Source organism: Acomys russatus, chromosome 3 (genome assembly GCF_903995435.1).
Source record: "Acomys russatus chromosome 3, mAcoRus1.1, whole genome shotgun sequence".
Taxonomy (NCBI): Eukaryota; Metazoa; Chordata; class Mammalia; order Rodentia; family Muridae; genus Acomys; species Acomys russatus.
Window position 1 is genome coordinate 83,812,337 of NC_067139.1, and position 136,397 is coordinate 83,948,733.

Here is a 136,397-nt window from a genome sequence, read left to right on the forward strand (position 1 = left end):
AGACACAAATTGAACCAGTAGCAAAAAAGGAAAAAACCAAAACAAACAAAACCCCTAACAATCTGTTATTAATCTGGACAGAAAGTAGAGTCAAGTTTGTAAACCCAAACCTGTCAACATCCCACCGTCCTGTGTCACACTGTTATGTTTCAGGACAGGCTCTCACATACGTCAGGTTGTTCTTTACTGTCATATATAGTCACGACTGCCCTTGAACTCCTTGATCTTCCTGCCTCTACCTGCCAAGTAGTCACAGGCACACCATGCCTGTCTCATCAATATGCTTTAAAGGGCAAATCCCAATTCCCATTTCCAATAAATACACAGACTAAAATTCACAATCTGATTATTAAAATTTTTCACAAACTCTGCGTATAAAGATTAACCCTGAGACAACAGTGAACAAAGAGGGGGGTTTCACAGAAACAAAACAGTAGGAGGCAGGTTGGTCCCAGCACCTGAAGGAGAACATTCTGCTGCAGTGAATACGTGAGGACGAGCAAAATGCCGTCAGATGGGCAAGAGGGGCATCCATAACAGAAGTGGTGAGACACTGCAAATGCTAGCTAGCTGCAGTATGCACGGACGTGTGATCAGAAAGGTGGGGGCAGGCACAAAGCAGCCTTATCCTCTGACAAATGGTGGGACCTGGGGGTGCAGTGGGGTCAACTGGGTCACAGGTTATCTTTCCTTCCTGGTTCCCTGTCATGTGGGCTAAGATGTGGCTTAAGTGTATTAAAAATGCCAGAACTCTTTCTAGCCATTACTTGCCCAAATCCCAGCCCTCTCTACATGGAGGCTGTGTTGATGCAGTCTTAAGTGTGTATCCTGGTCACCCTCCCCAGGCTACCTTCTAGTTACCCCCTTTGCCCACTCTGAAGAGCAGAGAGCTTTTTAGTTCTTTGTAACAAGAGTAATTCCAAAAAGGTTTCAACAGTCACTAAAACGGTTAATCTTTCAGTAATAATAATCCCCTTTGCCTCAGCCTCGCTCAGTCCTGTCTGATTACTACATCATCATCCTCTTCCTCCTCTTCCTCCTCTTCCTCCTCTTCCTCCTCACCATCTTCTGGCAGTTCTTCATCATCACCTTCCTCATCTTCCTCTAGACAAACTACCACCTCTGCTGGCTTAGGCAATCGAGAGTCAAACCAGTCCAGCACCTGCTGAGTGCTGAGTCTTGACGCCTGACTCAGTTTAAGGATATCAGCTTCCTGCAGCTGCTGGTGGGCTTCCCAGTACCTCTCCAAAGGTCGTCTATCTGGTGGGGGCGGTGGGGCGGGCAGAGGTGCTGTCTTGGCCCATTCTTTCAACGAACGAGTTGATGGTGTAGGGATGGCTGGATCTTGAAAACTAGGGGTGCCAAGTACTGCGTTGTCCCGAAACCATTTCAGCTGTCCATGCTTCAAGGCGTATCGCGTGTCACCAAACCACTGAATGATCTCAGGTCGAGGTAAACCAGTGATTTGTTCCAGCTTATGGTAATCTTCTCGTCGTGCCCACTGGCACTGTAAGAAAAAGGATTTGAGGATGGCCAGCTGTTCTTTGGTTTTACGCTTAGTCTTTCGCTGGTGTTGCGTATCTGGGGAAAGGTATTCTGTGGGGCCAGCTCTACTTGCTACTGAGTTATTCCGTAGCCTTTGGGGCCAAGGCAGCTCTACTTGTGGAGACGGTGCCTGCTCACTAGGTAAGAATGACTGTGGGATATAGCCCGAAGGCTGGAGGGGTTGAGGGGTGGCAGCGGTTCCATTAGCCAATACCTGGAAAGTAGGAGAAGAGGTAGAGGAAGATGGAGGTGTCCCACAAGGTATGGATTCCTCCTCACAACTACTGTCAAGTAATGAGGTCAGTGGGGGCTTATCCGGCTGATGGACAGCTGTGCAGTGAGCAGTCCCTCCACTACATGACTGGTCAGGACCCCCGCCTGCATGCTCCTTGGAGAAGCCACCGATCTGAAGATCCTGACAAAAATCTGATTGGTGGGGGAATGCTTTGCTGCCTGTCACCAGAGGTTCCTTCACTTTCTGGTGGCTCAGCGGCAGCTGTGGTACCTGAGAGGGCTCCTCAGGCTCAACCTTCAGTTTTTTCATCTGACTGGGCTCACTTAGTGCCAGAGGACCCAGTCCAAGAGCAACTTGCTCTGGAGCGGGCACTGGAGGCATCTCCTCTGGGGGCTGCACTGTGTGACGTGTGAAAGAGAGGAGAGACTTGAAATGGAGCTGATCTCGGTGGTACACCACTCGGGCTCGAGTCTCTTCTATCTCTTCAGTTGACCAGCTAATGCCACAGCGGAGGCGTTGGGCCATGAACCAGGTCTTGACCTTCTCCATCTGCAGCCCATGCCGGAGGCAGAGGAGAGCGATGTCTGCCAGGCTCGGGTAGGGGAAGTAGCTGAAGGTCTGCAGCAGGTGCTCGTTTCCATCCAGCTCACTGGTCTGCGCCGCTGGAGTCCACACAAGCCGCAGCTCCTCAGAAACCGGTGGGAGGCAGATGAGCCCTGCTGCTGAGCTGCTGAGACTGCTAGCATCTTTGCAAGGAGGCATGATGGGCTCTGACTTGTGCCCTTCACAGGCAACTGTAAGAACAGAGACAGCTCTTTAATTTCCCATTTAATTTTTAATCAAACTGCTGGACACCACTTTTCTTTTTAACTCAAGTTATACTTCTCCTAAAAATACTTCAATAATTTCTCAATTTTCACAATCTTGGCAAGCTATCAGAACCTGTTGTAATTCATGGCTGTTTGTATGAAACACAAAGTCCATAAAAGTTGGGATAAAAATGATCCGAAGTCACATGGCAAAAATCTGTCTTTAGAGGCTAAGGAAAAATGTTAGCCTCCCACAGCCTTTACCTTTCAACTTTAATTTGCTCTAAAAGCAATCACTCAGCTCTCACTCTCCTGCCCAGACAGGGTTTCTCTATGTAGCATTGGCTATCCTAGACTAGCTTTATAGACCAGGCTGGCCTTAAACTCACCGAGACCCACCTGCCTCTGCCTCCTGAGTGCTGGGATTACAGGCGGGCACCACTGTCCCGGCTTCAGCCCTCACCGTTAAATTCAAGGAACAGTACTCACAAAGACAGGACCTCCTGCAGTTATCTCAGAGAGATTACTCTTTATTGCTTAACAATCTCGGAGTACTTCCAGAACAAGGAGACAGGAAACAACGTACCAAGCCAGGCCTGAGTGTGTATACCCACAATCCCCGCGCTTGGGAGGTAGGAGGACCAGGAATTCAAGGACAACCTAAACCACACAAAACCCTGTCTCAAGACATGCAAAAGGCCAACAACAAAAAAACAGGGTGGGGCACTCTGTCCCCTGATGCCACTTCCTTTCTTGGTGACAGAGTACTGGGAACAGGAGACTATATTCATAGTCCCTTAAGGCCCTAAAGTCTAGATAGTTTTTTTCCCCAGTAGGATGTCTTAGAGCCCAAGACCATAGGATAAAAAAAACCTTACCCACCCCCTCCCCCGCCGAGTCTGCTCAGCCTAAGGAACCCAGAGATGACCCCCTCCCCATCAACAGGCCACTCCACGATGGGCAGAAGGGCTCCTGCCCTTATCTCTTCAGCCCAGCTTGCTCTCAGAACCAGCTGGGCAGATTCATTAAACACTACGTCTAGTTCCCAGGATTAAGGACAAGAGGACCTATATATTTCTCAGTGCCTGGCGAATTTTAACTCAGCTCCCTCATTAGAGATGCTGTATCACTTTATTCTTGGAGAAATCCCGTCAGTGTTTAGATTACTTCCGGTCTGTTCAGGATAGGGTAAGATTCCCATGTGAATGCTACTGATTGATTGAGAAAACATACTTCAAGTCGCTAAGAGCAGTGTTATCAAGGGTTAATGTTTTCACGTCTTTGGAAACCTTCTCCAGCCTAGGCAAGTGCTCCAGCACCAAGCAGTATTTCAATCTCTATTTTTTTTTTTTTTTTAATTAGCAGGGCAGTGGTGGCACACAGCTTTAATCCTAGCATTTGGGAGGCAGAGACAGGTGGATCTCTGTCCGTTCCAGGACAGCCAGGGCTACACAGAGAAACTCTATTTGGGGGAGGGGAGAACATTTTAAATTATATTTTATTTTATAGCTTCTATCTGCATAATATGCACCGTGTGGATGCTTGGTGCCCTCAAAAATCTGAAGAGGGCACCAGATCTCCAGGAACTAGAGTTACAGTTGGTTGTGTGTTGCAGGATTATTTGATTATACTGTGAACCTGGAGATTGTGTACTGAAAAAAAACCTGTTTCTAGTTTGGTGTGGCTCAACTCTGAGACAGGGTCTCTCTGTGTAACAGTCTTGGCTGTCCTGGACTCACTTTGTAGACAGTGCTGTCCTGGAACTCACAGAGATCAGACTGCCTCTGCCTCCCAAGTGCTGGAAGGGAAGTCCTAGGATTAAAGGCGTGCACCATCACCCACCGGCTCCTAGCACACACTTTTAACCCAAGGGCTTTCTGTTTGAATATTATAAACAGGATTAAATAAAGTCAACCATAGGTCAAGAGGCAGAACCACCAACCTGTTAACAGGAAGTGAATATAGGGGAAAAGCCAGAGAGAGTAAAAAGTCTGGAGGACCGAAAGAGAGACAAACAGAAGTAGAAAGGAGAGAGATTCAGTTTGAAGGATTTTCAAAACGTAAAAAAAAAAGGGGAGCTTTTTCCTGTTGGGACTTTACCTAAGGAGGAACATCAGCTGGGTGCTTTCTCTGCCTCTCTGAGCTAGTAAGCTTTCACCGCAGCATCTGGCTCCTGACCTAGCTCTGGATAAGTCACTGAAACCCTAATGACCGTCTGTTCCATTTCCCTCCTCTGTAAAGAATGCTGCGCTTAGCACAGTGGATGCATGCCTTTGATCCGAGCACTCAGGGAAGCTTTAATCCCAGCACTTGGAAAGCAGAGGCAGGCGGATTGCTGGGAGTTCAAGGCCAGCCTAGTCTACAAAGTGAGTCCAGGCAGCCAAGGCTACACAGAGAAACTCTGCCTGGGAGGTGGGGGAAGCAATGCTTACAGAGAATTTGGATGTTGCCCTCAAGCATCTGTTGTGTGTAAGGCATTACAAAATCAGAACCAGCAGCTTTTGGAGATGGGGGCTTGGGGTACGGCAGACGAGGCTTACTGCAGCTTCGCTGTTTTCTAGAGCACTGTTTGTCCTTAGCCACTTTATTTCACCCAAGGCTTAGTTTCTTAGCAGAGAAAAGGTACCTGCCTGGGATGTCTATACTCGGTAGAAGCTGGCATCTTCTAGTCAGCAGACACTCTACCAACGAGCTATACAGATTCAGTCCCCATGATTTCATAGTCTATATTTTGAGGTTTGGAAACAGTTTCAGAACGATTTTGCTGCTCTGGAAAAAAAAAAATGAGGGCCAGAGAGAGTACCTGGCTGCTCTTCCAGAGGACCCAGCTTCAGTTCCAGCACCCACATGGCATAGCAGCTCACAACCATTTATAACGCCAGTTCCAGGAGATCTAATGCCCTCTTCTGGCCCCTGTGGGTATTGCATACATGTGGTGCACAGATACATGTGAAACACCCATACATGTAAAATAAAATTTAAAAGACAAATAGGGCCATAGACACATCTTAGAGGAATAAAGGCACTTTCAGCTAAGCCTGCAACCTGAGTTTGATTCCCAGGACCCACTCGGTGGGAAGAGAGAACCAATTCCCACAACTTGTGGCCAAGAAATAATCTAGTCAGCGTGAAGATGAGAGCTGACTGAGGCTATGAGGTGTGCACAGTTCCAAGTCTACAAACAGCATCTTATTCATGAGGTCTGCCATCCTCAAGCTGCTCACAGCAGATGGTATTATCACAGCACAGCGCACACTACACAATGTCATAGTGCACAGTCTGCATCTGGTTTTCATAATACTCAAGAGATATGTCAGAATTCCTCCCTATTCCCAAGTTTGACCTTTTTTTTTTTTTTTTCTGTTTTTCTTTTTCTTTTTTGGTTTTTGGAGACAGGGTTTCTCTGTGTAGCCTTGACTGTCCTGGACTTGCTTTGTAGACCAGGCTGGCCTCGAACTCCACAGCAATCCGCCTGCCTCTGCTTTCCAAGTGCTGGGATTAAAAGTGTGCGCCACTACGGTCCAGCTAATTTTGGCTTTTTGAGACAGGGCTTCTCTGAGCATGCCTGCTTGTCCTGAACTTCCTCTGTAGACCAGGCTAGCCTCAAACTCAGAGATTCTCCTGCCTCTGCCTCCCAAGTACTAGGATTAAAGACATGAGCCAACATGCCCAGCTAAAATGTTGTTCTAGATCAAGACATAGCTGTGTAGCTGGTAATTCTCTGAAGAATCTTTTCTAATTAGGAGCGCAGTACAACCAAAGAATGACAGCCGGGTGGTGGTGGCACTTGGGATTTTTGAGGGCACCAAGCATCCACATGGTGGGTGTGTGTGTGTGTGTGTGTGTGTGTGTGTGTGTGTGTGTGTGTATGTGTGTGTGTGTGTGTGTGTGTGTGTATATATCAATCATCCATCCAAAAAAGACAAGTAGGGGGCCAGGCACAATGTCTCAAAAGCAAGTGTGACAAGCAGGGCAGACCAGTCATCTTAACAGTCAGTACTCTTGTGCTTCCATTTTGGACCGGAGGGTTTCTGTAAGTGGCAGAGATGGTGGTGGTGTGTCCATTATGAAAACCACACTTTCAGCCGTATTACAGATGCCAGGTATAGCACTCTGCTTAGTCATTAATTGAAAACCACACTGGGGACCCATTTCCTTCCTTTTGACTTCTACCACCCGCAGCCAGATGGAAAGGATGGGCAGCCTGAACGTGCAGTTTAGATGTCCGCTCACTGGTAAGGGAAAGTAGGACTTTGGAATGTTCTGGTTGAACATAGGCTTGTCCTAAAATAGAAAACTAGATCTGACCCTGCTCAGCTCCTTAAGTCTTTATTCATTAAGTAAGATCTGAAATACTGCCTAGGGTGTGTCTGGGTAATACAGGGCCTTAAGGACTTTTGTGATGTTTAATTTAGGTGCTTCAGAACTTTTTACATCATGAGTTTGAGAAGTCGGACAAAAATTGCAGACCCTTGGGCTGGAGAGATGACTCAGCAGAGGTTCAGTTCCCAGCACTCATGTTAGCTGACTCAAAACCAGCAGTAACTCGTTTCAAGGCCTCCTTGTTTCCATGGGTTCTCCCTCTCTCCCCACCTCTTAAAAGAGGCAGAAAATTATGACTTTATATCTAATAGGGTCACACTTGCACTCACAGAGGTCACTACCAAGAGTCTATCTTGAGAATCTCTGCTTCCTAAGTCTTCCTAACTCAATGAAGGCAGGGCGGTATCTTACTTAGGTGTGAACAAGCACCATAATGAATGGAAAGAGAATTGGAGACTGTCCCTGGGGGAGGTAGGGGGTGCACGCCTGTAATCCTGTCCCTGGGGGAGGTAGGGGGTGCACACTTGTAATCCTGTCCCTGGGGGAGGTAGGGGGTGCACGCCTGTAATCCTAGGCACAGGCAGGTGATCTAAATTCTAGGCCAGCCTGGGCTACAAGTCGAGTACAGTACAGCCAAGGTTACACAGAGAAACCCTGTCTCAAAGAACCAAAAAAAAAAAAAAAAAAAGATTAAACTGTCTAAAAGGGACACGGTATGTGTGGTACCAGATGGAGTGGGAAACATACTAAACAGTTCAGAAACCCAGCTGAGTGACCAACTAGATTACATGACCAATACCCAGCGTCCTGGCCACTCAAGGTCAGCTGCTGTCTAGCGTAACATACTGGCTGTGTCCGTAGTTGTGCTTGAACAGTGTGTTTCTAGACCTGCTTATGCTGCTACACAACTGCCCGATACTGGGTCATGTCTGGGTATCTGTTTAATAACGTAATTAAAACATCATGCAAACCTATTAAATACAAATACTAAGTGGTTGCAGAATATTTGGTCACAGTGTGTGCCGCCGCCCCCAGATTGTGTTATTTACTGTTTCTAATTGTGGTATGGCTCAACCCTAGCAAACACCTTTCATCCAAGAGCCTTCTGCTTGAATGTTATAAACAGGATGACGTCAAAGATAGGTCAAGAGGGGGCTGGAGAGATGGCTCAGCGGTTAAGAGCACCAACTGCTCTTCCAGAGGTCCTGAGTTCAATTCCCAGCAACCACATGGTGGCTCACAACCATCTATAATGTGACCTGATGTACATTATATACATAATAAATAAACAAATATTTAAAAAAAAAAAAGATAGGTCAAGAGGCAGAGCATGCAACCAGCTGACAGGAATGTAGATTAAGGAAAAAAACAAACAAACTATAGTGCTGGGAGCAGTGGCCCACAACAGTCATCCCAGCACTCAGGAGGCAGAGGCAGACAGATGTCTGTGTTCGAGGCCAGCCTGGTCTACAAAGCTAGTCCAGGACAGCCAAGGCGACACAGACAAACTCTTGTCTCGAAAAAACAAAAACAAAAGCTGGGTGTGGGGGCACACACTTTAATCCCAGCATTTGGGTAGTAGAGGCAGGCGGATCACTGTGAGTTCGAGGCCAGTCTGGTATACAGAGTACAGGACAGCCAAGGCTACACAGAGAAACCCTGTCACAAAAAAACAAACAAAAGAATAAGAAGTCAGATGGAAGGATGACAGACACCCAGGAAGCAGAAGGGAGGGACACTCAGTTTGAAGGAGGATGTTTGAGAAGGGGTTGGGCATTCCTTCTTAGACACAGGCTGGGCAGGAAGGTCAGCTGGGTGCTTTTCTCTGCCTCCGAGCTAGGAGGCTTTCACCCCAGCATCTGGATCCCCAGTCTTTATTGGTAAAAATCAAAAGATACTTTGTTAAAAAACATTAAGTCGTCTCTGGAGGATCATAAATTTGAGGCCAGACTGAGCTATGTATAAACAAAAACAAAACAAAACAAAGAAGAAATGCTCTGGAGACACTAATTCAATATACTAATATTAAAACCCTGCCGAGTTACGAGTGGGCAAGGCAGCTGAAGACTGGCGTGAGTGCGCTACACTCAGACAGCGACCCCAGGGTTCAGTCTCACTTTACTTTGAAGAAAGCCAAACTGGAAATAACGTTAAGATCAACGTGAGTAGGTCTCACTTAGCGGGACACACTAACTGGAATTACCTGGCCGCCCTCCTCCCGACTCCCACCTTTCTAGTGGACTGTGCAGCCTTGGCTGCCCTGGATCGCTTTGTAGACCAGGCTTGCCTCAAGAGATTAGTAGGTATTCAGTTTTTAAAAGTTCTCGGGGTGCAGTGAATACTAGAAAAGACTAGTAAAGTTAAGCAACACACCAAAGACTGGTAAGGTCTACTTTGAATCGTAAGGCTTAGGATATGCACCTCTTTTTAATTTTTTGATTTCTGGCTTTTGCAATTACTGCTGCCTACCTATCATTTTATAAATGGACTTCAAGCGTATGACTAAGATGCTCATAAGATATCGATCTAGGCACGCACTGATTTTCAGACAAGTTTCAAGCTCGAGTTTTCTTCCAGCTTACAAGTCTCGAATAAGGGACGCAACACCACCGGGAACCTGTGAGGACTTTTCGTTTCCTGGTTGGTTTTCACAGTATGGCGGGGCACAAGAGTCAAGGGCCGGTTTCTTTTAAACCTTTCATTCCCAAATGGCATTGCTGCCCAGAAGTAAAGTCCTGTTGTATATGCGTGTTGAGGTCGCCAGGAGGTAGTCATGGGGATGGGAGAGGCCCGGGAGGCAGTCTGAAGGGCCCCGAACTGGGTCAGAGAACAAAACGTTGCAGTACCCGGGCGGTGAGCCCCAGGAGGCAGGCAAACCTGCATCTTTGCAGAAGGCGCCCCAGCCCAGCCTTCCCCATCCCCCCTACACACACTCCTTAGCCTCCCCCGGTTACAACACAGATTCGAAAGTCCAGGGGAGAGAGGGGAAAGGGAACAGAACCCGGCGACTTCCAACGGAGGATTCTCCTCCTACCGCGAGGATGGGGCTCTGAGGGCCGGAGGCAGGCCCAGGGGCTGGGGGTCGGTCACTCACCGCGGCGCGGCCCGGGCGGCGGCTCCCAGCCTCGCACCGTGGGCCGGGGCGGGAAGGGGGGGAAGAGGGCAGGGGATCCAAGAGGGAGAGGGGCTGCGGGACGACCGGCTCCTGGCACCCCAGCCACGCGACGCCCCGGACCGCCGCTGCCCCCACCCCTGCAACAAGGCGCTCCGCCCCTGCCCGCCGGGCTCAGAGCGGAGGCGGGGCGGAGGTCGGCATCGGTGGGCGGGCACCCGCGCAAGGCACCGGGCCGCCCATTGGCTGCGCGGACCCACTGGCCACTGTGTCTCGCCCGGCCCGGCGCCTGCGAGGGACCTCTGCACCCTGGGGTCCTTCCAAAGTTCTTTACTGAACTCGGCTGGCCTCCTAGGAAGCCCTTTTAAAATATGTCCCCAGCCCCCATCACCCCTATCTCGGCAGCCCAGATAAAAATGTTAAAACTGCCGAGAATGAACACAAAATGGATCAGATGTTTTGGCCCCAAGAACGACAAGGATCTTAAGAACCCAGAGACTTCCGCCACTTCTGAGGTCAATGCGGCTACGGACAGGTGTTCCCACCGACGACATAGTCTGGGTTTCACTGTTACAGTGTGACAAAACGTGCTGTTCGCTAAACCATTTTCCCACATGGTACCAAGTTCTCGACCAAATTTAGAATATTTAGGATTTTCCCATCTTACGTGGGAACAGCTTGAAAAGGCCCAATCTTGACTATTTAGGTCTTTGCTTAAAGGCAGTCTTTGCTTGTACTCTCTTTTTTTTTTGGGGGGGGGGAGGTTCTAGACAGCTTTCTTGTATTCTCAGACCTCCCCCACTGACTCTTCCTTAGCTACTGTCGCATGAACTTTTCTTTCTTTCTTTTTTTTTAATTAAAAAAATTTGGGGGGGGGGGGTTTCGAGACAGGGTTTTCTCTGTGTAACCCTGGATGTCCTAGACTCGCTTGGTAGACCAGGCTGGCCTCGAACTCACAGGGACCCACCTGCCTCTGTCTCCCGAGTGCTGGGATTAAAGGCGTGCAGCACTACCCAGCTGGTGAACCAGACATTAATTGGGGTTACTTACATAAGCACGAGGAGTTTGTCAGTGGATGTGCTACTGAATAAAGTGTCTCTCTCATCCAGTAACCACTGCCTGGGCCTGGAGAGATGGCTCAGCGGTTAAGAGCATTGGCTGTTCTCCCAAAGGTCCTGAGTTCAATTCCCAGCAGCCACACGGTGGCTCACAACCCTCTATATAGGGAGACAGACCTGGTGCCCTCTTCTGGCGTGCAGGCACACATGCGGGCAGAATACTATACACATAATAAAATCTTTTTAAAATGTTTTTTTTTTTTTTTAATACACTGTTTATACATCCTCAGGGAATGGAGAGAGCCTTGTGAGCGTCTTCCTCAGGGATACCTTCCCTGCATTCTGTAAGGTGTGGGTGGGGCCTCCTGAGCAGAGTGTTAATGGGCCCAGTCTGTGTGGATGTCCTGCAGGCGGTCGCCAATGTTCTGAATTCAGGAAGGGGACAGTTTCACCACTCCCTCAGGACAACATGCCATTCCATTCGTCCTAAGATTTGTTTCATTCTCCAAGTGCTCCGCTCCAAGGCCTAGAGCTCTTTGCTGGCTGACAGATACCTTAAGCTTCGTGCTGAGCTGTGTTTTCTGTCACCAGTCCATTATTTGCTGCCAATCCCCCTTCCTCATTGCACTTAGTAACTCAGTCTCAGCATTAAAATCCATCTATGTCCTCAAACACCTGGCAGAAAACACCGTGGGCGATAAACAAGTTAGATTCCTTTCGTCTGTCAGGCTTTGAGTGATGCGAAGCTGGGGGCTGGTGGGTGACGGAGAGTGGGAAGTAGAGCATTAGGAGTGGGCACCCCTCAGTTACTAGCAGGGATATTACCCTCTTGTAACTCTTCATTGGGAAGAATCTGTGTATTTGGCTGAAAACCCAGGAAGACGCTGTCTGTGGGAACCGAACGCCTGACTCTAGACAGTTTGGCAAATTACTTTGGCCAACAAGGATTACCATTTTAGAAACAGAAAAGGTGACAATTCAGGAAGGCGCAGTTTCTGGACTGAACCGGGCTCCCTATTTATGGTAACGGGAAAGCAGCAACAGTAACTCCAGTACCTCACAATGCAGCTATTCAGAGATCTTTGAAGCAGTAACTAGTGTCTTAAGCGCTAATACAGTATGACTTGTCGACAGGGAAATTCTGACATGGCTGCGAATGCACACAGAGCACCTCGTGAAGGCGCATTGAGACTAGGCATGGTGGCACACAGCCATAATCACAGCACTCTAAGAGGCAGAGGCAGAATGATCACATTCAAGGACAAGTTGAGGGTCTACACTGTGAGACGCTGCTTGAGGATGGAGTAGACTGTAAGGAAAGACCCAAGAATGAAACCAGCATCTTCATCTTGGCCTTCTGAGCTTGGCTCAGTAGCAGAGGGCTGGGAGCCCTAGCACCAAAAACAGAACACACACAAACACACACACACACACACACACACACACACACACACCAACAATAAAAACAAAAAACAAAAACAAACAAACAAAAAAGTTAGAGCCACTTTATTTCCACCATTTTCTTATGGCAGCCCTAGCAATATTGACCTTGCAGCATATGAAAGAAAGGGGCCATTTTTCCCAGTTTGGCAAAAAAGAGTTTGTCTTTTGAGGCAGATTCTCCGTACTAGCCAAGCCTCCCATGCCAGGCTAGTCTTGAACTCCAATCCTCCCTCCTCCTGAGGGCTATAATTACAGACGTGAGTCATCATACCTGGTCTAAAATTGTTTATAACGTAATCGCTGTAACGGGGCCCCAGACCTTAGCACCACTTAGTCTATGGTAGATATAATCGTCTGTAAAACTCAGCACATGGACAGCACCTCCTGGCAACACTAACACAAAGGCCTAACCCATCAATGTCCACAAAGTTCTGGAAAAGTCAAGATATCCTAACCTTGCCTTTTAGCTTCTGTAGTTCCACTTATGGCTAACTGCTCTTATTCACTGAAGTGTGTCAACCCAGGACAGGGGTTTGTGCTTAAAAGCTCACCCTGAGAAAGGTCAGCACTGCACTGGGATCCTGAACACCCAGTCAGTGGTTAATGAAGACTTTCTATTGGCTTAGACCCACATCCAAGTGGTCTTCTTGTGGGGGCTGAATACCCAACAACAATCAGAAGGTGTAAAGATAATTTAACTACCATAGCCTGAAAATTAAGATTATGCAGCCAGGTGCCATGGCACACGCCTGTAATCCCAGCACTGGGGAGGCAGAGGCAGGCAGAGCTCTGTGAATTTGAGGCCAGCCTGGTCTACAAAGTGATTCCAAGACAGCAAAGGCTACACAGAGAAACTCTGTCTTGAAAAAAAAAAAAGATTATTCTAGAGAAATTCTTTTTGTTTTGTTTTGTATATAGGGTTTTTGTGTAGCGCTGGCTGTCCTAGAACTCTGTAGAGCAGGCTGGCCTTGAACTCACAGAGATCCACTTGCTTCTGCCTCCCAAGTGCTGGGATTACAGGCGAGCACCACCACTCCTAGCTTCAGCTCCTTGTTCTTTTTTTTTTTTTTTTTTTTTAACTTTATTTTATGTGCATTGGTATGGGGTGTGAGGTCCCTTGGAATTGGAATTACAGACAGTTGTGAGCTGCCATGTGGGTGCTGGGAATTGAACCCAGGACCTTCAGAAGAGCAGATAGTGCTCTTAACCACTGAGCCATCTCTCCAGCCCCTCGGCTCCTTGTTCTTTACAGTAAATATTATTTACTTGTTATATGAAAAGGCAATGCTGCAGGATGGGTAAGCTCAGTTGGTACAAGCACCTGCTGCTGAAGGGAGGGACCCCAGGGACCCAACCCCCCCCCCCAAAAAAAAAAAAAAAAAAAAACCCAGTCACTTGACTAGACCAATTCCATAACAGGCTTCAGGTTTTCACTCTACCTAACTAGGCCAAGTTTCTAACAATTCCTGAAAAAACCACAAGTTATGGACAGTTCATGGGCAGCTCATCAGCTTATAGAACAAAATGACTGACTAGATACCATGTTTTTATTACTTTATGGCCTTGGTAAAGAACACAGCTGGCCCTATCCAATCAAATTAAAGACCAACTCCTGAGTAAGCGTCAAAACTTCAGTGACTCAAAAGTCCCCAATAACCAAACAAACAGCCAATCCTAAATCCCCTCATACAGTTTTTTTTGGGGGGGAAGGGGGAAGTTTTTTGGTTTTTCAAGACAGGGTCTCTCTGTGTAGCCTTGGCTGTCCTGGACTTGCTTTGTGGACCAGGCTGGCCTCGAACTCACAGCGATCTGCCTGCCTCTCCCTCCCAAGTGCTGGGATTAAAGGTGTGCGCCACCACGCCAAGCTAGCCTCCCTCATACACTTTGAATCAATTCTGTCTATACATTGCGCCTGTGTGCTCACCTGGGGGTTGCCCTCCGAGGAGAGAGACGACTCAGCATGCTAGAGTAAGAACACTGCTTTGCATAGGGCCAGGCCTGAGGACTGAGGTCTGATCCCATGGATCCTATGCTGGAAGGGCAGAAGCCCTCCCGGCAGCTGTCCTCTGCCGCTATTTGGGAGTCATGAACACAAACAATAAGCCAGGTGTGGTGGTGCACACCTTTAAGCCCAGTACTCAGGAGGCAGAGGTAGGTAGATCTGTGAGTTTGAGGCCAGCCAGGTCTACAGAGTAAGTTCCAGGATAGTCGGGACTACATAGTAAGACCTTGTATCAAACGAACAATAAAAAACAAAAACAAAACAAAAAAAACAAAATTCAAAGAGAATGTGTACAAGCACAGAGAAAAATTGTTTGCCAGGCAGGTAATGTTCATCAGCTTTTTAAAAAGCTGTCACTTGTTTGCATTTCTCCTATTGTATATATGTTCTCTTTGTCCCCAATTTTGTATTTATTTTCTTCTTAAAAGGTGTACATGGGGGCTGGAGAGATGGCTCAGAGGTTAAGGGCACTGTCTGCTCTTCCTGAGGTCCTGAGATCAATTCTCAGCAACCACATGGTGGCTCAGAACCATCTATAATGTGATCTGATGCCCTCTGAAGGTGCAGGTATATGCGCAGGCAGAGTACACATATACATAAAATAAATAAATAAAATCTTTTTTTAAAATCTTAAAAAAAGTTGTATACTGGGCTGGAGAGATGGCTCAGCAGTTAAGAGCACTGACTGTTCTTCCAAAGGACCTGCACTCAATTCCCAGCACCGACATTAGAGCTCACAACTGTCTGTAACTCCCAAGACCTGACACCTTCACACAGACATACATGCAGTCAAAACACCAATGAACATAAAATAAAAACAATTTTTAAAAAAGTTGTATACTTCATGGATACAGAAATCTGACTCTACTCTGTGACCAAATGACCATGCTCAGTTCCTATCCAGTTTTCTGTGTCACCTTTCCTAAGAAATGCCAGAGTTCAAGGGAGCTAGCTGGAAGGCTGACTAGTCAGACCTGCAAGTGTTGGGAATCTGGGATGGATCTGAAATAGAAAAGCAGCACTAAAGCTCTCTGTAAAATAAAAAGAGTTCAGACAAACCCACCACCAACTAAGACGTTCCAGTCTGCAAAGCGGCTAGGACCACAGAACTTCTGCACAGCCCCACCTACCTCTCGCTGGGTCTCTGGTCCTCATGCTCAGGCTTCTGTATGGTATCACTTTCAGTAGACACTAAGAGTGGGTGTGCTGCAATGACATCACAGCTGGACTATTATGATGTAATGAGGAGGCATGTGACTATGATCCAACTAGTGTTGGTGTTCTCAGTCTCCTGGGATGATCAAAGAAAGACGGTCACCCAAGGATGTGTTAAGGCCTTGCTGGCAACAGGGAGCTCCAGCCTTTGTGGACTAAATCTCAAAAGGACATACAAAGGCTTATTATGGATTGTTATGATGCTTTTTAAAACATTTTATTTATTATTGTATATACAGTGCTCTGTCTGTGTATACATCTGATGGCGTCAGATCACATTATAGATGGTTGTGAGCTACCTTGTGGATGCTGGGAATTGAACTCAGGACCTCTGGAAGAGCAGTCACTGCTCTTAACCCGAGTCATCTCTCCAGCCTCTGCTATGGTGTTTTAAAATCATTCAATTTCACCAATAAAGATTCAGGAGCCAGATGCTGGGGTGAAAGCCTGCTAGCTCAGAGAGGCAGAGAGAGCACCCACCTGACCCTCCTCCTCAGCCAGTGCCCAAGAAGGAATGCCCCCAATGTCCCATGCCACCTCAAACAACCTCCCTCAATCTGAATGTCCCACCCTTCTACTTCCTGTGCATCTCTGTCCTTTCTCCTCACTTCCTTTTTGGTTTTTATTTATTTTTTCTTAATAATCCTGTTTACTTCCTATCAGCTGGTTCCTTGCTCTGCCTCTTGACCTATGGTAGACTTTATTTCATCCTGTTTACACTAGTCAAGCAGGAAGCTCTTAAAGGTGTGTGCCAGTCAGGTGTGGTTGTGCAGGCCTTTAGTATCAGCACTTGGGAGGCAGAGGCAGGCAGATCGTTGTGAGTTCGAGGCCAGCCTGGTCTACAAAGCGAGTCCAGGACAGCCAAGGCCACACAGAGAAACCCTGTCTCAAAAAAACGAAAAAAAAAAAAAAATAATAATAATAATAAAGGTGTGTGCTAAGGGTGAGCTACACCACAACTAGCAACAGATTTTTTTTTCTCAGTAAACAACATAAGCTCCAGGTCCACAGCGTAATCAAATATCCCCCAACACTGTTACACATAAGTTGTTGAGTAATACAAGTTCCTCACACCAAAGCCCCTGATCCAATCTACACATTTAGTGAAGGAAAACGTCCCACCTCTGTGGCCTTAGTCCGTATTGTGTACTGTTTGCAGTACCCAATACTGCCAGACACTCCAGGTGTGCTCGGATTGTCTGTCCTGACCAAAGTCATGCAAGGCTGTTAAAACTTCAGGAAAACAATCACTGCTTCCCAGAGATTTCTTCAAAGTCTAAGTACTTCTAGAAAACAACTGTTCATCCTATTATTTACCCTAGATACAGTGAAAGACCATCATTTCACTCTTATGTTTACCCTAGATACAATGACTCAGAATCACACTAGGAACTGGGGCCCGATTAGGTCTGTTAATATCTTTACAGTGTGCTTACCTAATGCCGTTATCATTCAGATGTTGGGAACCAATTCTGTTAATGATCCTTTTCAAGGGCTTCTTCCCCCTATGATTTATTTCTGTCCCTCTAGTCTGGATTAGAAGCCCTTGCTTTTCTTCATTATGTTGTTTTTACTTTGCTTCAGAGTTGCCTTTCCTAAGCACAGAAACCTTCACTTTCCCACTGCCTAAGGAGCAGGTTGTAACTTTTTGTTGGTTTTTGGTTTTTTTGAGACAAGGTTTCTCTATTAACACAGAGCCCTGGCTGTCCAGGACTCTCTTTGTAGACCAGGCTGGCCTCAAACTCACAGAGGTCCACCTGCCTCTGCCTCCCAAGTGCTGGGACTAAAGGCCTACACCACCGTGCCTGGCCCAAGCCAGTGCTGGGTGCCAGGCAGCTAGAACTTGGCCCTGTGAACTTCCTCACCATCCAAAATGATAAAAGGATCTCACTGGAATGTTAGGTTAGGGTTGCCAACCCCTCTGTACCTCTTTCTCGCCCAACTGTTACATGGTCCAAGGACTCCAGTAGGGCTGGTATATAGCTCAGTGGGTAAAGGTACCACACTGGATAGTTTTATGTCAACTTGACACAAGCTAAAGTCATTTCATAGGAGGAAACCTCAACTAAGAAAGTATGTCTATGCCAAGCAGTGGTGGCGCAGGCCTTTAATCCTAGCACTCTGGGAGGCAGAGGCAGGTGGATCTCTGTGAGTTCAAGGACAGCCTGGTCTACAAAGCAAGCTCAGAGGACAACCAAGGCTACACAGAGAAACCCTGTCCTGGAACAACTGCCCCCCCCACCAAAAAAAAAAAAAAAAAAAAAGGAAGGTTGAGCAAGTCAGTAAGCAGCACCTTCCCATGGCCTCGGCATCAGCTCCTGCCTCCAGGTTCCTGTCCTGACCTCCTTGGATGATGAACAGTGATGCAGAAATATAGGCTGAATAAACCTTTTTCTCCCCAACTTGCCTTTTGGTCACGGTGTTTCTTTGAAGCAATAGAATCCATAACTAAGACAGGTACTTGGAGTAAAACCTAAAGATCTGAGTTCTATCCCCAGGGCCCACACAGTGAAAAACACTGACTCCCCAAATTATTCTGACTTGCACATGAGTGCCCTCCCAATAAATACGTAAAAATTAATATAAAATAAAAAATAAAAACTAGGTATGGTGGTTGAAGCATTCCATCTAAGATGAGGTAGGGTTATGAGTTCAAGGTCAGCCTGGGTTACATAGGACCTGGCCAGCCTGAGCTACATAGCATGACTATCTCAAAAAACTAAAACCAAGACAAGAAATGAAGTGGGGAAGGGAATCTTGCTCTCAGATCTTTTAGTTCTTCACCAAAAGAATACTTCTAAATGGCTTTTTCCTTGATTTTTTTCGTTTGGCTTGGTTTTTGAAAAAGTTTCTTTGTGTTGTTGTAGGCTCAATGGTCTCAATTATATTTTATTATGAACTTATTAAACGAGACTACCTCCCTTACAACCCAAGTAATCCAAACAATAGGAACACGGTTAATTAAAGAACACAATAATGAAACCATAAGGATATCAGGAACGATTCTCCCGGTGCAGTCAGCAGGACCTCAGCAACCCCACAGTTCAACCAAGGTGGCTGAACCTCGAACAGCTTAGCCGGAGCCTAAAACCTTGAAGCCTTCCCTGGAGCAGCTCTCTCTAGGAGGTCTCTCAAAGTGCTGATGAGCCGCCAAAAATGCCAATTCCTCTCTCCCCACCTCCTGTTTTGGGCTCATATCTATAGATCTCCTCTCAGAGACTCTACTAGGATGTTTTCACTGGCAACATCCAAGCTCCCCCACTAAGTAGAAGCGGCTCGACTTCTAAGCGGAAAAACATCCTGCTCTCTCACACGTCTGTTCCCCATCCCACACTTGGGATCAACACAAAAACGTGTTTCTATCTCCTCTTCATTGTGTGGCTCTGGCTGTTCTGGAATTTGCTCAGTAAGCCAGGCTGGCCTCGAACTCACAAGCCTCTGCCTCCCAAATGCAGGGACTATGGGATTAAGGACATGCACCACTGAGCCAGGCATGGTGGCGCACGCCTTTAATCCCAGCACTGGGAAGGCAGAGGCAAGCAGATTGCTGTGAGTTCGAGACCAGCCTGGTCTACAAAGTGAGTCCAGGACAGCCAGGGCTACACAGAGAAACCCTGTCTCAAAAAGCAAAACAAAAATAAACAAAAAGACATGCACCACCACCCCCAGCTTTCCCTTATATTTAATTTTATTTCAAATCCAGTTTTTCACCCGCATGAGGAAGCTGGTGTGCGGCACAAAGCCATGGGCTTCTGGCCAGCACTGATGGCTGGAGAGCACAGTTTGGGGAGATTCACCTCTCTCTCTTTCCTGAATGGTAGGATTAAAGGTGTGTGCCACCATACCCAGTTTAGATGGAATTGGTTTTTCCAGACAGGGTCTCTCTATGTAGCCTTGGCTGTGTTGGACTCACTTTGTAGACCAGGCTGGCCTCGAACTCACAGCGATCCACCTGCCTCTGCCTCCCAAGCGCTGGGATTAAAGGCGTGTGCCACCACGCCCAGCCCTAGAAAGAATCTTTTTATTTTTATTTATTTTATTTTATTTTATTGCACATGTATAAGACAAACTACATACAGCAGGGAGAACCATGTGACAATCATGAGAATAATGAGTTCTGTACATGTTACATTCATGGTGACTTGGCCATCTGCATTTGTCTTGTTTGAAGCAAGTATTCTTCCTGTCTTGTTGGGTCTAAATTTCCGAATGAGATTCAATATCTATCCTATCTCAACTCTAATAGCTTAACTTCTTTATCTTGATCTAAAACAATATTGTCCCCTAACCAACTAAGGTTGGTTGTAAAACTTTACTATCTTGTCTTCAGTGCCCCTCAGAGATTTGAGAAGGAATAAAACTTAAATTCCTGGGTGAATCAGCAGTGTGGGTTAGCAGCTTCTAAAAATGTATAAATTGACTTAAGACAGTTTACTGCCTGACCAGTCACCCAATACACTTTATAACGTTGGAGCCTCATCTTCAGCTTTCTGGCCTAATATCTCTGCCAGACTTGTTCACAGGGCAGGAACTATTGAGAACTTGCTTACCCTGACTTGGCAGAGTGCGGCCGTCGACTGCCTGCATCTAAGTTGCCCATTTTTAGGCAGATTCTGTTAGTGGCAGGAATGAGGACATTTCCCCCAGTGGCTGGTTTGTCACATTTGAAGCCATGTCCATAAGGAGGCTCTCTGATGCTCATCATCTTCTTTGAGGTTGGCTGGGTGTTTTCAGGAGTTAACTTGTCTTGTTGTCGAAGAAATTTAGGATTGTAAGAACAACTTTAAATGCCATAGTCTGTGTGTCTCTGAGGCTTTTGAAGACCTTATTCAAATATTTTACCTCATGTATCGATAGAGTCATATCTGTCTGTTAGACTTAGGATATATATTCTTGTGTTAAAATCTGCCAAGTATTTGACATGCCTATGTTCTGTATCAATATACTAAATTCTATAGCAATGACTTAGACATAACCTTCATTATGAGTAACAATTGAGTTAAGGAGTAGGTTCAATCATCTAGCTTTTGTTCTGTCCTCCCTCTATGTTCCTAAATCTCTTTCTTTCTTTTCAGCTCCTATCTCCTTGCCTACGTGTGTAAGATAAAGGCAGAGAGAGACGTTCCTGCATTTCCCCTATTTTTTTCTCTGTATAAGACCAATAATGACTTATGACCACCTCCTGATGAGAATAAGCATTTGTAGATCAAGTGAGCATACATCAACCTATACAATGCCCCTTTTGAGGGAATGGGGCGTCGTTCTCTTAAGGTTTCTTCAGGTTCAATTGGGGCACGTAATACCTTGGAGTGGGCCCCCAAACATTGGAGGGAATGGTTAAGCCCTCTAGTGACTGCATTTATGGTTCAGTTTCTAAATGTTGAGAGATTCCAGGCTTAGTAGGAGATTGAAATGGTGCTCCAAATTGGATCAGAAATTTTCTCAATGTTGTCCAGGAAGCTGTCCAACTCTGATGAGTAAAAGCAACAGAGTCATCCGGGGCTGGAACTAGGGGGATGCAGGATGTCAGTGTCCATCGTGCTGGGAGGAATGATTCCTGTCAGGTCTGATCCAGCTGGTTATTTTGTTCTGCAAACATAATTTCTCACTAGTATTACACAGTTCTAACATTATAATTGTATGAGGTGTGCAGGACGCACACAACCATTAAAGCTAGTTTTCTGGTCACTGTATGGGTCGACACAAAACATTTGCAAATCTTCCTCCTTGCCTTACTAGTAGTGGCCTCTAATAGGAAGTCACAGAGAATCTGTGGTCCACATGAGGCCTCTCTAAGCCTTTACATTTATATCTCTGCCAGTCTCAGAACTATTCCCATGTAGTGGGATTAGGAATATAAATTACCTGCTTGTTCTGTAGTTTGAGTTCTTTATATCCCAATTGTGGCCCTCTCTCTCTCTCATCCCCTCCTGATCCCACCCTCCTCCCTCATCTACCCTCAATCCCATCCCCTCTCTCATCCCCTTCCCCTCCCTCCCCTAGTCCTTAGATAGGGGAGCTCTCCTCCCCTGTACTATATATGACCTCTAGAAGGCATCTTTTCATCTTTGCCCTTACCATAACGGTTAATGAGATACGGTGTTGAGGAGGCCCAAGTGTTAAGTCCAATCTTTGAAGTACACAGACACATTACGACACTACTGAAGTCACTTCCTATATCAGGACTAGTGTTCTCTGGAAAAGAACCTGAAGCCAGGGATCTCTAGAGACAAGGCTCTTGTGTTTCTGATTGTGTACCCAGGGCAAGCATCCACAGGCGCTCCCAGCAAACTCACGCCAGAAGCAAGAGTGTGGGGGTTAAGTTGGAGGTTGAAGCAAGCAGTAAGGGCTTATTATTAAGGAACTGGGCAACATCCTTCACCCTAGCCCCGGGGAAGGGGGGCGGGGAAGGGAATGAGGGAGGCGTGTTTCAAGTTTGATAGCAGCCTGGGCTAAGCAAGAAGGACCGTGTCCCTCAAGTCAAAATATCACGAAGAGGAAGAAAGAAAGAGGGACAAGGTAGAGGGCTGCGAGGCAGGCAGCCGCAGGGCACTTCCTGAGGTCTGGAGGGGGAGGGTGCTTCTGATGGGGGGTCTTCAAGGCTGGCAGTGCTCTCTATGGCACCAAACGCGCCTCCACTACAGCACGTTTGTATGATGAGTCCAGAAAAAAAGAGTCTAAACAAGCAGAAAGCATTTCCCATGAGGGGCTAGGCTAAGGCAGCATGGGGTTGTGGGGCTGTGGGGGTGGGGGGGGGGGGAGGCGGGAGGGGAGGAGTTGACTACTGCAGTTCTCTTCTTTGCTTCTGGGCCCTGCAAATAGGGAGGGATCTTGGAAAGAACTGTATGGGAAGGAAAGGGAGTGCTGCTTGATGTGCAGGGGGGAGGGTTTATGATTCTGCTACTCCGGCCCAGCCCAAGGGAAGGGAGACTCTTAAACTTGACTGCTGGAGCAGTGACATCAGGGCAAGAAATGGTTTCCGGGAATCTCAAACAGACTAGGCCTGCAAACCACTTAAGACGGTATAAAAATAGTTCCCCTCCCCCACCCCTCGAGGCTTGCTGTGCACTGAAAGCTTTTGTCAGCCCAGGGTTCCAAGAAGGAGGCACCTATTATTTGTGTGTACCAAGGAGGTAGCTTAGACCAGGCCCAGTGTTGGGAACTGGAGAAAAGTATCAGCTTATTTTCATGAACTGCAGCACAAAAACAAGACTCCGGATGCGGGTAGCGCATGCCTTTAATCCTCAGGCGGCAGAGGCAGGAAGATCTCTTGAGTTTGAGGTCAGCCTGGTCTATAGAGTTGAGTTCCTGGACAACCAGGGCTATACAAAGAAGCCCAGTTTTTAATCCCAGCACTTGGGAGGCAGAGGCACGAGGATCGCTGTGAGTTCGAGGCCAGCCTGGTCTACAAAGTGAGTCCGAGACAGTCAAGGCTACACAGAGAGACCCTGTCTCGAAGTTAAATGGGAGCCGTCACTATTGTTAGTATGACTTAACAGTTGACATACACATTAGGGATGACGTCACAACAACTGAACCAGTCTCCCTGGACTCCTTGTTGTTGAAGGCTAGGGGGTGCACTGTCTGGTCATTTGTAGGACAGCTCCTCCCCTTACTCTGCTGAACCTTAAGGCGATCCACAGGACACATCAGTCTTCTTCACGAGGTAAGATGATACCTAAATGGGCGTCTGTCTGAGGAATGACAGGAGGGGTGAAGGAACAGGCCCGCACCCTCCAAAAAAAAAAAAAAAAAAAAAGCCCAAACAAACAAACAAACAAAACCAAACACACAAACAAAACGGAAGAGCCCCGTTCTTCTAGATAGCTGAGAATGGGGGTGTGATTGAGGCACGGTACCTCTTACAGGAAACAGGATGACCTATGGTTCCCTGTCCCAAGCTCACACTCACCCACCCGGGACTACCAGGGGTCCCAGAGAGGGAGTGCAGCAAAGACCACCTAGCAGCTGCCCTAAGTCTGGAACCTTCCTCAAGAAATCATCCAAGGATGTACCTGAGTAGAGGTAATGGAGGGAGGGAGGGAAGGAGGCACAGCGGATGGTTCGGAGGGCTGGCCTCAGCCAAGGAGGCAACCCCACTGTACGGAAGGCTGGCATTTAAGTACGTCCCCAAGCTCTCCAGCAGGCTGGCTAGTGCCTCGCTGGCTTCCTCGCAGTGATGCAGTGCTGGCACCGCAGACAGCAGGGGGAAAGCCTTCAGCCCTTGGAGGACAGGAAGGCACAGCATTATCAGGAACGATGCTCTTTCCTTACGGTAGATGATAGGTATTATAGCAAAGGTTTTAATTTTGTTCTTAAAAGAAGAAAGAGAGAGAGAGAGATACATACCACCATGGTTACACAGAGACCGTGCCTGGGCTCAAACTGCTGAGCTTAGACTTATTTCTTAAACAAAGACAGTAACGGGTCAAGCCACAGTGCCATTTAAACATGCACGTAGAACGGTCAGCACGCAAAAGTTAAATGGGAGCCGTCACTACTGTTAGTATGACGTAACAGTTGACATACACATTAGGGATGACGTCATAACAACTGAACCTCAACCCAGTCTCCCTGGACTCCTTGTTGTTGAAGACTAGGGGGTGCACTGTCTGGTCATTTGCAGGACAGCTCCTCCCCTTACTCTGCTGAACCTGAAGGAGATCCACAGGACGCATCAGTCTTCTTCACGAGGTAAGATGATACCTAAATGGGCGTCTGTCTGAGGAATGACGGGAAGGGCGAAGGAACAGGCCCCCAAATGAATTCTGAACGTTATGTGTGGTTATCTGGCAGAAAAGGTGGGGGGGAGGGGGGGGGTGAGAAATTGTTCTTCCAGAAGCTGGTAACAGAAAGGGAAGTGGGAAGCCAGGTCCCTGGAAGGTCCCTGTTCAACAAGAGCAGTTGGAATTTTTTTCCCCTCGAGAGAACTATCAAGGAGGTAGGTGTCTGAGGATGGTGGCTCAACTGCGGCCTTGGAGAAAAGAAACTACAGTCCTCACCCCTTCTCAAGGGGGAGGGGATGCCCAGCAGACAGCAAGGGTCAAAGGAGTAAGAAAAGGCAGAGTCCTCGGTGGTCAGAGAACAAGGGACAGGAAGGGAGAAAGACAGCACAGCCGCCTCCACCTGAAGGCTCCTGGGACATGGAGTGCCAGTGTGAACGGCTATGGCAGAAGGCTCCCGGTTTCCCATTCCACTGGCTCAGGACGTGGATGAAACTGCCACCTTCTGGTACCATTTAGTTCTCAAACTGCTCTCATTATTGTTTGCTTTCTTCCTTCCTTCCTTTCTTTCTTTCCTTTTTTCTGAGACAGGGTCTCTCTGTGTATCTCTGGCTGTCCTGTACTCACTTTGTAGACCAGGCTGGCCTCGAACTCACAGCAATATGCCTGCCTCTGCCTCCCGAGTGCTGGGATGAACAAGCACCACTTTCCCAAACATCGACACTCTTCTCTATTTTCTCAGGGGACCCAGGCTAGAAATCTGTGGAGGAAAGCAAACACCAAAGGGTACAGGGTGAGGTGGCTTGCTTGCTATGGGCTGCACTGAGGCCATCTGCTGGTTGCTTGCTTCCTGGGTCCTGGATCATGTGTGCCCCCCAAACAAGAGGATCTGTCTATCCTCTCCAGCAGTCACAGGCTCACTGGGCTGGGTAAGTCTTGTCCCATGTAGCCCTGGCTGGCCTCAGACTCAAACAGTCCCCTAACATACACCACCACACCTGGCTTGCTGTGTAGTTTGTGACTGTAGCACTAGGTTGGAGGATGTCCTTTCTAACCTATACTGTGCCATGAATAGACCATAAAACGCCATAAAGTAGCCACAAGAGCATAGTGGCTCACACCAGCACGGCAGAAGCTAAGACAGGAAGGAGGCTTGCACATGGGAGGCCAGCCTGGGCTAGAGATCCTGCCATCATTGTTGTCTCCCCCCCAAAAAAGGGTGGCCTTAGGAGGCCACTTCACTTCTCACGGAGGAAACCAGGGCCCAAAACCATAAAGAAACCTGCTTAATCATAGAGACACTCAACGGGGTTTCCTCTTTTAAGAGGCACAAAGTAAGGAGTGACTTTCATGGTTCACTGTCCCTTGACAAAGAGTCCATAAAGTGCTGAGGTTTTAATAAGGCACCCAGAAAAGTAAGGCTGGCATTCATTTTTTCTGGAAGCCTATGTAAACCCCTTAGATGCCTCACAATTTGGCTAAAAGGGCAGACCGGGAGTTACTACTGCCACCATCTTTACTCCTACTGAGGCTTGCTGGGGTGGCTGAAGGAACTCAAAACGTACAACCTGTCACACCCCCTCAACTCTTTAAGACTGAAGCCACGAACTGCTGAGAGACAAGGGAATCCTGTTATGCTGCCAGGGGACAAAGGTCAGATTCCGAGGGGGTTAAGCAAGGCAATTTCGGCTCAGATGAAGCTAGGACGGGCAGGAGATGGGGGCCTGAGGAGGGAAGGCCAGTAAGAGGGAAGCAGCCCGAATGACTTAGCTGGGCTGGACTTCAGCTCAAGGCTGCTCAATCCATGAGGCTTCCTAGCCCGAGGAGGCTTCTTGACCTTCTGGGCTTCCTTTCTCTCCCTCCTTGAGTTCCTTCCATTTACACCCACCTGATGTTTTCCACCCCAATCTCTGAGTTTCGCAGGCGGTTTCCAGCCACCTCTGCTTGATTCTCTGGGACTGCTCTCCACCCGCCAGCTGTGGGTCTCCGGTTCCAGGCGCCACAGCCTCCCCCAACCTCCACCCCCGCTTGGAGACCTCCGGGTTTTGGTGTGTGTGTGTGTGTGTTTTCCCCAACTGTGGCCGGCAGTAGTCTAATCTCAAATAAAATGGATCCAGCCTTGGGCCTCCGCGGCTCCGGCACCACCAGGGTGCTGCGGCCCAAGAAGCGCGTAATCACGACCACCGTTGTTGTCCCAGAACTCGCGGCCCGTAACACGGTAGCGAAGGGCGAAGAGCAGCGTGCCGCCTACCGGAGGCGCCGGCAGGCGGAAGGCGAAGCGGTCAGCCCGGGGAGGGGCCGGGGCAGGGCCGGCGTAGGAGGCGGGCGATTCCCGCAGGCTGCGCCAGCCGTCCGCGCTCCAGCGCACGCTCACGCGCTTCTCGTAGGCCAGGTCCAGCACGCGCGCGCTCCCGGCTACGCCCAAAGGGCCCGCGTCGGCGCGCTCCAGGCAGATGCGCTGCGCCTGCAGCCGGGCGGCGAAACCGGGTTCCAGGGCGGGCTCCAGGGCAGCGCGCGCCTCCTGGGGAGAGAGGGCGGGGAGTCAGGTCAAGGAGAGACTGGGAGCGAGTAGGCTGAGGTCTGGAGGCGGAGCAGGGCAGGGCGGGGCGCATACCTGGAGGCCGCGGGTGCGCGGCAGGCAGGGCGCGAAGTGGCGCAGAGCGTCCCTCTGCAATTGCACCTGCACGTGGCGGGGCACCCGGGGCGGCTCCCCCGGGCGGAAGCGGCGGACCACGGCCAGCTCCAGTCCCAGCGCGTCGGCGAAACGCACTCTTTTGCGAGTGTCGGGGCTGCGGCTGCGAGCTGCCCGCGCCCCGCCGCCACCTGCGGGCGCCGAGCGAGCCCGGCGCCCCCGGCCCGGAATGTGAGCCCGCGAGCGGGCGCCAGACCGGGTCCCGCCCTCCCCCGGCTCCTCCTCCGACTCCTCCTCGAGGCTCGGCCGCTGGCTGCGGTAGTAGGCGCGCTCCGTCAGTGCTGCTATAAAGCTCAGGTTGCGAGGGATGTCGTTACGTGGAGGCCGCTCGTGGGACATGTCACCCCTGCTTCCCCAGCGGGGCCAGCGCGCAGTGCCCGGCGCGTCCTCGCCCTTCCGCCAGCTCTGCGTCCGTGCATAAGGTGTAGCGCTGCTCGGCAGCTGCTGGCCGAGGGACTCTCCTTGATGTCACCTCGCGTACTCCGACTGCTCCGTTTCCTTGACCACCTTTTCCTTCCTCCCTTTGGCGGTCAGCCTCGGTTTCAGACTATCAGTCCTGCCTGCTTTCAGCTGTCTGCTCTGAGCGTGCGCTCAACGGCGCTCACCCTTCGGTTCTGCGGGCATCCCTGACCCGGCCCCCGCCCACAGCCCTCTGACAGGTGGCTCCGCATCTATCTTCACTGCTGCACCAGGGGGCGGGACTGACTCCATCCTTGGGGTCCCAGATAGGTTATTCCAATATGACGAGGGTTAAAGCAGGAAGAAAAGAGTAATCATTCGTTGTCTTGCACGGGAAAGTTCAAAATGCTGAGAGCTTAACCCTCTTTAGAGTTCAGAGTTTTCTTAAACCCAGGCTACAGGTTTGCGACGGGGTGATGACGAGTGTAATGAAAGAAAGGCCACGAATCTCAGGTAAAAGACTCAAAAGCATGAGCGGTGACACTGGCTGAGAAGAGTAGTGGGGACACCTTAGCTTCTAGTTATGTCCCCTGCTGTGTGACCTTGAGAAAGTGACAACTTTTCTGGACCTTGGTCTTCTCACTCAAAAAACAACAACAACAGCAACAACAAAAAACAGTTCTAATCTCCAACTGTGAATATTTTCAAGAACGGAATCTATTTCTGATTCGTGGCAGTTAGCAGTTTTAAGAGTCATCTTGTAGATAGCGTTCTGCTTGCCTGCATGCTTGCTCCCCAGAAGAGGGCACCAGATCTCACTGTAGATGTTTATGAGTCACTGGTGGTTGCTGGAATTGAACTCAGGAGCTCTGGAATAGCAGCCAGTGCTCTTAACCTTTGAGCCATCTCTCCAGCCTCCTCATGGCAGGGTTTTTTTTTAATTTGTTTGTTTTTTTCAAGACAGGGTTTCTCTGTGTAGCCTTGGCTGTCCAGGCCTCGCTTTGTAGACCAGGCTGGCCTCGAACTCACAGCAATCTGCATGCCTCTGCTCCTCTCCCCACCCCCAGTGCTGGAATTAAAGGCGTGCACCACCACGCCCGGCTGGCAGGTTTTTTGTTTTGTTTTTTTGCTTTAAGACTTATTTATTATTTATACGGTATTCTGCCTGCATGTGAGCCAGCAGGCCAGAAGAGGGCACCAGATCACATTATAGATGGTTGTGAGCCACCATGTGGTTTCTGGGAATTGAATTCAGGACTTTTGGAAGAACAAACGCTGCTCTTAACCTCTGAGCCATCTCTCCAGCCTAAATGTATAGCCCAGGCTGGCCTCGAACTCGTGATCCTCCTGCCTCCACCTCCTCCAGCAAGTCCTACTGGCACGTGCCACCTCAACTGGCTCATGGCAGTTTTTATACATGGTTGGCCTTGCAGTTATTGAGTTGAACTTCCAAAAAGAACACGGGACTGGCTATTGTCCATTTCAGTTTTTGAGAAATGTACTAGTGACAATGTATGTAAAATATTTTCTAACTTATCTACTGTTTTTTTTCAAAGATTTGTTTAATAATAATTATGTGTATAGTGTAAAATTATCTTTTATTCTCCTGACTCAATTGTTGTCTGGGAGGCTTACTGCCTCCTTCTGCTAACGTAGGCCTAGGCCTGGAAGCTTCTAGCCTCCATACCATCTAACCTAGGCCTAGAATGTTCTCGTTCTAGACTTACTGCTTAGGAAGCTCACCCTTCCTTGTTCTTTCTAACCTCTGGACCAGCTGGTTCAACTCAGCTGTTCTGGCTCAAACTCTTCTCCCAGCTGACTCTTTTAATCCGGCTTCTCTCTTGGCCCGGAATTGCTTCTTCTTGGCCTCAAGACTAACTCAGCAATTTGCTCTAATCTGGTTTCTCATTTTCTGGCTTATTCCATCTTCACCTGAGTTCTGTTTCTTCATCCCCTCTCTCTATTACTGTCCTGCTAAAACTGCCCCCTCCCTCTCTGCATTGCTCCATTAAGTAGCTTCTCTTTCTTCTGGCCTCCAAGGGCACCTGCAGTCATGTGAGCATAGCCCCTCCAGAGACACACACAAGCACAGAATTAAATTTTTTTTAAGAAAATGGGCTGGGCATGGTGACCTTTAATCCCAACACTCGGGAGGCAGTGGCAGGTGTATCTCTGAGTTTGAGGCCAGCCTGGTCTGTAGAGTGAATTCTAGGACAGTTGGGGCTACACTGAGAAACCCTATTTTGAAAACTCAAACAAACAATTAACTAAATACTAAGATGGGGCCAGGCATGATGGCGCATGCCTTTAATCCCAGCACTCAAGAGACAGAGGCAGGTGGATCTCTGTGAGCTCATGGCCAGCCTGGTCTACATAGTGAGTTTCAGGACAGCCATGGCTATGTAGAGAGAGACCCTGTTTTGGAAGAAAAGAACAAGAGAAAAGTTTTAGAGTAGATATGAAATCTCCAAATGTATTTATTTGTGATGCTGGGTTGTAACCCAGGGGCTCATGCATGCTGGGCAAGCACTCTGCCACTGAGCTCAGGAAGTCTGTACATATATACAGTATGGCTTACACAACAAAACAACTACACAAACAGCTCAACTGGAAATAACAGACCTTTTTTTTTTTTTTTTTTTTTTTTGAGACGGTCTCTCTGAGTGGCCCTGGCTGTCCTGGACTCGCTTTGTAGACCAGGCTGGCCTTGAACTCACAGAGATCCTCCTGCCTCTGCCTCCCGAGTGCTGGGATTAAAGGCATGAACCTCTGCAGTATGGCAGTTTGGAGAAGACAGAGAGAGAAATGCTGCCAGGCATAGCAGCTTGAAGGAGACTGCTGGCTGCATCTGCTGTTGATGGAGGTTGGTATAGCCCCAAACAGCTGGGAGAAGCAAAGGGCCCCATCTCCTCTAACCTTCTCTCTCCTATGTAGGGTGGGGAGGTTGGAAGAAAGTTGAGGCCTAAACACCCCAAATAAAGTAGAGTTGGGATTTGTTTATCTTTTGTTTTTGGAGACAGGGTTTCTGTGTAGCCTTGGCTGTCCTGGACTCACTTTGTAGACCAGGCTGGCCTCGAACTCACAGGATTCTGCCTGCCTCTGCCTCCCGAGTGCTGGGATTTTAGGCATGTGCCACTATCCCTGGTTATACAACTGAGTTTATAAAGAAACCAAAACTTGAAGAAGAAGGAGGAGGAAGAGGAGGAAGAAGACAAGGAGGAGGAAGAGAAGAAGTAGTTGGCGCATGCCTTAAACTCAGCACATGGAAAGCGGAGGCAGGTGGTCTCTGTTGTTAATTTACCACATAACCTAACAGTGTTTATCACTAGGCCTATAATTATCATGGCAGTGTAGCCCGCTAGCACTCAATCAAGACACAGACACCTGTTATATTTTAAAATCGCCTTAGTTAACTTGGAGCAGGGCAGATATTAATTCACTAAACTACTTCCCATAGTGGGGCAAGTATGGGATACCTATCCCAACCCCATGTCATCTGTTTATACGGATCTCTGTGAGTTCGAGGACAGCCTGGTCTACAAAGCGAGTCCAGGACAGCCAGGGCTACACAGAGAAACTCTTCGGGGTTGTTGTTTTTTCCCTGAGACAGAGTTTCTCTGTGTAGCCTTGACTATCCTGGACTCACTTTGTAGACCAGGCTGGCCTTGAACTCACAGTGATCCGCCTGCCTCTGCCTCCCGAGTGCTGGGATATTAAAGGCGTGCGCCACCACCGCCCGGCGAAACCCTGTCTAGAAAACCAAAAAGAACCCAAAACTTCCATTACACCCTCCTGTGGATCTGTTGTAATCAGAAGACCTCTTGCCTTAGGAACTTGCTTTGTGTAAATATATTATCATGCGCTGGGCAGTGGTGGCTCATGTTTTTTAATCCCAGCATATCTGAGGCAGAGGCAGGCAGATCTCTGTGAATTCGAGGCCAGCTTGGTCTATACAGTACCAGGACAGCCAGGACTCCACAAAGAAGAAAACCTGTCTTAACATACACATGGAGTTGTATTTTTTTTAAAAAGATATGTTTATTATGTATGCGGTGCACATCAGATCACATTATAGATGGTTGTGAGCCACCATGTGGTTGCTGGGAATTGAACTCAGGACCTCTGGAAGAGCAGTTGGTGCTCTTAACTGCTGAGCCATCTCTCCAGTCCACAGAGTTTTGTATATACATGTGATATATATCTATATATACACACACACATACACATATATAATATATTAGTGTGTATACAATATACACCTGTATATATGACTTATAGAAATACATGTGTATATATTACCTATGTGTATATATTTTATAAGTATATATTATAGAAATATATATATATAATATACATGTATATATAAATATCCATATTTATGTATTATACACATCTATGTGTGTATACACATATTCATGTGTAAGTTTGGATACATGTAATCTGTAATAAAACAGGCATTAATCTTAACATAGGTAACCTGTATTTAGGGAGGGTGTGTAAACTTCTGTTAGTAAGCTTGTACCATTTTGTGCCTTTTATTGTTTGTGTCTTTTAAATGAGGATTAATTCATGTCGTGGGTGAAAAATTAAAAGAAAATCAATCTGATTACAAAAGATAAAGAGTGCCTGTGGACACTGCAGTCCAAGGCCTGCTACCCTGGCGCCTCGCTGAAACTCCAGCCCAGGAAGAGTCTGTTGGATTAAAGCTCCTGAGGGGAAGTGTTTTGTGCTTAGCGACCCTGAACACACAAACAAGGACAAGGCGTTGTTCCCAGTTTAATGGGAAGTGCTCTTCTTTCCCAGGCACACAATCCAAAGCTTCAAAGTTCAACAAGTGCACGAGCAGGAGAGACCTTGCGGAAATGCTGAATTTGCACCGAGCTGCTGAGGCCGGGTGTGTTTGTCTGGGTAAGCTGCGGGCTCAGCAGGCGCCCACACCGGTCACCGTGGCCCAGTCTTCCCGGAGTAGTGGCCCTTCCCAGCCCTGCCTCCCAGCCCCGCCCCTCGCTCTGGGTCCCATCATCACTCGGCGCCGGGCCCTCCCTCCCTGCCCTCCCCTTCTCCCTCCTTCCTTCCTTCCTTCCCTTCCTCCCTCTCATCCTCCCTCCCAGCTCCTCTACCAGGAAACAACCGGATCCCGGATCCCGGCTACGGTCTGACCCGTGAGATTCCCTAACCTGGCTGGCGGACCAGCTGAGGGTGGGGGAGTGGGACGGGCCTTGGGGCTGTTCTTGGGGGAACCGGAGTGGAGGTGGTGTCGTGTCGTGGTCCGGGTTTCCCGAGAGAGAGGGCAGTCATTAGACATGGCTCGGCCTCACAGCTGCCAAAGCGTTGCAGGCATGGGCCCAGTCCTAGGAGCTGCAGTTCCAGACCTTTCCGGGCTAGACCCATGGGATCCCTGGCTTTTTCCACCTAGTTCTCTCTCTCCGGCTTTCAGGGTTCCACGCTAGCTGGGAAAATGGGAGGATGAAAGGCCTCAGCTGGGGGCTCCCTGCCACCAGCACTGGGTCCTAAGAGCTGCCGTCCAGGCTGGGTAAGTATTCTGGTCCTTTCTGCCCCATTACAGCCCTTGGCTTTCGCATCTTGCTCTTCAGACCCTGTCTCCTCCCTATCGTGTGCCTCTGCCAACATCTTTACATCACGCTCCTAGGGAGGTCCTAAGCCTCTTCCTGTAGCCAAAAAGGTGTGTGTGTGTGTGTGTGTGTGTGTGTGTGTGTGTGTGTGTGTGTGTGTACGCGCGCGCGCAGAGGTGTCATACAGCTGGTGTTGTCGCATAAAAGGAATCCGAAGTAGTCTAAAAATAAGATTTCCTGTTGCATACTTAATTTGACATGTTATAGGTGGCCAGCTGCTTATGCTCTGAACCTACCCCATGACTTAAATCCTTTGCTCTTGCTTGGCCCTGCCTAGTGGCCTCTGAGCTTTTTACCTTATTTCAGGAGCTTGCCCAAATAGGAAATGTCCCTTCTGAGTGTCTGTCAATATTTTCTATATATTTATGTCAGTCTGTCATCCTTGCCCCTTTCAGCCGCCCGGATGGCGACCCCAGCCTCAGCCCCAGACACACGGGCTCTAGTGGCTGACTTTGTAGGCTATAAGCTGAGGCAGAAGGGTTATGTCTGCGGAGCTGGCCCTGGAGAAGGCCCAGCAGCCGACCCGCTGCACCAAGCCATGCGGGCTGCTGGAGACGAATTTGAGACCCGGTTCCGGCGTACCTTCTCTGACCTGGCCGCCCAGCTACACGTGACCCCAGGCTCGGCCCAGCAACGCTTCACCCAGGTTTCCGACGAACTTTTCCAAGGGGGCCCCAACTGGGGCCGTCTGGTGGCATTCTTTGTCTTTGGGGCTGCCCTGTGCGCTGAGAGTGTCAACAAAGAAATGGAGCCACTGGTGGGACAAGTGCAGGATTGGATGGTGGCCTACCTGGAGACCCGCCTGGCTGACTGGATCCACAGCAGTGGGGGCTGGGTAAGAAGCTTCTCAATTGCTGCTTTACGCACCCCTCGCATCCCTCCGCACAGTCGGTCTTCATGGGAAGGGGGGGTCTGTAACGGGAGGCTGGGGCATTTGTGCTGGGAAGGAGGAGCCTTGGGCCTAGCTACCCCTATTTAAGTGGAATCAGACTGAGAGCGTTATGCTAACTCTGTACTCCAGGGCCGCCATGGCAGTATTCACTGGGTGGGTTTCATGGTCCCGAGCAGAAGACTGGATGTAGAGTTTTTATAAACAGGACCCAAAGAGAAAAAGTGTGACCCCTGAGTCACTTAGCATGGCTGGTGGGGAGGGTCGGGGATGGGTTATGGCTAGGCAAACCTTAGCAAAGGATGCTAGTTCTGGGCAGAACTTGCCAAAGAGTGGATGGGGTTTACTTGGTGCAGACAGTGCAGAGGAGACAGCGCAGGGCTTCCGAGGGACTTATAAGCAGTGGAGCTTTTGGTTGGAGCTGCTGGGTGAGGGCAGTACCCACAGTGGACGAAATTGGAGCTCTCCTTCCCTCGTCTCTCCACTGTTCTTTCCTGATACCCCTTTCTCCTTCTTTCTCTACTTCCCTTCTCTCCCACAGGCGGAGTTCACAGCTCTATACGGGGACGGGGCCCTGGAGGAGGCACGGCGTCTGCGGGAGGGCAACTGGGCATCAGTGAGGACAGTGCTGACGGGGGCTGTGGCACTGGGGGCCCTGGTAACTGTAGGGGCCTTTTTCGCTAGCAAGTGAGAAAGTCTAGGGCCAGGTGGGGTATAGGTGTGGCTAGGGGCCAGGAGGAGAGCTGGAACAGATAAGAGAACGCCCTTAGAAGAGATTGAATGGTCACGGAACAGAGGAGGGCACGGGAAGGTAGCGTGGGAGGGAGCTAAGCATGCCAGGCAGGTGGCAGGAAGAATTTGAGTTGGAGACATTAAGGAATGTTTCAAGGCCAGGAGCCCAGGAGATGGAGTTGCCCCAGGGCTTGGGGGGAGGTGGGAGGAATCGGGCTACCCAGAATATGGCTTGGAGCTCCAAGGAAGGTGAACTTTATTTAAAGAGTTGTGTCTCCATTAGATGAATGGGGCTTAGGGAACCTAGAACACCCGCGGCCCCCCCCCATTCTCCCCCCTTGGAATGGAAGCTTGGTGATCAGGTGACTGGATGAAGTGGCTGTGGCTGCAGGGTTGCATGGGCACACGTGCGCATGTGCACATGCACGCATGCTCGTGTGCATGCCGGGCTGTCTGTCGGATCTGGTGGTGGGGTACTCAGAGAAAAACATTCCTCCTTCTTGCAGTGGCAAGAGCAAGGGCAGGTTCGCTGCCCTTCTCCCCTCTGACCCTTCCCTTGACCTTATGCCTTGCAGGCTGAGGGAGGGACACTGTATCTAGGAGAGAGCGTTGGCGCTGCTCAAAGTTGTTGGCTTTGGAGAGAAGGGTGCTGCGGCCGGCCTTGTTCTTTCCTGTCCCCCTTCTGTGTGCCTCTTTGCACCTGAGGCTGCGGAGCCTGGGTGGGTAGAAGCTTTGGTAGGAGGACCTGCCTGCCACCGTCCCCTCCAGTGGGGGCACAATGGTGCCTAGAGTGTTGCCTGTTTCTAGCACCTCTCTAATCCAGCTGAAACTCTAAATTGGGGCTCTAATTTTCCTTTAGAAGATACAAACATAAATGCTGATGGAGAATTCAGTTTGTGTCCTGACCTGTCTAGTGAGACTGCCAATACCCTGAGAGGACCATTCCAGCTCTGAGCCCCTGGGTGTGCTGGTGACAGGTACTCCTTGACTGGCCTGTTCTCTGTGGTGGGTTTTGGTGCTGCTTTGTCAGGGGCCAGGTGCGTGGGTTCTAGAGTAATTGCCGTGACCTAAACACATCTATGTGTCTTTGGAAGCCATGCTCCGCGCATAGGTCCCTGGAGATGCAAACATCAGAATTCACAGACCAGTCTTCTAGAACAAATCCAGACTCTAGCTTTTTCTTTTGAGGGAGAAATTCTTCACTCCAAAATGCATGCCCTGAGCCAGACCTCACTGCTGCACTTCCCAAGGTGCTAACATTGCTGCTCTTCTATGCTGACTTCCTCCACAGTGCTCTAGAGCCCCGCCCATGACCCCGAGCACTGGGCAACTTACCGAGACCACAGCTGACTCGACTTCTCACTTGGTCCTAGAATGCGGCGTCACACTGTGCTTGCTAGAATGTGGAACCAAACTGGCCTCAGGTGTTTAGTCCGGACTTTTGCTTCTGAGTGAGGGTTGCACTTTTTGACGCTGTGTGTGGGGGATGTAGGGGACTGCATGTGCCAGTTGGTCTGTCTGTTTTGAATGTGCTGACCGAAGAAACTCAGAGCTGTCTGTGGCAAGCAGTTGGGGTGGGAGGCTCTGCCTTGCTCAGGACAAAGTAGGCCAGTGGTTTTCAGGCTGCTTGGCAGAGCCCCGAAGTGTCCTAGGGGTTGCCTCAGGAGTCCTTAGGGAGATGAGGGAGTGGAGGGCTGGGCAATTTGCCCTCAGACAGAATAGCTCCCCCTTTGTAGCTGTCTTATGTATCGGGGTTCAGGGTAAGATTTTATTTGTGGTAAGGGCTTTGCTGCTGAAAAAGTTCGGAAACCGCTGACTAGACCATCAGCTCCAACTGGGGCCCATGCTCCTCCGCGTTCAGGGAAGATGCCGCTCTACCCTTCCCACGGGACACCTACCCAAGTTAGCGTTCTTGGGAGCCATGGTCAGGTTACCAACGTGTTCTGCTCTCAAGCCTTCACGGGGCAGAAGGAGAGGGTAATGTGTTACAATAGGGTAAAGGGCTTGGTCGGGATTCCCAAAAGCTTAGCGTAGATGGGACCACAGTGGGGGAGTTGTGACCTGCTCTGCCCTTCATCGTAAGGGCCAGGGGGAAACCCAGAGACTCTTCTGTCAGGGAGAACCAGGGACTGTCTTTTAGAGCCATATAGTTCCTTGGGATTAGCTCTTGGCCAAGAAGGCTGAGTATGGCTCCCAATTCTTAAATCCATTTCAATTTTTTTAAAATGAGGGAAATGGATATATAATTTTTCAGATATTAAGTAGGTGGAGAGGGTTTTCTTGCTCTCCAAAGCCCAAAGGGACAAGTAGGGACTTTGCTTAGGCCAAGGAAAGAGCGGAAGTGGGGCAGCTCGGTCCTGCAGTTATCAATCGCACTCCCCACCTACACTAGGGCATACATATACTATTTACTTTTTTAAATCATAAATGGCAGGAGAGCAGATTTGGTTAGTTTAGAAGAAGAGAAAAAGCTCTATAAATATAAATATATATTCCTGTATTTTTATTTAATAATTTATAAATGCCAAGTTCATTTGACTTTTATTTTTGTGTAATATGTAATGGTCGTATTAAAAATAAATAAATAAAGCCCAGAAATTTAATGAGAAGTACTGAACAGGGTTTTGTGACTTCTATACTGTACAGCCTGGGTTTTAGAACTCTCTTTAAACCAGTCATTTCTTATGACCTTGCTAAGGGAAATAACTTGAGTTATAGGGATTTGGGAAAGTATTGAGGTTAAAAAAAATTTTTTTTCCCACACCTACCCCACCCTGGCCAAACACCCAAACCTAAGAACTCTATACCGACTGGAACCTCTAGAAGGTATAGGCATATGGCACATCGGGAGACCTCCTCCACACACCAACCAACCCCCTCTTCCAACATCCTGGCAAACATGCAATCCCAGTGCTCAGGTGAAGACAGGAAGGTGGGCTCCCCAGGTACATAGTGAGTTCAAGGCCAGCCAAGGCTTTGTGAGACCTTGTCCCAAAACAAATTATCAGAAAGCAAAAGGGTAATTAATGCGTGGAGGTCATTCTTAAGTGGTATTCTCAAATACAAAAGCTAGGCTGTGAACTCAGCCATGAGTTTCTTGGCAGCCAAAGCAATTTGGAAAACAGGGAGATTCAAAGTTTTCTGAAAAGATACTTAGTGACATTACTGATGGCAAATAGACTATTTTATATCTCTGTTCTTTTAGAAATACCAAGTGGGGATCCAGAAGGTTTTAGGTTTGCTCTGTCAGCCTCATCACAATTTAGGCCAAATATATTACTTTATAATGGTCTCCTTCTAAGCTTTAGACTGTCCAAAGGGACGGATGACTGTTTTCCTTGTATAGCTCTCGGTGAATGCAACTCATCCAGATGGCACTTTTAATAAAGTTGGGCAACGTGTAGTTACAATTTCTGACCACTGTGGGGGTGGGGAGGTTGGGTTGGAGCAGTTCTTCCCCCGCTCGACCCCCCAGATAGGGTCTTTCTATGTAGCCTTGGCTGTCCTGGACTGCCTTTGTAGACCAGGCTGGCCTTGAGCTCACAGTGATCCACCTGCCTCTGCCTCCCAAATGCTGGGATTAAAGGAGTGTGCCACCATGCCTGGTATGGGGTAGTTCTTGATCATGCTGTAAATATAGTGCACTTCAGGGGCAAGGACCTCAAGTGTAGATCTGTCTGGGACTCCGTATCTGGTCAGCTCCAAGCCAGCCTGGGTTGCAGGCTAAGACTCACTGTCAGAGGAAAAACAAAACCAAAAACCTACAGTTTCTGACAAATGGGTAGACTAGAGACATTCTTTATACATTCTGTTTGTTTGTTTGCTTTTTCTTTTTAAGATTTTATTTATTTATTTTATTGTTCATACAGTATTCTGCCTGCACTTGTGCCTGCACGCCAAAAGAGGGCACCAGATCTCATTGTAGATGGTTGTGAGCCACCATGCGGTTGCTGGGAATTGAACTCAGGACCTTTGGAAGAACATCCAGTGCTCTTAACCTCTGAGCCATCTCTCCAGCCCCCTTCTTTCTTTTTTTTGAAACAGGATCTTGCTTGTAGTCCAGGCTGGTCTCGAACTCATAGGGTTGAGATACTAGGTGTGGGCCACCATGTCTGGATGAATTCTGCCAGTTCCTAACACCAGCCGTTGGGAGACGGGGGCAGAATGGGTAATTCAGGGCCAGTGTCGCTTATATGAGACCCTGCTCAACACAAACACACACACAGTGAACAGAAATGTTTTTCATTCATCGTTCACCGCTAGAGGAAATGTTCATATATTTTCTGTTCTAGGCACAGACAAAGCGAATGGAAAGACACACCTCAACCCACATGTTGCTTTTTACTTTCTAGTAAGGGAATCAAACAAACACTAACTGAACCTTATACTGTGTTGGAAGGTAGTAAATACCATGCAGAAAGATGTGTGAGATGTGGTGACCTACACCTTTCGTCCCAGCACTAGGGAGGCAGTGCCAGACAGCTCTTTGGAAGTTCAAGACCAACCTGGCCTACATGTGAGACAATGTCTAAAAATATTGTTTTAAATAAAGGGGCTCAAGTCAGGTGCTGGTGGTGGAGGCAGGTGCCTCCTGATCTAGAGAAACCCTGTCTCAAAACAACAACAACAACAAAACCTGAATAACGCGGGGATCAAGTGTGGAAATGTGCACACACTCTAATTTTAAATCACCTCCTAAGTGCGAGGGACTCAGGAGTGTGTCACCACACCTAGCTCTGCAGGGTGCTTGGTTTTAAAGACGTAAAGAATTTCTGTGTGTGTGTGTGTGTGTGTGTGTGTGTGTGTGTGTGTGTTTGTGTACGCGCACGCGCGCGCGCGCGCTAGGAACCAAATTTAGGTCCTCTGTAAGAATACCGAGCACACTTGTGGGGTTTGTGGGTTTTTGTTTTGAGACAGGTTTCTCTGTGGCCTGGCTGTCCTGGGATTTGTTCTGTAGACCAGGCAGGCCTCAAACTCAAGGGAGATCTGCCTCCAGAGTGCTGGGATTAAAGGCATGCGCCACCACCGCTGGCCACTCTTGGTTTTTTGTTTTTGTTGTTGTTGTTGTTTTGTTTTGGAGACAAGTTATTGCTGTCGAGCTCTAGCTCCTCACTCTGATGATGCTCTCTAGGTAGTTCGGACTGGCCTGGAACTCTCGGCAAGTCTCCTGCTTCAGCTTCTTCAGTGCTAAGATTACACATGTGTACCATAATGCTGAGAAAATCATAACCCAGGGGTCCTGAGGGAGGAGGGTCTCAAGTCTCAGGCCAGACTACATAGTACAGCCCAGTCTCAAAAAAAGAATATGGGGGCATAGGCTTTTAATCCTGACACTTGGGCGGCAGAGGCAGGTGGGTCATTGAGGTGGAGGCCAACCTGGTCTACAGAGGGAGTGGCAGCACAGCCAGGGCTACACAGAAAAACAAAACAAAAAAACTAAATCCATTTAAATCCAAGCTGGGTGTGGTGGTGCACACCTTTAATCCCAGCACCTGGGAGGCAGAGGCAGGCGGATCGCTGTGAGTTTGAGACCAGCCTGGCCTACAAAGTGAGTCCAGGACAGCCAAGGCTACACAGAGAAACTCTGTCTCAAAAAACAAAATTTAAATCCAAAGGATTTAGGGGGAATGTGGTTTTGGAAATACTTTCCTACATAGGTGAAACTTCAGTGATAAGGAACAGCGCTAGTTACATACTCATGGGCTTGCCAAAAGTAGAATTAAAGAGTATTTAATAGATGGGTGTGGCGACACACACCTTTAATCCTGGTGCTTGGGAGGTAGAGGGAGGCGGGTCTCTTTGAGAATCTCTGTGAGATTAAGGGCAACCAGGAGTATATTTTGAGCTTCAGACCAGCTGGGGTAGATTGCTGAGACTGTCTCTCTGAGCCACACCATCACAACACAGAGGCATTTGACGGAGTCACTTGCTTAAATTTTGATTGGTTAGATTCAGCATAAAAACCCTTCGCTTGGAACTCCATCAGTCCCTGTCTTCAGAGATCAACTTCAGTCCTGTGCTGCAGGCACATGAGGCAGCAAGAGTTTGGCTCTACTCCCAGCTCCCAATCCCCTGAGGTAAGGATTAAAAGAAGTGGGGACAATAGTGGGGTCCAATGAGTGACGCTTCTGACTTGGGTTTGCTTATAAGGATTATTTTTTTTGCCTGATGTAGTTTGTATGAATCTACCCTAAACTTGGACCCTGCCCTGTCTACAAAAAGCCCTCTTGCAGAATTAGCAGTACAGTTGGGCACTCTATAAAAATGTGTGGAATTTCTACTGGAGCATGGGGGCTCCTTATGCCTCTTTGGGGTATCTGAAGGTATAGCGCTGTCTTGAGAACTTACATGGAGAAATGTCTCTGGGGTCTTCAAGAAGGGGTTGCCAGCTAGGAGATGAAAGGCGGCACTTAGAAGTTGCAGTCAGCCAACAGTCACGCAACGTGTACTCTGCTAAATGTATCATGACTTTACGGATACACAAATGTAAACGGGACATTCTTCACTTAGCTAGCACAGCGGCACAAAAGCCCTAGGTACGCGGTAGGCGGGCTTGTCCCAAGATAGAATGGGGAAGCTGATAGAAGGCGTTTTCTTTGAAGTCTGGTTTAGGGAAAATTGTACATATGGAGGCAAAATCTGGACCCCATCAGGAACGCTGGTGGACCACTAACTGTGGAGATGATGCTTGCCAACTTGGCCTACACAGTAAGGAATTTTGACACTTCAACCGGCCAGGGAAGGGAGGGTGGGGTAACAGTTGAGGCAAGAAAACAGCCCTGAAACTAAGCAGGGATGAGGGTCTAAAATGGCCTATGTGGGACACAATTCCCAGCTGGCAGGTCGTCTGGGTGAGTTGATGCCAGTAACAGAGCTGGGAAAAGGTATGGTACACTCCCTTCCTTTTCAGAGTCTGGCTTCTAATTCTTAGTTTGTCAGTAGTAAGGCCAAGCCAAGTCAGATGGCCTGACTCCCCTTGCGTGTCTAGATTTTTGTTTTGTTTTGTTTCCTTTTTGAGAGGCTGCGTCTTTCTTTGTAGTGCTGATTTTCCTGGAACTCACTGTGTAGACCAGGCTTGCCTCGAACTCACAATTCTGTCTGCCTCTGCTTTTTGGGCACAGGCCTTAAAGGCGTGCGCCACCACGCCCTGTCTGGGCATTTTCCTAGCGTTAAGCCAGGCAACCTTTTCGGGAGCAAGGTTCACCTGTCGCACAACGGGAGTCGGCCCGGTGAAAACCACAAGCCAATCGGCATCTAGGAATGGGCCACTTCGGTGGGGCGTTCGGGAGATTGGTCCTTTCCGCTCTCCTAGCCAGGGGCCAATCGCGGAGCAGCCTCCATATTGTGGGCCCGCCCATGGGCGGAGGGTGAGCGGAAAGTCGTCACAGTGCGGGCGTATTGTTACCTAAGGACTCCACAGGAGGTGGGGTATGTTGATTGACAGGCGTAGCTCACCTACCGGGATCAGAGGATTTGGCGCAGTGGCCCGCCTTAGGGGTGGGGCCTTGTTTGATTGCCAAGTACGGTTACCCAGTGGTATTGGAGCTCGGGGTGACGGGCAGGCTGACTGACTAATGAGCCCTCGGCGTGGCCGGCTCAGTTCTCCAATCGCCGAGCGGCGGGCCCCAGTCTGAGCGGCGATGGCGGCGGCGGCGGCGGCGGCAGCAGCAGCGGGGGCTGCGGGCGGTCGGGGCTCCGGGCCGGGGCGGCGGCGCCATCTTGTGCCCGGGGCCGGTGGGGAGGCCGGGGAGGGGGACCCGGGGGGCGCAGGGGACTACGGGAACGGCCTGGAGTCTGAGGAGCTGGAGCCTGGGGAGCTGCTGCCGGAGCCCGAGCCCGAAGAGGAGCCGCCCCGGCCCCGCGCCCCTCCGGGAGCTCCGGGTCCTGGGCCCGGTTCGGGAGCCCCCGGCAGTCAGGAGGAGGAGGAAGAGCCGGGACTGGTCGAGGCCGACCCCGGGGACGGCGCCATTGAGGACCCGGTGAGGGAAGGAGGCCGAGCGAGCGAGCGAGCGGGCCAGGTCATGGGAGGCCCGGAGCTCGGGCGGGCGGGAGGCAGGCGGGGGGTGGGGTTGGGCGGGGAATAACGTGGCTAGTGGCGGGCCGGGGCCGTTCGTGAACGGGCCGATGGGGCATCCTCGGTGCCTGGGGTGGCTCTAGAGAAGGTAATTTGGCTCTGTTTTTTTTTTTTTTTTTTTAATCTTTGTGGCTGGTGTTTTTTTTTTTTTTTTTTCATTTCTATTTATTTTTATTTCAATCTCGACCCTCGCACGAGGCGACGGAAATGGCTGAGCATGGCTATGGCCGGGCCCAGACAAAATGTACGACCCGGCCCCTGCGTCCATGGCTAACGTTCTGCATGCCCTGCCTCACTCATTGTAGGAGCTAGAAGCGATCAAAGCTCGAGTCAGGGAAATGGAGGAAGAGGCTGAAAAGCTCAAGGAGCTACAAAACGAGGTAGAGAAGCAGATGAATATGAGTCCACCCCCAGGCAATGGTGAGTAAACCGGCTGTTCACGGTCGGGGTTGATGGGGGAGGGGGGAGACTGCAGTGTGGCATTGGATGCTCGAGCCCTTGGAGCTGAGCAATTTTTCTGGCAGGTGCTGTGGTCATAGTCCATTATGTGTTTCCCCCCTGACCTTTGTTAGGTACAAGCTGTGACCGTCTTGTGCCTTCCTTTGTTTCGTTTATAAATGTGTTTCTCTTTGTTCTAACTCTGCCTATACCCTTCTTGTGGGGATTGCAAGCCGGCGTTTGACCTTCAAGTCTAACACTTTTCAGTTAGAGACCCTCTAGTTATGACTTAGAAGATACTGGCTGCTGTGAGGGACTTCTTTAATCTATGCCAGATACTACTTTTGTTCAGCTTGAGGCATTTCATCCAAAGCTGAATAGAGACTTGGTTTGTGAAATGTAAAATCTTTTTTTTTTTTTTTCCTCGAGACAAGGGCCTCTTCTGTGTAGCCTTGGCTGCCCTGGACTGCCTTTGTAGACCAGGCTGGCCTCGAACTCATAGAGATCCGCCTGCCTCTGCCTCCCAAGTGCTGGGATTAAAGGCTTGTGCCACTACGCCTAGCGGGAAATCTTAACACTTTTTGTTTGTTTGTTTTTAAAGGGTAGTTTCTTAAATGTATGGTAACCTACTCTGTGTTGGGCACTGTTCTAAGTAATGGGTATAGCAGAACAGACAAAAATTTTAGCCTAATCCTGGAAGTGTATGGGTATTGATACACCACAGAAAATGTTTGCTTTTTTTTTTTTTTTTTTAATTTTTTTTTCCCCTCTCTTGAAGCTGGCCCAGTGATCATGTCTCTGGAGGAGAAGATGGAGGCTGATGCCCGATCTATCTATGTCGGCAATGTATGTATTGAGGAGTCCTGCTTGGGTTTAAAGTATTTATTTTAGGTAGGACTTGTGGTTCAGGCTGTGTTAATTCAGAGTAATCCTTTAGACTCAGCCTCCTGGGTACTGCCATTATAGGAGTACACTCTTCAAGGCAGGCTTTCCCTGTCCTGGAACTGATTTGTAGACCGCCTGCCTCTGCCTCCTGAGTGCTGGGATTAAAGGTGTACGACACTGTGCCCAGCGCATACTCTTATTTGAGGGAGTTATTTAATAATATCGAAAGCAATCTTCAGAATTAGTTTTGGGTTTGGGGGATCTGAGAGTAGAGATAATGAGGTAACAGGTTCTAGATTTGAGTAGAGGGGATTATATCCTTAGAACTGTATTTGATTTGCTTTGGATCCAGACTACAGGCTAGGCAGGGTACCTGTTCAAGTAGGAGTTTTCCCAGCGCTTGTAAAATGCTTCCGTAGGTGGACTATGGTGCAACAGCAGAAGAGCTGGAAGCTCACTTTCATGGCTGTGGTTCAGTCAACCGAGTTACTATTCTCTGCGACAAATTTAGTGGCCATCCCAAAGGGTGAGTAAGTGATGAGCCAAGAGCTCGTTGGCCTACGTTAAGAACACAGCGCTCCTTCCTGTTGGTCTGCTCAAGCACTGGTGGCTCCTGTTGTCAGGGTTTTATTTGTTTGCTTTTAGTTTTTTGGGACAGGGTGTCTCTGGTGTCCTGGAATTAGCTTTGTAGACCAGGATGGCTTCAAACTCAGATCCAGCTGCCTCTGCCTCCCCAGTGCTAGGAGTACAGGTGTGTGCGCGTGTACCAGCACTGCTTGGCTAACTTACATTTTCCATTTTCTATAAAATGGTAATAAGTGGGTTTTCCCTGTTAAGTGTCTATATGTTATGAGTTGTGTATTAAATAAATACCCTCAGAGACCAGATAATAAAGACTAGGCAGGGTGGAGCCGTAAACTAGAAAGGGAGGCCAGCATCTGGTTCCCATCAGCTGGCTATATGGGAATCTGGGCCTTGGCCTTATTTACTTGTTTGTTTTTTGAGATAGCCTTGGCTGTCCTGGACTTTGTAGGCCAGACAGGCTTTGGAACTCACAGCAACCTGCCCACCTCTGCCTGGGAGTGCTAGAATTAAAGGCATGCTCCACTATGCTCAGCTTGGGCCTTGCTTTTTAATTTTAGTGGTACTGAGACTAAACCTTGGGTCTCAGGGTGTATTCTAGACAAGTCCTCTTACTGAGGCATGTCACAGACTCACGCCTTTTCAAGCTTTATTGTAAAGCCGCGTCTGTAAGTTCCCCGGGCTGGTCTTGAATTCTCTTCTTGGACAGGCCTTGAATTTAGGTTCTCTTGCCTCAGCCTACTGAGTAGCTGGGGTTGTAAGCTGTGTTTACTATGGAAACTTTGTAAATACTGTTATTTAAATAGTTGTTTAAAATGTTATTAATATATTATATTCCAGTTAACTGTATTTACAAGTTAGGTTTAACCAGTAAACTATTTGGTTTTTTGGGGGATTTGGTTTTGTTTGTTTGTTTTTTTGCGACAAGGTTTCTCTGTGATAGTTTTGGCTGTCCTAGACTCACTCTGTAGACCAGGCTGGCCTCGAACTCACAGTGATCCGCCTGCCTCTGCCTCCCGAGTGCTGGGATTAAAGGTGTGGGCCACCATGCCCGGCTTTTTGTTTGTTTGTTTGTTTGTTTTTTTCTTTGTTTTTTCGAGACAGGGTTTCTCTATGTAGCCTTGGCTATCCTGGGCTTGCTTTGTAGACCAGGCTGGCCTTGAACTCACAGTGATCCGTCTGCCTCTGCCTCTGCCTCCCGAGTGCTGGGATTAAAGGTGTGCGCCACCACACCGAGCTGGGGATTTGATTTTTGTTTTTGTTTTTCCCTATAAGTTGTTTATAAAGTCTAATAAAATGCCAATTTGTTCTTTTCCAGGTTTGCATATATAGAGTTCTCAGACAAAGAATCTGTGAGGACTTCCCTGGCCTTGGATGAGTCCCTGTTCAGAGGAAGACAAATCAAGGTGAGCATAGTGCCCTGGCTGTGTCTTCTGTGCAGATCTTTGGCTGTACTCCAAGGCTCCCTGTCTTCTGCCCTTTTCAGGTGATTCCCAAACGAACCAACAGACCAGGCATCAGCACTACAGACCGGGGTTTCCCGAGAGCCCGATACCGAGCCCGGAGTACCAATTACAACAGCTCCCGATCTCGATTCTACAGTGGTTTTAACAGCAGGCCCCGGGGTCGAATCTACAGGTCAGGATAGATGGGCTGCTCCTCTTTCCCGCCTCCCATGAGCTTTTAGGCTTCACTCTCTCCTGATCTGAGGACCCCTGCTCCCTTGTCCTCCCTCTGGCTCCCAGGGACTTGGTCCTCCTGCTTGTGCAGAGTGAGGAAGTAGTTGCAGGCCAGTTCAGGAGGCCAGTTCTGTGCTTTCCTGAGCAGAAGCTGAGGGGGGCAGATTTGTTGGGAGCTGGTTCCCCCCTCAGCCTTCTTCCTTTTGGGAACTGGTGGCTGCTGAAGTGTTTGCCCTGGTTAGAAGGCCTCAGGGTAGAGAGAGCACAGCTTGGACACTGTTGTTACTTTTCCTGCTCCTGACGTCCTCCCAGCTGCGTGGGAGGACTGCTCCAAGGTTAGCTGTCTGGGGCCTACTGCTCCGCATTGTGCTTTACTTCTGTCCCTGCATTTAAATTAAAATTAAGATAAACTGCCTTTTTTACCAGATAGGGTTTAAGAGCTGTGGAGCACTGGACAAACCATGGATCGATCCTTTTTCTTGTCCTTCAGTATCTTAGATGTACTTCCTTGCCCCCCTTTCCCACTCAGAGCCCCTGAGTTTGCCAGTTGTTATTCCTGGGATTGAGGCCTCACTTTGGAGGTGCTCCTGTCAGTCACTGGGGCAGGTGGGTCCATGGGGAGGGTCTTGCACTGAACTCTCTAGTAACCCTGTTAACACCCAACTCTCCTTCTTTCTTCCAGGGGCCGGGCTAGAGCGACATCATGGTATTCCCCTTACTAAAAAAAGTGTGTATTAGGAGGAGAGAGAGGAAAAAAGAGGAAAGAAGGAAAAAAAAAGAATTAAAAAAAAAAAAAAAGAAAAACAGAAGATGACCTTGATGGAAAAAAAAATATTAAAAAAAAAAAAAAAGATATACTGTGGAAGGGGGGAGAATCCCATAACTAACTGTGAGGAGGGACCTGCTCTGGGGAGTAGGGGAGGCCCAGGGAGTGGGGCAGGGGCTACATAGTCCCTGTGGGGATTCGCCATGGACACATCTCTACTGTGCGAGCTGCTCCCTGTTTCCCTGCTCCCCTCCATCCTCTCTGGGCCTGCTCAAGGGTAGGTGGGCACGGGTGGTAGGAGGGTTTTTTTTACCCAGGGCTCTGGAAGGACACCAAACTGTTCAGCTTGTTTCCTTCCCTCGTCTTCTCCCTGCCTTCTGCAGTCCCTGCCTGCCTGCTCCTGTCCTACCAGGTCTCCGCCCACCCTACCCTTCTTTTCCGGCTCCCTGCCCCTCCAGTGTGCCTGGTGATCTATTTTGTTTCCTTTTGTGTTTCTTTTTCTGTTTTGAGTGTCTTTCTTTGCAGGTTTCTGTAGCCGGAAGATCTCGCTCCCAGCCGCTCCAGTGTAAATTCCCCTTACCCTCGGGGAAATGCACTACTTTGTTTTGGGGAGTTTGGGGGTGTTTTTGTTTTTCAGGTGTTTTTGTTTTGTTTTATTATTTTTTGTTTCTTTACTGCTTTGTTTTTGTTTTTTGTTTTTTGTTTCCCTTTTATTTGGAGGGAATGGGAGGAAGTGGGAACAGGGAGGTGGGAGGTGGCTTTTGTTTTTTTTTTTTTTTTAACTCATTTCCAGGGGATGGGAATTTTTTTTAAATAATGTGTCATGAATAAAGTTGTTTATGAAAAAATTGTTTGGCCTTTTGGGTGTGAATATTGGTTTATAACAGTTCTCTTAAGTCATGGGTGGTGGTTAGTTTAGGGAGAAGTACTAATAATTGTAGAGAGGGTTCAGTTACAACAAGCTACAGTGTTGAGGTGAAGATGGTGGGTCTTCAGGTCAGTGAAAGAACCACCTCTATAGTCACAGGCCAAAGAGGGCCGTAGTTGTACTTTGTAATATCAGACTTGAATCTTGGGTACTGCATTGTCTAGTGTAAGACTTGGGTTACTAAGAAAAGGTTTTCTGGTTTTGTTAATGAGTTCTGCCTGTACATGTGCCGTATTTGCACTACCTGTGGAGGCCAGAAGAGGACTGAGCTGAGTGGTGGCGCACGCCTTTCATCCCAGCACTCGGGAGGCAGAAGCACGGGGATCGCTGTGAGTTGGAGGCCAGCCTGGTCTACAAACTGAGTCTGGAAACCCTGTCTCAGAAAGAAAGAAAGAAAAAGAAAAAAATCCCTGCACTGATGGTTTTGAGTGCTAGAAATCAAACCTGGCTGTTCTGGAAAGCAGTCAGTGAGCCTTAACCACTGAGGCATCACTCCCAAGATGTGTTGTGGTTTCTGTATATCCACTCTACTGTTCGCTAGGTGATAGATACCTCTGACCTACGTGCTCTGCAGAACTCAGCTGCATTGTGTCCATGAGGCCCTAACACCTCTCAATGCAAGAGAGCTGTTAGGGCGAGACAGTGTTAACCACCAGGTATTTTAACAGTTAGTCATTGTACCAGTGTAAATTCCTGGCTGGAGGTGAAGCTGGAGTAATCTCTGTACACAGGTTAACTGGAAGCAGTCTAGGATTCAGTATACATAATAGCTGGGGTGTGGTGGTTGACAAGGGCCAACTCCAGTATTTGGGGTGCTTAAGCAACAGGATTGTTCAGAATGTGGGCTAGAATGTGGCTTTTTTCTATGGTCATGTCTCCCACACACAAGGTTTCTCTGTCCCTGGCTGTCCTGGACACACTTTAGGCCAGGCTGGATTCACAGAGATCCATCCGCTGCGTCCCCAGTGCTGGGGTTACAGGTGCACCGCCTTTCCCAGCTCTTTTAAGTTATTAATGGACAAGAAGCAAGTGTCGCAGAGCACACATCGAAGTCAAGAGGATGGCTACTTTGCCAAGTTCTGGGGATCAAACCCTTATCAGGTTCCATAGTAAGGGTTTTTATACTCCTGGCTATTTGGTTTAGTCACCAGAAATATGAAAGTGAAAACCGGCATAGTGGCGTACACCTTTAGACCCAGCACTTGGTAGGTAAAGGTAGGCAGAGCTCCGTAAATTCGAGTCCAGTCTGGTGCACATAGTTTCAGGACAGCCAGAGCTGCTAAGAGACCTAGTTTCAAAAACGATGTACACAGTACAAATAAATACTGGCCTGGTCTCACTTATCCACTAGGGGGCACTAAGAACTATTTAGTTCTTAAAATTGTTTTGAAATAAGGTCTCATTACATAGCCTTGAAGGGCCAGGACCTGATCTATATGGAGACTGGACTGGCCTGGTACTCAGAAATCTGCCTGCTTCTACCTCCTATTGCTGTGTTTTAAAGTATGCACTACCACTCCAGAATAAATCTGTTTATTTTTGGTGTTTTGAGACAGGGTTTCTCTGTAGCCTTGGCTGTCCTGGACTTACTTCATACACCAGGCTGGCCTTGAACTCACAGAGATCCTCCTGCTTCTGCCTCCCAAGTGCTGGCATTAAAGGCGTGTGCCACCACACCTGGCCTACAAATTAGTTGTCGGGGTTTTAGAGATCTTCTCTAGCCCGGACCTCACAGATTCTCCTGCCTCTGCCTTCCTAGTGCTGGGCGTTAGGACATGCACCAGCACACCTGGCAGATGTGAGGTCTTTGACCCCTCTCTGGTCTTCATTTTTAAGTCCACTCCACTCTCCTCTTGTGTCTATCCTTTTCTCCATTCTGTGTTTACTCCTCAAGCAACTCCTTTGTTCTTGTTGCTAGAAAGACGCGTGATGCCACCGATAAGCACAAACTCAGCACTAAGGCCGTTTCCAAGTTTGGTCCTAATCAAGTTATACTGCCACATATGTGTCGTGTGTCTGATGTATTCTACATTCCAGTTGAATTTACAGTGTTCTCATGTGTGACTCGTGCTGTCCCTCTAGCCTGCCGTGGCTGGCCAAACACCTCTATCAAAATCACACACATGGGGGGGGGCTCTGGTTGAGGAGGAGTTAAAATACTACAGATGGAAAAGGCAAAATCATATATCGTTTAAATGAAGTTATCCCACTTAGGCTGACAAAGCTCTCCCAAAGAGCCATAGACTAACAATCTCCCCCCCCCCAACAGCAGGCATGAGAAACCCCCTTTTCTTTTTTTAAAGATTTATTATTATGTATACAGTGCTCTGCCTGCATGTACACCTGCAAGTCAGAAGAAGGCATCAGATCACATCATAGATGGTTCTGAGCCATCATGTGGGTGCTGGGAATTGAACTCAGGACCTCTGGAAGAGCAGTCAGTGCTCCTAACCTCTGAGCCATCTCTCCTGTCCCCGGAGAAACCCCCATTTCAAGTTGTTGGTCAGGGGACCCCAGTAGGCCTCCGTATTAATGCAGGGCATTATTGTTACTTAGGTGTCTCCCAGAGGCTGAAGGTAAGCGCCTGTTGCTGAGGACACCGCACACTTGGCGCACGGAAGCCAGAAGATCCAAGCTGGGGATGACCTAAGAGCATTTCCCCTGAGGACTAACTTTTGTGGTATCTGAAGGTGCCGTGTAAGCTTCCAAGGGATTTAGCAAAGAACAGTCCTACCACGCAGTGACAACCATGAACTGCAATGACCAGCAAGGCACATATAAGGGTGCGATAATGGCACTCGTGTCTTGGTGGTAACCAACAGCTCTGTAATTGGACTTCAGGCCTGCTCAGCAGAAGGGAACTAATGCTTGGCACTGGGAACCTTGCCAACTATCTACGGCTAGTGAGGTCATGAATCTAAGAGGAGACCTTGCTAAGAGCAGCTTAAAACTAATTCCTGACTCTATTCTAAATACTTTACACTCATAGATAAGTGTAGCTCTCGCCTCTCACCAAAGAAACTTCTTGACAGAGACCATTACAGAAAATCACAACCAATCAGAATGCAGGGGGGAAAAGGCGATTCTGGGGTGCCCAGACCAAGTGGGTACATGTACAACCCAACTCCTATACTGAAGGCCCAGGGACCATCATACTGAGGAGTGCTGAGAATGGGAGAAATAGTTTCCCCTGGGGATCATCACCCTAACTGGTTATCCAATACAAAGTGATCAGCCCCCAAGTTCACATATATACAAGCAACACTAAGCAGACTGAGAAGGTTGTGCTTACATATTAAGACGTGTGTATCTAACAATAAGAATTTGAGAAGTGGGGGCTACATGAAAGGTAGAGGAAAGGGGAATGTTGAGGTCTTCTTTTTATGCACTGTGTAAATGTTGTCTTTGTATTATTCAAATGCTGATTTCTGTACCAGCAGAGAGTTGATACAGGCCTAGACTATGTATTGTTATTCCTGTGGCTGCATCATATTTTGCAAACGTCTTCTGATTGATTTAACAAAGAGGTGAACGGCCTATAGGAAAGTCAGGAGAGGAAGGCGGGACATCTGACAGAGATAGAAGCTGTGGAAAAGAGACAGGTGTAAGAGATTCCCCAGCAGACACAGAGGAAGCAACAAGTACCAGGATTAAGGTACTGAGGAGAGGTGGCAGGCCGTGCGGAGGGACGTGAGCCAGGCTAGCATTGTCGGGGTAGAGAATGTGCCCCGCTAGAGTCCCCAAGCTATAATAAATATGTCTCTGCATCACTATTCTATCTGCTGGCAGTCTCAAGGAAAGTCCCATTTTAGAGGAAATTATATAAGCATATTTTAATTAAAACAAAAGCCAGGTGGTGGTGGCACACACCCATTTATTTATTTTCCCTTTGAGACACGGTTTCTCCGTGTTAGCCTTTGCTTTTCTGGACTCGTTTTGTAGACCAGGCAGTCCTCAAACTCATAGTGACTTGCCTGCCTCTGCCTCCCAAGTGCTTGGATTAAAGGCGTGCCTTTTTAATTTTTGTAAGATTTATTTATTTTTATGTATACAGTGCTCTGCCTGCATGTACACCTGCACACCAGAAGAGGGCGTCAGATCACATTACAGATGGTTGCTGGGAAATGAACTCAGGACCTCTGGAAGAGCAGTCAGTGCCCTTAACCTCTGAGCCATCTCTCCAGCTTGGCACACGCCTTTGATCCCAGCACTTGGGAGACAGAGGCCCGCAGATCTCTTTGAGTTTGAGGCCAGACTGGTCTACAAAGCAAGTCCAGGACAGCCCAGGCTACACAGAGAAACCCTGCCTAAATTAATTAATTAATTGATTAATTAAAAGAAAAGAAAGAAAGAAAAAGAAAAAAGAAAACCTCATGGGCATTTTTCTAGGTGTAACCAGGTGCTTTTGATTCTTTGGTCAGAATCAGTGAAGATCCTCTTTAACATAACTGAACTCTTTTGTTTCCCCACTAAGTTGCAAGTTCCCAGAACCCATAATTTGTGCCTGCCATTTAGTATGTGCCTAAAATGCCAGTTCACCTTGGGGTGGCTCTTGTTGTTCTGGACAAAGCAGTTAAAACAGCATTCTTCCCCCGAGCCTCCTGGCTCCCAGTTCCTGTTCTGTGCTTTAGAGGCAGAAGCCTGAAGAGAGAGCTGTCATTCTTGGACAAACCAAGGTTTTGGTAGGATCATTTCTGGTGGTCAATCCTGGTTAACTGAAGGGCAGGAGGAGGTATATTATTGGAGCTCTGTTGTGGAGGAAGGGTATTTAAAGAAAAAAAAGATTTTGAAGATTTGTTGGTTTGGTTTGGTTTTTGGTTTTTCGAGACACGCTTTCTCTGTGTAGCCTTGGTTGTCCTGGAACTCACACTGTAGACCAGACTGGCCTCGAAGTCAAGTAGATTTGCCTGCCTTTGCCTTCCACGTGCTATGACTAAAGGTGTGCACTAGCACACCTGGCTAGATTTGGAGGTTTTTTGTTTGGTTGTTTGGTTTGGTTTGGTTTTGAGACAGGGTCTCAGGTTGGCCTCAAACTCAAAGAGATCCACTTGCCTTTGTATCCTAAATGCTGAAACTAAAGGCATGTGCTTGGTTTTTTGTTTGTTTTGTTTTTGTTTTTTCTTTTTTTTTTTTCTAATATCAGTCAGTTTAGAGCAGTTCCATCTTAAAATGTACTGGGTCATCTTGGCTTACCTTCTATCACACACAGACCTTCACTATAAATAAAGTCAACAAAACTGCTGGGCATAGTGTCAGCTTTAATCTCAGCACGCTGAAGGCAGAGGCAGGTGGAGCTCTGTGATTGCAAGGCCAGCCTGGTCTACACAGTGAGTTCCAGGACAGCCAAAGCTACACCAAAACAAAAACTAGGGCTGGAGAGGCAGCTCAGAGGTTAAGAGCACTGGCTGCTCTTCCAGAGGTCCTGAGTTCAATTCCCAGCAACCACAGGGTGGCTCACAACCATTTATAGTGAGATCTGGTGCCCTCTTCTGGTGTGCAGGTGTACATGCAGGCAGAGCACTGTGTACATAATAAATTAATTAAAAAACAAAACTAAACGAAACTAAAAGATACATAAACCCATGAAATTCCCATGCCTTTTTCCTCTCTAGGCTTATTGATAAGCACTTATTCAAACAAATATTTATTGCTCATTTCTCAAATATGGGTTCTGTCAAGGAGGTTACAATTATGACTGAAAAAGGGACATTCTGTAAAGAGACCTTATTGACCAATGGTGTCAGTGTGTTGTACCTCCCTTTTGTATGCCACCAAAAAACTTCCAGAAAATCCCTAAGTTTCCATTAGAATTTGTTCTTATATTTATATATGGGGTGGTGGGGGCAGGGTGCGGGGCAGGGGGAGGATATGGGGTGGGGGCGGGGGTGGGGCAGAGCCGGGGGAGGGTATGGGGTGGTGGCAGGGGGAGGGGGAGGGGATGGGGCAGAGGGGATGGGGACTGGGGGGTGGGGGGAGTGTCACTTATGTGGTAGTCAGGACAACTTGCGGGAGTGACATCTCCTTGTACCTTGTAGGTCCTGGCGATGGAGCAAACCCTTTCAGCCACTGAGCCAACACTGGGAAGTCAATTTTTGTTGCCTATGGTAACATACTGTGGTTCTAGCCGCTACAGTTAAAAGTGTGAACCACCATATTTGATTTTAGAAGTATAACTATTTTGGGGGAGAGGAGGTTAAGACAGGGTTTCTCTGGGTAGCCTTGGCTGTCCTGGAACCACTCTGTAGACCAGACTGTCTTCAAACTCAGATCTGCCTGCCTCTGCTGGGATTAAAGGTGTTGCCACCGCCACCGTCTGGCTCTAATTTTTAAAAATTGTCATTAAGGGATACACAATTGTCATGGCTCAGGTGGGTAGCTCTGTGTAGACAGTTCTGCCCTACCTCTATGTGGGGTGCAAGAGTGGAATTCAAGTCACCAGGTCTAGGCAGCGAGGACTTTTACCCTCTCGTCCACCCCGCTGGCCCTAGAATACTGCTTTTGTATTCTGTAAGTTCAGTACCCTTGGAAACTCTTCAAAGTGAGGTCTCTCTGTGTAGCCCTGGCTAGCCAGGAACTTGCTGTGTAGAACAAGCTGGCTTCAACCCATAGAGATCCACCTGTCTCAGCCTCCTGAGTACCAGATTTAAAAAGCGTTTTTGTCAAGGATCTTTTCCTGTCTGTCTCTAATAAAGTTAAATCCTGCTATGGTCTGAATGTTTGTAAATCCAAATTTATATATTGAAACCTATTCCCTGGTGTGAAGGTGTCTGGAAGCTAGGTAAGGCACAGGGTCCTGATTTTTTGTTTGTTTGTTTTTCGAGACAGGGTTTCTCTGTGTAGTCTTGGCTGTCCTGGACTCACTTTGTAGACCAGGCTGGCCTCGAACTCACTGTGATCCGCCTGCCTCTGCCTCCCCAGTGCTGGGATTAAAGGTGTGCACTATCACACTCGGCAGGGTCCTGCTTGTATTAAAAAAAAAAAAAAAAAGATTGGTGTCCTTCTCCAAAGATACCCCTGAGTCTTCTCTTGCGTTTTCCACCATGTGAGATGCAGCAAGATGTCATCTCTGACCGACACACCAAACTGGCCAGCACCCTGGCCTTAGACTCCCTAAATCTCCTTCAGAATGAAGAGGTAAGTCACTTTGTGGGCTTTGCTGTATGATACTTTGTTTTTCTTCAGGTCATCCCCACTTCGGTGGTGCACACCTGTAGTCCCAGCACTTGGCAGGTCAGAGGCAGGCAGATTTCTGTGAATTCAAGGCCAGTCTGGTCTACAGAGTGAATCCAGACCAACCAAGGCTACACAGAAAAACCCTGTCTCAAAACAAAAACAAAACACCCCCCCCAACAACAACAACAAAAAGAGCTCTAGCTCAGTTTAAGTGAACAAGATGAGGAACTTGTGCGCCTTCCAAATCTGAGACCAAACCAGGCATTGGAAGCTAGCTGACGGCTGACTGTAACAAGCTGGAGGCATGGTAACCAGAGGAAACTGGTTTGAGACAGCGAGAAGTGTGTTAAGGAATGGAATATTATCGTGTGCTGAGAGGCAGGGTGTACCTTGGTGCACATGGAGATTAGTGGACAGCTTGTTAGAGTTGGCTCTTCTGTCACACTTTGTGGGTCATGGTGATAGAAGTTAGGTTGTCAGCGCTAGTGGCAAGCACTTTTATGCCCTGAACTGTTTTGTTGGCCCACTTCATACAACGTTTTATTTATTTTTATTTCATGTGCATTGGTGCTTTGCCTGCAGATATGTCTGTTCGATGGTGTCAGATCTCCTGGAACTGGAGTTACAGACAGTTGTAAGCTGCCATATGAGTGCTGGGAATTGAACCTGGGTCCTCTGGAAGGGCAGCTAGTGCTTTTAACTGCTGAGCCATCTCTCCAGCCTCTTATCACTTTTTAAAGTTAGAAATGTACCCTTTATATACTTTGGATTTTCCTCTCAATAACCCATTATATCTCTTAGTTGTAAATCTAACTAAAACATTTATATAGTTCATATTTCTTTTTCTTAAGATTCATTTATTTATTATTATGTATACAGTGCCCTGCCTGCATGTACACCTACATGCCAGAAGAGGGTACCAGATCTCATTATAGACAGTTGTGAGCCACAACAGCTGGGAATTGAACTCAGGACCTCTGGGAGAAGCAGACTGTGCCCTTAACCTCTGCGCCATCTCTCATTTCCAACCAGTACAGTCTTCAAGAAGAATAGTTCATTTCTCTTATTTGCCTGAAAACTATTTCCTTGAAATTCCTGGAGGTTCCTAATGAGTTTAGGATTAGAGATCACTGTTCTTAGCATCCTCTCACAGCACTTTTATTTCCCGTCTTGAACTGGACTTGGTGGCTCATACCTGTAGTCCCAGCATGTGGGAGGCTGGCAAGACGGTCACCCTGAGTCCAAAGCCAGCCTGAGCTACGTAATTCCAGGCCAGCTGGGCTGTGTCGTCCCCTACCTCAAACCCCACACCACAGAAAGAGGATTGCAGGGCCTTATCTCTTACCATCTGCCTACTCCACTGGCCAGTTCACACAACCTTCAAAAGTTGCCTCTTCCGCTTATAATCCTGCAGCTGCCTCAAAGGAAGTCACTTTCTCCATAGGGTGAGAAGCCAATAACAGCCTATGGTTGGGGACGATGATGTCAGCTGTCTGGGCCCCGGCCTCCCCACGTGACTCCCACCTTTCTCTCATTCGCTTTACCTGTCTCCTGTACAGAAGTTCCGGCAGCTCTCTGGTTAGTTTTGTTTTTCATCCTCAGCTTTTCTTTGCTGGTTCTGTAGAATGAGTCTTTTCACTGAACTGTCTTGGCCAGGCCTGGTGGTGAAGGACTGTGACTCCCAGCACTCGGGAGGCAAAGGCAGGCAGATCTCTGTGAGTCTGAGGCCAGCCTGATCTACAAAGTGAGTTCCAGGACAGCCAGGGCCATTATACAGAGAAACCTTGTCTTGAAAACAAATAAAATAAAATAAAGGAAAAGTCAACAAATAAGAACCAAACCAAGTGTTTTTTCACCTAGCTTCATGTCACCTCTGGAGTGAAAGCCCTGGGTCCATCTCATTTCGCCCAGAACTCAGAGAATGCCAAAGTCACCTGACTCCATGGTGTGCTGCCCTATAGAATATGCGCCTGTATTCCATATTACAGGCCCAGTAGGGTAGGAATGTAGCCAGGGGAGTGGAAACAGGAACCAGAGGCCTGCGTGGAGCCCTGGTTCTGCCACTGAATTGGTAGGCCTCTCAATTTCCCTCACTTCACATTGTGACAGAGCAGGAATACAAAATGGCTCCTTATGGAGGGACTGTGAAGACTAAATGCCGATGCTCCTATGAGGTCTCCAGAAACTCTATCTGGAGCCCGGTAGCATGGCACTGTTGATAGCGTTAGACAGGACCTGGCAAAGGGGAGGACAAAGGAGCCCAGTGCAGCAGGGAGCTGGAGGACCGACCTCTTCTTTCCTGGAAGAGTCTGGCCTCACCATGACTTCCATTTCCCTAAAAAACCCTCTCAAAACCACCCTTTCCAACCTCCAGGAATCCGCTTTCCCTGTGCAAGCGGCTTCAGTTAGGCACACTGAGTAAGGAATCTACCTCGGGGTTTCTTGCCTGTGAAGGTGCCTCACTTCCCCCCAAGAAGCAGAGTCGTCTAGCCTGGGCTACATAGCAAGTTCAAGGCTAGCCTGGACTACATAGAAAGAGCCATTTCCAAAGCAAAGCAGGCTCTCGGTATTCCTAAACCACGGCCTCTTCCTTCTTATTAATACTCCCAGTGTGGAGTTTTCCTTTTCCTGAGTTTTGCTTTTGAGACAGTGCTTCCTTCACGTGCTCCAGACCAGCCTTGAACTCTGGATGGAACTGGGTAATTTCCTTGTCCTTTTCACCCCCTTGCCTTCCCCTCCCGAGTGCAGAGATTAGGGGCGTACACTGCACGCACAGAGGTTCACACTTCAGGTTAGGGTATGCTAAGAAAGCACCCCACCAACCAGGCTGCAGCTTCCTCCAGCTACTTCCTGAGAGTGCCAGGAGACTCCTGCCTCACTGCCAAGGGGAGTGTCCAAAGTGTAGGGGGCAGGTGGCTGGAGTGCCGCGACGAGCTCTGGTCACTTCACCTTCTCCCTTTTCCTAGTCCCTTTTGGCTTTGGTGGGTTTTGTTTTGTTTTGTTTTGTACAGGGTCCTGCTCCGTAGGCTCTAGCTGGTCTGGAACTCACTATGTAGACCAGACTAGCCTCCAACTCAGAGATTCTCCTGCCGCTGCCTCCCAACAGCCGCCATGAAAGGTACATACCACTGTGCCCACCAGAGCACTCACTGGACCTCCCCTAGCGTGTAACTGTGGGCAAGTTATCAAGCCCGTGAGCACAGTCTACTACGGGAGGCAACCATTGCTCATCTTTAAACATCAAGTCCTGTCCTGTCTGCTCAGTTTTCTTTCCTTCATCATGACCTTCGGTCTTAGGGCATCGCGCTGCTTACGCTAGAAAACCACATGTTTGCTGGAGAGGAACTTGCATGGGGCTTCCCGGAAGCAGTCCTTCTGGATCCACACAGAGGCCTGCCTGTGCTTCTCCATCCTGTGAGCTCTCACTTCAACCTGCTCCACATCCGATAAATCCCCTAAGTGCACCAAGGTCAATTAGCTATTATCATCTCAGTGCACACGCACTGCAGTGTACAGATGTGCGTGCGGGTGCTTTGGGAGGGTGTTAAGTTTCCTGGAGCTGGAGTTACAGGTTGTTGTGAGCGGACAAGACATATGAGCCTGCTGGGAACCAAGCTCAGGTCCTCTGGAAGATCAGCAACACTGAACCATCTTGCCAGCTCCTCAAGTTAATTCTTCCCCCCAAGACAGGGTTTCCCTGTGTCACCCTGGCTGTCCTGGACTCACTCTGTAGACCAGGCTGGTCTCGAACTCACAGAGATCTGCCTGCCTCTGCCTCCTGAGTGCTCGGATTAAAGGTGTGCGCTGCCACACCCAGTCTCAAGCTAATTTTCTTTTCTTTTCCTGTTTTTTTTCAAGACAGGGTTTCTCTGTGTAGCCTTGGCTGTCCTGGACTCACTTTGTGGACCAGGCTGGTCTCGAACTCACAGCAATCCACCTGCCTCTGCCTCCTGAGTTCTGGGATTAAAGGCGTGCGCCACGACTGGCCGGCTCAAGCTAATTTTATAGCTCCCGACAACAAAACCTTAATTGCTCCAAACACCTACCTTGCAGTTGTTGTGTGTGAGACAAAGTGTGTGAAGTGCCTAGCAAGGTCCTGGTGTGGAGCAGGCAGAGGGTGTTGGTTCTTGCTTATAAACAGATGCTTCAAGGGCAGGGCCCGGTGAGAAAGATGATGATGTCACTGGTTTGTGTTACAATGAGGAAAGGCTTTCCCCAAGAGGTAAAAGGACCACATAAGGGAGCTGGAGAGATGGCTCAGAGCGTAAGAGCACTGGCTGCTCTTCCGAAGGTCCTGAGGTCAATTCCCAGCAACCACAGGGTGGCTCTTAACCATCTGTAATGAGATCTGGCGCCCTCTGTACATGAGACAGAACATTGTATACATAATAAATAAATAAATCTTAAAAAAAAAAAAAAAAAAAAGGACAACATAAGGGAGGGAAGTCCAGGCTATGATGTGCTCATTTATTCAAAATGTCTTTTATTGAAACAGACCGGAAGAGCGAGAAGGAGTGAGGTCTGGGAAGACGCCCCGGGGCACAGGAGTGAGCCCAGACCTAACGGTTACAGTGTGGCGGCCTCTCCCCCTGCCCAGACTTGCTGATGACTTGAACGTAAAGCTGCGGGAAAGGAACAGGCTTGGGAGTGGCCCTCTGAGCTCTCCTAGGTGGCTGGCATGAGGTGCCTCTGAGCCTTTTGTGTGGGGGCGGCCTTGCCTTCCTGTCTGTCTTGCTAGGGCCCTTTGTCATCCTTTCTGTGTGGCCAGCCTCCCACCAAGCTCAGAGGCTGCTCAGAGGGCAGGGTTAGGAGTAGCTAGCAGCGGGACGTGGTCACAGCGGTTAGGAGGTGGCTGCCTCAGCAGGGAAGGCCGGCGGCACAGTTCCCCATCCCGGAGTACCTCAGGCAGAAGCTTGCGCTTGGTCTCTGGCAGCAGCATAATGCTGAGGATGCACAGGAGGGCACAGGCCGCCAGGACCACATGCTGCAGGAAGGCTCCATGGCCCATGTGGAGGCGCTGAGCTGGGCTACTCAGGCCCCCGAGAGCCCCAAGTGCCATGATCAGGCCCAGGCCACGGCCCCTGAGGAACACGGAGGTGAGGCACTGAGCAGGCAGCTGCGAGGCCTCACCTCAGAGCTTCTTTTGCACCCTTCAGCCCTTCACCTCAGCCTATGGCTGTAAGGTCTGGCTGGCCCCGCCCCTTCCCCTGGCCTCACCACCCCTGCTCTCACCGGACAGTGGTTGGGATGACTTCGGCAGCAAGGAGGGTACTAAGGAGGGCAGAAGCCTGGGAGGAGAAGAGTCCAAGGACAGAGAAGGTGGTGATGGCGGCATCGTTCAGATCTGGAGGACCAAAAGGGATGATATGAATGGAGAAGTGGGGGGACCACACACCTGGCCTAGCCTCGGATGGCATCCTCTCGGCTGTCACACCTGGCCTAGCCTCGATGCCATCCTCTCGGCTGTCACACCTGGCCTAGCCTCGGATGCCATCCTCTCGGCTGTCACACCTGGCCTAGCCTAGGATGCCATCCTCTCGGCTCTCACACCTGGCCTAGCCTAGGATGCCATCCTCTCGGCTGTCACACCTGGCCTAGCCTCGATGCCATCCTCTCGGCTGTCACACCTGGCCTAGCCTCGGATGCCATCCTCTCGGCTGTCACACCTGGCCTAGCCTAGGATGCCATCCTCTCGGCTCTCACACCTGGCCTAGCCTAGGATGCCATCCTCTCGGCTCTCACACCTGGCCTAGCCTCGATGCCATCCTCTCGGCTCTCACACCTGGCCTAGCCTCGGATGCCATCCTCTCGGCTCTCACACTTGGCCTAGCCTAGGATGCCATCCTCTCGGCTGTCACACCTGGCCTAGCCTCGGATGCCATCCTCTCGGCTCTCACACCTGGCCTAGCCTAGGAGGCCATCCTCTCGGCTGTCACGCCTGGCCTAGCCTCAATGCCATCCTCTCGGCTGTCACACCTGGCCTAGCCTCGATGCCATCCTCTCGGCTCTCACACCTGGCCTAGCCTAGGATGCCATCCTCTCGGCTCTCACACCTGGCCTAGCCTCGGATGCCATCCTCTCAGCTCTCACACCTGGCCTAGCCTCGGATGCCGTCCTCTCGGCTCTCACACCTGGCCTAGCCTCGATGCCATCCTCTCAGCTGTCACACCTGGCCTAGCCTCAATGCCATCCTCTCGGCTCTCACGCCTGGCCTAGCCTCAATGCCATCCTCTCGGCTCTCACGCCTGGCCTAGCCTCGGATGTCGTCCTCTCGGCTCTCACGCCTGGCCTAGCCTCGGATGCCGTCCTCTCGGCTCTCACGCCTGGCCTAGCCTCAGATGCCGTCCTCTCAGCTCTCACGCCTGGCCTAGCCTCGGATGCCGTCCTCTCAGCTCTCACGCCTGGCCTAGCCTCGGATGCCATCCTCTTGGCTCTCAAGCCCTCTGTCTCATGCTGTATAGACCCTGGGCATTCAGTAACAGAATGAAGGCACAGACAAGCTCACACAGCCTGACAGCCGTCTGGGGGAGGGTCTGGGTTTTGGAAAGGCCTCTGCCTTTCTGTGACACCTGTTGGGGTTCCCTCACTGAGCCTACAATGTGGAGAAGAGAAGATGCTCACAATCCCACAGGCCCAGCAGGACCAGCGATGCAATGCCCGTGAGAGTCATTGAGAGAAGCAGGATGCCCCGGCGGCCGAAACGGTCCACGGTGACCCCCAGGAAGACACAGGCCAGGGCCGCCGTGCCGCTGGCCAGCAGAGAGCACAAGTAGAAGTCCGATGGGCTCCCTCCTCCTCCTCCCACGGGCTGGTAGCAGTGGCGAATGGCATGAGCGATGAAGCTGCACAAAGGGGGTGGGGAGCGAACAACAGCGCCTGAATCCCAACCCCGCAGCCTCCCGCTTTCTCCGCTTTCTCTCTGCAGGGTTTCAAGAGGCTGTCCCCATCCAACCAGCCCCCAGCCCAGCTACTGGCCTGGCCCTCAGCTCAGACAGCCAGGCTCACTTGGTGAAGCCCAGGATAAGCAGGTTTTTCCAGATGTTGCGGTAGTTGAGGAGGGATGCCAAGGAAAAGGTGGACGTTGCAGGGAGAGGGCAGGTATTCTCCAGTTCTTTTGGGGGGAAAAGACAGGAGCTATTAGAAAAAGCTGAGGTGCCGGGTGTGGTGGCGCACGCCTTTGATCCCAGCACTGGGGAGGCAGAGGCAGGCGGATCTCTGTGAGTTCAAGATCAGCCTGGTCTACAAAGCAAATGCAGGACAGCCAAGGCTACACAGAGAAACCCTGTCTCGAAAAACCAAAAAAAGAAAGAAAGAAAAAGCCGAGACACCCCTCCTCCTGCCCCTGCAGCCCCCTCTGCCCGCCAGGGTTTCCCACACCGTAGAGACCCTTGGAGGGGGCCCAGCTACCATGCGAAGGTCATCCCAAGGGACCCCTTTGCTTCTCACCCTGTAAGGCTTCCTGGGCCTCTTCTCCCAGCATCTGCCCATGGGGCCGATTCCGCTCAGCCAGGATCCTCAGCACAGACTGAGCTTCTTCAATCTGCCGCTTTACGATGAGCCACCGCGCGGACTCCAGAAACAGGCCGGGCCAGCTACGGGCAGGGTGGAAGGGTGTATCGTGACGCCGCCTTTCTCTGCACCCGGGGATAGCAAACTACCACCTCTGAGGGATGGGTAGTTGATGGAGAGGAGAGCTATGGGCTACACTGGAGGTAGAGATGGGAACCACCAGGCCACAGGTGAAGGCGATACTAACCCGTAAAACAGGAAGAGGATGCAGGGAGCGGTGATCATACGCTGCAGAAATCGCCAGTCCTTAGAGACAAGGGCCAGGCCCAGGAACAGGAAGTGCCCTCCCACCCCTACCAACTCCCCTGCCAGGGCCACCCGAAGCCTCTGGGTTGGATCACACAGCTCCAGGCCTGGAGATACAGGAGGGATGAAGGGAGGAGAGGCCAGGAAGGTAAGGAGGTGTGAGAGAGAAGAGGAGAGAAGGAGCAACAGGAGAAAGGACAGAAAGCTAGGTCAGGCCCTCAGTAGAAGCTGCAAACCGTCCCCTCCCACAGGCTGACCTCTGAGTGGCCCGGAGGAAAAGCCTATAAACACCCTCTCCTCCTTAAACCTAGCCGGGCTCTGCATTCCTGGTTTACAGGTCTTTTTACACTGGGTCTCTTATTTGACCTTCATGTGACCCTTGTCCAAGGTCACACAAGCTTCTCAGGATTTCGGGTAGGGTGAGGTTGAGACAGGATCCCACAGTGTAGCCCGGTCCACACCTGGACCCACAACCTTTCTGCTGGAGCCTCCTAGTACTGGGATGCCAGCTACATGATGTGCATACTACGTGACCAATATTTCAATTTTAAAACGAGGCACTATTCTGTGACAGATGAAAGGTCAGGACTTTAAACATCAGGACAAGTGGGAGGGCAGTGTGGGAAGAAGAGGACCCCTGCCTGGACTCTTTTAAAAAGCCTGAGCAGAAGGACAGCTGAACTTTGGGACAGAGGTCTTGGGCAGGGTGCCACTTACGCATCAGGTAGACACCAAGGTCAACACCAGCTAGCAAGAAGCCCAGGAGGAATCGAAGAGCCATAATGCCAGTGGAGGAGCCTGCAGCAGCTCCTCCCACCCCACAGGGGCCCACAAGCCCCAAGGTCAGCAGCACAATTCCGCGACGGCCAAACCTGGAAAGTAGGGAGAGCTTATGGCCACCCAGACACCCCGATGGAGGAGGGACTGGTGAGGTCCTAGCTGTCTACTTCAAAGCTAGCAGGAGGCTGAGGTTCAGGGAGCAAGAGTTGTACTGAAGCTAAAAAAGATGGCAGAGTCGGGGAGGCAGAGGCAGGAGGATTTCTTGTGTTTTCGAGGCCAGCCTCAGGAGTTCTAGGGCAGCCAAGACTAGTACACAAATAGAACCTGTCTAAAACTAAAGAGAGAGAGAGAGAGAGAGAGAGAGAGAGAGAGAGAGAGAGAGAGAGAGAGAGAGAGGGGGAAGATGGCGGGGGATAGGGATGAGGGCTATACACACATGATGTATTTTTACACTGGACAATGAGTGCAGCTATGGTTTTATGGGTGGGAACCGTGGCTCCTGGGGACAAGGCTATCCATCAGAGATTAGGACGTTTAACCATGGGCGCGAGACCAACTACGAGGGGGCAGAATGAGACCCTGCTTAGGGGGTCTGGGACCTTCATCCTTGTTGGTTGAGAGGCATTGGTGGTGGGGGGCATAGATCTTGCCTTACTCAGATGGTCAGAGGTAAAGGCTGGGTGGGAGGTAACCAGTGGCCATTCGTACATGCAAATAGCATTCATTTATTCGTCAATGAAGATGTAGCCGTTGTCCTTTGGGAAGGAGACTACTGTTTCACAAAAATCCAATTGCACATAAGGGTAGGGAGTGGGGTGGGCCGCTGGTCAGGAGGAGCTTACTGATTCAGTAACGGGTCCATCCATGCACGGGGATCAGAATGTGTTTTTGGAGAGCTGGTCTTTAGTGATGGAACAGTTGAGGGTCTTAGTGTATGTAGGTGGGTGGGAGCCAATGGGGACAAACAGATTAATCCATGAAAAGAGACACTAAGGAGAGGGACATAGGAGACGACACTGATGGTGATAGGTATTGGTGACTGATGACGGTCACTGATCCTGAGCCAGCAAGGATAGAGCTACTGAATGCTGGGAGACAGGTAATAGGCTACGGGGGATGAGGACAAGGCCGATGGCCCTTTGAACTGGGGGGTGTGCGTGATGAGGAGTAAGGCATTTGGTTAAGGCTGTTTTTTATGAAGATGCGCTGATTTGACTGATGTGGTAAAGGCTTCTGACTTCAGGAGACTAAATCACACATCAGTGGGAATGAGGCCATTATTCGGCAGCAATGAGGCCACTGATGCTGGGGACAGGGCACTTACCTGTGGGCTGAGGATCGTCGGCCCACGGGCATATGTGACTATTTTTTTTTCTTTTTTGTTTTTCGAGACAGGGTCTCTCTGTGTAGCCTTGGCTGTCCTAGACTCGCTTTGTAGACCAGGCTGGCCTTGAGCTCACAGCGATCCTCCTGCCTCTGCCTCCCGAGTGCTGGGATTAAAGGTGTGGGCCACCACGCCTGGCCCATATGTGACTATTTTTTTAAAAATAACTTATTTAATTTTTATTTTATGTGCATTGGTGTGAGGGCATCAGATCACTTGGAACTGGAGTTACAGGCAGTTGCGAGCTGCCATGTGAGTGCTTGGAATTGAACCGGGGTCCTTTGGAAGAGCAGCCAGTGCTCTTAACCACTGAGCCATCTCTCCAGCCCAGGTATATGTGATTATTAAGCAGTGAGGATGGCTATCGGGTTTAAGGAACCTGATTACTGTTTTGAACTATTAATCTGGGAATTGCTTAGTGGTCCTGGTTTTCAGAAGCAAGAGGTGACAGGGATTTGGATCTTCCCAAAGGGTTACTAGGAGGCAGGATGAACCTTTGGTCCGAGAGGATCTGAATGTCCCGGCCAGCCACAAAGATAGGACTATTGGGTGGTAAGCATGGAAGGGCGAGTTACTTCAGAGGGTTGGCTGCGGAGATAGTTAACAACTGTGGGGGATGGGGCCACGGGTCAGAGATGGGGTCGTCTGTTTGTGGAAACCGGGCTGTTGATATTTGGGAATCGGATTAAGTTTTAGGAACGTGGCCGCTGGGTAGACTATTAGCCGGTGGAGATGAACCTATTAGCCCACAAAGTAAGGAAGGTGGCTGGGAATAAAAAGGGGCAACAAAGGGAGGATGGGGGGGGGTGGCGGAAGATGACATGTGGAGACAGGTTTTAAAGGTTCAGGAAGCGATTGCTAACTTTGGAGATGAGAGCACCACTGACAGGGTCATAGGTCACCAGTGTGAGGTCATTTCCTTGTGTGGAAGGTATATTTCTTGATGGGGCATGAAACAGGAGTTAAAAAGAAGTCCAGAGGAGACTGCAGAATACGGTCATTAGAACCATCCTTGTCACTCGGCTTGGGCTAGTTCCGCCAGCAAGCCCTCTCTTGTATCAGCCCTAGCACACAGCAGTCCTCACCTGTCCGAGGGGTAACCGAGGAACAGGTAGCCGGAGGCAAAGCCCAAGATGAAGAGGATCTGCTCCAGGATCACCTGCCATCCCAGGTCACACACCAGATCCCACTGGGGACGTGAGAGTGGTGCAGTCGCATGAGGCCGGGTCCTCGCTGCCCTGGCCCGCTCCCACTCCAGGTCCCTCCCGGCCGCCTCACCTGGCCGATGGCGTTGGTGGTGAGCACCGGCAGTCCGTTATAGTCCCAGCCCTTCAGGCAGTGGTTGAAGTCCGGCGGGGCGAAGCCACTGCACGAGGGGTCGGTACTGGTACTGGTGGCGACTCTGCTGGCGGCGCTGGCTGCTAGGGCCGCGCTGGCGACGCTGATGCCGCTGGCGTTGGGGGGCTGCTCCCAGCCCGAAGCGTTGGGGGGCAAGGCGCCATAGTGGCAGTGCAGCGGGGGTGCCAGCGTGAAGATGGGGTCCGAGGCCATGCCCAGTGCCACGAAGAGCACAGGCAGGCAGCACAGGCCGAGCTGCAGCTGCTGGCCGCCACCCAACGCCCCCACCTGGGCGAGCAGAGCCTCGAAGCTGAGGGGGCCCGGGGGCGCGGCCAGCGACAGGCTGCTGCTGCCCAGCGCGTCGCCCTCCCCCTCCCGCCGGCGCTCCCGCTCACCCTGCAGCTGCTCCGGGGGCACCGCATCTCCGAGGCTCCCGACCTGCTGCGGCGAGGGGCAGGGGGGAGGGAGAGAAGGTGATGCGGGGGAGGCCGCGGGCACGCGGGGGCCGCGGGTGGGAGGCGGGGCGCACGGCGCGGGCGGGGAGAGGTCGGCGGAGACCCCTGGGCGCAGACACTTACTCCATTGGCGTTGGGGGCGATCTCCACGGTGCTGTCGATTTTGCTGCCGCCCCCGCCATTGGGCTCGGGGGTCCCGGTGGCTACTCGGGGAGCCAGCTTGCCGACCGCAGGGGGCCCTGTGGGCCGCGCCGAAAGAATGAACTGTTGTCAGGCCCAGCTGTGTGCGGAGGGCAGGGACGCGGAGGGCCGGGAGACCCCGCTCTGCAGCTCTGCAGCCGCGGGCGCCTCCTCCGTCTCTACAGTCTCTGCGCTGCTTTCCCCTCCCCTTCCTCCAGACTCTCCTCCCCTTCAAACGTCAGCAGAACCTGGGTCCAGACTGTTCGTCAGAGATAAAGGGGGGCCAGGGCCCCCGTGGAAGGATGGGCTGGGGTCTCTGTCGTTTGTTTCTGGGGGCTGCAGGCCACTACGGTTTAAAAAAAAAAAAAAAAGTAGGTAGGTAGCTAGAGCAAATGCCTGAGATTCCTGCTCGTTCTAATCTTTCCCCGGCACTCATTCACCCACCCACTCCCCCCCCCATATTAATTTTATCAATACAACCTATTAAGTGCCTACTGTATCCCAGGCAGTGTGAGAGGCCTGGAGGATTAAAGGATGGACAAGATACCGTTAGAGGTGGTTTCTAAAGGAGGCAGCCGCGTACTTCAGTAATTGCAGTATGGTTTATGCAGATGGAGGAATCGGTTGGCACCGCGCTTGGCTCCCTAGCTTCAGTTCGCTACAGGGGGACAGATCTCTCTGGCTTTCCCCACACCCGACTTGGTTGAATCACCATTTTTCCAGCAACATTTGGCACTGTTGACCACCTCTTCTAAACTTCCTCTCTTGATTGCCAAATCTCACCTCTGGCTTTTTCTCCTGCTCGTTTTTTTTCCCCACGGCAGTCACATGAGCCTCCTCTTCTTCAGCACGCGCTCCGTGTTAATGCTCTCACACCGTTACCTCTGTGCTGTACACATTAGACACCGTCAAGTCAGGGAACACACACTCGAGTCCCATTTCCGCCTCTTCTCAGTCCTGGGTCGGTGAAGCAACCTCTTGGTAGCCCTCATAACCTGGAATGTCTCTTACGGGCTTCAAGAGGACACCCTCTGCATAATCTGGGTGTCCTCTGGTGCTTCCCTCTTTGAGGGATTGGCACCCTCACCTGTGGTCAGATGTTCTGTGTGTGTGCTCGTGTCTCACCTCAAGTCCAGAAACCCTACTTTTGTTAACTACCTCTACGGTTGCTCTCACTGAGGTGGCCTGTGGTACTCTCAGTTCCACTGTGTTCCTCCGCATCTGTTACCGTGCAGATGGAATGATCTTTTTTTTTTTTTTTTTTTTTTTTTTTTTTTGAGACAGGGTTTCTCTGTGTAGCCTTGGCTGTCCTGGACTCCCTTTGTAGACCAGGCTGGCCTCGAACTCACAGTGATCCACCTACCTCTGCCTCCCGAGCGCTGAGATTAAAAGGCATGCGCCACCACACCGGGCAATTCTTTTTTTTTTTTAATGCAGAGGTGGGTGTGGTGATGCACCCCTTTAATTCTAGCACTTGGGAGGCAGAAGCAGGAAGATCGCTGTGTGTTCGAGGCTACCCTGGTCTACAAAGCGAGTCTAGGACAGCCAAAGCTAACATAGAGAAACCCTGTCTCGAAAAAACAAACAACAAAAAGAAAGAAAAAAAAATGCAGTGTTTGTAAAAGTGTCTTAGTGTGTAAGTGCATGACGTGTCTGTGCAGGTGTGCATGCCAGGCTGCGTATGTTGGAAGCCAGAGGGTAACCTGGGAGTCCTCGCCGCCCATCTTCTCCCGGGTTCTGGAGAAGGCAGCGATTTCCAGGCTTGCATGCTGAACCAACCACCTTGCCAGGGCCCCCAAATGGAGGTCCAGTTGTGTCTCTTTCCTGTTCAGCTGCCTTCAATGACTTGTCCGACCAAGAAAAATATCCTAGACAATGCATACGTGGGCCTACATGCCTGGCCACTGCTCTCAGGAGCCATACTCCTTTTCATCCTAACCACCTGGCTGGCTGGCCTGTTTTGCCGGCATCACAGGGTGTTTGCACAAGCTGCTTCCTATGCCCAGCGGAGCGTCTCAAAGGACCCCTCCTGCTTTGGCTGGCAGGCCAGACATCTTTGGCTTGCAGGGGTGGTGGGGGGTGGGGGGGTGGGGAGACCTCTCTTAAACCCCAGACTTCCTATGCAGTGTGGCTGACAGACCCACAGCGTCCATGCCACTTGAGAGATTGCTAGAAATGCACAATCTTGGTGCCACCCAGACCCCTGAACCATTGTTGTCAACCAGATACCCAAGTGTGCACACGTGTGCACACACACACACACTAGGGATGTAGTGCTTGATAGGTTTTCGCCCTCAAGCCCAGGTAAAGTCCTTCCGGAAAGGAGTATCAAGTCTTGTAAAGAAATCTTTCCTTTTCTCCTACGGGCCACAGCGGACGAAGTCTACACCACAGAACCAGTTTCATTACTTCCTCTGTTCAGAGATTTCCCAAACTCCGATGCGCGCCTCTAAGGCCACCTCCCCGTGTCTCTTCAGAGTCACTGTGCCTCGCGGCCTGAACTCACCGGGACTCCATCCTTTTCTTTATCTTGGGGCAATTCATTCCTTAATTTTTGTTTGTTTCTCAGGACACGGTTTCGCTATGTTGACCAGGCACAGAAATCCACCTGTCTCTACTTCCCAAGCGCCAGGATTAAAGGTGTGTACTAGCCCAGCTTAATAACTCCTTGAATTTAAACATTTTCTTGTTTTCAAAAGTCCTGTAAGATCAGTTTGATCCCCTCACACTAACGCTGAAGACATGAGGGACTGGAGCGACTTACTTACTCACAGACACACAAACACATGATACGTCTAAGATTTGAACTGAAGACCCCTTTTCGAAGTCTGGGGTTCTCTCTGACAAGCTTATCTGGAAGACGGGAATGGCCTTCAATGTATGTGTGTGTGTGTGTGTGTGTGTATGTAAATTTGTTGCCTCCCCCAGGCTGAAAATGTTTTCCCTCAAGTAGGATGAGAAAGATGCTCAAAATCGAAGAGGCAAATGCACAGGGGTGCCAAGGTCCAAGGAATTTTTTTTCTTTTTCTTTTTCTGAGACAGGGTCTCTCTGTGTAGCTTTTGCTGTCCTGGACTCTCTTTGTAGAGCAGGCTGGCCTCAAACTCACAGTGATCCACCTGCCTCTGCCTCCTGAGTGCTGGGATTACAGGTGTGCGCCACCACCACCCGGCTACAGTTCAAGGAAACTTGAGGTGCCCTGGCCTGGTCTCTAATCCAGGGTTTGGGGAAAGCAGAACCAAAGTGATACTGGCTACCTTCCTGCAGTTAATGGCTGGGCTGATCGTCACAGAGGCATGAACTGGAATCTCCTCAGCGTCCTGAGGACTTGTAACTTTCACATTCACCTCCGGGTGCCAGCTTCTCCACGTGATGGAAGCCAGAGCAGTCAGCAGCAGCCGTTAGGCTGGCTTCAGTTGGCCTGAGGTGGGAAACTGAGGGGCAGCTTTCTGCTTGGGGTGCTCTTGAAGGAGATACCGTTTGAGGCTGTTGTGACCAAATTCTCCACATCTGCACCTGTTTAATGACATCGTGTGACAACGAAGTCTGCGCGAGTGACACTAGTCATAGACTCTTGTTGGTTCCTCGATGCCGTGTCAGCTCAGGCATCACTTCCCAGCCTTCCTGATGAACATCTCTGTCCGGCTACCCCCTTCACCTAGTCTCTTCCTATCACCCGCTGATCTCCATCACCAGCAACGTACTTGAGATAGGGTCTCGCAATGTAGACCAGGCCGGCCTCTAACTCGCAGATCCAGACCCACTCCACTGTTCCTCCCCGCCCCCCCGCCCCCCCCCTCCGCGCAAGTGCTTGGATTTAAGGTATGCATCACAACACCTCCCTGGCTCTTTTTCAGATGCACTCACGGTAACTGCCTTGATGTGTACCCCAGTTTGGCTGGAAGAGTGTGTTTACTATCTACCTTTAGGACTCTATCTGGACCACTGCAGGAGGCAGGGACAAGCCTATTGAATAGGTTTAGGGAGCAAAATTACACAAGATTACACTTCATATTGTGTGCTCCACAGGAGCGGGGAGTGGTGTCCCCCCCCCCCAAGCTTTCAAGAAGCAGTGTCAGGAGACCATACGGCAGGGTTTATTGAGGTGCACGCCATGCCTGCAGCCAGCTGGCCTGGCTTGGGAGGGATCTCTCCACTGGTTCACTGACTATTACGTTCTGGGCGATTACTACCCTGCCCCTACTCTCAGAAGAGAGCGAGGTGCTGGTCATCTTCAGCCAAGAAACAGGAGAGGGGCTCTGTGTGACCCCTAAGTGTCAGCAGGCCCCTGATTTTCTGTGTTCCAAACTCCCAACGGCAGAAGGCAGTACAGCGACCTCCACCCCAGGATGACAAGGGGAACCTAGTCCCTCCCTACCCCAGATGGCCTGATGCCTGTCTGAACAAAGCAAGAAATATTAAATATAAATAATTTATACAAAATGGCTCATACAAAAAGCAGTAGGTATCAGGGAAGAGATGCCTAGGCGAGTGGCTAAGATGACCGAAAGAGATGAAAGGGATGGGGGGAGACTCCTCTTTCTCTCAAGCACAGCCTTCTAGCCACCTTCAACTCAGAGCAGGGCTCCGTTGGGCAGGGAGGCTAAGGCTGCACCAACAGGCCCTCAGGGGAGTAGGCCGGCGAGCAGGGTGGTAAAGCGTAGGGCCTGCCCTGCAAGCTCTGCTACACATCGTGCCATCTCTTGGACCGCAGTGTCAGATGGGTAACCTAAGGCCGCCCCCTTGACAGCAAGCACAGTGGCCCTCAAAGTTTGACCTAGCATTGTACCTGCAGCCCCAACCTGTGCTCGCAGAGGTGCAGAGGCTGCTAGCCGGCCCAGGGTATCCCCAACAAAGACCAGGCGGTGAGCAGCCACCACCACTCGCTTGCCGTGGGGCACAAAGAGACATGGCGGCTGGTTGGCCTGGGTGCTGGACATGAGAGCTGCCACAGCATTCTGCAAAGCTGAGTAGTGGCTCTGGCACTGCCCTGCGTAGAAGTGCAGAAGTTGCAGGTCTCCAGTGGATAGGACCAGTGGCTCCTCTGGGGACGGAACTTCCTGTGGAGCGAGAAGAGGATGAGTGAGGACAAAGTCATTGATGCCACTTCCACTCGTTTCTCTCTCCCTCTGTTTTTCTTTTTTGAGTGCAATCCCTGTAGCTTTTCTCACTGTCAGAAACAGCAGCAAAGTCCCCAAAGTTGATTCCAGAAAGATCTGTGTTCAAATACTCTCAGGCAACGTCAGAGAAGTCTCTGAACTTTCCTGGTTCCTTATCGCAGAGCAGCCTAGTGCTGGAGATGGGGCGCTGCCTTCTAGACTAGCCTAGCACGTATAAGGTCTGCACCTGGAAGGCCAGCATTGTGGAAACAAATTGCAGCAAGCAAAGCAAAGAAACCAGGTGGCATAGGTCTATACTGTCCAACATAAACACAGCACAAGCCATATTTTACTTTAAAAAAAAAAATAGCCACATTAAAAAGGTAAAAATGTAGCTAGGCAATAGTGGTATATGCCTTTAATCCTAGCACTTGGGAGGCAGGGGCAGGCAGATCTCTGTGAGTTTGAGGCCAGCCTGGTCTATAGAACAAGTTTCAGAACAGCCAGGGCTATGCAGAGAAACTCAGTCTCGAAAAACAAACAACAACAATAAAAGTAAAAATGTTATCCACACCCAAATGTTTAAAAAGTTAAAACATCCATATGTGACCAACTGAATTATGTTCATATCAACTGAGGTGGGCACAGTCGCTCACACCAGCAACTCCAGCATTTAGGAGCCTAAGACAGAAGGGCTACTTTGAGTTTAAAGTCAGTCAAGGCTACATAGTGAGATCCTACCTGAAAATACGAATAAAAAGAACCGTGATATGTATTTGAATTTTTTATTAAAGATTTATTTATTATTATGTATACAGTGCTCTGCCTGCATGTACATCTGCAGGCCAGAAGACGGCATCAGATCTCATTATAGATGCTTGTGAGCCACCATGTGGTTGCTGGGAATTGAACTCAGGACCTTTGGAAGAGCAGTCAGTGCTCTTAACCTCTGAGCCATCTCTCCAGCCCATGTATTTGAATTTTTAAACAATTACTGTGCGTGTGTGTGTTACAAACATACCACAGCATGTATGTGGAGGTCAAAAGACAACTTACGGAGAATCTGTTCTCCATTTCCACCCTGTGGGTCCTAAGGATCCAAAAGCTTTCACCCACTGAACCATCTCGCCGGACTCTGATACATATCAGGTTTTAATTCAGATTAGCCACATTCCAAGTGCACAAAAGCCACATGTGGGAGCTGTATTAGACAGTGCAGGTCCAGCCTGTAGCTCAGAAAGCTACTGTAAACACTGAGATGAAGTGTTGAACTGGCTTAGCATAGTGTACTGCATTCAGTGTAAGCTCCGTGTGAGCACTGCCTGCTACTGTGCCGGCACACGCGGCCTTCCTAGCACAGGACCCAGCGCTTGGGAAATACCTGATGAATGGAGGTTGCTAGGGTGATATCTGATGAACGAGGGATACTGTACTGTGTCCTCTGGCCTTTGGCTAAGATCAGATGTAAACAGGGTGGAGGAAACTGCCTCACTTTCGAGGTCCAGAAAGATAGAGCTATTGCTACAGAACCCCAGGCTACTCGGTGGCGGAGACCAGCTTAGGAGTCAGTCTCTTAGGAACCCAGGAACTCACTGCTGGAGAGAAGTCACCTGGCCAGCTTTGATCCATTGCCCAGAAATTCTTTCTGCTCTCCTGGCTACCTGACTTCTTTCCAGCACATTCTTTCCTGTCTTCCTGCATTCCCAATAAGCCCTTCCATACTCCACACGTTCTGCTGACTTCCAACTCCTCTCTGCTCTCTCTGCTCTGTCCTTACCCCGTCCCCTCAGTCTCCCGGATGGTTTGGTTAAGAATACTCATCCATTCCTTTAAGGTCCAGCCCTTCTTCTCTGGCACACCCCTCCAGGCTTACCTTCTGTTCCATCTGCCCCCTCTCAGGATCCGCCAGGAAAGCTTTATCCACGGGTCTAGAACTCTGAGCTTTGTCCACACCCTGCAGAGGAATTACGCGTGTCAGCGCTATGGAAAGGAACAGGAATGCAGGGGGGGGGGGGCGCGGAATGGCCTCTGGGCCCCTCCCTAGGCTTATAGCCCTTAAGCACTACAGGGGACAGCTGCTCAGCTTCACGCTGGGATTAGGGCACGCTATGCAGCGCTCACTCACGTGGTATGGGCAACTGCTGGAGTCCCAGGCTACGGGGGCGGAAGGCCAGGAGAAAGGGAAAGACATAGGAAGAGGGCCCTTTTTGGCGAGGTTGCCCAGGGTCTCACCTTCAAGTGAACATAGTCATATTCCTCAGCCGCCGGGATGCCCTCATACTCGTTGTGAGGGCCGGATGGGTCTTCGTCTACCTCCCTGCGTTCTGATTCTCCCTCAGGTTTGAGGCCCCCATAACCAGGCAGGCAGGGTGGGGGAGGCGGGAGAGGCCTGTCCTGGATACTGCCCTTTCGACCTGGGGCAGGAGAGGGAGCTGGAGAAGGAGTGGGGGCCTCAGAGACAGGCAGGGCAGGCAGAGGGCGGCGGGACAGGCTCTCGGTGGAGGGCAGCCTGGGTCTGTGTTGGGGTGGAGGGCTTCTGGTCAGAAGCTGGGCCATGGTATCCAGGTCGGTGGAGGAGGAAGAACCCCCTGGGGGCTCTGGAGACGGAGACTCTGGGCCGAGCAGCGGCACATCATAGATGCCTTCATCCGCATCCCTGCTTTCCCCGTTTGCCAGTAGCTCCTCAGGGGCTTCGTACAGGTTGAGGAGAGCGGAGGCCCGTTTCAGGTTTGAAGGGGCAGCATACAGGGGAGGCCCTGGTTCCCGCCCCCCTTCCCACTCCAGGTCCAGCTCCGGCTCTGCAGGTGGTTTCGAGGCAAGAGGCACATCGTAGGGCGTTTCATCCTCTCCGGGGGGCTGTGGGACAACTGGGGTCAGAGGGCAGGAAAAGGAAGCCGGGGAGTCATAGGGACAGTTGGAGGGAGCCCGGAGGATGCTGGGAGGCACATCATAGACCTGGAGGGAGGGATCCGTGTTAGCCTTAGGCTCAGCCGTAGGCCACCCCTGAGAATTCTGGCCCTGATCGAAGAAGACACACAGAGCGCTCTTACCTCTGACACGTCTCTGGGGGCAGTCAGCTGTGTCCCATTTATTCTAGGGACCTTGTAGATGGAGTCGGGAGAGGATGGACAGGATCTAGCTGGAGGTCCTGAGGCAGGGCAGGGTCGAGCTGGTGGTGGTACCACATACACCTAGGGGATGAAGAGGCAGGTGTGCCAGGAGTGGAAGTCACTGAAACAGGTATGTACCTCAGGAGCTTATAGACTTTCTAGCCTCCTCCCTCCACACTCCCCGTGCAGAGCTTACAAAAGCAGGTGGTGGACAGACATCAGTCATCGAAAGGTCGAGGTATCCGCCAGGCTCTCCCCACAAGCCTATCCCCAGGCAAAGACTGTTGGGCCTGGGATGAGGCGCCCCAGTTCTTACTTACCTCCTGCTCCTCACTGCCACGCTCTGGGGTGGGACAGGACGAGCCAGGTTGGGCAGGAGGTGCTGGGGAGAGGCCAGGCTTGGGTGCTGGGCCAGCAGGAAGGAGTTTCACTCTGTTAGCAGGTACAATGCCCTGCTGGCCATGCAGGGAGCAAAGGCACCAGCCGTCTAGTCCACCGGCACCTTCCCTCTGCAGTACCCGCAGAACGTCCCCTCGGCGGAATGACAGCTCCTGGGGGGACTCAGCAGTGTTGTCGTACAGTGCCCGGGCGAGCTGGGCCTGGTGGGGGGAGGGGAGGGCAGAAGGATTCTCACACACGCAATCAGGTCATAGAGAAACTAGACCAGCCTCGAACTTAAAAACAAAACCAAATCTCACCCCCGCCCGCCCCCCCGCCACTCAACCGCTCCTGATTGGGTGCTGCCCGACTAGCATCATGGAGGACACGCCCCCTTTCCTTCTCATTCGTTGGCCTAGCTCTTGTCCATCTTTAGCGCCTTTGCACTTGCACTTCCTCTACCCCAGTACGGTTTCCTGACGCCATCTGATCCTTTTGCATCCCTCAGTTCTAAGAAAATGTCTCCCTGCAGGGGCCTTTTCTTTACTCTCTTTCCCATCACATCCTGTATCTGTGTCCACCCACTGTTTCCTTCCAAACACTTTTTATTACTTAGGTTCTGTTACCATCACATTCTGCTATCACAGTGTAAAGCCCTGTAAGAACAGAGGCTGCTGTACCCCATGGCCTCTGTGGGGTCCCACTCAGAACTGGTCAACGCATACAAATTTCTTCAAAGCTCGTAAAAAGGTCTTGCTAAGGTCTTGCTAGGCTCTCCGAAAGAATCTCTTGTGTTCCCTCTGTCCTCCATTGAGGACTTCCCCAGCTAAGAGGTTAGACTGAGCAACGGCAGAGGCTCATCTTTCTGAGGGAGCCTGGAGGAAGCCTCTTTTAGAGCGAGCGCTAAGGCATACTTGAGACAGAAAACAAATAGAAACCATTGCTTTGTTCCTAGCCTGAACAAACAGTTCTACCAGAAGAGGCATCAAGAAGCCCGGAGAAGTGTGTATACGCTGTAGTGTCTTCAGAACAGAGCTGGGGGTGATGACTCGTGCTTGTAATCCCAGCAGTTGGGGGAGCCAAAGCAGGAGAACTGCTTTGGAGGTTTGCAGCCAGCCTGCAGTGTAGACTATCTACTTCTGGGTCTGCCCAGGCAGGAATCTGAGTTTTTCCCATTGAGGGCACATATGAGCTCGGGCACCCGGTCACAAACACAAGGTGTCTGGAGACTTTAAGTCTTTATACTAAATCTAAATCTCATAATCTCCATGTTAGAAGGAAGACTGGGGCACAGGTTTAGGCTTGGTCTAGCAGCACATGGCTGATGCAGAAGGCTGAGCATGGCTTAATGTCAGAGTCTCTCTAGAGCGCCCTCTGTTGCCCGCCTACAACCAGTGCAGATTTTTTTTTTTAACATTGTTTTGTCTGTGTGCAAATGCGTGGGGCAGGGCACATGGGGAGCTCAGAGGCTAACTTTCAGGAGGATGTTCTCTCCTCCCTCCATGTGGGTCCTCGGGCTTGGCAACGAGCACTTCTGCCTACAAAGCCGCACCTCACTAGGCCTCCCTTGTCCTTCTAGTTTAAACTCTCATTTCACTGGTACAGCAGCACCCAGCACTCGGGAGGCAGAGGCAGGCGGATCGCTGGGAGTTCGAGGCCAGCCTGGTCTACAAAGTGAGTCCAGGACAGCCAAGGCTACACAGAGAGACCTTGTCTCGAAAAACTGAAAACAAACAAACGAACAAACTAGTACAGCAGTAGAGAGGGACACCGACCCCAAGGCGAGTAAAAGGTGTTTATACAGACTCCTCAGCTCTGACTCTTACTGCTCTTCCTTCATCAGGTCTTTTGGGAAGCACCGAGCTTATTCCACTCAGAATATCAGAGCGCATTCGGCTTCAGTGTTGGTTGCTGAACGACTGCCTACCAGTAGGATCCCAGGCAGCTGTGGCTCACCCAGAAACACTGTGGAGCAGCCAGTTAGACACTGCTGGCCAGGTAGCCATGGGGAGTGTGTAAGCTAAAAGTCCTCAGTCAGGGGCTGAAGAGAGGGCTCAGCAGTTACAAGTGGATACTCTTCTTCCTTAGAGACCCAAGTTTTGGCTCTCGGCAGCCATATTGCATGGCTCACAACTGTCAGTAACACTGCTTCAAAGGGGTCCAACGTCTCTAGACTCTGAGCGCCTGCACTCATGTGTGCAGGCCCACACACAGATACACACATACACATAATTAAACAAATAAAAATATTTAGTCTACCAAGAAGAAACTTGATACCCTATGAGCATATACAGGGGGAAAGAGGTCCCCCTCGGTCACAGTCATAGGGGAGGGGAGTAAGGGGAAAGCAGGAGGGAGGGAGGAATGGGAGGATACAAGGGATGGGATAACAATTGAGATGTAATATGAATAAATTAATAAAAAAAAAGTATCTAGTTAAACTGAGTCTGGTGGTAGAGTCTCACAATCTCAACCAATTGGGAGGATTGAAAGTTTGAGACCAGCCTGGGCAACTTAGTTAAGATCCAGTCTCAAAATGAAAAATAAAAGAAGGCCAGGGAGACTGGGGCTGTAACTCAGTGGGCGGAGTGACCCCTTAGCATACAAAAAAGCCCTGCGGTCTATCTTTAGCCACTTTGATTGTGGTGGCACATACCTGCTGTCCCTGCACTTGGGAAGTGGAGGCAGGAGAATCAGGGCCAGGCCAGTCTGAGCTACATAATACTATGCCTCAAAAGAAAAACAAAACAAAACAAAACAAAAAGAGGCCGAGTATGAGTTTGTAGCTCAGAGAGAGAACACTTGCCTATATGTGTGATGCTTTAGGTCAACCTCTAGTACCAGGGAAAAAAGTCATCATCACCATCACCATCATCATCATCTGAACAAATAAATCTCCAGCTACAGTGGGATGCTACTGGACCGTAGGGGAGAGGGATGCCAGCTCGCTCACAGACGTGCTGTTCCCCTGGGATCCTGCTTTGGCTAGGAAGCAAGCTGTCCAGCCCCTGTGCCCTTTTCTTTTGCTCCCAAACAGCCATCCACCCTTCCTTCCTCAAGGTGCCGGGTTCAAACTCAGGTCCCCTTGCGTGTCAGGCAAATGTCTACCGCTAAGCTACATGCCTGGCCCTCACCACACTACTTCTGATTATACTGTGGCTTCTAACAGACACGGTCCACAGAAAGAAAGCACACGAAACAGGTAACACGGATTGCTGCTCGGCTCTGCACTCTCCTTCTCTTTCATGTGTGCACACATGCATGCATGCATGATGGAGGCCAGCGGTTGATGGTGGGCATCTTCTTCAATCACGGTCTTCTTTGTTTTAATTCTGAGAGAGTCTGAACCTTAAACTCACCGATTCGGCTGGACTAGCTGGTCCACAAGCCTCTGGGATCCTCCCCAGTGCTGGGGTTAAAGGTGAGCACCCCGGCACACAGCTTTCTATGTGCCTGCTGGGAATCAAACTCAGGGTCCTTAGTCTATAGAGCAAGCACTTTACCGACCGAGCCACGTCTGCAGCTGTGCCCTACACCTTTCCTTGTAACCGAAAACCACAAACCAGTATTTTGGATCTAGCCAGGGATGAAAGACAAAGTCCTGGGGCTGGAGAGATGGCTCAGTGGTTAAGAGCACTGCCTGCTCTTCCAAAGGACCCGGGTTCAATTCCCAGCACCCACATGGCAGCTCACAACTGTCTGTAACACCAAGATCTGACACCCTCACACCAATGCACATAAGTTAAAATCAAATAAAATATAAAAAAAAAAAAAAAGAAAGAAAGAAAGACAAAATCCTAAGTGCAGTTGGACTTGGGGTTGCTTAGATGTCTTTAAGGTGTTTTTAAACATCCCTGTACTGTAGTGTCCTCTTTTGTGGAATTTCCAACCTATAGCCAAATACCTACTTTTGGATGATAATATGTCCTCATAAAGTTGAGAGCTGCATGAAACAATGCATCAAAGGATCGAGACAAAGGTTAGCAGAGGGCCAGGTGTGTAAACTATTCAATATTATTACTATATTACTACTGTTATGGTCTGTGTGTGAGTTTCATTAGCATAAACACCCCTCCCACATCTACCTTCTGGACTTCAAAAGTGACAGTAACTCCAGCATCCTAGCACTCCCAAAGGCACCCTGCCTGCCTCCAGAGGACTAAAAGGTCTCGTCTAAGGTATGAAGAGGGGACCCACTCTCGAGAGGGGTGCTCAGGGGGATCCTGTGGCTCAGCTCCACGCCTTCCTTTCACTTTCGGACCTTTTCTTCCAGCAGCCAGAGTGCAGGAAAGCACAGGTGGCAGCCTGGGTTTCCCCGGGGAATGCCCAGCAAGGGCTGGAGAAAGAAGCCTTGAGAAGGAATGGATTTGTTCTCCAGACTCCAAGACAGAAAGTGGAGGGTGGGGCTGGATGGCTCCTCCCTGTGTTGGGTTTGAATTCTATCCAATGGGGCCACAGGCTGTGCCGTCTGCCTAAACCCAGGCCGTCTGCCTAAACCCAGGCCGGAGCTGCTGATAGAATGATGGATAATGGGTGTGATCACCCCTGCTCTATCTCCAGCTGACTTGTGAGGCAATGGCTGACTTATTTGGGGGTGGCAGTGTGCCACTGCACTTTCTGGTAGGCCCTCCTCCCGCAATCCCAACACGCCAACTGTCCCTTCCTTTTGTCTCCAGACCCCAGAAAGTGGCCTGGGGCGGGCTGACATCATCTCCCCCCCATCCCCCCTGCCTGTCCACGTGCCTGTGGGCGTTTCCTCCAGTTCCCCCAACCCTCGACAGTTGGGCTGCTTTGGCCTTCCATTTTCCTTGGGCTGCCTGGTCTTTGCCAGAATGCTCCTTTTTCTTCCCAATTACAAGCCCCTGCCAACCACCAGTGGCCATCTGTTCCCACCCAGAAAAGAGCAGATAGGATGGGGTTACATCCCCCACCCCACCCCCTTCCCTTCCATCTATGCAGCTACTGTAAAGAAAGAGAATAGGGAGAGAGGAGGAGGAGGAGGGGCCAACCCAGAATCAGAAGGCACAGGGGGTGAGAGGGAGAGGGAGAAAGGAAACAAAAGACAAGAGCAGGAAGCTGCTTCTGGGTGAGGAGATCACACAGAGTGGGTAGAAATAAACGCGACAGTACAGTGCCATAGAGGAGGTTGGAGGTCTTTGCCTGGCAAGCCTCCTTTCCCTGGTGGACTCACCGACGTGGCAATGGCCATGGCTCTGGCCTCCAGCGTCGCCTGCTTCAGGCCAGGCTCAGTTTTCGCTGACTTAGCGATGGCTGCCCCACACCATGGTTCCCGGCCTCCAAACCAGAAGGTCACCTCAAGCTGTGGCGCTCGAGGAGATGCCTCCCCCAAAGTTGGAGGAAGAGAAAGAAAGCCCACAAAACTTTCCAAATGGGAGGCAGCTTGGCCAGGCAGGAGGAGGAGTGGGGCGGGCTTGGGCGTCGCTGCGGGACCTCATCCAAGGGGCGCGCTCTAACTGTCCCCTGGGTCTCCCGGGGCCACTAGGCCCCCCACAGTTGCCGCTTTAGACTGCCGAGACCTCCTGGACACACATGGGCCAAAAGCTCACATCCCGGGCAAAGGGGAAGGAGCCGTGGCTGTTTTCGACGTCTCTCCGGGCAGCTCAGGCTAGCCCCGAGGGTTGGGAGAAGCTGTCTGAGTGGTTGGGCTGGATGAGCAACTCCAAGGGACCAACCCTCCCCCAGCGGCGCAGAGCAGTGCTCCTGGGCTGTGGTCGTGGCTGCTGGGGCACTGCGGCGGGACCCGCGGGGAAGGAGGAGGAGCGAGAACTGAGCTGCGTGTCCCCAAACTCGCTCAAGTCAGCGCCAAAGGCCTAAGAGCGCGTGGCGGTGGAGCTGGGCTTTCTGCCCAGGCCCGCGCCGAGGCGGGCTCTCTTTCGGCCACACTCGTTTTCAGCACTGCCGGGTCTTCGAGGTGGCCGCCAGGCACCTCTCAGTCTCAGCGCCCAAGGGCACGCGCCACCTTTTGCCCGGGGGTACTCCGCCGGCCCCAGTCCCCGCTCACAAACCCTGGCCCGGGCCCTCGGCGCGCCCCAAAGCTTAGGGAAGCCTCAGGTGTCTTGGGAAAACTAAGAAAAAGGGCCCAGAGCAAAGGCAGCAGAGAAAGGGGGAGCCGTCCTGTGGGCTCGTCTGGGGTCGAGGTGGGGGACAACTGAGGGCTAGAAAAGATCCAGGGTCGCGCGTGGCCCGGCTCACCCCTCGCTCGCCGCGTCCCTTCCCTCCCCTGCCTGGCCTCCGGCTCCCCCCGAAGCAAGCTCGCTCTCCTCCCCCTGGGCCCACTCCTCTCGCGAGGGGCACAGTCCAGGGGATTAAGAGAAGAGGAGGAAGGGGGAAGCTGCGGAGGAAGGGGACGATCCTTTTCCGAGGAGGTGTTGAATTTCAGCTCCCGACCCTCGGGCCGAACGCACGCCCCAGCCCGGCCTCTCCCCCGCACCTTCTTCCTCGGGACGGCGCGGCAGACCGGCGGGTGGTCTGGTCTGCGCGCTCGGGGGAGCTCGGCTCTGCCCGCCACGCCCCCGCTCTCCCCTGCCAGCCCCACGCCTCTCCCTGCCTCCCTTTCATTAGCCCCACATCTGTCTTTCCCAAGGGAGGGAACGTGCTGTTTCCGCCTCGCTGGGGTCCAGGCGGTTTCACCGGGCTGGCTTTGCAGAGGGCGGCGGGAGTGAGCTGGGGAGATCCAGAGGGGCACAGGCTTGGAGTCTGGTGTTGAACAAAGATCCTGGCCCTGGCGAGAGAGCCGCGAAGCCTGACCGTTTGGCTCCAGATCCTAGGCTGGCCGGTTGCGCCGCCCTTTTTAGCCTCCTTTGCCAGTCTGGGCCTGTTTCTCTCCAGGTTTGTCCTCGCTGCTACGGGAGCAGTAACAGCCCTAAGCCGTGGAGTTTCAGCTGAACCCGAGCTCGTGACCCTCTGTACCCTTCCTGCCGGCCTCCCTCTAGTCACCTCTCTTTGCGGCCCTTTGAGGGGATACACATTAGAGATTCTCAGAGGGTTGAGGGAGACCCTCGGGGGTGGCGGGGTGGAAGTGGTGGTGGGCGTCCGCTGGTATTTAGAAAGTTCAACAGAGGTGGGAAGCTGTAGTGTTTTCCCGGTGTTTATGTTTAACAAATGACCACTTAAAGCTCATAAGTGACATTGAGCTTAGAAACCTCTTTAGAAGCGAACATCTGAAGCCTTATTTATGGACCTTTGTCAACTGCAGGTTTGGAGACATCGCAGTGTTGCTCAGGCATTTCCCAGGACCACCTGGCGGGAGGGTGTTTGTTCCAGCCCCTTCCCCGCCTTACTGCTGAGTTATATACAACCCTCCAAGGAGGGGAGAGGTGGCACCGGTCAGTGAAAGTTTCTGGGTAAACACAGGATGAAATGGTGCTGGCTCTGGCCTTGGCAGTAAAGAAGTGCCCCAGCTGGAAACCTTGAACATCCTGAGACTCCATTAGAACAAAAGTTTTCAGATACATCTGAAGCAAGAATTCTCCAGAGTGGCTGGAGGTGGTTGGTCACTACACAAGACTTCCTGTCCTCCAGACGCCAGTTAAAATCTTTTAACAGAGGTTTTCAGGAAACCAGGCTGTGTTTTGCTAAGGGAGTGGGAGCCTTTGGGCACCCCTGTACCCTTACTTCTGCCCTCTCCTTTAAGGTTGGATGTCCTCAGCTATTCGTGTAGCCTCTGGGTGCAGTCTGAGGAAACTCAGGCTGGGAAGGGGTGAGACCTCGCACAGAGAGCGGCCTTGGTGGCCTTGTGCCAAGGTTTGCCCTGGCTACATTCAAAGAGCAGCAAAGAAGGACCTCTTATCTGTCTCCCCAGTTCCTACTCTTCTCCTTCCCCGCAGGGTCCCCAGCCATTTTCTGTCTTTCTTGTGCCACCCAGATGTTCCACTTTATTCCATCCCACTCTCCTTTTCCTTCCTGGCTTTCCACTCACACTGTCCTACTTGCTTCTGAAACGTGGCAAACCCTTACCCACCTCCGGGGCTTTGGTGATCCCATCCTCCCCCCCAGACCCTTCCCATCATCCTGCCAAAACACCTGTCCCAGTTCTGGTTGCCTTCCTACCCTCTCCTGTCTCCTCACCTCCACAGCAGCTCTGTACCACCCGCGCCCCCCCCCCCACACCCCCCCCCCCCCCCGTGTCATGGCACCGTTTGGTTTTCTTCATGGAGCCTTTCTGTTGTAATCCGAAAGCATCTTTCTCATTGCTTATTGCCTGCCTCCTAAATTGCCTCAACAGGAAGAGGCGCCATCTGCCTTGTCACCTTGTCTTCCTCTTCATTCCTGGCACTTACAATGTCAGTGTCTGGTGTGTAGTAGATGCTTAATAAATATTTGGTGAGCGGATGAACGAACATAGGAGCCATGAATATAACACAAAATGGAGTTAGCCTTGGGAAGGTGCCATCTCTGCTTCCCAGCCCTCTTCATCTGCTAACTCCATGTGTTTCCCAGGTCAAACCGGGTTCTCCTTGAAGGTCATCTTCTGAGCTTAATTATTCCGTACTTGGCAATTGCGTTAAAAATAATTAGCAGGCTGGAGAGATGGCTCAGTGGTTACGAGCCCATACTGTTCTTTTTGAGGACCTGAGTTCAATTCCCAGTAACCCCATCAGGTGGCTTACAACTGCCTGTAACCCCAGCTCCAGGGGGATCTCATACCTTCTACCACTGTGAGCACTTGCATTCATGTGCACAGCCCCCTCCACATACACATGGTTAAAGTAATAAGAATAAATATTTTTAAAAATTATTTGTTATTAATTTATTCATATTACTTAAAAATAAATCTTTAAAAAATAATTAGCACCTGGGCCATTATTACCTACAAATCCAAATGTGGGAATGCTGTTCTGTAGGTCTCTGTCTTTGTTGTTGCTGAGTCCCTCAGAAAAGTGTGATGGGGATGTCCCATTGTCACCAGCAGCGCCTGCTCACCAGCAGCAGCTGCACAAAGACTTCAATATTTTAATAACCTGCGACCTGGCTTCTTATAAGGTGAATAGAAGCCGGGCGTGGTGGCGTATGCTTCTAATCCCAGCACTCAGGAGACGGAGGCGGGTGGATTGATATGAGTTCAAGGCCAACCTGGTCTACAAAGCGAGTCCAGGACAGCCAAGGCTACACAGAGAAACCCTGTCTGGAAAAACCAAAAGCCAAACCAAACCAAAGATGAAGAGAAATGAACTTAATGCTGTGGATGCCACACTGTTTTAGGGCCTTAGGTCCAGGGCAGCTAATCTTCTTGGCACCTCTAAGGTCACTCACCCCAGGGACACGTGTGCTACACGACACACGCAGGAGCAGAAGGAGCATCCGAGGTCATGAACAGACTAAAATTTCAAGGCAGCTCAAGCAAGGGCGTGAACACCCCTTTGATAAGTTGTACTTGAACTCACCGCAAGCCCGAAGAGCTTTCCCGAGCATAAGGTAGAAGATGTATCCCGTCACGTCACGTCACGTCACGTTCCCCCTGCCCTTTCCGGGCAAGCACTGACGTCTTTTTCCCAGAGGTAGGAACCCCAGGCCTGTTTGGCTGCCAGGCAGGTAGGGACATGTTGGGAGGGTACCCTTGATGTCACATGCTGGGCCAAGCTTTCTTTGCTCCCGCCTGCGGCACTCTCCTCATTGCCTGCCACCCGCACCCCCCCAAGGATTCCCTGGAAGCTGAAATGACTCAGGGATTCCAAAACTAGTCACCCCAGGAGGAAACCCTCTGGAAAATGTTTCTCATGGCAGGGAGTCACCCTAAAGAGTCCCACAAAGCTGCTCCTGAGATAAGGACAGAGGCTGAGCAAGCAGGGTGGGGTGAGGGCCTTGTGCCTCAGAGACTGGTGCATGGGTCAGCCTGGTTGGTCATCATGGTATGGAGAAAGCCAGCTATGGGAAAGCCTGTGTAATTGGAGGGATATTCCATCTTCCTTGCAGAGGCTTCCTCTGGCCTGAAGTATGCCTCCTGTGAGGGACAATCTCCCAGTCACCCAGGCCACCTTCCATTCTGCAGTGTCAGCAGTTAAGACAAGAAGCTGAGGTCATTTTCTGTGTCTAAGAGCACCCTTTCCGCACTGACCAAGATCTGCTTCCTAGGGCTGTTGAAGGGGGGCTGCGGGGGTGGGGGAGACCTGTAGGAATCCTGCTCTTTGAGACACCACTGCTCGCTGAAGCAAGGACCCTATTCTGGCCTTGGGGTTGCTAAGGAACACCACAAGCCACCTGAGGCCATGTGCCAGACAAAAGGCTGGCAAACAGGAAGCTGGAACAGTGGATCCCAGCCAGCAGGGCTGAGTGCCAAAGTGGGCAGGAATGCCCTGTGGTCTTGGGCAGGTGCAACTGAAACACGTCCCGGGCAAGGCCAGGTAAACAGGGGTACATTCACTGTGGGGGCTCCCCTTCATCCACAGCCAACTGAGGACTGGCTCATGGTAGGAGCTTAGGTTCGGAGTTATTGAGGGCTGGAATGGAAGACCAGCTTAGACTCTTCCCAACTGTATAACCTGGAGTGGACTATGAAGTTTTGTTAGTAATGTGTTCAGGGCTTGTCAAATCATCCTCATATTCCAGATGAGGAAAGGGAGACTGCTCGGTCCTATAGCATCTGAAGGAGTGGTCCTCTGCGGCATGCACCATTCCTGGGTCCCTTTGTTTACTCTCAGATCCCTTGGTTACTTCAGGAGTATTTTCTGAGGGAAAGCACATGCAAATCAGTACACATCATTCTAGAGACACTGTGTATGAGTGTATTGAGGTGGGGCAGAAGGTCCCTGGGCAAACAGAAAGGCCTGGAGGAACAGTGCTGGCTGGTCCCTGCACAGTCCTCTCCTGACAGGCTGGACCTTGACTGGCCTGTGTGCTTGGAATCTGTCTTTTTGGAGTGTACACACTTCCGCCTGGCCAATGGGGCTCTGTGAGAGTGCAGGGCCTGGGTGAGCTCCCCCATGGCCTGAGAGGAGCAGCTGTCCTTGCCGTGTCCCTGGGGCCCTGTGAACAGGGGTGAGACCTTCTTCTGGGTCTCTTCTCCATGGTCCTCTTTCTCATTTGGGCAACATGGACAGTCACCTAAGCTTCTTCCTTCAGTCTTGCTCGCCTGACCAGAAGGCTCCTGCAGTTATGTCCTTTAGTAGCACTGGCTAGTGAGAGCTGTGTCCTTACCCCTGGAAGAAGCCAGGGGAAGTCTAGGGACCGGGATCGGAACAGGTCATCAAAGGGAGGGCAAAGGGAAATCGGGGGGGGGGGGGCAGTAATGGACAGCGAGGAAGAACTCAGGCTTGCAGACTACAGTGGTCAAAGGAGTTGGGTCATAAAGATGAGGGCCCAGAGAACGAAGGGAATGGAGGTCAAAGAAGACGTAGAGGGGCTGGAGCGATGACTCAGAGGTTAAGGGCACGGACTGCTCTTCCAGAGGTCCTGAGTTCAATTCCCAGCAACCACATGGTGGCTCACAACCATCTACACTGTGATCTGATGTCTTCTTCTGCGGTGTACATGCAGGCAGAACACTGTATACATAATAAATAAATAAATAAATAAATAAAAGATGAAGAGGAGGGGAGGAAGTGTTTATTAAGAGAGGCTGTCAGAGACATCTATTGAGAGACAGTCGGAGGTCAGATCCTAGGCAGGAGTAGCAGAAGTCTTGGAAAAGATGCCCCTGGAGAGGAGACCATGTGACCTTCCTTAATCTGAAGCAGCAAACACCAGGGGAATTCCCACCATGGCATTTTCACAGAGGTAGAGACAGAATTGCAGAGTGCTATTACTACGACCCCCGCCCGGAAAACGCAAGGAACAAAGTTTACCCAACCTGCTGCCAGCTGATAGTGATGTCATTACAGCTTCCATGAGGGTAGCAGTTGGGACTACTTCCAGGGTGGCTTGTTGTTGTTCGGTTTTTTTTTTTGGTTTTCTTTTCTTTTCTTTTTTTTTTAATCTCAGGTCACTCCCTCTAAAAGATAGTGGAAATAAATTTGAATAAACAAAACAGGTTTGCTGAAAATAAAACCAGGACACCTTAGCTGGTCCAGTCAGCCTGCTTCCAGAAGGCCTGTCAGACAGGGTAGTACCTGGTGGCTGAGAGAGCAGTGTCCGGCATGTACCAGGTGAGTGGCCCTGCTGTCTGACAGAGGACTGACTGAGAGAGAAAGGAACAGATATGGTACTGAGGGCATAGGAAGACTAAGCTTCCAGGCTTCCTGTCTCAGGGAACCATCAGGGTAGGCTCATACAGCGTGGGGCCCTGAGAGTAGCCTTTCTTACTGGCTTTTGCTCATAGGTTGTTGCATTCCTGGCCATGATCGTGGGAGCCCACACAGTCAGTTTGCGGATCCAGAAGGACTGCAGCCACTGGCCCAGCTGCTGCCCCAGCAAAGAACAAGAGCCCTCTGAGGAGTGGGTAAAGTGGAACACTGCGGCTCCACCCGAACCTCTGAGCCACACCCACCCTCCAGAATCCTGCAGGGCCAGCAAGGATGGCCCTCTCAACAGCCGGGCCATCTCTCCCTGGAGCTACGAGTGAGTTTACTAGTCCTGCCTTCCACCTCCCAACCCCTCCCCAATGTATTCATGTGTCCCCCAGGGGATGTATGAGGGACCCGGGAAGTTCCACCCAAGTTGACCTCCCAGCTTGTATTAATTACACAGACCAAGAAGGTTTGGGGGCTACACAGGCCTGAATTTGAGTCTCAGTTTTGTTCTCATTGTAATATGTTGGGTGATGTTTTCAAAGTTTAGGCTGGTTTCCTTCCTTCCTCCCTTCCTTCCTCCCTTTCTCTAGATTATATTCTAGAGGCGAATATACAGGTTAAATGAAACAATGTATGTAAAGTCCATACTTATATTGATTCTGTTTCTTGTTTGGCCTCTTCCATAACGCATACTTTTCTTACTAAAGTGTCAACTAAAGTAACGTGTGGTACAGACACAAAGTACCACTGCGCTAAGTGCTGTCATTCAACTCTTTAGGGTCAGGTGGGTGGCTAGATCCCGAGGCTTGTTATAGTCAATCAAAACCATGCTTTTCTTACACAGTTTGCCACATAAAATATTGTATTTTTTTCTATTTATGCCACAGTACACAATTGGGACAGAGAAACAAAGTATAACAAATTAGGGCCTTAGGGACCCCAAACACGTCCCCAGGCCTGGATCTTCACAGGGTTCCATGCTTCCACTCCACACGTGTCTCAGTTGCTTAGCCCTGCAACTGAGGGCGTGTGGAGATGTTCCCAGAATAGAGATCCGGTCAGCTTTAACTGATGTTGTGTCTAAGACACCAGTTCATAATACTTTGGAGTAATTGCAGAGGCTGCTGTCAAATCTGTTTGGGGCACGGGGCGGGCTTAGGGGGAGCTCTGAGAGGCTGTGAGAAACGTCACTAGCCATTTAGCAAAAACGTCTCCAACATACGTTCTATATAACATTTGTCCCACAAGCTGCTTCTCAGCAAAACAGTGATGGTTGTCAAGTGAGTTTGAAGCAGGATACACAGCCCCCTCCCTTGAAAGACCACAGTGCTCTCCATACATTATAGTTGGCAAGAAATCTACAAAAAAGAAAACATTAGTTTTCCCCAAACTTATTTGATCACAGAACCCCCCCCCCCCACTGCAAACAAACAACTATGAAAACCCCAGCCTATTTATCATGCCATCTACTTTGGGAGATGTTTGGGGTAGCCGGCCCCGCTTTCCCAGGGCTTGCGTGGGAAGTGGTCCTCTCACATTGGAGCTCCCTGCTAGACTACTGGATGCCCTGCCACGTCAGTATCTTCTCCCCAGTAATTGTGTTTTTTAAAATTTTGTTTTGGTCTTTTTCTTGTTGCCTCAAATCTTTTCTGAATTGCTAAAAGTATTTGCCAAGCCCTGAATGTGCTTGGACAGTGTGTGGACGGAGGCTGTGAAGCAGCTGTCCCCGGGGAGGAGCCGCAGGAGGACATACTTAGAGCTCCTTATAGCCTCCTTCCTATGTGGTGGTCAGGCAGTTGTTTTGTTTGTTTGTTTTTGTCTGTTCATTTTTTGACACGGGGTCTCATTCAGTAGCCTTGCTGGACTGGGACTCACTATGTAGCTCACGCTAGCCTTAAACGCATGTCAAGCTTTGCCTCAGCCTCTCAGGTGCCAGGATTACAGGCATGTACTACCATACCTGGCCCCACATCAGTTTTTAGTTTTGTTATCATTGTGAAAGAAAGAAGGAAAGAAAAAGAAAGAAAGAAAAGAAGAGAAAAGAAAAAAGAAAAAGACTCACAAAGTGTAATACCTGCTAAGAAGCCTCCTATGCGTATCAGGCAGATGCAGAGCTGGTCTGGTGGAGGCTGGAGGTTCCTCACCTTCCTTTGCTCTGTAAGAAACTGTCATGGCTATGGTGGGGGAAGTGCCTATGGCTAAGTGCCACTAGGAAAGGAAGGAAATATATCTCAGAGAGGAAGGGAGTGGCATTCGAAGTTACACAGTACTGGGTGCCAGAACAGGGTTAAGAAGCCACACCATTCCTTCCCCCTAGCTTCTCCACCCCACCTGCCCCTTGCTTCTTGCCTGTTCTTATAGGACTGTTCCATTCTGTCTCCACAGGTTAGACAGGGACTTGAACCGGGTTCCCCAGGACCTGTACCATGCTCGATGCCTGTGCCCACACTGTGTCAGCCTACAGACAGGCTCCCACATGGACCCACTGGGCAACTCAGTACCACTCTACCACAACCAGACGGTCTTCTACCGGCGGCCATGCCATGGCGAGCAAGGTTCCCACCGCGGCTACTGCTTGGAGCGCAGGCTCTACCGGGTCTCCTTGGCTTGTGTGTGTGTGCGACCCCGAGTAATGGCTTAGCCATGCTTTCCACCTGTCTGATCGTTTGTTGGGAAAGTGGGCCAGGTGTACAGTCGCCCAGCCACAGTGGGCCAGGGTATGTGAATGCTCAAGTCCTCCAGAGCCCACACCTGACGAACCAGGATCCGGATGACAAGGTGGAGGGCTTGGGGGAGAAACTGGGACTTTTGCACTTTTTGAAAGCACTTTTGGGAAGGAGCAGTTCAGCCTGTGCTGCCTGAAGATGCTGTGGTGGTATTCGCTGCCTCTCAGGAACAGGTGTCCAAAGGCTTGCCGCCCCCGCCCCCCCCAAGCCATGCTCCCAGCTCTTCCATTCCTCTGAATTCCTCTGTCCAGCACAGGCACTTTCTCCCGTTTCCCCCTTTGCCCTTCATTTCTTTTGTTTGTCGATACTAGCTGTGCCCACAGCCAGGTGTAATTGCTTCAATGTGGATAAGTCTGAGGAGAAAGCTGTTATTGAGATTTATCCAAATAAACACCTGTATTTTAAAGTGGTCTCATTTGTCTTTGGTAGCTGTGGCTACCTGAACATCCTGCGGTTCTCAACTGGGTCCTTTCTCCTCTCTAGCACCTTCTCTACTCTGAAACTCTCCCTATTTCCTGGGTGTCCATCGAATCCACCCCTCCCCTCCCCTGGTCCATCCCTGAACACAAGGGTGGGGGTCAGACAACTCGACATGGGCGAGAGACAGAAGCCCATTGAAGCACTGCAGTAGGCACACAGCGCCCCCTTGTCTCCCCAACAATCCCCCTTTGTCCTCTGGTCCTGGCTGTGGCAGCTTGGTCCAGCAGGGTACAGCCTGGGCTGGCCTCCAGTTCCCACCTCCCTTAAAGGAAAAGAGGGAAGGTCCAGCTGAGCAAGAGGGTCAAGCCTATGGGATGGGCATAAACACCTTCAGACCTCGGTTGGTCGCTGGGAAACTCCTTGCTGCTTCTGTCTCTCTCCTGCCCACACCCCTGCTGCTTCTGTCTCTCTCCTGCCCACACCCCCCCCCCTCCTCTGGTTCCTTCCTGCATCTCATCCTTTGCTTGTCTTTGTCAGGTTGGGCTAGGCTGGAGGAAGAGGAGGGTTAACCACCTCTCTCTCACTCCTCCCCGTGCCTTCTAGGGGCCCTGCAGGCAAGTGCAGAGCCATCCTGGGCAGCAGGGTGAAGCTCATCTGGGCGAGCCTTCCCAAGGTACTGCCTTCTCCCAGAGTCTCACAGCAGGCCCCAGCTTTGCTGTCAGGCTTTGCAAGTCCCTTCTTGCTCCTGTCGGCTTCCCTAACCAGATCTGTTTTTCTTCTTGGGCTGCTGGGAGTCTGGTGAGGGAGAGTCCGTGTGTCTCCCCCCCAACCCCTGTGAGCCTCTCAGAGATGTTCAGTGCCTGGGATCGCAGGGAGCGGCCCCCAGAGGAAGGAGCAGCTGCAGGGCTCCAGGGCTTCGGAGTGGACAAGACCTTCCTGTCTTCCCTCAAAGGCATCTTGCTGGAAACTGAGCTGGTAACAGCTGCCTCCCCAACCTGGTGCCTCCATCACCCCCACCCCAGCTCCCTGGCACAGCCTCCCTGCCTTGGCGCTCTATGCTGACTGTTTCACAGCCCCTTTCCCAGGGTTTATGTGTTTCCACTCCCAGGCATAGCTTCTGCAACTCTTTGCTTTCTGGCTGCTTCTCTATCTGGAGGCACTTACAGAATGTCTCATTTGCTGCAAGACCAAAGTTAGATGGAGAGATGGCTTTCTGGAGATAGCTTGCTCTGAAGGAGCAAGATATGGGTGCGGGTGGGCCCCACTGTCTCCCTGCAGCTTCTAGGAGGGCTACTTCTTGGTATGTCTAAGTTTAAGCACCCCAAAGGGTAGGTTTCCTATGGCCGTGCTGCGGCCCACTAACATCTAGTCTCCAGCTTTTCCTGGCAACTGAGCGAGAACACAGTGTTAACATGGGGCCTCTTTCTCATCTGCGACCCTACGAGCAGCAGGCTCCTGCCTCCTAAGCCTCTCTCTGCATGGAATTGAAGGCTCTGGCTCTTGTCATCTGGCGTTTAGGCATCTGGAGGAGGGAAAGCTTTGTGGGGGGAGAGGTGCCGTGGGCTGTGTGTGCACTGCGTTCTGTGCTCCAGGAGATGATCCCCTGGGATGTGCAGATTGGCCAAACTGCCGGAGTTGAGAGGATTCCTGGGATAGCAGGAGTGGGAGGATGGAGATGCCTTTGATGGTCCCTGACGCCAGGGATGAGACACTTCCTTGTCTTCATTGAGAGCTGGGTAGCAGCTGAGGAGTCTCCCAACCACAATAAAACCATGGCCGGATGGATGGCTACGTCTCCTCAGAAAGCTCCCAATCCTTGGTCCCGCAGGCCCTGACCTTCATCATCTTCATCTGCTTCACGGCCTCCATCTCTGCCTACATGGCTGCGGCATTGCTGGAGTTCTTCGTCACACTGGCCTTCCTCTTCCTCTACGCCACTCAGTACTACCAGCGCTTCGACAGGCTTAACTGGCCTTGTCTGGTGAGGAACACTGCTCTCCCAGCCCATGCTGGCTTCTTCCTTCACCTCCCCGATCGATCGCTCAGTTGTCCTGTTGTCTCCCCTCATTTCCACAACCGAGCTGTGCCCCGACTCGTGCTGTGTCCCTGTGCTCAAGACTGAACTTTGGCCCATGGGAGGGCCTCTGTCAAGGAGGATGTACAGACCTTAGGCCAGCTGTCCCACACATCAAAGGTCTAGCCCAGTCCTGCTCTGGTCGGCTGTGCTAACTAGTGTCCCCTCCCCTTCCTGGATGTTCTAGATTTATCTACTTCCATCCTCTGGGCAGAGTTGTGAGCTTACTCCCTTGAAAGTACTTGATGTGTGTGTGTGTGTGTGTGTGTGTGTGTGTGTGTGTGTGTGTGTGCGCGCGCGCGCATTTCTGGGCAGGAGTTCAGTCTCTGAGGACCAGACAAGGAATGCTGACTAGCCTGGCAAACCTCCAGGTAATGACACTCTCCCCAACCCCCCATTGCCTCTGGCTCCACAGGACTTCCTCCGCTGTGTCAGCGCCATCATCATCTTCCTCGTGGTCTCCTTTGCTGCTGTGACCTCAAGGGAGGGAGCTGCCATTGCTGCTTTTGTGAGTCTGTCCCTACAGTGTTCTCTGGGACGTGTGGCTGGTATCGGCACACTTCCTGCGCCCACAGCAAAGCCTGTGCCCACTCATATACCACCCCCCATCTCTTCCAGACCTCAGCCCCCTAGTCTGACAGCCTCTGCTACGCCACCCTGATTCCTTCCCATAGGTTTTTGGCATCATCCTGGTCTCTGTCTTTGCCTATGACGCGTTCAAGATCTACCGGACTGAATTGATGCCCGGCACCACCGAGGGTGAGTGTCTAAGCTCTGAGAGAGGAGATGCCTCTATCTCTGGCCCCAGAGACAGCAGACATACATGGTCTCCCTGCCTGGCTGCCTCTCCACAGGGGAGCAGCAGTGATTCCAGGGTTTTCTGGCTTCCACGACCAGACACAGGAACCATGGATCCCATATTTGTCGTCTTTGAATTCACTGAACCCCCAAGTGCCCATCGTTTACTCCTTGTCTTCAAAGATGTGTGCTTGAGAGGTCGCAGGCATGTGTGGAAAGTGGTGACGTTCTGGGGGGTCCGGGTAGGTCGCTGTGTTTCCAAGTCATTCCCAAAATTAATAAAAAAAAAAAAAATTCAAATCCTAGTGCTGGGTCTCCTTCTTCCTTAGAACTTATTCAGATAAGGAAGCCAGCGAGTCGTTCACGGGAACGTGCTCCAGAGGGCCAGGATCCCTCTGTGGGCATGTCACACACAAAAGGAATGTGACATTGCCAAAGCACTGGGCCAGGCTGCTTGGGCATGAGACCTCTAGGTTCTCCCGACCCTAGCAACAGCCCCACACACTTGTTAGGCATGGGTTATGGTCCTTCCCTGGGGTTTGTGTAGAGCTCCCCCTTGTGGTATGGAGAGGACTGGGCAGCAGACCTTAGCGGAGAGGACAGCCAAAGGTCTTAGGACAAATCCCTAAAACGGCCACATCACCCGGAAGAAAAGCCCTTAGATATAAGCTGGTCACATGCCCTCATCCTATGTAAAAGAAAACAGGCTTGGTTAGGGGGAATTGACCTCCTTATTTTTGACAAAGCTGAGTCTAGGACACCATGACTTTGAAACAGAAATGTCTTCATCTACGTACTGTTTTGAGTCCTTTTTGAAGCTCTGAAAACAGGGACCTATTCCTTTGCCAGTGGATCCACCTTCCCAGCTGGCTATGTCCTCAGGAGTGTTTCCTGTCTGCAGGGCCTATGCTCCACACCCAAGATTTCGAGGTTACACTTGGGTAAATCGGCTTGGAAAGGAGTCTGAGACAGGAACTGCGTGGTCCATGACGGACAGCACTTTGCTACCTGGCTGGAGGGACCCATCATGACTCACTCCAGCTGACTTCTTGCCCCATCTCCTCAGTGCTTTGCTCTTCTCCCAAAATTCCCCTTTTCCCCTCTGGGAAGAGCCTTTCATTTGAGGGCCCTGGCCTCAAGCCCTGCATCTTGAACTTGGGGGCAGTGCTGTTCTCTCTTGAGAAGATTTAGCCAGGCATGGTGGCGCACGCCTTTAATCCCAGCATTCAGGAGGCAGAGACAGGTGGATCGCTGTGAGTTTGAGGCCAGCCTGGTCTACAAAGTGAGTTCAGGATAGCCAAGGCTACACAGAGAAACCCTGTCTCGAAAAACCAAAATAAATAAATAAATAAATAAATGAATAATTTTTTTTTTTAAAAAAGAGAAGATTTTTCCTGCCTGCTGTTTCCTGTTTTTCTGCCTTGGTGTGCTGGTACCTCATCAGGCCTGGCAACTGCCCCAGGGAAAAGGCCCACTGGACTTTGGGGTTCCCTGGACCCTATTCAGGGTTCCAGAGTTTCTGTATAATCTGCCCTTGAGTCTAGCTGACTGCCCTTGAGCAGGAGGATGGAGGTAGGATAGGCATAGTCTCGGAGGAGAATAGGGAAAGGCTGGACTAGGGAACTGGGGAGAAGGGCGTCAGTGAAAGGATGAGGAAGGGGCCTGGAGGACATTGTCTATATGCTCAGCGCCTCCTCTGGCGTTTGCTTTCCAGCAGGAAATTTCAGCTCCACACCCCCACCCTGACCCCAGTAGCTGTGTGTGGATAGCTCTCCAAGGAGGAGAGGGAGAGAGAGAGTTGGACTTGTGCCCAACTGTGGATCTGTACACGCACCTATGTATGTCAGTGTGAAAGGATACAAAGCAAGGACAGCCCCTGTTTGGGTTATAGCCCATACTGACTTGGGTTTGGCATCATCTGGTTCCCGAGTGCTGGAATGTCCTTGTGGTGAGGTCTGATTCACAGAGGTTAGGACGGATGTTGGGGTGGGAAGAAGATGTACCCTGTAGATTCGGGTCTCAGCAGCTTTCTGTAGCGGTACCCTTCTGGCATCAGTGGGAAGTTCATTTGGGAAAGAACACGTGGCCCCGGGGCAATGTTAGTTTCTGCCTGCTTAGAGGAGGAACAGCGGAGGGTGGCTTCCACACCAGCACTTCCATCCCCCTGTGTCTGGACTGGCTTGCCCTTTCAGAGCCTTTCCTCTTTCTACTTTTTGAGGGTTTGTGGTTTTCTTGGTTTTGAGGCAGGGTCTCACATTGCCTGGGCTGGCCTTGAACTTGCTTTCTAGCTGAGGCTCCCTCTGCCTCCACTTGCCACGGGTGCTGCTGAGATTACAGGCTTGGGCCATTGTGCCTGGATTTGTTTCTCCCACTTTTGAAACGTTTTTGTTTTGTTTTTTTTTTTTTTCCTTCCCTTTCTTTACTTGTGCAATCGACCAAGTAGATCTGAGACTATAGCTGTGCTGCCTGAGGCAGGACACCCCACTTCTCTCTTGGTCTTTTCTTCCACAGATGTGGGGTGCTGTGGACCCCACAGCCCTGATACAGAGGCCATGGCCACTCTCCTCTTGGGGGCCACCAAAGTTCCCACCTTAGATGGAGCGTCGGGAGGAAGAACAGAGGGCACAGGTGGGGCCAAGCGTTTATGTTTATTGTGTGCAGCGACAGCAGGGTTCTGCTGGCAGCATCATTCCTCATCGTGCATTTTCTGCTGAGAAAGGAATAAAAGGTGTGAGGGCAGCGGGCAAGATGGCCAAGGAAGGAATCCCTAGAGACCTCAGTGGCTTTAGGAAGATGCCCATGGAGAGGGAAGGGTTAAGCCTCTGGGGTCTTGAAGTCTCATGGTGGGAGGTGTTGTAGTGGAGAATATAGATGTAGGGGCAGGAGAGTGGGTTCTCAGGTTACAGGTGTCTGTGGGGCCCTCAGGCTGCACGCATTGCTCATTCTCTATGCGTGTAAGTGCATGTGGGATGCACATATAGCTGCTCAGAGCATCATGCATGCAGGGGCATCCTGATGAGAGCATGACTGACAATCCCAGGGGGGGAGGAACCCACCTTGGCGCCAATGTCACGGCTCTTGGCCCGCAGCTTGTTGACCTGGGACTCGGCGATGTCCGCCCTCTCCTCGGCTTCATCCAGTTCGTGCTGCACCTTGCGGAACTTGGACAGGTTGGTGTTGGCCTGCTCCTCCTGTAAGCAGGTGGAGGGGATCGGGAGGATGGAGGGAGAAGATGGAAAGGTGTTGGGGGTTGGTCCGGTGCTGTGCACTGAAGTGCTAAATTACTGGCCCCCAAGATCTGACTGCAGCCCAGACTAGCACATTATCACCAAGTAATGGTGTGTAAACATTTCTCACCAATATTCTCTGACTGGCTAAATAAAGTTGCTGACAGCCTATAACTGGGCAGAAGAGAAGTAGGCGGGGCTTAGGTTCCTGGGCTTGGGGTCAGAAGGGGACCATGAGGCCAGAGAGAGAGAGAAAGAAGAGAGGAAGCTGGCGAGGAGGAAGCCGCCATGGGGCAGTAGGGACCATGAGCACATGGCCTAGCGGAATAGAAGCAGCCCAGGCAGGAACAATTAGGCCAAGTAACATGTGGTGTGTAGCTGGGAAATAGCAAAATATCGTAGAGGGTTGATATCTGCCCAGTTAAGGTGCTTTGAAGCCTCTACTAATCTAAAAGTTATCTGTGTCTATTGCTCGGGAACTAAACTGTCTGAAGTGCTGTAGAAAACCCAAATAGATATTTAGGAGTGATGGAGGGGGGGCATAGTGAACCCCTCCAAAACAATCCTAGCTTCTCATAGTCCTTGCCCCTGAGCCACTCCTCACCCAGTTCCCGCAACAGCCCTTCCAGGGCTGCCCTGCTTGGCACCCAAACTTGTTCAGTGATTAAGATCCTTCGTGGCCACCCACTGCCTGGAACGACCCTGCACTGCTTGGCATGCTCCCTCAGAAGCCAGAGTCGCAGCATCTATTCCAGGTGTGCTTCAGACAGGTGCCTGCAGACTTGGGGCTCTTCTGCTCATCCGCACCACACCCGCCCGTTTCCGTCCACCCAGCTGCCTTCTCTTTTGCCTTGTGTCTAGTCAGGTTCCCTTCCAAGCCCTTCGCTGTCCTCAGCAGCCCCTGCTCCTGTTCTGTCTTGCATCTTCACTCCCGCCCTCCATCTTATGGCACATGAGCCTTAAGCAACTAGTGGGCAGATGTAGGGTGGGTCTTAGCACTGATTGTTTGGAACTTAGGGTGCTAGATACAGCTCCGATTACACCAGACGTGCAGACTGTCTGAGCTGAAGGTTAGAGCAGTGGCGGTACTCACTGGCTCTCACTAGTAGCTCTGTTGATGAAAGAGGGAGAGAGAAAGTGATCCACTCACCGCCTCTTCAGCCTGGCGCTTGTACGCCTTCACCTTTAGCTGCAGCTTGTCCACCAGGTCCTGCAGTCGCATCAGGTTCTTCTTGTCTTCCTCCGTCTGGAGGTGCGGGGGGGGGGGGGGAGCCAGTTTTGGGGAGAGGAGCAAGTGTAAGCGTCACTCCATCTTCCCTTGTTCTAATTCTCCCCCCACCACCGCCCCCCTGGGGCTCAGCTGCCTCTTCCTCCAGTGACCCAGGTCGAGGAGGCGCTGCCTCTCTTTGTAGGCCAAAGGGATTTCAGTCAGGGACGCACAAATTAATGAGTGTTGCGGTGCTGGAAGTGAGGGAGGCTCCTCAGAGCCACAAGGAATTTCTTAATGGGGTCATATGGAGACACAGGGTCTGTCCGGCCTCTAATAGTGAATAGAGTTCACCCCTTGCAGCAACATAGGTACTTTCAGCCAGTGGTTTAAGGTGACCAGAAGAGTAATAGTAAAGAAAGCTGCTGTCATCGCCCACCTTCTAGGTTATTCTAAATAACATAGTCCAATATTCTGGCACGTTCTCCTGAGCCAGAATTTGGGCAGCAGGGTCAGTGGCTCCAATACCCCTTGGTCATTCCTGTCTCCATGTCACTTGATGTTTTAGGATGCCTTTGTACGTTAGTTCACAATAGGACCTCCCGTATCCCCTTCTTAAATGGACCACCTTGCCTAACTCCTTGGTCTTCTCTTCCCGGAAACTTAAAATATCAGGACAATGGGCAATCCCAGCTACACAGATGGAGTTCCCAGACATTCTGAGATGGTGCCGTAAGGCCCTGGCTTCCCTTAGTTGTCCCAGAAGTCCCACAGATCTCCGTTTCTCCCATGAATTAACTCTTGTTCCTAGAGTGCCTCACGTGTTTGTGTTTCTTCGTGTCTGGCAGAGGGTAGGGGGATGCTTTGGAGTACTCTGAAGCTTTCATTGTAGGGTTCTTGAAACACTGAAACACCTAGGGCAATGTTGAGTAAAATAGTTTTGGGGAAATAGGAGTTTCCATTTACTGCAAAAATTCATGAGCTCAAGCTGAACTGCCTCCAGAACCTGCCTGAGAGAAACTGTCGTCAGAGAAACCGCAGTCAGCATCTAATTGATGCTGTGAGCGATGTGGTCCCTGGCATTACTTAGTGGCAGCACAGCCCAGAAGGGCCCTGTTTGAGCCCAGAGGTGGGCTAGCAAAGCCACTGCTCCATCGTGGCTAGCAAAGGCACTACTACTCCGCGATCCGTGCCGACCTGGTAGGTGAGCTCCTTGATGCGCCTCTCGCTCTTCCTCATGCCCTTCACCGACTCCGCGTTACGCTTCTGCTCCGCCTCCAGCTCGTTCTCCAGCTCCCGAACCCGGGCCTCCAGCTTCTGCAGCTGCTTCTTGCCGCCCTTGAGGGCGATCTGCTCGGCCTCGTCCAGCCGGTGCTGCAGGTCCTTGATGGTCTGCTCCATGTTCTTCTTCATGCGCTCCAGGTGGGCGCTGGTGTCCTGCTCCTTCTTCAGCTCCTCCGCCATCATGGCGGCCTGTGCGCGGGAGAGGAGGGGCGTGGTCTGCCCAGGTCCTCGTGGGCTCGCTGCCCGGGCGGGCGAGGGAGACGCTGGGCTGGAGTGGGGAGGTGAGGCAGGGGCTCACATCTGTGATGGCTTTCTTGGCCTTCTCCTCTGCGTTCCTGCACTCCTGCACCGCCTCCTCCACCTCAGTCTGGAGCTGGGTCAGGTCTGCCTCCATCTTCTTCTTCTGGTTAATGAGGCTGGTGTTCTAGATGTGAGTAGGGAAAAAAAAAATATCCAACACACATTTTATTGCTTGGTTCCATATTTTTGTTCAGAGGAAATTAGAAGGGGTCACTGGGAAAAGAAGAAGAAGGAGGAGGAGGAGGAGGAGGAGGAGGATGAGGAGGAGGAGGAGGTGGTGGTAAGGCTGGGAGATGGCTAAGTCAATAAAGCACCACCACACAAACATGAGGTCCTGAGTTCAGATCCCCAGAGCCATGTGAACTCTGCTGTGGCACATCTGTAATCCCCAGCACCCAAAGTCAGAGACAGATGGACCTCTATGGCCAGCTGGTGTGCTCTACCTTCACCTAGAGACCTTACCTCAAAAGATAAGATGGAGAGAGATAGAGGAAGACGCCTGGTGTCAACCTCCGGCCTCCACGCTCATGCACACATTTATGCACATGTACTGTACATGCATGAACATGTCCATACCACACAAGTAAAAAAATAAGGCAAGCCTAGCTCTCATGATGTTCCTCACTTCCTTTCCTTATGAGAATGGACACAGTCCAGAGCTTCACTCAGCTCTAAAGAAAGACTCTGAGGGGAGGAATGGGAGGATACAAGGGATGGGATAAACATTGAGATGTAACAAGAATAAATTAATAAAAAAAAAAAAAAAGAATTTCCATATTAAAAAAAAAAAAAAAAAGAAAGACTCCGAACAGCTCAAGTGCTGGAGTTTCATCCCTGACTGCTTCAGTGACTTGTTTGTATGTAGGAACAGGGCAGTGTTCCACGGGAAGTGGAGACGTTTCAAAGAAAGGCAACTAGAAATGATTATCATTAGAGAAAAGTGTACCTGGCTACGGTAGAGGGCACAGTCACTGGATGGTGTCATTTGCACATATGCCAAATTATGGAACAAAAATCATGTAAGGCACTGCAATAGTTTGGCACAAACGCTCATTTGGAGTAGAAGTGGATACATTGGGAGTGTCCTCCCCACAGTTAGCCTGGCAAGAAGATGTGGTTATGCTTCTTAAAAACGTATTTTTAATTTTTTTCTCTCTGTGTGTATACATGTGTGTGTGTGTGAGAGAGAGAGAGACAGAGAGAGAGAGAGAGAGAGAGAGAGAGAGAGAGAGAGAGAGAGAGAGAATATGAATATGCACATGTGAGTACAGGTGCCCAAGTAGGCCAAAAGCATCAGATCTTCTGGAGCCGGAGTTGCAGGAGATTGTGAACCACCTGACTTGGGTGCTGGGGACCAAATCTGAGTCCTGCGAAAGAGCAGCAAACACACTTGACTGCTGCTGAGCCATCTCTCCAGGCCCAGTTATGTCTTTAAATCCCCCAGCTTCTGTCTTTACAAGTCAGGCTGGCAGGCAGGCGGCTGTCTTCTAGATCAAGGGTACCAGATGACAAACCGTACCCCATGCCTCCCAGATCTGACTCACCTCTCCCACGTGACACACTTAGCCTCCTCCTCTTTCTCAAGACGGGAGTTCTCCCAGCTGCTGCTAACAGTGAGATGCTTCGCCAGCCTGCTTGGCCCTGCTCTAGAATTACCCTGGACTCAGGCACTCAGTGGGTCTCTGCAAAGGGTCCCTGACCCCCTCACCTGCGAGTGCAGCAGCTGCACGCGCTCGCTGGTCTCGATCAGCTCCTGCTCGGCCAGCTTCCGAGACCGCTCCGTCTGCTCCACCACAGCACGCAGCTCCTCCAGCTCTGCCTGCAGCAGGTTGTTGCGCCGCTCGACGATGGCGATGTTCTCCTTCAGGTCGTCATTGGCACGGACGGCGTCATCCAGCTGCAGCTGGGTGTCCTGTGGGGAAAGTATGACGGGAACAGGCCTAGATCTCACACCATCTGGAAGCACCACCACCAACACACACACACACACACACACACACACACACATTTTGGGCCTGGCACACCTTACCCCACCCCATCCAGTAGCCTCTCGTCAATAGGAAGATAAGGGCCTATCATCTATCCTCTTGTCCCTAGGCTAGACTGGTCCAGAGTGCACAGCTCTTGTGCCTACAAATGCAGGAGGTAAGCTCCCATTTTCTCATATTTCTGTTCGCGCATTCATTTCCTGTCCTTTAAGACCTCCCATTCAACTATTAGCCAGGCCCAGCCCTGCTTAGCTTCCAAGAGCAGACAAGACTTGGGTATACTCCGAGCGGTGCGGTTGCAGACCTTTGTCATCATCGTTCGGGTACTCTGACTCAGCACCACCTCCTGAGAGCCCTGGCTCCTGTTACCTTCAAGTGGGCCTGAGAATTCTTCAGGTGCTTCTGGGCCTCCGAGGCGATTCTATTGGCCTGACTGAGCTGGATCTCCATCTCGTTGAGGTCGCCCTCCATCTTCTTCTTCACCCGCAGGGCCTCGTTCCGGCTGCGCGTCTCGGCGTCTAGGGAGGTCTGCAGGGAGTCCACCAACCGCAGGTGGTTGCGCTTGGCCTGCTCCATCTCCTCGTCCTTCTCGGCCAGCTTCCGCTCCATCTCTGCCTTGATCTGGCTGAACTCCAGCTGGGCGCGGAGGATCTTGCCCTCCTCGTGCTCCAGGGAGGCCTGGGAAAGGGAGAGGAGTCAGGGGTGACTAACCAGGCCTGAACTGGCTGGGGTGTCGGCGAGTGAGAGGACAACAGACAGACTTTAAACCAGGACTGAGGCCTAGAGGGGAGCCGTGGCGATAATTTCAGTACCCACACTGCTGTGGGAGATGAAGTGCTAGACTGCCAGGGCCTTCTGACTATTCCTGGACCTTCCTCTGTATAGGAGAGAATTCCAACTTCTCTATTATTTTTGCTTGGGAGCCTCACCTTTAACAGCTGAGCCCTCTTTCCAAGCCGAATTGAGACTTCTTGGTCACCAGACCTTTGGGACCAACATAGCAGGAGTTCCTGACCCCACCAAAGAGTCACAGAGGTGGTTCAAGTTTCTAATGCCCCAATCTGGGGCTGGCCCAGCTTCTTAGAAATGCACAGTAGCCAGCACTCTGGAGGCAGAGGCAGGCGGATCTCTGTGAATTTGAGGCCAGCCTGGTCTACAAAGTGAGTCCAGGGCTAACACAGAGAAACCCTGACTCGGGGCGTGGGGGGGAGCACAGTAGCAATGGCTAATATGTATTAAGTGCTCCACTGTGTTATCTCACTTAATTTTCATAATAATCCTACATGCAACCTTATGAGGTGTATACACTAATTCTATCCTACAGATGAGGACAGTAAGGCATGCAGAGGATCACAAGCTAGGGTTCAAACGCAGGCCATTTGACGGTGGAGGAGCCTGTGTTCCTCCCCAACAGTTTGCGCTGTTATTATGGTGGCCAGATTCCGACTGGAAAGCAAGTCTTCTGTCCTAAAGACCAGACTGTGGCGTTATCCAGTGTGAAGACCTTAGCTTCGGAGGCAGTCACGGTTACTGGGCATGCGATATACTAAGAACAGGAGGCAACAGGTTTTTATCTTGGGGTCAGGGTGACTCCTGTAAGGGAGGATGCAGAGTGGGACAGACAAGAGAGTATAGCGAGAGCCAGGCCCTTTACCTCAGCCTCCTCCAGGGCTGACTGCAGCTCCAGTTTCTCCACCTCCAGCTGCTTGCGGACCTTCTCCAACTCATGCGTGTTTTTCCCGCCTTCTCCAAGCTGTTCAGTCAGGTCAGAGATCTCCTCTGAGGATCAGAGGACCAGAAAGATCAATACCTGTGTGCCACCTGGCTCGACTTATTCCTCCCCATCCCTGAGGCCCTTCCCTGCCCCTGAGGCTCTTCCCTGTCCCTGAGGCCCTTCCCCGGCCCTGAGGCTCTTTCCACCCCAGCAGTCCGTCTCCGGCCCTCGGCTCGCCCACCCTGGAGGTTCTTGTTCTCCCTCTTGAAGGTCTCCAGGTGCTCCAGAGACTCCTCATAGGCATTCTTGAGCTTGAAGAGCTCCGTGCTCAGGGAGCGCGCCTCCTTCTGGGAGGACTCCAGCTCTGACTGCGACTCCTCATACTTCTGCTTCCACTCGGCCAGGATCTGCAGGGGACAGAGCGCACCGTGGCCCGAGCCGCCCCCGGCCCTTCTCCACCATCACCCACCCACCACCGCGCACACGCAGCCCCCCCCCCCACCACGAGCCTACCTTGTCAAAGTTCCTCTGTTTCTTGTCCAAGGCGGCGGCGGCGGCATTGGAGCGCTCCACGTCCACCATCAGGTCCTCGATCTCGTTCTGCAGCCTGTGCTTGGTCTTCTCCAGGGAGGAGCACTTGGCGTTGACGGCCTCCACGGCCTCCTCTGCGTCCTGAAGCCTCTGAGCCAGCTTTTTCCTGCAGCGAGGCAATGGATGTGACCGTACTTGGAGCAACGAAGCCTTGGGAGGATCCCCTTCCTCCTAGCGTTGGATGAGAAAGGCCCAGCCTCTCCCCACAGCTCCCTGAGATGTGGTGACTCCAGGACGCGAAGGCTACTGCTGCCTGGAACGACATCCTTCAGCACAGGCTGTGTGGCAGTACCCCTCCCCCATGTCCAGGCTGAATGACGATCGCTCCTCTGACCAACAAGCTTTTTGCTCGTCTTATACGTGAGTTGTCAGGTATAACCCGGGCCAAAAGCTCACCCGTCAAAGGAAGTAAGTCAGGGCCAGGCAGGCGTTACACAGCTCAGGACTCAGGCTCTCAATCACACACCTCCCTCTATGGCTCACCACGTGTCCCCAGCCTTCTCCCCGCCCCACACCCTCCAAAGCTCTTTCCTGCGTCTACTCTACCTGTCTTCATGGCAGATGCTCTGCCCTGCTCTCTTTGCAAATCAAGGCGGTAGTCACAGGGAACTCACTTGGCTTCCTCCAGCTCCTCCGTCCTCTGTATGGCGTCCGTCTCATACTTGGTCCTCCACTGGGCCACCTCTGAGTTGGCCTTGGACAGGACGCGCTGGAGCTCGGCCTTGGCCTCCGTCTCCTCCTCGTACTGTTCCCGCAGCAGGTCACAGTCATGCCGGGCTGACTGCAGGGCGTGGGCCAGGGCATTCTTGGCCTGGGAAGAGGTGGGCAAGCGAGGAGACGGAAGCAAACTCAGCCGCTTGACTCTCAAGGTTCCCGTGTCTGTTTGCTTTGGCCAAGGCCCCGACCGAACCAAATGAGGTAGGATTCTCCATGTCTTTGAGGGTTCTCATTTGCCTACCTCTCTCCGTTACAAAAAAAGAGGAGTCGCTAAGTAAGCTTGAGGGTGACCTACCTCTGGCGTCCTGGCACATCTCTGGAGTTAACATTGTATCTGGCGTACCACTAAGCCCATCCACCGGCCACCATCTGGACCTCACCTTGCCCTCTTCCTCCAGCTGTCTTTTGAGATCCTCCATCTGCTGGGTGTAGGAGAGCTTCCCTCGGGTCAGCTGGGAAATCAGTGCCTCCTTTTCTTCCAGCTGCCTAGCCAACTCGCCTGGGGTGGAATGGGGGGGTGGGTTCTTGGGTCACTGAAGGGGGAAAGCAAAGGGACCAAGGGCAGGCTAGGAGATGGATGGCCAGGGGGAGGGGAGAACCCACCATTCTCCGTCTGCAGCTTAGCCCTCTGGGTGGTGAAGTCATTGAGGGAGCGCTGGGATTCCTCCAGCTTCATGCGGTATTCGTTGGCCTGGTCCTCCAGAGTCCGCGACACTTTCTCCAGGTTCGCCTTCAGGCAGTAACAGATGGAAGGTGCATGTGGGAGGGGCCGGGGCTGGCAGGGAGGACTGGCTGGGAGGACTGCCAGGGAGACTAGCCGGGAGGACTAGCAGGGAGGATTGACCATGGTGATTGGCGGGGAAGACTGGCTGGGAGGAGGGGTTGTATGGACCCAGACCAGAGGAAGGAAAAGAGGGCAAAGATGGGAAGAGCAGAGAGGACAGGCAGGAGGGTGACATAGAGTAGAAGAGACTCCGTCTGAAGAGGGGACTTGCATCAAGGAAAGAAGATTAGTAGATAAATGTGGGTGGTAGCTGTGGACAGGCAGGGTAGACAGGAGGTGAAAGCAAAAGGAGACTAAAGGGATTGAGGATGACAAGAGATGGTCCAGCTGTAAGGGAAAGGAGAGACGCAGCTGAGAGGACCCACCTTGGCCTTGATGATCTGCTCCATGTTGGAGGTGACGTCATCCAGCTCCAGCTTGAACTCGCTCTTCTCTTTCTCCAGCTTCTGCTTGACGCGCTGCAGGTTGTCGATCTGCTCGCCCAGCTCCGCCACGCTGTCCGCGTGCTTCTTGCGCAGGGCCGCGGCCGTGGCCTCGTGCTGCAGCGTGGCCTCCTCCAGGTCCCTGCGCATCTTCTGGAACTCGGCCTCGCGCTTCTTGTTCATCTCGATCTGCACAGACGTGGCCCCGCCGGCCTCCTCCAGCCTCTCGCTGATCTCCTCGAGCTCCCGGGACAGGTCTGAGCGCAGCTTCTCCACCTTGGCCCGGGCGGTGCGCTCAGCCTCCAGCTCTTCCTCCAGCTCCTCGATGCGTGCCTAGCCAGGGACACGGAGGGAGGCTCGGACCTGCTCCCTGGACCCACCCCGCCACTGAGGCCCACACCCGAGGGCTCTAAAAGGCTCCCAGGTCCTAGGTCTCTAGCACTTGTTTTCAGCCACTGGGTCTAGCTGGCAATGCCCAGTACCATTTTTAATTGTGTGGAGGACGCTACAGTAGCTGCAGGTAGAAGCAGGGGGTGCTGCTAAACACCCTAGAATGACCTGGCCATCATTAGGGATTCAGCTGGTGCCAATGTTTTTTTTTTTTTAGTTTACTTACTTACTTGATTTTTCTTTTTAAGATTTATTTATTATTTATACAGTATTCTGCCCACATGTGCGCCTGCCCACCACAAGAAGGCACCAGATCTCATTACAGGTGGTTGTGAGCCACCATGTGGTTGCTGGAAATTGAACTCGTGACCTTCAGAAGAACAGCCGGTGCTTTTAACCGCTGAGCCATCTGTCCAGCCCGGTGCCAAGATTTTTGAGGACGTCCTAAAAAGCGTCCTAGATTCAGCTTGCGCATCTGCAGCCTAAGCGCTGAGGATCCATGTTCGGAGGGGACCCTGAGACCTCATGAGGTTATGAACCCCAAAGAGTCCACATTTCCACCTGACTCTAAGGCGGGGAAGTAAGCGCTCATGTTTTTACAAACATCTGCAGCAAGCTGCCTCAGGAACAATCAAGTGCTACTGTAGGTACGGCTCGCCTAGAAAACAGCTTGGCAGAAGACGCTCAAGGATCGGAAGGCTAGTGTTCCTGTGTTGAGGGAGCCCTTGGGTCTTGGGCTGCCTGGAGTTCTAGAACCTTAAACAGCCTGCGCGCCCTGAGCTTCCTTTGGCCACCCTGGCAAGAAGGTCACCTGGTTTTCCTTTAGTTTCTTCTGCAGCTGAAGAGCCAAGGCCTGCTCATCTTCGATCTTGCTGTTCTGCTGAGCAATGTCGAACTCTTTCCTGGAGCAGAAGAAACGGGAACGCGTGGCTGATGGTTGTCTTCCATGGCTCTATGGCAAAACCTGCCCTCCCCACTCCCACCCCGCAAACCATGGCCCAGACTTTGGCGGGTTGGGGGGCGGGGCGAGGGCGGGGCCTTGATTGCCTCCACTTCCGGTGTGCCCAGGGCAGCCCCTCCCGCCCAGCGAGGGCCATACTTCTTGAGCTTTTCTTCCAGCTGAAGCTTGTCGTTCTCCAGGTCCATGATGCTCTCCTGCGTCAGCTTCAGGTCGCCCTCCAGCTTCCGCTTGGCTCGCTCCAGGTCCATGCGCACCTTCTTCTCCTGCTCCAGCGACCCCTCCAGCTGGTGGAGAGAAGGAGAATAAATGCTGGACGGGCTAAGACCCCCACAGTGCGCGCCTTAAACTCGAGGTCCACTGCGGTTGGTGCTTGAGCCAGCGCGGAAATCCTGGAGACACAAAGGACTTAGAGGTCTCCCCGTGAGAAGCCACAAAGAACAGCAAAGCCCTCGGGGTCACAGACATTACATGCGGAGGAGGAATGGCCTCGCCTATGGGCACGGGCTACGAACTCGTCATCTAAGAGAGGTGGGACACGGCTCTCATTACTTACGTCATCCACCTGCTGCTCCAGCTTGACTTTAGACTTGGTCAGTGTGTTGACCTTGTCTTCCTCGGCCTGAAGGTCATCCAGGGCCTGCTGGTGGGCCTCTTGCAGAGCTTTCTTCTCTTTGGTCAGTTTGGCAATGATCTCGTCCAGGCCAGCCATCTCCTCTGTCAGGTTTTTAACCTTCAAGAAAAAAAAACAAAGACAAGCCGGGTGGTGGCGGCGCATGCCTTTAATCCTAGCACTTGGGAGGCAGAGACAGGCGGATCACTGTGAGTTCGAGGCCAGCCTGGTCTACAAAGTGAGTCTAGGACAGCCAAGGCTACACAGAGAAACTTTGTCTCGAAAAACCAAAAAAGAAGAAGAAGAAGAAAAAAACAAAACAAAACAAAAAACCCAAAAAAAACAAAGACAAAGACAAAAACACCACAGTGTTTTTTAGGGCCAAAGGGTGCCGTCCTGCAGATCCCTATAAAGGTGCTACCGACTCTGATGGGGAAATACCTTCCGGAGACCCGAGCTGAACCGGAAGGAGCCGACCTCACCTTGTTCTCCGTGGCGTGCTTCTCCTTCTCCACCTTGGCCAGCGTCAGCTCCAGGTCATCAATGTCCTTCTTGAGCTCCGAGCACTCGTCCTCCAGCTTGCGCCTCTTGGCCGTGAGCTCCGCGTTCATCTCCTCCTCGTCCTCCAGCCTCTCGGTCATCTCCTTCACCTTGGCCTCCAGCTGGATCTTGTTCTTGATGAGCTGGTCACAGCGCTCCTCTGCGTCGGCCAGGTTGTCTTGTTCCTGGCGGGGAAGAAGAGAAGAAGCTAAGGCGTAAAGAGAGGAAAGATGCAGGGTCTTGCGACGACACGGGCGACACTAGGGGACAGAGGGGAGGACGCCGCGCGCGCACGCGCCCTCACCGCCTGCACTTGGAGCTGCAGGTCGTTTTTCTCCTGCAGCAGGGACACCATCTTCTCCTCCAGCTCCTTGCGGCGAGCCTCGGACTTCTCCAGCGCGTCTTTCACGCGTCCAAACTCCTCCTTCATGGTGGCCATCTCCTTCTCCGTCTCCGCGCTCTTCAGCAGTGGCTTGATCTTGAAGTAGAGCTTCATCCACGGCCAGTTCTTGACCCCCATGAAGGCCCGGATGTTCCACTGGATAACCAGCAGGGCGTCCCTGACAAGAAAGTGTGGAACAGGAAGAACACTTGGGAAAAAAGTCTCCTCGGCCATGGGACCAGTTGCATGGGTCTTCTCTATCTAAGCAAGTTTGTAGGCACCAAGGACAAGAGACACCGTAACATGACTCCCCACGTGCCCACCCCACCCCCACACCCCCTGCAACCCAGGGTCGCTTCTCTGAACGGGGGAGGGGGGATTTATGACTTAGTGATTTCAACGAAAGGATGGTGTATTTCCCTACTGGGGCAGTAGTAATAGTAGGAGCCACTGGGAGTAGCTACTGTGCGCAGTGCTTCATTTTCAGAAGACCCTCAGATGTAGATTATGTAGCGTCCTGCATCTCAGAATGTCTGTGATATATATGTCATGAAATTTAAAAACAAAATAACTGCTTGTGAACCCACAGCCTGCGCAGGAGATAGAGTTTTGGGGGCGGGGGGTGGGGGCGGCTGGGTGTGGCAGTGCACACCTTATCCTAGCACTGTGGATGGCTGTGGTTCCAGGTTAGCCTGTTCTACACGGTGAGTTCCAGCCAGCCCTCGGATACAGGGTGAGACATGATCTCATTTTGTGTGTGTGCATGTTGTATACATTCACATGTGTGTGAGTATTCACGCCTAGAGGCCAGAGGAGGACGTTAGGTGTCTCCTGCCATTCTCTGCCTTATGCCCTGAGGCACTGAGACTGGGGCTTGCTGTCTCCCTTAGGCTGGTACCCAGAGAGCCTTAGAGACCCCCTGTCTCTGTGGTGCACAGTGCTGGGGTTATAGGTTTAAGCAGCCACACCTTTCATACGGCTGCTGGGGATGCAACTTAAGTATTCATGTTTGCATAGTAAACACCTTCTGAGCCATTTCCTGACTTCATCAAAAAAAAAAAAAATTGTAACAATGTACAAAGGTAACTTCAAGTAATGCATTTCAGTTTTTACTATTTCTGAGCTTTATAAATAAATACTGTACCATACAATGTATCTGCTTGTATGACTTGCTTTTACTCCCTTAGTGACTTAGGCTTTTATAGGTCAAATGTATTATGTCATATAATTGTAATTTAGCCATTTTTATTGTTTCACAGTATTTCACTAAATGGCTGGAATACTATTTAGCCACTCTCTTTTAGATGGGAATGGAGGTTGTTTCCAGATCTCTGCTCTTAAGGTTGAGACTACTATAAAGTGTTTTTGTTGTTGTGTTTTGGTTTTGTCTCATGGTATACATGCGAAGGGGTTTTTCTGTGGGAATGTATTCATAAATGGAATGAAAAACTATGTGATGCCAAAAGCAAATAAAGACATGAAAGCAAGAAAGAGCTAGTTAAAAACAAGAAGGGGTCAGCAGGAGTGGGGGAGGAGGCTTGGGGTGACTATGATCACCATGTATTGTATACATGTATGAATTGTCAAAAACTTGAAAAAAAATTAAAAGTACGTGGTAGTTCAACTTTAAAGAAGAGAACAGGGTGGGTGAGATGGCTGTGCGGGCAAAGGCACTTCCTGCCAAGCCTTCCAGCCTAAGTTCAGTCTCCGGAACTAAACATGGGAGAAGCAGAGAGCTACTCCTGCAAATTGTTCTCTGACCTTCACGTGCACCATGCCTCATGCCCAAACACATGTGCACACATACCACATGCACATGCACACACAAAACAAACAAATACATGCGACGTATTTTGAAAAGGAGAGAGAATGAGAGCTGGTGAGGGGGCTCATCAGCTGAAAGCTGCCAGATGGCCCAAGTTTGATCCCTTCGAACCCACATGGTAGAAATATACTAATTTATACATCTATAAACAACAAGTCAGACTTCTTAATTAATCCAGTACTTAAAGTGTCATTGGAGTCTTAAAAAAAAAAAAAGTTCAGCTGCGCCTCGTGATGCATGCCTGTAATCCCAGCACTTGGAGAGGCAGAGGGAGGCAGATCTCTGTGAGTTGAAGGCCAACCTATTCTACAAAAGAGTCCAGGACAGCCAGGGCTATACAGAGAAACCTTGTCTTGAAAAACAAAACAAAACAACAAAAAAGTTCAAGATGAAACCTACTGCAGTAGAGTTGGTTGTCCACATTACTAGCAAGCCAGGTGTAGCCGGGATCTGCACCCAGAGCCTCTAACTGTTGGGCATACTCGCCTGCCTCTCCTCTGACACGCCCCCTTCACTCCTGCCTCACCTGCGTTCCACTATCTTCTTGAACTCAATGCGCATGAGCTGGCCTCGGGCCTGGGCCTGGATTCGGGTGATGATGCGGCTGAGCCTCTCGTCCCGCATCTCCTCCAGCAGCCCCAGCAGCCCCGCCTTGAAGAACACCTGAGGGCAAGCGGGTAGGACCAACATGGGGTGCAGCCTCAATGGAGGGTTCCCAAGGTAAGAGGTGGGTGGAAGAGCGTTCGAAGAGCTCCCAGGGACCAATTTAGTCCTGACTGTGGGAACGGAGGAGAGCCGTGGGGTCCATGTGACTGCCTGCGGGTCTCAGCTATGTCGCTCAGTGTGGCTACCCGCTCTGCCGCCATTACATAGAGCTCTAGACTTACCTTGGTGTGACCAAACTTGTACTGGTTGTGGTCAATGTCCAGGGAGCCCAGCAGCTTCTCAGCCCCTTTCCTGCTGTCAATGAATTGCCCCTCAGGGATGGCTGCTGGGTTCAGGATGCGATACCTTGGGAGGGAGGGGAGTTCTCAGAGTCATTTGCATTCTGTGTGGGTCTGCTCTGCCTGCAGAAGTCCAGGGCCACCATAGATGACCACACAGTTCCACCAAGGCAGCCCACACCCCTGCCCCCCTGAGCCCAGGGGCACCGCTTACCTCTGCCGGAAGTCCCCATAAAGAATGCGGTTGGGGAAGCCCTTCCTGCAGATGCGGATGCCCTCCAGCACGCCATTGCATCGCAGCTGGTGCATGACCAGGGGGTTGTCCATCACCCCTGCGGCGGCAGGGGAAGTGAGGGTTAGCCTCTGGGTAGGTGGATGCCAGGCCGTCTCCCTACCCACCTCCTGGCACAAGCCTTCCCCATGACTCACCTGGAGCCTTCCGCTCATTGGGGATGATGCAGCGCACAAAGTGAGGATGGGTGGTCCTCAGGTTGGTCATCAGCTTGTTCAGATTCTCCTGGATGACCATGGAGTGGAAAGTCAAGGCCACGCAAACCTTCCCTTGGTGCCCCGAGAGCCGAGGGGCTCCAGATGCTCCACCACCAGACGCATCAAAGGAAGTGGGGTGGCTTCAGTCTCGGAGTGTTTTAAATACCAAAAATATTCACACAGCTCTACTTCTTCCTCCCTTCCGGCACACAGAGAAACAGGGTAGGGTGTCCTAGCCAAAACACTCAGGGCTTACCCACTACACGTGTTCTGGAACCTCTCGGCCCCTCTTACCCGATGGAGAGCAGACACCGTCTGGAAGGATGAACCTTTCTTCTTCCCTCCTTTACCTTTGCCACTGTCGCCTAAGAACATACGAAGGACCCGTGAACAAGACCCTAGGAACACAGCACTAGTGGGCGGGGCCAGACTCCGGTCCTCCTCGGGGATTGTGTGGCTTTGGGCAAACTGTTTTCCACCTCTAGAAGGTGCGGAGAGTGATGGCTAAAATGGAGCCTATAAGATAGCTTACCTAGAGGTATGAAAGTACCATCAGCACACCCACTCGCCCCTCTCCTAGCCCTGGCTTCACGTTCTTTCCATTTTCTACTCTTTTTATACTTCACCCTAGCCCGGCATTGTCCTGTGCTGGGCATCTGACAGTAAAGTATGTGCCACCCTTGCTGACCTCCACTTGTTCTCAGTCTTCAAGAGACAGACATGTGTACCTACTATACCCCCAGCACAAGGTAGGGAAAGGTGTCGGGGACTGCAGATGGGCTGTGCTGGGCTCCCCTGCTGCCTCTGGACCCCCGCCCCCAGGGGAGATCCCCTACCCACTATAGGACCACCCCCTTACCTGTATCGGCGGAAGCGTACGTGGAGAAGAGTGTAGCCATGAGCTTGAGGGAAGACTTCTGGTACAAACCCACCACTGTCTCATTGAGTGGGTCCTTGTTCTTCTCCAGCCAGCCCATAATATTATAGTCCACGGTGCCAGCATAGTGTACCAAAGAGAAGTGGGCTTCCTGCTTCCCCTTGACGTTGCGAGGCTTCTGGAAGTTGTTGGACTTGCCCAGGTGGTTGTCGTACAGCTTGGCCTTGAAGGTCATGTCTGAGGCCTTGGGGAACATGCACTCCTCCTCCAGGATGGACATGATGCCCATGGGCTGACGTGGTGGAATGAAGAGAGAGAATCAATGCTTACATGCCCAGCTTCCTGGGGTCCCACACACTGACAAGGAGAAGACACAATGCACTCGCATTGCTGTTGGGTCCAAGGGTGCCTGGGCAGGACCTCTCGGGCCAAGAAAGGAAGATAATATTTATAGTTGACCTAAATCCGATTGCACCTGGAGCTACCACACGTATTTGTTTTTGCCCCAGTAGCAAAGTAGTTATGTATTCCTTAGCACTCCCCTCAGGGTCTGAAAAGCCTAGAAACATGCTCCTTTTTCAGGCTATGGATGGATGTGTGTCCACAGAACTAGGCTGCAGGGGCAGCCAGACCCGTGTCAGCAGCAATTCAAGGACTGGCTGGATGGATCCAGGTCCTGAAAAACACTCTTCCCTTCAGAGAATGGGGCTTATGGCTTTTCTTGGGGTAGAAGTCTTTTGAGAATTTGGTGAAGTTGGAAACCATTTTTCTATAAAGATGCACATGCCTCCCTCCCCTGCCCCCGCACCCCCAGGTTAGGAGATTTTGTGGTCTTTGCAAGGAGACAACCTTGGTCTAGAATTCAAGTAATAAGAGATTTCGGGAAGATCCCATTTTCAGTGGACAGTAAAGGTCGGACACTTGGGTTCTGGCCTGTAGCAAAGGGCAAGGCACACGGCAGGCAATGGTCACGGCACAGGAGACAACAGTGCTCTCCTGAGGAGACGGTCATTTATCAGCAAACAGGAAGAGGGCATAAAGTGGACATTTCCATTTTCCATGAATGACCTTTTTTTTCTCTTTTCTTTCTTTTTTTTCAAGACAGGGTTTCTCTGTGTAGCCTTGGCTGTCCTGGACTCGCTTTGTAGACCAGGCTGGCCTAGAACTCACAGTGATTCACCTGCCTCTGCCTCCCAAGATCTGGGATTAAAGGTGTGCACCACCACTGCCTGGCTCCAAATGATGTTTCTTAAGTGACAGAGAAGGGCCAGGAGTCACTGGGAGGTGACCATCATATAGTGGGACAAGACTCAAGGCCTGAGGAAAGAAGAAAGCAGCCATGGGTGCCTATGACCTCACAGAGGGTGAAGCTGAGTCCGGGGAGCAGCTTGGGATTCTGGGGACTCTAGTTTCAGGTGGAGAGGGTGGAACTACTTCTTTGTGTTGGCAGAGAAGGGAGCCCAGGCAGTGGAGGCGGGGCCACACCTTCTCGATGAGGTCAATGCACGCTTGCAGGTCCATGCCGAAGTCGATGAACTCCCACTCGATGCCTTCCTTCTTGTACTCCTCCTGCTCCAGCACGAACATGTGGTGGTTGAAGAACTGCTGCAGCTTCTCGTTGGTGAAGTTGATGCACAGCTGCTCGAAGCTGTTGAACTGCAGGGGTGTGGCAGCCGGTCAGGCCGGCTGACTGAGGGTCTGAGTGGCTGTCAGCCTAGGGCTGGGCCACACACCTGCCCGAGCCCGGCACAGGCACGGCAGGTCCCCCATACCCCACCCCAGGTCACGACAGGGCAGGGACAGTGATTGACTCTGTCACTACACAACCCCTTCTACTGTCCCAGTGATTGACTCTGTCACTACACAATCCCCTCTACTGGCCCATGCCTGTCCCATGGCTGACTCTCCACGTGTGACTGAAGGCGGGAGCGGGTGGGTGAGGAACCAGTGGTGTCCCAGGCCGGGACTCCCAGACTCACATCGAAGATCTCAAAGCCGGCGATGTCCAGGACACCTATGAAGTACTGGCGTGGCTGCTTGGTCTCCAGGGTGGCGTTGATGCGGGTCACCATCCAGTTGAACATCTTCTCGTACACTGACTTGGCCAGCGCCCCGATGGAATAGTACACTTGCTGGACGCTCTGCCCCTTGGTGACATACTCGTTACCCACTTTCACCCGAGGATGACACAGGCCCTTGAGCAGATCGGCTGAGTTCAGCCCCATGAGGTAGGCAGATTTGTCAGCATCTGATTGGCAGGGAGATTGGAAGTACTTTCAATTCTTCTATTCCTTGTCCCTGCTAACTTCTGATTAGTGTTGCTGTGAGTCCACTTACCATGTCCTTGTCCACCCCCACCCCCACCCCCATTTCTCTACCTCAGTTCCTCCAGCCTGACTGGGGACCGAACAGGAGCCTGGTTGGGATCTGACTGAAGATCAGGCCTGGCAGTGCGGCCTGGCCCTGGGGGAGACACTGACCACTGCTTCTCATGGTGCTCCCAGTTTCCTTCTACTTCCTGTACTATAATCCAAACAACTTTGTCACCAACCTAATTCCTTAAGACTTGTGGAAAGAGGCTGGGCGTGCGGCTCACGCCTTTAATCCCAGCACTCAGGAGGCAGAGGCAGGCGGATCTCTGTGAGTTCAAGGCCAGGCTGGTCTACAAAGCGAGTCCAGGACAGCCAAGGCTACACAAAGAGACCCTGCCTCGAAAAAAAAAAAAAAACACCCCAAAAAAAAGACTTGTTGAAAAGGACCATTGGGCGAAGCATGGGAGACTCAGCCACTAGTGACTGTGAGGCACCTGAGGTCAATAGACCTCTTGAGCCCCGTGCAACACCTAGGGTCTCCTCAGCACGGCACCTCCCTCACACCTTCGGTGCCATCCGGCTCTGCCTGCTCCTCTCGTTGCTTCTGCTTGAACTTCATGTTCCCATAGTGCATGATGGCGCCTGTCAGCTTGTAGACACCGGCCTTCTCCTCTGCCGTGAAGCTCAGCACATCGAAGGCGCTCTAGGAGAGAGAGAGAGAAGAGAGAGAGAGAGAGAGAGAGAGAGAGAGAGAGAGAGAGAGAGAGAGAGAGAGAGAGAGAGAGACGTGGAGGGTGGGTGGAGGATGGTCCAGGGGCTCTCTGGAAACCCCAAGGGCATCTCCAGGCTCCTCACTCACATCGGTGGCTAAAAGCTCCTCGGAGTCGTCGATGGAGGCCACAGACACCTCTCCCTGAGACACGAAGGCGTAGTCGTAGGGGTTGTTGGTAACCAGCAACATGTCTGTGCCAAACAGGGAGGGTGAGGCAAGAATGGGGGTGAAAGAGGCAGAGAAAGGGAGGAGGGGGACACGGAGGAAGAGTGGAAGGGGAGACAGGACGGGGGGGGGGGAGAAGGACAGTCAGTGAGGGCCAATGTGAGGACACACAAGAATCGAGAGCACAGGCGGACCGCGGAAGGAAGCCCCAAGGCCCCAGTGAAAAAGAGGAGACTGACGCGTGGGAAAGAGAAAAGTGTGTGAGAGAAGAAAGAAGTAAGGGCAGAGGAGAGAGAGCAGGGAAGAGAGGAAAGACAGAACGAGGGACAAGGTACTTGACAGTGCATTAGGAAAGGAGCAGACCAGCAGGGAGGAGGAAGAGAAGAGCAGTGGGGAGAGGGAGCTAGGAGGTCGGACAGAGCCGGGGAGGAGCCCCACGGTCGGTTCTGAGGGGGACACGGCGATGGTCAGGCTGGCCTTACCCAGAAGCTCCGGCTTCTTATTGGACAGGATCTGGTAGAAGATATGGTAGTTCCTCTCAGCCTTTAGCTGGAAGATCACCCGGGACTTCTCCAGAAGGTCTGAGGAACAGAGAAGGGAGGTGGGCAGGTGAGAGGAGAGAGGTGAGTCAGCAAAAGGGCAGGGAGCAGAGCGACAGGCTCCTATGTCGTCGTGGCGAAGAGATGTGGGAAGAGACTGGTTTCCGTAAAGGAATATGAAAGCGATGTGGTAGGCAGCGGCCCAGGTGGAAGACAGAGGGCGTGAGGAGGGAGTGCAGTGGGAAGGGGGCATGTGATGGGGGGCGGGACGACTCACAGGTCTCTATGTCTGCGGAAGCCAGCTTTCCAGTGGCTCCGAAGTGGATCCTGATGAACTTCCCCTGTGGGTAGAGGCAGCAGAGTGAAGGAAATGGCCAGAGATGGCGAACCAAACTTGGACTTAAGCCCAAGCCAGAATGCCCTGATGATTCTAGAACGTGAATGGCCTATTTGGTGTTACGGTTTAGTGTCGGTCAAACTAAGAAAGGGCTGCTCACCCCCCAGATACCAGGGAGAGGCCGAGGGGGAAGCAGCAGCCACTGTCCTATGAGGCAAATGTCATTACCCCTGTTTCATAAGTGAAAGACTTCGGAGGTTGGTGACCTGCTCAGCACGTGGAAATTCGGGCGTCTGGCCCCAGAGCATACGCTTTCCTCTCAAGTTCAAAGTGAAAAAAAAAAAATTGGAAATGTTCATAAGAGATCTCAACTATGACCCGAATCAGTTCTGTCTGTATCTGTGGACAGTTTGGATCTCTTTCCTGGGTTCCCAGAACTCAAGGAGCCAGGCCAGGTCAGGAGGGTTTGCTGTGTGTGTGTGTGTGTGTGTGTGTGTGTGTGTGTGTGTGTGTGTGTGCACGCCCACCTATCTGTCTTTCTATATCTGCATATACACATGTGCTTAATAATACCCCAAATGAAAATAGAACTCCATTCTCTCTCTCTGTCTCTGTCTGTCTCTGTCTCTCTGTCTCTGTCTCTCTCTCTCTCTGTTTTTTGTTTGCTTGTTTGTTTTGGTTTTTTGAGACAGGATTTCTCTGTGTAGCCTTGGCTGTCCTGAATTGCTTTGTAGACCAGGCTGGCCTCGAACTCACAGAGATCCACCTGCCTCTGCCTCCCGAGCGCTGAGCTTACAGGTGTGTGCCACTGTGCCTGGCTAGAACTCCATTTTCTTGACAAGTTTGGATAAGACCATTTAGCTGTGGTCTAGGATCACTCACAAAGCGGGAGGAGTTGTCATTCCGGACAGTCTTGGCATTGCCAAAGGCCTCCAGAGCCGGATTAGCCTGGATAATCTGGTCCTCCAGGGTGCCCTGTAACAGGAGCAGAAGTTTGGAGGGTTTATCTTCCATTCACCACTAAAAAGGTTTCTGTTGGCTTGGAGCCTGAGCTGATCCTCAGGGGTAGGGCGGGCCTGGATGCACAGGTGACACACAGGTCTCAGAGCATGCGTGTCCTACCAGGGGACACTTCTGCACTGACCTTCACAAGCCTGCTCTTCTCCCGGCATCTCCTCCGCTGAGCCCGTGACCCATGCTCACCTTGTTTGCATTGGCATTGTCCTTCTTGCTACGGTCCCCTATGGCTGCAATGCTGGCAAAGTACTGAATGACACGCTTGGTGTTCACAGTCTTCCCCGCTCCGGATTCTCCACTGGAGGCAACAGGGGACAGTCAGAAACCAAGGATCCCCCTATTGTTCATACAAAGTGTCCCACACGCATCCTTTCCTAACCCAGGCCACCAGAGCTGCATGAGATTTGCCTTCTAAAAAGAACACAGTCTCCCCATGCCTGTGCGGCTATAGCCCAGAAACCTCTCCTTCCCAACTACACCCCAGGGGCCAGCCTGGCCATCCCCACCAGAAACCCCTGTGGAAGATTGGTGCTTGCTCACGTGATGAGGATGGACTGGTTCTCCCGGTCTGGAAGAGAAAAAGAGGAGAGAGGCAGTGGGTTGAGGGATGAAGACCCAGGTGAGAACTCAGGATGAGGGGACCCAGGTCAGGGTACCAGGCTCACCTGTCAGCATGTACTGATAGGCGTTGTCAGAGATGGAGAAGATGTGGGGTGGGGCCTCGCTCCTCTTCTTGCCCCGGTAGGCAGCCACCACTTCAGCATTGTACACTGGCAGCCACTTATAGGGGTTGACGGTGACGCAGAAGAGGCCCGAGTACGTCTGGAGGAGAGGACAGGGCCAGCATGTGTTTGGTAAGTGGTGGTAGTCAGAGGGCACCCCTGGCCGCTCCAGCTAGCCTCTTTCATTCTGGTGGGATAGACTAGGTGGGATGCGTGTGTGTGTGTGTGTGTGTGTGTGTGTGTGTGTGTGTGTGAGAGAGAGAGAGAGAGAGAGAGAGAGAGAGAGAGAGAGAGAGAGGAGCCTGGGCCTTTGGGAGCTTTGCTACCCCCTCTTTCTGTGAGCCCCCTGGTTCGTGTAGGCCTCTGTCGAGCCCCTGCCGCATGCAGCAGCCACTCACGTAGATCATCCAGGCCGCGTAGCGTTCCTTGAGGTTGTAGAGCACGGCCGGCTCGTGCAGGAAGGTCAGCATGGCCATGTCCTCGATCTTGTCGAACTTGGGCGGGTTCTGCTGCATCACCTGGTCCTCCTTCACGGTCACCGTCTAGAGATGGAGAGTGGGTGCCAGGGTTGGCTACCACCCACGGGATCTTGGCAGATCTCGATAACCAGCGCATGCTTTTATCTATTCCCAGGATACCACCTTGACTTGGCATCACTCCCCTAGCTCTTATCTGACAAAGGTTTCAGCTTCCTGTTCCCCTGAGTCCCCTAGAACTCAGTTCCCAGATAATCTTTCTGCCCGGGCCCTGGAGATGTTCTAGAGTTTGTTCCTCCTGGCAGCTCCTGACCCTGGCCAGTGACTGTCTCTTTTCTGCACCCCCCCCATGTTTGTTTGGTTTTTTGTTTTTGTTTTTGTTTGGTTTTTGGTTTTTCAAGACAGGGTTTCTCTGTGTAGCCTTGGCTGTCCTGGACTCACTTTGTAGACCAGGCTGGCCTCGAACTCACAGCGATCTGCCTGCCTCTGCCTCCTGAGTGCTGGGATGAAAGGCGTGCACCACCACCCCTGGCCCTGCTCCCATGCTTTAAACATGCAAAGGCAAAGCTGGGCACTAGCAGGACTAGCAGCTCTAAAATCAGTGTAACACTGTGCCATGACTCTGGGGACTGTCTCCTGAGCATAGTTCTTATGAGCACTGCACTGTTGCTTGAGGAAAACCTTTTTCCCAATGGGGCAGGCAGCACACCCCAGTCACAGTTGGAGTTTTCTATGTCTTGATGCCAATAGCTTCCAACCAACAGGAATTCGGGTGTTTTGTACAGTGGGGGGGGGGCAGTGGTTCCTTAATAGTTAAATGACCTGCCTTCATAGCGAGCAGATTAAAAAGCTTTGTGGGTTGTGGCTATCAATCCACACAGCCTTGGGAAGGAAACATACAGGCAGTGAACTATGAGGCACACAGCTCGGAGCCCTGCTGATGGCCGGGGCTGATTCTCAGGGCTAGACGTAGCACCCAGGGAGCAGAGGTTTCTGGGTCTATTGCTGGCCTCAGGAATCAGCTCTCGGCTCAAAAGCTCTGCTCTTCCTGTTCATCTGGGTCTGAATTTGGTCTCGGTTTAAGGGGAAGGGAATGGGAGAAAGTGAACTCTTCCGGGGGAAACTGAGGCACAGACAGGAAGGATGCAGCTGCCAGAAAAGGGAGCTGCCTTTAATGTTTATAGGTTCCCTTCATCTAAGGACCTGTCTGAGGAGGAAGAGAGTGTCCAACCAGGCATCCTCTCTGGCAAGGGAGCATCCCTTTGATGGCACTCTGGGGCCACCTACTTATGTCCCTTGAGAAGGTTCTGATCCTGAGCGTCTCAAGAGACCAGACCTTGGAACCACCCTCACCCTGTTCTCAGGCTCCTTGGCTCCCCCTAGAGGTGGTTCCATCCTGACCCCTTTCCCAGGGCCGCCCTCCACTACTGCCCTTACCTTGCCATTTTCAGTTTCGGCAGTGACCTTGCCCCCCTCTCGGGACACGATCTTGGCCTTGACAAACTCCTCCTTGTCGTCAGGCACAAAGCACTCTGTGCGGATGTCAAAGGGCCGAGTCTGGGCTTCTAAGCGCTCCTTCTCTGACTTGCGGAGGTACTGGGCTGCTGCCCCAAAGTCAGCCATCTGGGCATCTGTCATCTTGTCACTCTTGAATGCTAATGAAGGAGACAGGAGGGGCAAGTCATTCCTGGCGTGGGCCAGGCTTCTGTGTGAGGCCTTGTCTTTCTTTTTACTCCACCACTATCCTGCCTCTTTTTTTTTTTTTTTTTTTTTGGTTTTTCAAGACAGGGTTTCTCTGTGTAGCCTTGGCTGTCCTGGATTCACTTTGTAGACCAGGCTGGCCTCGAACTCACAGCGATCTGCCTGCCTCTGCCTCCTGTGTGCTGGGATTAAAAGGCTGGAGTTTGCTAAGGGAAGATGCTGGGCTGCTGGCGGCGAGAAAGAGAGGTCTGGCAGCCTGGCTTCTGGGAGAAGCATGGCCTGCTTCTGTCTGCAGGGGCTGAAACTGAGGCTGTTCTCACCTGGTTAGTCTTTCCACAGAGAATCCTGAAGAATTTGGACCACAGCTGGGATGAGGCACCACAGAGGTGCAGCCGGACGGAAAGACGAACGGGCGGGGAGGTGCAGCAAATGCTAGGCAGGCTGACAGATGGACCCAGAGATCCTGTCGAGGGCAGAGCAAGCCAAGCTGGGGAGTGAGGCAGATGAGAGAGGACACAGCGGGGCTGGGGCTGGGGCTCACTGGGAGACTGCTTACTTAACACACATGAACCCTGGGTTTGATTCCCAGCACTCTGACAGAAAAGAAGGAAGGAAGGATAAAAAGGAAGAGGGGTGGAAAAGGTGGTGGGAGAAATGGATGGAAAGGGAAGAACACACAAGAAGTCACTGAGATAGTAGGGGTGGATCAGGCAGAGCAAATACTGCTGAAGACTAAGAGGCAAACGAAAACCAAGAGAAAGAGGCATCCACAGGAGGAACATGGAGGGGGCCGCGTAAGGGAGGGGGGCATCTGAGGCATCCACAGGGGGAACATGGAGGGGGCCGCGTAAGGGAGGGGGCATCTGGACTCCCAGCCAGTGAGAACTTCTCTTCCTAGCAGATCTCTGACTGACCTGGACCCCACTTCCAGGGAAGACAGTTTCCTTCTAGGGTGGGGACAAGTCTGGTGTGGCTGGAGAGCCCCCACCCTAAGCCCCCTCTTACCTGGGCTGGAGAAATCTCTGTGTGACAGCTTTCAATGCGTCAGCCTCTTTATAGCCCATTCCCAGTGCCTGCTGCCTAAATTTGGAGCCATCAGCAGGGACCCTCCCCGCCACTGTGCTCCTGTCCTGGCTCCTCCCACTTTGATCCCTTGGCTCTGGAGGTGACAGGAGGACAGCAGGGCCCCAAGGTTTGCCCATGAAAGGCCCGTTGCCCTAGCCCCTCTGGCTCCAGGGCCTTTTTTTAGTCCTTGGGCACATTCCTGGTCTCTAAAGGGCTGATGGGCAGATAGAGGCGACACAGGACTGTCTCACACCACCTCGCCTACCCACATGGCCCGTACCTCAGTTATTTTTAATCTGAAGGGTGAGTTGAGCACACTGGGTAAGGGTCACCTTCTCATACAGGCCTAACCTTTATCCCCTGCCTCCAACTCAATGGCTCCCATCTCGGGCTCGCTCCCCTCCCCTTTTCACGCTGGCTGTCCACACAGCTTTAGGCTGAGGGGTGTGCTCTACTCTCTCAGACCTGGAGTTCCCTGGGACCAGCGTCAAGATGTCCAGGGAGTGCAGATGTATGACTCAGTTTCCCTTTGTTAGTAAGAGAATCCCCCCCTCCTCTCTACCCATGTCCCCCCTCCTTACTCTGTACAGATGCTGCCTATGGTCTTGGTCTCAGTTGACCACGTGTCTAGACAGGTGTCCTCCAAAGGCCTCGCTACCTTGGTTTAGGGACACATGGAGTCTCTATCCTATTCTCGATTGCTCCCCTATATGCAGGCTGCCATCCATTCTCTTTAAACCACGGGAGAGACTCACCCACTCTGCCTTGGGCAATTTACACACAAACTACAGTCTGGTAACTTCACATACAAAATTGAACAGCTGCATATCCATGCCCATTTTCAGACACACACACACACACACACACACACACACACACACACACACACACATACACACACACACACACACACTTTGCACGTTAACTCAGTTAAGCTTGCAGATTTTCTCTCTTGCTTAGACACATACTGATGCATGCACCTGCACACCCATGTTCAGACACACAGCTTTTTACACACACACACACCCGCCCCCCTACAACCCTCCATTCCTGATGGGAGGTGGGAGGAAGGGGGAAAGGCCAGAGGTGTTAATCCTGGGGCTGAGGGAGGAGGGGTGTAAGTGGGGGGTTGCTCCCTTCCGCCTCTCAGGCTGCCAGAGGATGCAGATGCTGCTTGGGATGGCTGGCTGGGGTGCCTGACAGGCCCAAGAGATTTACACCAGTTGGCCCCCAGGCTCCGAATTCCATGGGTGGGGGCTCTACAGGCTGTGCCCCCTTCCCAGGTAGAACTCTCTTGCCCCTCTCTAACTCTCCTGGGACTCATACTTGCATGCCCTCCCTCGTGACATCCCCAAGCACCTGAGCCCTGGAGGCACCCCCTGTTCTCCAGGGCTGCCGTTTCTCAGAGGCCGTAGGTGTTGGGTCTTCAGTAGGCCATGCCTGTTATGACTGAGTAGATATTGTGTTCAGGAGACAAAGCCAGACTCTCCTGCTCTGGCTTTCCCTTACACCCTCACACCCAGGAACATGCTCCCTGCCCCCAGCTCCCACCCTATCTACTGTCACCTCTCAATATAGCTCTAGAGTATGGAGGTGGGTAGGACACACAGCGGTCAGTTTCTCTAGGCACAGCTCAGTTAGTGATGTGGTGTCTCTCCCAAGGTCGCCAGCCCCCTAGGACACCTCATTTCCCTGTGGTGGATGAGCTCAGGGACGTACGCTTCTCTCCAGGGGTCTTAGATGGTGCACACCGTACTCTCTGAGTCGACCTTGCATTCCCACGTCCAGGTGCCTATGCCAAATTATTGCTCTCAGAGGATGCAAGCCACCTGTCTGCAGCTGGGTCACCAGAGGTCACTTGAGGCTCCTGTGTGCAGGCTTGCAGGGTTAGCCCATGGCCTAATATGACACCGCATGGTTCCCAAGGTCTTGAGGGCATGATAAGGGACTGAGAACACTGGGTCAGACTGGGTCAGGTCCAAATGACAAAGACCAGGCTCTGTCCTCATGGAACCTAGTATGCCACTCAAGCTAAACTTGGTATAGATAGTGGGGGCTCATAGGGCATGGTGGGTACGGAGTTTCCATTGCCTCCTATGGAATGCAACAAGGAAGGCGTTAACTCAGGTCTGGGCCCTGCCCTCCTGTGTGGCCTCGTTTGCCCCTTTCTTCCTCTCCTAGGCCCTTTCTCTCCCCTGCCTCTCACATACTCTTTTCAGCTGCCTCCCGAGGCAGCCCTGCAGTCTGATGAACGTTCTAGAGGATGTGGACACAGATGGACGAAGCTCTGGTCGCAGGTGAGAGGGGCCATCCCTTTGTTACCTGGCTCCCCGTGTCTCCTCCGTCTGTCCCCGTGTCCGCCGTCTGTTCCCCGGTCTCTGCCGGTCCATCTCTCATACCAGGGCTCCCCCCTTGCACAAGCTGAGCTCGTGGGGGCACTCAGCCAGCCTTGCCCTTGCTTCCATTCTTGCCTCAGGCTCTTCCTTCTCTCTCCGGCTTCCCTTCTCCTTGACTTTCATAAATCCCATCTCCAGATAGCCTGGGTCCACCCCTTTACAGTGCCACTTCCAGTGTTTCCAGACTCTCTGTTGCCGGCTCCTTCTCGACTTCTCTCCTCACCCATTCCCAGCATCCTCCTTCTCCTGGGGGCTCTACCACCCCAGTCCTTGACCCTCTGCGTGGGCCCAGCCTGGCCACCTTTGCAGCATCTTTGTCTCTCTCTTGCTCTTTTTGGGCTCTTAGCTTCCCGGGGCTTCCCCATGTGTTTCCTTTTTGCAAGGTGATCCTCTTGACGCTGCTGATCTCTTCGCTGCTGTTCAAGTCTGTTCTTGGAAGAGGAATGTTTTAGGGTGGGAGAGGGGATGAGTATAAAGAGGACTCTTGTGGGGACCTGGGCTCTTCCTGTGGCCTCTTTCTGCCCAGGATCCCTTCTTTTTTCTGTTTCCCATCTGTTCTGATTGCATCTGATTAGGCTTTTCCTTTTTTTTTTTTTTCCCCCTTCCTTATTTCACTCTTCGATGTTTTTGCTATTGGTGTCCCCTCAGTATAGGGTCCATGTTCTGGATGCTGCTCTCAGCGATGAAAGCCAGGAGAGAGCTGCTGAGCAGGAGTCAAGCCATGCTGGGGTGTGTTTATGGTTGAGGGGAGCTTCCGCTCAGGGCTGATCCCGGTTCCCAGAGATGTCTTAAAGTGCCATTGTCTCTCGGGACCCCATTCCTAGACCTACCCTCAGTACCTAGCTGTGGCAGAATTCTGGGGGAACTAGCCTTGCTGTGCTGGTTGTCTGCTCTTTTCTCTACCTCCAGCCCTCCAACAATTTAGTCTCTCTCCTTCTAAAACCTAATCCCTCTGTTGCCTGCTTCTTCCTGAGGCGGCTTGCCACATATGGGCCATATGACACATATGACACATATGGGCCAGCCCCATCTTCCAGCTGCTGCAGAGGTAAAAAGCCTTGCAAATGGAAGTCACAGTGGGGGCGGGGAATGAAGGAGAAGAAAAGAGTGCTATAGACCAGGGGCTGGGTCCTGGGAGGATGTTGAAGGGAGAAAAAAAAAGTAGGCTAAGGTTGCAGTTCTCCCAACTAAATAGCATGGGCATGGGCAATTGTGGGTGGCTATGTTTAGGATGGCTTGTGGCTACATCTGTGCTCCTGTGTCCTCTGAGACCCACCTGGGATGGAATCTAAGGGGACACCACCATTACCACATCTGCAGGGACGGGGTGGAGGTGGGGGGATGTCATATCTCTGCAGATTGTAATTTCACTGGTCAGCCTCTCCAGTCCAGGCCTCCTCCAGTGGCCCACCCCTGCCTGTTATCAGTGTGGGCTACTGATTAGAACTGGCACGTGGGTGTGTGGTAGATGGGCTCAGTGCTCCAGGTGAGCTCCGAGGTGTCACTTCTAGCTGTGTTCTGCTGCGGGGGGCTCCATGGACCAGTGTTGCACCAGGAAGGCTCAGAACCTCACACGGTCCATGGGGAGTGGGGGTGAGGGATGGGGTAGAGGTGGGAGTGGGGGGGGGGGTGGGGTGGGGGGGGGGGGTAGGGGAGGCCTTAGCCTCTGAAGCTGCCCCTCCTTGTACCAAGCCCCAGCTCATCACCCCAGAGCCCTCAGGCATGGAAGTCAGTAAAGAAGACCCTAGAGGCAGGGTTTTTGGCTTCAAGAAAAATTGCTTTATTTTGCTTTGGCCTGAGGGGCTGTTACAAAAACTCCGGGTCTGCGGGCTTCGAGGGCACTCTCAGGGTTGAGCAGCTCAAGATCTACTCCTCATTCAGGCCCTTTTGAAATGAAAAGAAAGTCCAAATTAGCTCTGGGGAGGCCAGCATGCTGGGGACAGAGCGGGGAACCTGAAGCTGAGACGAGGGCACCTGGGAAGTGGAGATCCTCGTGCGGCCTGGTGGGAGTCCCTCTGTAGGATGTATTTCCAGGGGTCAGTGTGAAAGGGGAAAGTTCTAGAGAGAAGGGCTCTTGAGAGGGCCGGAAGGATGCTGCCTCGGTCGGATCGATGCCGTCTTGGGGATATTGCTTACGTGTTTGAGTTTCGAGGTCAGGAGCCAAAATGAAGTGGTAAGCAGGAGCCCGGTAGTCTGAAGGAACTGGCTCTAACGGGTGTGTGTAAACTGGGGTCGAGTACGGTTTCTGACTCCTCCTGGTCTGAGCTTCCCAGAGTCGCTGAAAACGAGCTCACAGAGGACCTCAGACGTCCCTGGGAGCTCAGTTACCTTAGCCTTTGGGGCTTTTCGGTTCACTTTGGGACTAAATGAAACAGTGCTCTGAGGGGACAGAGGAATTGCGCCAGCTGTGGGAGGTGACAAGCGAGGCCCAGAGGGGAGGAACCCACCTTGGCGCCAATGTCACGGCTCTTGGCCCGCAGCTTGTTGACCTGGGACTCGGCGATGTCCGCCCTCTCCTCGGCTTCATCCAGTTCGTGCTGCACCTTGCGGAACTTGGACAGGTTGGTGTTGGCCTGCTCCTCCTGTGAGAGGATGGAGGTGGCAGTTACTAAGGGCCTCTTAGCCTTCCAGTCTTGGGGACCGGCACCCCGGGTCCCTCCTCCCCGGCTTCCACCCCGGCAGGCTCACTCACCGCCTCCTCAGCCTGGCGCTTGTACGCCTTCACCTTTAGCTGCAGCTTGTCCACCAGGTCCTGCAGCCGCAGTAGGTTCTTCCTGTCTTCCTCTGTCTGGAGGTCAGGGGAGGGTCGGAGGTCAGAGGGCACAGTCCTAGAGGTGGCAGCACCCCCCCTCCCCCGCCCCACGAATGCTACATTCTGAACCAATGGGACTCTCTGGCCCTCACAGAATATTCAGACTTGCTTATAGTCTCTCACCCAAGGAACATTTTTTTTTTCAGACAGGGACTGTCTACACAGCCCAGGCTAGTCCCAAACACATGATCCTCCTGCCTCAGCTTCTTGAGTATTGGGGTCATAGGCATGCACCACCAAGTTCACTTGGAATGTTCTATAACGAAAGAGCCCAGTGAGCTCATGGGATTCCTAAGAGAGCACAGCGATTTGTGCACAGTGTCCCAGGAAGCATGCTCCTGAGGCCCCGGAGCACCACGGAGCATAAACCCATTGGCTTAGGGCCCGGCATGTGCTGGGAGCGACTCTGGGGTTATAGGCATGATGGAATTTCCTGGGCTGCAACGGGCTGACACGAACTTGATCTACGCTAAGGACAAAGTGTGTTTAGAGGGCGCAGCCGGCTAGATTGCAACACAAACAAACTCTAACAGAGAGTCTAACTTGAAAAAGTGCTACGGAAAGCTGGGCTTATACTGCCCCTGGGGTATCTGAAAAGTTTTGAGACTTATTTCAACGGCTTTGGTGTCTTGGGTAGCAAGCCTGGCTGTGGATTTTCTTCTGGGGGAGGGCACTGTGCTTGAAGCTGTGCCTGCCTAGAGCGTAGCTCTGGTGGATGGGCTGTGGGGGGAGGGGCGGGCACATCAAGGTGAAACACACTGGTTATGAGGCTCAACCGTGGTCCTCTGGGCCAAGGGACAAGAGTTGGCCATGCTAGGGCAGAGTGGCAGAACATCCAGGGCCTGCACGCCGACTCTGGCTAGGAAAGGGTAGCAACATCTCTGCTTCCCGTGGTTGCTTGTCACTGAGGCCCTACGCCCTTGCGCAAGGGCTGTGATCTCAGTACTGCGCCTGCGCAAGGGCTGTACTCCCAGTACCCCGCAGACCTGGTAGGTGAGCTCCTTGATGCGCCTCTCGCTCTTCCTCATGCCCTTCACCGACTCCGCGTTACGCTTCTGCTCCGCCTCCAGCTCGTTCTCCAGCTCCCGAACCCGGGCCTCCAGCTTCTGCAGCTGCTTCTTGCCGCCTTGAGGCGATCTTGCTCGGCCTCGTCCAGCCGGTGCTGCAGGTCCTTGATGGTCTGCTCCATGTTCTTCTTCATGCGCTCCAGGTGGGCGCTGGTGTCCTGCTCCTTCTTCAGCTCCTCCGCCATCATGGCGGCCTGTGCGCGGGAGAGGAGGGGCGTGGTCTGCCCAGGTCCTCGTGGGCTCGCTGCCCGGGCGGGCGAGGGAGACGCTGGGCTGGAGTGGGGAGGTGAGGCAGGGGCTCACATCTGTGATGGCTTTCTTGGCCTTCTCCTCTGCGTTCCTGCACTCCTGCACCGCCTCCTCCACCTCAGTCTGGAGCTGGGACAGGTCTGCCTCCATCTTCTTCTTCTGGTTAATGAGGCTGGTATTCTGGGAGGTGAATGGCAGACCAGGAAAAGCATTGGGCATCTCTGAGGAGCTCATTCCGCCGTTGTCTGCTGAGCTTGGGAATGCGCGGGGCACCTCCTCACCTGCGAGTGCAGCAGCTGCACGCGCTCGCTGGTCTCGATCAGTTCCTGCTCAGCCAGCTTCCGAGACCGCTCCGTCTGCTCCACCACGGCACGCAGCTCCTCCAGCTCCGCCTGCAGCAGGTTGTTGCGCCGCTCGACGATGGCGATGTTCTCCTTCAGGTCGTCATTGGCACGGACGGCGTCATCCAGCTGAATCTGAGTGTCCTGAGGGTCAGGAAAAGGAGTGTGAGCTAGGAAGCCGGCCGTGGTGCCCCCATAAGGCTGTCACACAGAATTGGGGGTGAGTGGAAAGCCCACTATGGTGGCTCAGGGCTGGCCTATCAGCTGTCTCTACCATGGCGGCATGACAAGAGAGAGCTAGTGCCCCTACCGTCTGATCAGTGTATACAGAAGCCAGCCCCTTCTCTCGGGGGAGGTGACCTCACACTTCCAGAAGTCTTTGTGTACCTTCAGCAAACTCTGGAGGCTCTTCACTTGTTTCTGGGCCTCAGCAGCCATGCGGTTGGCATGACTGAGCTGGATCTCCATCTCGTTGAGGTCGCCCTCCATCTTCTTCTTCACCCGCAGGGCCTCATTGCGGCTGCGCGTCTCGGCGTCCAGGGAGGTCTGCAGGGAGTCCACCACCCGCAGGTGGTTGCGCTTGGCCTGCTCCATCTCCTCGTCCTTCTCGGCCAGCTTCCGCTCCATCTCTGCCTTGATCTGGTTGAACTCCAGCTGGGCGCGGAGGATCTTGCCCTCCTCGTGCTCCAGGGAGGCCTGGGAAGGGGGTGACGGGAGGGGGGAAAGGTTTTGCAGGCATATAGTCAAGAGTCCAGGGCAGAAGCAAAGGTCTGTCTGAAAACCACAACACAGAGAGAGTTCGGGAATGATGGACGTGACACAGTAAGAGATGGGGCAGAAGAGCGTGTGCACAAGAGAAATGAAAGCAAGCTGAAGAAAAGGCAGTGCTGACTCCGGGGGTGGGGGTGGGGGGCGGGGGGAGGAAGTCAGCCTCGGAGACAAAGAGGAAAATGAAAAGTGTTGCCAAGGAAACAGAGGCAATCAAGCAAAGAGTGTAAAAAGCACGGGCAGGAAGAGGTGGAAGGGGGAATGAGTGCAAATTGAAGCTGTCCCCCTTCCCCCCCAAGATACAGCATATAAAATGTGTGCATGGAGGAAGCCGAGTGACCTTGAACTCATCTGACACTGACAAATGTTTGCCGGGCGCCTGCGATGCCCAGCACCATTCTAGGCCCTGGCAACGGGCCAGGGAGGGGGAAAACAGGCAAAGGGAAGATGGGAGCAGGGACCAAAGTCAAGATCTCAGTCCCTGCCCAGCGCTAATCCTTCCTACACGCCTGCCCACCTCAGCCTCTTCCAGCGCGGACTGTAGCTCCAGCTTCTCGGCCTCCAGTTGCTTTCGGATCTTCTCCAGTTCATGGATGCTCTTTCCAGTGGAGCCCAGCTGCTCCGTCAGGTCCGAGATCTCCTCTGTGGGGGCACATAGCGACTCAGTCAGGAACCACTGTCGTTTTTTTGTTTGGTTGGTTTTTTGAGACAAGGTTTCTCTGTGTAGCCTTGGCTGTCCTGGACTCGCTTTGTAGACCAGGCTAGCCTCACACTCACAGTGATCTGCCTGCCTCTGCCTCCCAAGTGCTAGGATTAAAGGCATGCGCCACCACCGCCAGGCTACTGTGGTCTTATAAGGTATGGGCACACTGTATTTGCCTGGACTGCTGTTGGGGCCCTCAGGCACCGGGACATGGCCCTTCCCTGCCCCTGAGGCCCTTCCCCGGCCCTGAGGCCCTTCCCCGGCCCTGAGCCACCCCAGCAGTCCGTCTCTGGCCCTCGGCTTGCCCACCCTGGAGGTTCTTGTTCTCCCTCTTGAAGGTCTCCAGGTGCTCCAGAGACTCCTCATAGGCATTCTTGAGCTTGAAGAGCTCCGTGCTCAGGGAGCGCGCCTCCTTCTGGGAGGACTCCAGCTCTGACTGCGACTCCTCATACTTCTGCTTCCACTCGGCCAGGATCTGCAGGGGACAGAGCGCACCGTGGCCCGAGCCGCCCCCGGCCCTTCTCCACCACCACCACCACCCACCACTGCGCACGCGCAGCGCCCGCCCCCACCACGAGCCTACCTTGTCAAAGTTCCTCTGCTTCTTGTCCAAGGCGGCGGCGGCGGCATTGGAGCGCTCCACGTCCACCATCAGGTCCTCGATCTCGTTCTGCAGCCTGTGCTTGGTCTTCTCCAGGGAGGAGCACTTGGCGTTGACAGCCTCCACGGCCTCCTCTGCGTCCTGAAGCCTCTGAGCCAGCTTTTTCCTGCAGGAGGGGAGTAGGAAGGGTGGCCGGGGAGAGAGGGATGGGGAGAAAGGAGGAGGAGGAGGAGGAGGCAGATTTGGACAAGAGGAAAACACGTGAGTCTTTCAAAAGACTGGCCTTGACAACCTATAAGCATTCAGAAAAGCTGGAGGACGGGCTTCCAGAGGCTGAGTGCTTGGCAGCAGATCTTGGTGGCTGAGCGTGAAAACATAGAGGACCCGTGAGGACCCATGACGCCCCACCCTCCCTGGCTGCAGCGGCCGTTCATCCCAGTCCCACAGCACCCTTCCCCAGGTGGGAGCACTCAGCCCTCAGACAAACCTTTTGTTCGTCTTATATTCGGATGAGAAACATAATGCGAGCAAAAAGCTTTCCTGAGAGGAGCAGGATGTGGGTGAGGCTGGGGCACGGCCCTCCTGCACTGTCACACACTATCCAAGAGTCCCCTACATGTGAGTCCCCTACAGAGTATCAGACAGGCAGGGCTGGGCTGCCCAGAACTCACTTGGCTTCCTCCAGCTCCTCCGTCCTCTGTATGGCGTCCGTCTCATACTTGGTCCTCCACTGGGCCACCTCTGAGTTGGCCTTGGACAGGACGCGCTGGAGCTCGGCCTTGGCCTCCGTCTCCTCCTCGTACTGTTCCCGCAGCAGGTCACAGTCATGCCGGGCTGACTGCAGGGCGTGGGCCAGGGCATTCTTGGCCTGGGAAGAGGTGGGCAAGTGAGGAAGAGGGTCAGCTTTTTCCGTAAGAACTCCCCTGCCATTCCTTTAACCCAGTCTCAACCTGCTCCCTTGGCCACATCTACTTCCAAGCCTCCGGTGGACCTGCCGTGGTTTCCTGAGCAGGAATGCCCCTAAATAGCAAAGCAGTGCCATGCTGTTTACAGCATCCTTGCGCCCACTGCTGGGCGCTCCTTGCTGCAGAACTTATCACCACTGCATTTATAGGGGCAAACAGAAGTGAGTAAGTTTCCCCTAAGATGCTCATGGGAGGACGTTGGGTGTTTGTGTATGCATAAGGAGGCCTGAAGTCAACCGTGGGAATCACATCACAGCCACCATATTTTTTGAGACAAAGTCTGTCCCTGGGACCTAAGGAGCACCAGTTTGGCTTGCCTGGCTGCCAACGAGCCCCAGAGAACTTCCCTGTCTCTGCCTTCTCAGCATTGGGATTACAAGGGTGCCGCCATGGCCAGCTTTTTACACAGGTGTTAGGATTGACTGCAGGGAGCTGGGTGTGGTGGCACAGGCCTTTAATCCCAGCACTCAGGAGGCTGAGGAAGGTGGAGCTCTGTGAGTTCAAGGCCAGCCTGGTCTACAAAGAAAGTCCAGGACAGCCAAGGTTACACAGAGAAACCCTGTCTCGAAAAACAAAAACAAAAACAACAACAACAACAACAACAAAAAAACAAAAACAAAAACACAAAACCAACCCCCCCCCAAAAAAAAAAAATTAAGAAAGGATTGACTGCAGGTCCAACCATTTTCATGCATGTGCAGCAAAGCACTTCACCTATGGAGCTTTCTCTCCCCAGCCCCAGCCCTGGGATTTCTAAGAACTTGTGCTCTTATCTATTTTTAATGAACTCAGTACTGTGTTAGAAATAGGCTCTGAATTCGAGGACCCTCTTGTGCAATCCCAGCACCCCAAGAAGGCCAAAACCTGTTTCCCTAGATCAGTGGTTTTCAACCTTCCTCGTGTTGTGACCCTTTAATACAGGCTGTGTTGACCCACAACCATAAAATCATTTTCGTTGCTGCTTCATAAGTATGACCTTACTGCTGTTATGAATTGTGGGATATCAGGACGCCTGATATGCGACCCCCGGGAAAAGGCTGTTCAACCCCCAAAGGGTTCTCGACCCACAGGTTGACAACTGCTGCTTTAGATGGCTTCCTTTCTTCCTCCTCATCCCCCACCCCTCACCCCACCCTCCACCCCCACCCCATCCTTCCACCCCCATCCTCCACCCCCACCCTCCACCCCGACCCTCCACCTCACCCTCCACCCCCACCCTCCACCCTACCCTCCACCCCCACCCCACCCTCCACCCCCATCCTCCACCCCCACCCTCCATCCTACCCTCCACCCCACCCTCCACCCCATCCCCCACCCCACACTTCACCCCACCCTCCACCTCACCCTCCACCCCATCCCCCACCCCACCCTCCACCCCTACCTCCCACCCACCCCACCCCTACTCCCTTCCTCACCCCCCACCCCTACCCCCACCCTCACCCCCCACCCCAGCACGGCAGCTCCAGGGCAAAGGGCCTCTCTCAGCCTGGGAAACAGATTTAAAAGACACTTAGTGAAGGCTGGGTTATTGTCTCTTTTTACAATTTGTACAGACTTGTGAACCACATAAGCCTCACTCTTAGGAAGAGAGAGACACGGATCCAAGGCCAGCCGGTGCATTCCACACTTGGGCCAGACCCTGAGTCCAGGCCTCACCTTGACTTCTTCCTCCAGCTGCCTCTTGAGGTCCTCCAGCTGCTGGGTGTAGGTGAGCTTGCCTCGGGTCAGCTGAGAGATCAGCGCCTCCTTCTCATCCAGCTGCCGGGACAGCTCCCCTGGGGAGGCACCGAGGGACGGTCAACCCGGATCCACCCTCAACCTTTTCTCTAACCCCTAGGCTCCCTTCTTCGGAGAGACTGTGGGCATATGAGGAGCGGGTACGCCCAAGGTTGGGGTGGCTCAGGAGGTTTGGGGCTCATGGAGCTCCAGCCCTGGGCTCACCATTCTCTGTCTGCAGCTTAGCCCGCTGGCTGGTGAGGTCATTGACAGAACGCTGCGTCTCCTCCGCCTTGCTACGGTGCTCATTCATCTGGTCTTCCAAGGTCCGGCACATCTTCTCTAGATTAGCCTAAGAGAGGACAGAATTATACGATATGTGCGGGAAGGGAGTGGAATGGAGTAAGGGTTGCAATTAAAGAAGAAAGGGGGAGAAACCGTGAGCGGAGGGGGCGGGGCAACAAGAGAACCCCGTAGAGGAAATAGAAACCGGAGGTGGATGGAGGGAACGGGAGGAGAGACGCAGCTGAGAGGACCCACCTTGGCCTTGATGATCTGCTCCATGTTGGAGGTGACGTCATCCAGCTCCAGCTTGAACTCGCTCTTCTCTTTCTCCAGCTTCTGCTTGACGCGCTGCAGGTTGTCGATCTGCTCGCCCAGCTCCGCCACGCTGTCCGCGTGCTTCTTGCGCAGGGCCGCGGCCGTGGCCTCGTGCTGCAGCGTGGCCTCCTCCAGGTCCCTGCGCATCTTCTGGAACTCGGCCTCGCGCTTCTTGTTCATCTCGATCTGCACAGACGTGGCCCCGCCGGCCTCCTCCAGCCTCTCGCTGATCTCCTCGAGCTCCCGGGACAGGTCTGAGCGCAGCTTCTCCACCTTGGCCCGGGCGGTGCGCTCAGCCTCCAGCTCTTCCTCCAGCTCCTCGATGCGTGCCTAGCCAGGGACACGGAGGGAGGCTCGGACCTGCTCCCTGGACCCACCCCGCCACTGAGGCCCACACCCGAGGGCTCTAAGTGACCCCTGGCCTGTGGAGAACAACAAGTGAGTGAACATAGAAGGACTTGGAGAAAGGTGTCATCTCGAGCATTGCACAATCTCTTTATTATAAGGAAACAGCTGGATCTCTTGGGGAAGGGCAAAAGAAATAAATCTGTCTTTCATGGGTTTTCCCAGGCAGTTTAGTGGCAAGAAAATAGCAAAAGTCTAAGGGAGAAAACCACACCTGTTTGATGAAAAAGCTGAAAACCTAACTTAATGGCTGCTGTAGAGCAAAGAACCATACTAAGGGTTAAGAGACCTTCAGAGTCACAAGGTGAAGCTGAGTGTGGTGGCAGAGGCAGGTGGATCTCTGTCAGTTCGAGGCCAGCCTGGTCTTCAAAGTGAGTCCAGGACAGCCAAGGCTACACAGAGAAACCTTGTCTTAAAAAAAAAAAAAAAAAAGTCACCAGGTGACAGGGTGGGCATAGAGACCCAGAGATCTGTGGTGGAATTCTATAATCTCTTGACCAGACAGAGCTGAGACAGAAAATCAGAAGTTCTGCCCACTAAAACCTGTCCTCCCCCAACCTCGCCGTTGCTTCTCAGGGTCCTCTTCCTGTCTCTTCCTTGGATCATACAAGCCCCTCTTGGGGGTGCCCCATAGGGAGACTTGTTTGTTTTGCCTCCTTTTGAGAGCACACAGCTCTGTGGTGAGGGACTAGCATGTGCTGGAGCGGGAGCCAGGGAGGCTGGGGACCAGCCAGGGCGGCACCCCCCCTCCCCTCCAATACCTGGAGCTCTTTGAGCTTCTTCTGCAGTTGGCTGCCCAGGGCCTGCTCATCCTCAATCCTGGCGTTGAGCGCATTTAACTCAAAGTCCTTTCTGTAGGGAAGAAAGAGGGAAAGGTGGGTGGCTAGAGAGGGCACATGGAGTGCCCACCACAGGGCAGGGGGGAGAGATGCTTTCACGAGTGACACGCGATGCACTAAGAGTAATGGCCTGGTGTCCGATCCAGTAAGAATGTCAGGGAAGAGCCCTGTGGCAGAGTGACAGGGCTGTGCTGGGGGACTGTCCCCCTCTAAAGAGGGGTGAGCACTATTTCAAAGGCCTTTCGTTTTCCTTTTTGATGCTGGTGGTCTTGAACTTGTCACTGTTAGGCAGCTCGGTCGCCTCTCTCTGTGGTTGGTGTATATTGAGCGTACACAGCACTGCGTCTCATAAAGATAGATTCTCACAACTTCCTCGTGTGCTTTGGCCATACATACTTCTCTTTCTGAGCCTTAGCTGTCTCTTTGGTAAAGCAGGACTCCAGAAGCCGTCCTGGTAAGGATCCTAGGAGAAGCTAGAGAGGTGGCTCAGCAGCTGAGGGTA

General features: G+C 51.6%; 9 protein-coding genes across 11 annotated transcripts in view; 3 read left to right on the top strand and 6 right to left on the bottom strand.

Moving 5' to 3' along the window:
- Positions 1 to 793: 793 nt before the first annotated feature.
- Positions 794 to 10,167, bottom strand: Homez (homeobox and leucine zipper encoding). The gene is made up of 2 exons (XM_051143093.1): positions 10,007 to 10,167; positions 794 to 2,574 (listed from the first exon to the last, which is right to left on the bottom strand). Exon 2 carries the CDS (start codon positions 2,540 to 2,542, stop codon positions 992 to 994), a length of 1,551 nt encoding a protein of 516 aa, XP_050999050.1. The 5' UTR covers positions 2,543 to 2,574; positions 10,007 to 10,167; the 3' UTR covers positions 794 to 991.
- A 16,360-nt stretch (positions 10,168 to 26,527) lies between these two features.
- Ppp1r3e (protein phosphatase 1 regulatory subunit 3E) lies at positions 26,528 to 27,770 on the bottom strand. The gene is made up of 2 exons (XM_051143413.1): positions 27,080 to 27,770; positions 26,528 to 26,986 (listed from the first exon to the last, which is right to left on the bottom strand). The coding sequence occupies exons 1-2, from the start codon at positions 27,494 to 27,496 to the stop codon at positions 26,564 to 26,566; spliced, it is 840 nt and encodes a 279-aa protein (XP_050999370.1). The 5' UTR covers positions 27,497 to 27,770; the 3' UTR covers positions 26,528 to 26,563.
- Positions 27,771 to 33,005: 5,235 nt separating this feature from the next.
- On the top strand, positions 33,006 to 48,040 carry Pabpn1 (poly(A) binding protein nuclear 1). Of its 2 annotated transcripts, XM_051143094.1 has the most exons (7): positions 42,436 to 42,789; positions 43,190 to 43,304; positions 44,101 to 44,168; positions 44,627 to 44,733; positions 46,108 to 46,195; positions 46,276 to 46,427; positions 47,151 to 48,040. In XM_051143094.1, the coding sequence occupies exons 1-7, from the start codon at positions 42,451 to 42,453 to the stop codon at positions 47,188 to 47,190; spliced, it is 909 nt and encodes a 302-aa protein (XP_050999051.1). In that variant the 5' UTR covers positions 42,436 to 42,450; the 3' UTR covers positions 47,191 to 48,040. The 2 variants fall into 2 exon arrangements, with proteins under 2 accessions (XP_050999052.1, XP_050999051.1); XM_051143095.1 differs by lacking the exons at positions 42,436 to 42,789; positions 43,190 to 43,304; positions 44,101 to 44,168; ... (2 more) ...; positions 46,276 to 46,427; positions 47,151 to 48,040 and adding exons at positions 33,006 to 33,089; positions 33,585 to 34,024; positions 34,620 to 35,061.
- Positions 48,041 to 59,798: 11,758 nt separating this feature from the next.
- Slc22a17 (solute carrier family 22 member 17) lies at positions 59,799 to 67,374 on the bottom strand. Of its 2 annotated transcripts, none has more exons than XM_051143097.1 (10): positions 67,231 to 67,374; positions 66,593 to 67,090; positions 66,400 to 66,503; positions 63,868 to 64,022; positions 63,092 to 63,257; positions 62,782 to 62,927; positions 62,341 to 62,446; positions 61,957 to 62,177; positions 60,568 to 60,679; positions 59,799 to 60,416 (listed from the first exon to the last, which is right to left on the bottom strand). In XM_051143097.1, the coding sequence occupies exons 2-10, from the start codon at positions 66,863 to 66,865 to the stop codon at positions 60,128 to 60,130; spliced, it is 1,572 nt and encodes a 523-aa protein (XP_050999054.1). In that variant the 5' UTR covers positions 66,866 to 67,090; positions 67,231 to 67,374; the 3' UTR covers positions 59,799 to 60,127. The 2 variants fall into 2 exon arrangements, with proteins under 2 accessions (XP_050999054.1, XP_050999053.1); XM_051143096.1 differs by having other exon boundaries at positions 66,593 to 67,093.
- Positions 67,375 to 71,664: 4,290 nt separating this feature from the next.
- Efs (embryonal Fyn-associated substrate) lies at positions 71,665 to 81,857 on the bottom strand. Its single transcript, XM_051143098.1, has 6 exons — positions 81,064 to 81,857; positions 75,815 to 76,093; positions 75,435 to 75,575; positions 74,617 to 75,339; positions 74,258 to 74,338; positions 71,665 to 72,345 (listed from the first exon to the last, which is right to left on the bottom strand). The coding sequence occupies exons 1-6, from the start codon at positions 81,079 to 81,081 to the stop codon at positions 71,911 to 71,913; spliced, it is 1,677 nt and encodes a 558-aa protein (XP_050999055.1). The 5' UTR covers positions 81,082 to 81,857; the 3' UTR covers positions 71,665 to 71,910.
- A 6,107-nt stretch (positions 81,858 to 87,964) lies between these two features.
- Il25 (interleukin 25) lies at positions 87,965 to 90,698 on the top strand. The gene is made up of 3 exons (XM_051143414.1): positions 87,965 to 87,973; positions 88,147 to 88,385; positions 90,443 to 90,698. The coding sequence occupies exons 1-3, from the start codon at positions 87,965 to 87,967 to the stop codon at positions 90,696 to 90,698; spliced, it is 504 nt and encodes a 167-aa protein (XP_050999371.1).
- A 1,039-nt stretch (positions 90,699 to 91,737) lies between these two features.
- Cmtm5 (CKLF like MARVEL transmembrane domain containing 5) lies at positions 91,738 to 94,239 on the top strand. Its single transcript, XM_051143415.1, has 5 exons — positions 91,738 to 92,178; positions 93,032 to 93,184; positions 93,693 to 93,785; positions 93,952 to 94,036; positions 94,132 to 94,239. Exons 1-5 carry the CDS (start codon positions 92,053 to 92,055, stop codon positions 94,143 to 94,145), a joined length of 471 nt encoding a protein of 156 aa, XP_050999372.1. The 5' UTR covers positions 91,738 to 92,052; the 3' UTR covers positions 94,146 to 94,239.
- Positions 94,240 to 96,710: 2,471 nt separating this feature from the next.
- On the bottom strand, positions 96,711 to 121,781 carry Myh6 (myosin heavy chain 6). Its single transcript, XM_051143103.1, has 38 exons — positions 121,689 to 121,781; positions 121,105 to 121,322; positions 119,590 to 119,733; positions 119,135 to 119,291; positions 119,010 to 119,037; positions 118,656 to 118,767; positions 118,335 to 118,427; positions 117,393 to 117,456; positions 117,059 to 117,157; positions 116,499 to 116,602; positions 116,204 to 116,342; positions 115,307 to 115,575; positions 114,813 to 114,983; positions 113,310 to 113,619; positions 112,745 to 112,815; positions 112,391 to 112,478; positions 112,176 to 112,293; positions 111,905 to 112,028; positions 111,544 to 111,680; positions 109,115 to 109,370; positions 108,753 to 108,995; positions 108,214 to 108,390; positions 107,799 to 107,944; positions 107,511 to 107,601; positions 106,253 to 106,642; positions 105,707 to 105,833; positions 105,484 to 105,602; positions 105,001 to 105,197; positions 104,309 to 104,492; positions 104,037 to 104,202; positions 103,736 to 103,860; positions 102,451 to 102,759; positions 101,802 to 102,005; positions 100,092 to 100,217; positions 99,707 to 99,982; positions 98,453 to 98,548; positions 97,132 to 97,266; positions 96,711 to 96,785 (listed from the first exon to the last, which is right to left on the bottom strand). Exons 2-38 carry the CDS (start codon positions 121,303 to 121,305, stop codon positions 96,762 to 96,764), a joined length of 5,820 nt encoding a protein of 1,939 aa, XP_050999060.1. The 5' UTR covers positions 121,306 to 121,322; positions 121,689 to 121,781; the 3' UTR covers positions 96,711 to 96,761.
- Positions 121,782 to 126,663: 4,882 nt separating this feature from the next.
- Positions 126,664 to 136,397, bottom strand: part of Myh7 (myosin heavy chain 7) — a 24,296-nt gene continuing 14,562 nt past the window's right edge. Inside the window, 16 exon segments of the mRNA XM_051143102.1 lie at positions 126,664 to 126,713; positions 127,277 to 127,411; positions 127,522 to 127,617; positions 128,628 to 128,770; positions 128,773 to 128,902; positions 129,012 to 129,137; positions 129,239 to 129,442; positions 129,686 to 129,994; positions 130,584 to 130,708; positions 131,079 to 131,244; positions 131,353 to 131,536; positions 132,042 to 132,238; positions 133,992 to 134,110; positions 134,277 to 134,403; positions 134,592 to 134,981; positions 135,818 to 135,908. Coding sequence (XP_050999059.1) covers positions 126,696 to 126,713; positions 127,277 to 127,411; positions 127,522 to 127,617; positions 128,628 to 128,770; positions 128,773 to 128,902; positions 129,012 to 129,137; positions 129,239 to 129,442; positions 129,686 to 129,994; positions 130,584 to 130,708; positions 131,079 to 131,244; positions 131,353 to 131,536; positions 132,042 to 132,238; positions 133,992 to 134,110; positions 134,277 to 134,403; positions 134,592 to 134,981; positions 135,818 to 135,908 — 2,560 coding nt within the window. The 3' untranslated portion in view covers positions 126,664 to 126,695.

Coding starts and splice junctions, on each gene's coding strand:
- Homez (XM_051143093.1), bottom strand. CDS start 2,542: ATGCCTCCTTGCAAAGATGCTAGCAGTCTCAGCAGCTCAGCAGCAGGG.
- Ppp1r3e (XM_051143413.1), bottom strand. CDS start 27,496: ATGTCCCACGAGCGGCCTCCACGTAACGACATCCCTCGCAACCTGAGC. Junction 26,987..27,079: donor CGCGCACCCGCGGCCTCCAG/GTATGCGCCCCG, acceptor CTCTCTCCCCAG/GAGGCGCGCGCTGCCCTGGA.
- Pabpn1 (XM_051143094.1), top strand. CDS start 42,451: ATGGCGGCGGCGGCGGCGGCGGCAGCAGCAGCGGGGGCTGCGGGCGGT. Junction 42,790..43,189: donor ACGGCGCCATTGAGGACCCG/GTGAGGGAAGGA, acceptor CACTCATTGTAG/GAGCTAGAAGCGATCAAAGC. Junction 46,428..47,150: donor CCCCGGGGTCGAATCTACAG/GTCAGGATAGAT, acceptor TCTTTCTTCCAG/GGGCCGGGCTAGAGCGACAT.
- Slc22a17 (XM_051143097.1), bottom strand. CDS start 66,865: ATGGCCTCGGACCCCATCTTCACGCTGGCACCCCCGCTGCACTGCCAC. Junction 64,023..66,399: donor CTCGGTTACCCCTCGGACAG/GTGAGGACTGCT, acceptor CCTACTTTCCAG/GTTTGGCCGTCGCGGAATTG. Junction 62,928..63,091: donor ATCCTCTTCCTGTTTTACGG/GTTAGTATCGCC, acceptor CCCTGCCCGTAG/CTGGCCCGGCCTGTTTCTGG.
- Efs (XM_051143098.1), bottom strand. Junction 75,576..75,814: donor GTGGCAGTGAGGAGCAGGAG/GTAAGTAAGAAC, acceptor TTCATCCCCTAG/GTGTATGTGGTACCACCACC. Junction 72,346..74,257: donor GGGGGCAGATGGAACAGAAG/GTAAGCCTGGAG, acceptor CTCGCTCCACAG/GAAGTTCCGTCCCCAGAGGA.
- Il25 (XM_051143414.1), top strand. Junction 88,386..90,442: donor ATCTCTCCCTGGAGCTACGA/GTGAGTTTACTA, acceptor CTGTCTCCACAG/GTTAGACAGGGACTTGAACC.
- Cmtm5 (XM_051143415.1), top strand. CDS start 92,053: ATGTTCAGTGCCTGGGATCGCAGGGAGCGGCCCCCAGAGGAAGGAGCA. Junction 92,179..93,031: donor TCTTGCTGGAAACTGAGCTG/GTAACAGCTGCC, acceptor TTGGTCCCGCAG/GCCCTGACCTTCATCATCTT. Junction 93,786..93,951: donor GAGCTGCCATTGCTGCTTTT/GTGAGTCTGTCC, acceptor TCCTTCCCATAG/GTTTTTGGCATCATCCTGGT.
- Myh6 (XM_051143103.1), bottom strand. CDS start 121,305: ATGACAGATGCCCAGATGGCTGACTTTGGGGCAGCAGCCCAGTACCTC. Junction 117,158..117,392: donor TTCCGCAGACATAGAGACCT/GTGAGTCGTCCC, acceptor TCTGTTCCTCAG/ACCTTCTGGAGAAGTCCCGG. Junction 108,391..108,752: donor AGCACGCCACGGAGAACAAG/GTGAGGTCGGCT, acceptor TTTTTCTTGAAG/GTTAAAAACCTGACAGAGGA.